The sequence below is a fragment of the Xenopus tropicalis genome, chromosome 2, assembly GCF_000004195.4.
Source record: "Xenopus tropicalis strain Nigerian chromosome 2, UCB_Xtro_10.0, whole genome shotgun sequence".
Classification (NCBI taxonomy): Eukaryota; Metazoa; Chordata; class Amphibia; order Anura; family Pipidae; genus Xenopus; species Xenopus tropicalis.
In genome coordinates this window covers 72,292,656-72,418,811 of record NC_030678.2, presented here as the reverse complement: position 1 = coordinate 72,418,811, position 126,156 = coordinate 72,292,656, and the positions used below count along the sequence as shown (strand labels likewise).

At 38.8% G+C, this 126,156-nt stretch overlaps 2 protein-coding genes and 1 long non-coding RNA gene across 7 annotated transcripts; 2 read left to right on the top strand and 1 right to left on the bottom strand.

Moving 5' to 3' along the window:
• The first annotated feature begins 15,526 nt into the window (after nt 1–15,526).
• Nucleotides 15,527–81,230, top strand: dhrs11 (dehydrogenase/reductase (SDR family) member 11). 4 transcript variants are annotated; one of them, XM_031895918.1, is made up of 7 exons: nt 15,527–15,857; nt 42,423–42,632; nt 57,614–57,708; nt 60,150–60,279; nt 62,912–63,004; nt 64,071–64,136; nt 64,750–64,872. In XM_031895918.1, exons 1-7 carry the CDS (start codon nt 15,726–15,728, stop codon nt 64,777–64,779), a joined length of 756 nt encoding a protein of 251 aa, XP_031751778.1. In that variant the 5' UTR covers nt 15,527–15,725; the 3' UTR covers nt 64,780–64,872. The 4 variants fall into 4 exon arrangements, with proteins under 4 accessions (XP_031751778.1, XP_012816495.2, XP_012816490.1 ...); XM_012961041.3 differs by lacking the exon at nt 64,750–64,872 and adding an exon at nt 66,582–70,571 and having other exon boundaries at nt 15,528–15,857; XM_012961036.3 differs by lacking the exons at nt 60,150–60,279; nt 62,912–63,004; nt 64,071–64,136; nt 64,750–64,872 and adding exons at nt 72,979–73,108; nt 74,765–74,857; nt 80,304–80,369; nt 80,984–81,230 and having other exon boundaries at nt 15,534–15,857.
• LOC116408835 lies at nt 56,485–59,759 on the bottom strand. Its single transcript, XR_004221293.1, has 3 exons — nt 59,675–59,759; nt 57,993–58,085; nt 56,485–56,659 (listed from the first exon to the last, which is right to left on the bottom strand). It is a non-coding gene; the product is annotated as an uncharacterized LOC116408835 (long non-coding RNA).
• Nucleotides 81,231–109,794: 28,564 nt separating the features above from the next.
• Nucleotides 109,795–116,874, top strand: lamtor5 (late endosomal/lysosomal adaptor, MAPK and MTOR activator 5). Of its 2 annotated transcripts, XM_031895656.1 has the most exons (5): nt 110,274–110,441; nt 110,472–110,544; nt 111,955–112,016; nt 113,364–113,481; nt 115,754–116,874. In XM_031895656.1, exons 2-5 carry the CDS (start codon nt 110,513–110,515, stop codon nt 115,812–115,814), a joined length of 273 nt encoding a protein of 90 aa, XP_031751516.1. In that variant the 5' UTR covers nt 110,274–110,441; nt 110,472–110,512; the 3' UTR covers nt 115,815–116,874.
• Nucleotides 116,875–126,156: the final 9,282 nt, after the last annotated feature.

Below are 126,156 nucleotides of genomic sequence, written 5' to 3'. Positions count from 1 at the left end.
ATGAGCTGACATTTGTGCTTTTACTAAAAAAGTGAGTTTAGTTGTGGTAAAAAAAAATAAAAAATATTACACAAATACCTATTAATAAATTTGCCCCTTGGTTTCTCATTCACCTTACAGGCTAGACTAGCATAACCACACTCCCATATTAGCTCTCACACCCTAAAACACAAAAAAGCTTACTGCCACCACTTTCACTTGTTGGCTTGAGAGGTTTCACAAATTTCAACCACACTCTGTTCCATAGCAGTTAAAAGGTTTGCTTTCACTGAGCCATGGAAGTATGTGGCAGACTGCCAATCATTTTCTAAAGCTGCAGATTTTTTTTTTTTTTTTTATTGTCTTGTTTCTCAGGTTTTGACTTTTTTTCTCAATCATGGTGCTGTTAGAATGAACCAGTCCTGACCATCCATTATCTGTTTTCTTATGATCCAAGAACTTCAACAATTTTGGAACTATGACACATTAAGCATTTTGAGAGCAAGAACACCAGCATTCAAAATATGCATGACATTTGCAATACTCAACTTTACAAAACTGTACAAAAAGTACAACTTTTTATTAGCCAACTTAAATTAGCCGGAGGTTACATGCTTTCAGCTGTGGATGGATGGTTGAAGTTACAGTTTAGGGTTTAATTCACCTTTAAAGAAAAGAAAAAAAAAAACCCAGAACAAACCAAACCAACAGTCTATATCACATTAAGTGGCCTTTTAAAGAATCTTACCAAACTGGAGCATTTGCCAGTAAATATTGCCCCTTTACCTTGGGCCATGATTTGTGCTGCCTAAGAAGTCACCTGACCAGAAATAATCCAGCTCCAACTGTAACAGAGAGAGGTGTGATAGTAAAATACTGATGTGATACATCATGTGTGCCCTTGGTTTGTTTGTGTGCCCTGTGAATCATACAATCCCAGGGGGCAGCCCTTAGCACTTAGTTTTCTTTTTGAGATTACCCAGTGGCACATACTACTAAAAATGTATATTTTTATGAAAATTAAAAACTGTTTAACATGACCTGTTTTATGCAATATACAGTAGAGCGGTGATCCCCCAACCAGTGGCTGGTGAGCAACATGTATGTTGCTCTCAGTGCCCCCAAACCAGGTAGTTACTTTTGAATTCCTGACTTGTTGGTGAGTTTTGGTTGAATAAAAATATTTACTACCAAATAAAGCCTTCTGTAAGCTGATAGCGTGCATAGAGAATCTTAGTCTTTATTTGGCACCTCCATGAACGTTTATGATGTTTGTAGTGCTCTCCAAATCTTTTTACATTTGACTGTGGTTCACGAGTAAGAAAGCTTGGGGACCCCTTCAGCAAAATCTAAATTTTACATTTCCCAGGGGATGATAAGAAAATGTCAAATCTGGGGCAAAAAGGCACCACTTGCCTGTATGGAACCCCAACAAAATGGCGGCAATTCTGGGGAAACATTAAATTTAGGTACAGAGAATTGTACATTGTACAATTTTTTTATTTATATTTAGCTTTTGGTATGCTGTATATTTTGAGAAATTGCAGCTGCTCATTTATTTTTTTTATTTACTTTTTAATTATATAGCTTTTTGTACATTGATCCTACAATTTGGAATTTCAGCAGCTATCTGGCTGCTTGGTCCAATTTATACTTAAAACAAGGTTTTGGTTAAAAATTAAAACGTAAAAACATTGTAACCTCACAGAGCATAAGTTTTTCAGCTGCCAGGATCAGAAACCCCCCTTGAAGTTTCATACCCAGAAACTGAGGCCTTATATATCCATATGTGCTAACATTTATATAGTTGTATTTGAGCACATAGCTCTTGTAAGTAAACGTCTGATGTGCCTTCCCTTGGCTGTACTGTGTTATTCATTAAACGTATTCCCTGACAACTATAGATCTTATAATTTTTTACACACCATCAGTGGGCATTTTTCGGCTGTGTGTAATGTTTTCTAAGTATGTCACCACACTGCCCATATTAATGCATGTCTCACCTGCAATCTTGCTATTGTACTTCTCCCTCTGCATAACTGTCCTGCTTGTTGCCCTCCCTGGCTCTACTATAGTTCTATTTTCTACATCCCTTCCCTAGCTCTTGCAAAAGCTACAATTCTAAAGTCAGTGGTACAGGGGGTACTGGAATACATAGGCAGGGCCGCCATCGGGGGCACAGCGGGTACAACTGTCCCGGGCCCGGCGATGCTACAGTTTTTCTTAGTAGCTCGGGTCCCCTTTAATAAAATCCGGGCCCTGTCATTGGTTGCGCCACGTGTGTACGGGTGACGTCAGTACGCACGGGGCGCAACGTTATAAAAGGGCCTGTGTGCGGTCGCGTGTAGGCAGAAGTGCAGAGGCGGCGCGCGTGAGGGGAAGATGCTGCTGAAGCCGCCGAAGAGCAGAAGTAAAATGCTGCTGGGCACCAATGTATTAGGGGGGGCCACAGGGCACACTGACTTATGGGGGCACTGCTGCTGGGCACCAATGTACTAGGGGGGGCTGGCTCTTGGCACCAATGTACTGGGGGGCACTGCTGCTGGGCACCAATGTACTAGGGGGGCACTGCTCTTGGCACCAATGTACTAGGGGGGCACTAGGCAGAAGTGCAGAGGCGGCGCGCGTGAGGGGAAGATGCTGCTGAAGCCGCCGAAGAGCAGAAGTAAAATGCTGCTGGGCACCAATGTATTAGGGGGGGCCACGGGGCACACTGACTTATGGGGGCACTGCTGCTGGGCACCAATGTACTAGGGGGGCTGGCTCTTGGCACCAATGTACTGGGGGGCACTGCTGCTGGGCACCAATGTACTAGGGGGGCACTGCTCTTGGCACCAATGTACTAGGGGGCACTGCTGCTGGGCCCCAATGTACTAGGGGGTCACTGCTCTTGGCACCAATGTACTAGGGGGGCACTGCTCTTGGCACCAATGTACTAGGGGGCACTGCTCTTGGCACCAATGTACTAGGGGGGCACTGCTCTTGGCACCTATGTACTAGGGGGGCACTGCTGCTGGGCACCAGTGTACTAGGGGGGCACTGCTGCTGGGCACCAATGTACTAGGGGGCACTGCTGCTGGGCACCAATGTACTAGGGGGGCACTGCTGCTGGGCACCAGTGTACTAGGGGGGCACTGCTGCTGGGCACCAGTGTACTAGGGGGGCACTGCTGCTGGGCACCAGTGTACTAGGGGGGCACTGCTGCTGGGCACCAATGTACTAGGGGGGGCCGCTGGGCACCAATGTACTAGGGGGGCACTGTTGCTGGGCACCAATGTATTAGGGGGGACCTGGCTACCAATGTTTTAGGGGCGCCCTGGCTACCAATGTTTTAGGGGCACTGGCTACCAATGTTTGTGTGTCCCTTATACTGATGGGAGGGGTCACTGGGGGAGGGGCCATTAGGGGGCAGGGCGTGGGAGGAGGAGGAGGGCCCTGAAAATTTTGTTGTGAGGGGCCCCGTGATTTCTGATGGCGGCCCTGTACATAGGTTACATAGTTAGGGTTTAAAAAAGACCATCAAGTTCAACCCTTCCAAGTAAACCCAGCAAACACAACCTATACTTACCAATCTATACTATCACATACATAAACTATATACTATACTATAAACTATAGTATCACAATAGCCTTGGTTAATGGAGAGTTTTCCTGTAGCATGGCTCTAACAGGGAGTGGCAGATTGTTCTTTGACTATAAAGCATTTTATGAATTGCTATTATCACTGCTTCTTGGAGGGGGGTTGGGAGTAGGTTGAGCTTTCCTTCTGCAGAGAGTAGTGGTAGGCACCTTTTATACCAGGGAAATAATCTTGTTGCTGGGGAGTCTTATAGAGAAGGGCAACTGTAATAGGATACCCAAAAAAACACAGAAGAACATACAGACCCCAAATTTCCCTGACATTGTAATTTAATAATTTGCCAGTGCTAAAGCACAAAATTGGCAAATTCTAAATAGTTTTGAGTACAAAATTAATTCTAACAGACTACTAAGTACCTACACAGCCGGGGGTATAACAGTGCAGTTAGCAAATGCATTATAGTAAAGTATAGTCCTGGACCGTTACCTGGGGCACAGGATTGGGGGTCATTTTACACAGTTGAGCAGGGTGGATGAAAGTGGAGGGTGGGGTTCAGGGCCCCCTGCAGACATGGGGTCTGCTCCCCCAAAAGTTACATGTTACAAAGCCATGAGGTAACTTACAACAGTATAATATTACAATACAATATAACATAATTAGCGTATGTATATATATATATAAATAACTATACAGGGGCTTGTGGTAGACATGCATAAGAGAAATAAAATATAATAATCCTGTTGTTCAAAATGGTGAAATACATATTTTGCAAGTGTTGCCACTTAGCATTGACTAATTTTATGCTGGAAATTAAACACATTGTTATAATGTTAGCATTGACTGAACTGATTAAACTGAATGCATTTTGACTCCTCTGTTAAAAGAGTACTCAAGAGAATAAAACACTACGCATAGGGGCAGATTCACAATGTATGGATCCGAATCACGAAATCCGATCATTTCTGACGATTGCAAATGTCACGAAAAATTTTTTCGTTTGAATACGTAAATTTCGTACTTACGATCCGAAAGTTCCAAAATTTTCACATTGAAATGATAGTTTGCTAATGGCAATCCAATAGTCAAAAATTTTCGTATCCCACCAGCCATTCCACCAGCAATAAAGTGAATCGCTGGTAGGAAGGCATTTGCAGTGCTTCGTTTTTTGAAATCGCACAAAGTCTCCTGCAGGAAACTTCATGTACTTTTGGAAAAGGGAGCAAAGGGTATGCCTTCCCACCAGCTTCCCACAATTAATCTCCTTTAGCAGTGGTGACTAATTTCAAATGCTGGTAGGAAACCATGAGTGTTGCTTCGACTTTCCAAAGTCGCGTGAAGTTTCCTCATGAGGCACTTTCTGGCAACTTTGGAAAGCTGAAGCAACACATATGATTTCCTACCGGTGATTTACATTCTCGCTGGTAGGAAAGCAATCAGAGGAGATTATTCGCCACTGCTAGAGGGGATTAATTGCAGGGCGACTAATCTCCTTGTGTCTCATCAGCCTTACTGTATTCTGTACAGGTGTGCAGATAAGTGAACAATATAAGTTGTGTTCTTATTCTTTGCTGAGTAAATGGAAACCAACCCCTAACTGTAAATGGGAAACAAATTTTGTGAAATTCTTAGGCTGTGTACATTTAGATAAGTATAGCTTCTGATAACTGAGAAAAAGCCCACACCTTCCACAGTCAGTATTTCCCTACTACAAAAGCACAGCTATTTCATAAAGTCATTTCTTGCTCTTCAGTACCTCAGATAAACCATATATATATATATACACGTATCAACTCATTAAAATGTATCTGGATCACAGTGTAACTATTATGTCAGCTGATAAGGCTGTTTGTTGGAGTTGAAGTTCGGGGACATGGGTTTGACCTCTCATGATACAGAAGATCACATGCTGCAGACCATTACAATATTGTAGGACACAGAGGAGCTATGTAGCCATATAATACAAATTAAAGTATTTTTTTCACAGGTTTACAGGAAAGGAATTATCTGATATATGGCTCGCATTCTCAGTCTTATTAGAGGCATTCTACTTAAAACATGTACATAAAACTTGCATCAGAAGCTGTTTGAATATATCTCATGATCCCAGTTAACATGCAAATAAAACAAAATTACAAGAAGAATGTTGTTTTCATACTGTAGCCTTGCTTTTTTTACTTCTCATTTATTAATTCATTCTGGCAGTGGTAAAAAAAAAATGTTTCATGTTTTTTGTATCGCAAACACTGCAATATGTGTGTACTGCAGATAGTGCTTAAACAGAGGCATACATTTAGAAAATCTGCATAGTTTCTTTGAATGGGTAACCATAAATATTTATGTATGTACGTACATCTTTGTAGTGGCATAAGGTTTGGGCTCCAGGCATCCCCCGCAAGTTTTCTGGGCCCCCACATGTGTTAGGGTGGATGGGTGTGGCTTGAAACCCCAGGCCCAGAATCCATCCACCACCATGTGCATGCGCACACGTAATGAAAATGCTGAGAAACTACTATGAAAAGTAGGAAGAGCACATCCTGGGATAAATAGGAGTCAGCCCATTCAATGACCCCAAAATTCTTAAATATATACAAAAATTAACTGCACACTCCAAAATCTTACAAAAGGTTACAGAAGTACCCTCACATTATGTAACTGTATTTACTAATATACTTTTTCTAAATCCATTTTTGTATATAATGCAGAGAAGGGTGATGGGGCAGGCAGGGGCACACCACTGAACACTAATAAATTCCACCCCAAATAAATTGATTTATTAGTACATCAATTATTTATTAGTACATTAATTATTTCATTAGTATCAACATTTTCCATGAATGTATATTGTAGTTCCTTATCAGTCCCACTGGGCACCTATAATTCCTGGGCGCCCCAGCAGCTGCAGGTTCTCTTACACTCAAAAGTTTGTGTCATAGTAGCTGTGGTTAAAAAAAAATTCTAGTCACCTGTTCACACTATTTTACAATATCAGTAGCCAGTGGTAAACCAGGAAAATATTTGTCTATTATTTCATACTTTAAGACACTTCTGCATTAAGATATGATTCTCTTTTGTGCTTTACTCTATTTCATCAGGTTGACAGCAAGCGTATTAACTATACAGTGACCCATATCTTTACTCATTGCCTTTCAGGCTTCTCCCTAAAAGATATAAGATATTGGTTTGATGGTGATTTGTCATAAAGAGACCCTCAGCACTTTAGGATTTTCCAATAGAACTATAAACTAAACCTTTATTGGAAAAAAGAACAAGATTGCCAAAGCTTAATGTAAGCTCTTACAGGATGAGACAAATTATGTACTATTCACAAGTAATATGCCTATACTGTTATTCTGATGAGCAGTACTACCAAGTTGCTTAACACAAGCAATACTGTTTAGTAAAAAACAAAGTTTGGAAAGTGCTTTTTAGACACAAAAAACAAATTGCATTCTATGGTATTGAAGGGAAGCATACTCTATTTACAACACTGTACATTTTTTAAACACTTTAATATACAGATATTAAGAGGGCGTATGAGCAAAAAAAATTCATTCTGTGCATATTTGGATACATTTAGACAAGTGCTGACATATTTTATTCTTTACACAGGTATCTGCATTAATAGATATTACAAAAGCAATGCCTTTTTGGATATACTAGAGTGCTCTTGCTTTGGGTTAATGGAGCAAGGCAAGCACCTAAAGGCAGGAAGAACCCAGGCTTTATATAGACCTTGCTGCCCCATGCACTACCTGTCCTGCTGGACTCTGTCCCTCTTCTGTTGAAGTTCAGGATGACCTGGGGGCTGGATAGAAAGAAGGCTTTTAAACACTGAAGACAAAGCACAACACTCTCCTAGAATAATTATTGCCACACTTCCCGTTTAAAATGAAAAGTTGGGCTGCTAAAATTACATGCATTTCTTCCTTTTGAGTGCTGTTCTCCTGTGACTGGCTGTATGCTTTTTCCCACAGAAGTGCCTCATTTGAGTTGCCATCTGGACAGAATTTCACAAGCCTAGCTGGTTAATTTGAAATGTACTTTCTGGTAAATTTGTATTTACCCTTCTTTTTCTGCCCTCCCTGAACTGTTCCTCCAGCAGACCCAGCCATTTGAAGACTTTCATTTCTGCTTTCGCCATGTACAGTTCCTCAACCCTACCCTGATCCTCATTTGATCCACCCATTTCCCCTTTATGTTACCCTCCTTTGTGACCTGTGTGTGTTTGCTTCCTCTATACACCTGTTTCGCTGGTGACCTGTGATATCATGCAGAGGGAGCCTTTGAAAAAATTTTGAGGAGGGGGCCTGGGCCAGTAAAGTTATTTTTAAGTTCTAAGAACTTCAATAGCAAATATGAATTTATCTGTTTTCAGGTGTCAAATATTAAATTAATTTGCATTTTAACAACTTGCCTTTGGCCTCATTCTTGTTTACATTCTACTACCGTTTCCTTTTTCTCCCTTCAGTTCAAATACTTTTGGCACCTGCCTGACTTGCTTATTTTGTAAGGCAATTTCTGTCCTCTTTGGCCCAACAGAGCTTGCACTCTGTTCGAGGGAAAGAATTCTATATTTGGTAGAAATTGTCCCTAGCAAGCATTATGCAGCCCACAGTGGGAGGGAACTCCTGGTGTGGGTTGCCATGTTGGGGCACAGGCATGCTTATATTAAGGAAGTCCCCCAGCTAGCTCATTATGCAAGTGACGTAGGATCGGTTGACTTGTCTCTAAATGTCTCTAAATCACACCTGATCACAGCTGGAGGACTCATGGGCATGACCCCCACCTGGAGCACCCTCCTGCCACGGGCAAGTGCCTGCTAGGGGCATTTCCTACCAAACTAGAGGAAAACAGGGGCTCTTTTCATACATTTATACTGAAAGTATGGCCCTCATCTGCCCCCTGTACCCCTAGGCCCCCCAGCAGCTGCTTGATATGTTGCCCACTTGATATGAAGCCCATGTGTTTTGTGCTGAAAAGCAAAGTTTCTGAAGACATGACAACATCTGTCATAAAAGATGATAATTCAGGGCCACATATTAATCAGTTCTGAGGCAGGGTGCTCTGATTTCTATCTTACAATCAGTGGTATAAGCAAAATCATTTTTGGGCCCTCCCTGGAAATAAGGCATTTTCATGAAATTGCTCATAAATCAGTGCCCCACTGCACACTTGATATCTACTGGGCCCTCACGCAGTTGCAGATTCTTCTTTTTCTACAATTACACCCATGTTTACCTTGTAATAAGAAGCCAATTAGTTATACACCTTGGGGCACATTCATGAAAACACGAGTTTGAATCCCGAATCGGATAAATTTGGATTGGATACAATAATTTCTTAAGATCGCAAATATCACGAATATGCTTATGAAAAAATTGTATTAGTCACGATAATATCGTATTGGCTATCCAAAAGTCACAACATTTTTGTACCGTAAAATGCAGGAAAACCTTTCCGATTTTGATCCTTCTGTGCATGATTTTGGAAGCCTCCCATAGGAATCAATGGCACTCTGCAGCTCCAACCTGGCCCAAGGAAAGTCTCCCATAGGACTCAATGGCACTCTGCAGCTCCAACCTGGCCCAAGGAAAGTCTCCCATAGGGCTCAATGGCACTCTGCAGCTCCAACCCGGCCCAAGGAAAGTCTCCCATAGGACTCAATGGCACTCTGCAGCTCCAACCCGGCCCAAGGAAAGTCTCCCATAGGAATCAATGGCACTCTGCAGCTCCAACCTGGCCCAAGGAAAGTCACGATACTGAAGCTTGAATGAATCCGAAACTTTTGTACTCAGCGCGACAATACGATTTTGTTGCACAAATTTTGTCGCAAAAAGTCGAAAAAAATACGAAAAAGTCACACAAGGTAAGAAAACATCACGCAAGGTACGAAAAAGTCACCGAAAATATGCTCGGAGCGTCCGAACGAACTCTTGGAGCGTTCGTGGATTACTGAATGTCCCCCATTGTGTTGTACCCTTTCAGCTGTATATTGTAAATCATTCCCTGTGTTCAGGCAACTGACATCAGCCCAGGAATGTGCAGTAAATCTGCAGAAACTACAGGACCTGTATGGAAACCAAGGTGAAGCAGTTATAACAAAATTACTTCTGTCAGGTTCTCTCTTAAAAGGTACAGTATACACCTAAAAACACCTTTCCTAAAATGAGGACATTAAATAGGAATGTTGAAATTGCATTCTGCCTATTGCCCTTCCTTTATTAATAGGGCAATTTGAACAAACAAACCCCTCCCTTCTCTAAGCAGCAGCCTTTGGGTCAATGTCATAAGGGAAAATTTCTCGTCCATGTAAAAAAAAATGGCTACTGGAGGCAATAAATCTTCCCGAAAATGCCTTGCCCTATGCTCACATTGGAATCGCCACAAGTAAATTACATTACTTGCGGCTATTTGTCTTAATCTTGGGAAAATGAAAAAGCAGGTATTCCCCTGCAAATAAGCAAAAATGTCTAAGGTAATTTACTTGTGCCAATTCCAATGTTAGTGAAGGGCAAGGTATTTTCGGGAGATTTGTTGCCCGTGGTAGTGATTTTTGATGCATCATTGCCCTTAGGTCTATGTCACAAATTGCTTTTTCACCACCCCCTATCAATGCACACATTGAGTGGACTTTAGCCAGTAAAGTCACACACAGATTATCTGCTTTTCTCAGCCTGCATTTCCTAAGCAAAAAAGTTATTGCATTGTTAGCCATTTAATTGCATTTTCAGTTCTGGATAGCTATTGACTGCTTTTTTGTCCCTGAAAAGCATTTGAATAGTGGAACTTAAAATTCAAGCGATTTACTGTGCTTACAGACAAAGGGATCAAATGCTATGTTACATCAGCCAATGAATGACTCTTAGGGCAGTGACACACGGGGAGATTATTCGTGCCGCAAGATTAATCGTGGAGATTAATCACCCCATGTCTCTACCCCCTTACAGGTAGAGTTGCACTTTTTCCTGTCAGATGATCTCAGAGGAAGCACAGAAATGTTCACAAAATGGTAGCCCAATGTAAAAGATGTAAAAGAAAAATATTTACTGATATACATGCCAATTTGGTATGATTCTTTAAAGGAGACATATTGAATAAAAATGAACTTTGTAGGCAATTATGAATAATATAAGGTGCTGGTTTCACTTTGGGCTAAAAATGAACCTTGTCTGTAAAAATGGCCCCATTATTGGAGCTCCCTATAGATCAGATGGGGGGGGGGCTAGTAGGGTTTTTGTGTAATTTCTCAATAAATCAGTCCTTTAATAGGGCACTTATTTTGATACAAATTATCTGTTGATTAAGTATTCATTTTGAAGGTAAAAGGTTTATCTTTAAAGGACAATGAAAGGTTAATATAAATTAAAAGTAAGTCTAAAGGCATTCTTTTTAAGTACTTACTGCATATCTAAATTCCCAGATCCCTGCTTGCCTCTCTGAGATATGGTGCTGGCAGCCTACAGCAGTGTGAAGACTCCAGTGACATCACTGAAATCTCTCTCCCCTTCCTGTAGCAATGCACATGTGCGTAACTTGATCCTGTCTCCTGTTCTGAGCCACACATGCCCATCAGCCAATCAGAAGCGGATCTGCCAGGGGGGGGGGGAGGGAATGAAACACATGTGAGAAAGGAAGGGAGAATACCTTTTTTAAAAATGGCTGCCTGTTCAAGAAAACAGATAGAAAATGTAAAGTAAAAGTGACTGAGTAAATATTTGATTAGGTGAGCCAAAAGTGTGGCGTTTTAACTAAACAATAGGAGGACTATTGGGCAGTATGCTTTTTAAATTTTGACTTGCATTCTCCTTTAAGTCTTAACAGAGAAGTCGGGAAGCCGTGAATCATTAGAACTGCTTTCAGATAACCTATTGTTTATCCTACTTCCGTGTAACTGGAGGAGTCGCAAGCTGTTCTGTTGATCAGCTGCTGGGAGGGGGATGATATCACTCAATATGTAAGCAAATTTCACGTGCGACTGGGTGGCATGCCACCCCTAAATTTACGCCACCCTTAGCCTAAGCATTTGTGACCTGTCTGCACAACCTCTGACGGGGGAGCAGAGGAGCTTCTTTTTTCCTTATTTGTACCCCTAAACAGCAAGCAGAGGTGAGGGTGTTTGATTTTGGTGGTTTATTTGCATTTTGTAGCCCTTTAATTGCATTTTCAGTTCTGCATAGCTATTGAATGCTAGTTTGTCCCTGAAAAGCATTCAGAGTGCGATTCTGACCATGGATCTCATTAGTTGTAACAAAAATATGTTGATTTAATTGATTTTATTTAACTTTAGTGATTTTATTCTATATTGTTCTTTTTACTTGCTTTTTGACCATAAAAATTTTGTGTAGTAAATTTTATTATGATGCCTCTGCATTCCTCATAATTTGGTAAATCTATGCATACCAGGCAGTATACCCCCTGATGTTCATACAGGGCCCCAACTATGGGTAGGCAGAAGAGGCACCTGCCTAGAGCCCCACCGAAACTTGTCTCTGAACTGTCCTTTTCACACCTGAAGTGTCACTGCTCATGTGCACATTCGCTCGTGTGCATGCACAAGGGGGGAGCAAGGGTTCATTGCGTGCATGTGGGAGCATGAGGTGACTGCCTAGGTTGCCTAGGTTGCCCGGCTGGCTTGACCCGCCCCTGTGTTCATACTTAAGGCTAATGACACACTAGGCGTAGGGTGGATGTTTTCGGCAAGCGGAGAAGCGCTTGTTGAAAATTCCGCCCAACTCCTCCTACATGTGCCTGCACCCGAATGAATGAGATACGCTCGGGTGCAGGCACATGTAGCCGAAGTACGCATAAAAACGTGATAGAATGCAAAGTCTCACGTTTTTATGCGTATATCGGCTACATGTGCTTACATCTGAGCGTATCTCATTTATTCAGGTGCAGGCACATGTAGGAGGCGTAGGGCGGAATATCCAGCAAGTGCTTTTCCGCTTGCCGAAAATATCCGCCCTACGCCTCATCTGGCATTAGAATAAGATGCTGGTACTTTAGGATATGAGAGGCATATGATAGCATTAAATGCAAGCTTTAAGTCTATTTTCAGAGTCTGCATATAAACTGCTAAGTTTAACAAAGCTTTTCACTTACCTAGTTTAGAAATAGCCCTTAGGCAAAAACACAAACATTTATTGGTAGCTCTTTACCTGCAGTCATCTAGAATTGCAGGTGGCCTTGCATGTCAGGCAGTTGTCATTTGGAAACACAGCAGGCATTCAACCACACGTGATTCAACGTGACTGCAATTCAAATCAATAGGAAGGAGAATAAAATATATTATGCAGGTAAAACACTTACTATATCGGTATACAACACTACAGAAATCATTGTTCTACACTTATCAAAGTATGTTTACCAAAGTGGTAGGACTTTGAAAAAGAGACACTTGTTCAAATACAAACATTTAATTCCATGAATTTATAGAACCCCTATTTTACATCCTCAGATTTTACATTTTCCTGTATAGATTGTAAGCTCTACGGGGCAGGGACCTCGTTCATCTTGTTTCTGACTCTTATTGCAACTGTACCTTGTATTTATTTGTATTTATTGTTGTACTTTGTATTTATCCATTATCTTTAACCCCCTGTTTGTATTAATGTATTCTACTGTACAGCGCTGCGTACATAAGTAGCGCTTTATAAATAAAAATATACATACATACATACATACATACAACTGGCATTGTTTTTGTGTGGTCCCATAATGGCAAGCTGCATTTTTTTTTACCCAGATTACATTTTCCCAGGATTTACTCCATTTTGATGTTGCCCCCAGGGAAATATAAAATACAGTAAAACAACAATTTTACATTAAAGTTGGCCTAATCTAAAAGTGGGCATACACGGAAAGATTTCAGCTGCCGATTTAGTCACCCTACGACAAATGTTCGTTACCGCGGGGGCCTAATCTTCCCGCATTGCCATCCCACTGGCAACAATGTAAATCACCGGTGGGATGGCATGCGCGTCACTACGATTTCCCGAAGTTGCCCTAAGTTTCCTTGAGAGGCAACTTCAGCGAAAGATTTATCAGGGGCGACTAATCTCCCCATGTTCCACTGCCCTTTAGGGTGAAGACACATGGAGCTATTAGTAGCAGCTACTTGTCATGGCTACAAATATAGACAATGCTGATCATTTACTGATAACTATCTCAACAGGTGTTTTAGCAGTATTGTCTATTGTACGATAATTTCTGGCGTTTAGTAGCCATGACAAGTAGCCGCTACTAAGAAGCTCTGTGTGTCTTCACGCATTATGGCCAGTGCCAAGTTCCTACCAGCGCCAATTCTTGGGCTGTTGCTGCTGTATTTCCTTTTAAAAAATGAATTAAAGGAACAGTAACACCAAAAAATGAAAATATATCAAAGAAATTAAACTATAGTGTACTTTTGGCCTGCACTGGTAAAAGTTGTGTGTTTGTTTCAGAAACACTACTACAATTTATAGAAATACCCTGGTGTGTAGCCATGGGGGCAGCCATTCAAAAGGAGAAAAGACACAGGTTGTATAGCAGATAACAGATAAACTCTGTAGAATACAATGGTGTCTTATCTGTTATCTGCTATGTAACCTGTGCCTTTTCTTCTTTTTTCCAGCTTGAATGGCTGCCCCCATGGCTACACAGCAGCTTATTTATATAAACTGTAGTAATGTTCCTGGAGCAAACACCCCAGTTTTAACAGTGCAGGGCAACAGTAAATTATATTTGAATTACTTTAAAACACTTTCATTTTGTGGTGTTACTGTTCCTTTAATTTACCAGAGGCAGATTTTTGCTGCCCCTGGTAACTGGTCGCTCACTGCCACATGATGCACGGTTCTCACCTTGCCTCATGGCAGGAGCATCCCTAGTCACTACATCGCTCATACCATACTCATACCATTAATCTTATTAGCATCTAATAGGATTAATGCGATGCAAGTGAATGAGGAAGGCAGAGCTATCCTCACCACTTTCCTTCAACTGCTAGATTCAAATTTGGCCAATCCTTAATGCCTAGCTCAGTGATTCCCAACCAATGGTTTGTGATCAACATGTTACTCACCAAACCCTTGAATTTTGCTCCCCCTGGCCCCAAAGTAGGCGCTTATTTTTGAATTTCTTATAAGGAGGGATGTTTTGGTTGCATAAAATCAAAGTATAATGCCAAACAGAGCCTTCTGTAGGCTACCATTCTACATAAGGGACACCAAATAGCTAATTATAGCTCTTATTTGCACACCCAGGAACTTTTTTTCATGCTTGTGTTGTTCCCCAATACTTTTTCCATTTGAATGTGGCTCAAGGGTATAAAAGGTTGGGGATTCCTGGGTTAGCTGAACCCAATCCTGGATTATTCACATGACAATAAACTTCAATAACTCATGGCAAAAATATCTTTATGTTAACATGTGAACATAGAAATTAGGGTTTGGCTCAGGCTAAATGTTTCTAGAGGATTTGTTTCTTTTTTTGATTCATATTTGTTTTTTTTTATTCATCTGCATCCAAAAATAATGGATTTAGTTCATTCCTGGTATAAAGGCAAAGTAAGAATCCAGAGTAAATCCATAAATTGTGAATCCTATAACAAATGGCAAATAGGGGCCGAGCCTGACAATCAAGTTAAAATTCTGTCAAAAGGTCCTGAGACAGGTTTGGTCGGATTTGTGACAGACACAGTTGGGACAGTTAGGACACAATGGGACAGAACCCTTGTTATTGCAACTGCTCGCTTTACGGTTCACAGTTTCTTGCCACTGAGATTTACTATACACTGCAAAGCCTAGTGTACCGACTAAACACTGATTATACGAACTTCGCGTTTTTGTTACAAGCCAAGGCAGAAGGCACTTTTACAAATGTGCATCGTACAGACACACTTGTGACTGAAACACAAGTGGCAATTAATACAATCACCAGCGCCAGTGTTAATATTAAACTAAACACAGACGTGTTAGCAGATGGGAGGAGTGGGAGGTCCAAGAAGAAGCAGAGGCCAAGTTGAACGGCGAACAGAGCGAGCATGGGGCCGAGGGAGGAGTGACATGGGAGGAGATAGGGCTCATATAGGCTACACAGCAGGATTAGCGAGCTCAGGCTGCTGTACTACTGCTGCTTTAGTGGCTGCGATTGTCTGGAAACCTGCGAATCCCTCCCACAGGATCTCATGGAGCGCTGGAAGGGCAGGGTGGCACTTGTGACCGGGGCCTCGGTGGGCATCGGAGCCGCGGTTGCCCGGGTGCTTGTTCAGCATGGCATGAAAGTGGTGGGCTGTGCCAGGAGCGTTGATAAGATTGAGGTTAGTAACCCGGGAAATGGGCGAATGTGCGGGGGGTGGGGACTGGCATTACGGGCACAGAGGCTGCAGGTGTTGCGATTATTTAGGTATAGACTCCCTATTATGACCCTCCAGTACCTGCTGACCTCCCAGCACCCCCTGTGTAGTTAATGGCTATCATTAGCTATTGGGAGTTATGGTTAGATCAGCTGAGGGCCTAGGGTCGGACGTCGCTGTTCTATCAAAAGACAGGGTTTGTTACTACACTAACCCTTCGTGAATTGCGGTTTCTTGCTATTTAACAACTGTGTGAAAAGGCAGGAATCCTAAAATCACCTTTGATTAAAGATCGACAATAAACCTTGTAATATATTAACACATTAAGCTGATACGTAAATACAGTATATTAGAATGAGTTGCACTCTGGAAGAGCTGTCAAATGTAAAAGTATAATACAGTATGGAGAAAAAAAAATCTGTAAATCTGGTGATATGTTCCAATTAGGCCTCAGAAATCAGTGTACCTGAGCAGCTAGCAGGGATAGCCTTTGTTTCTGCAAAGTGATTTGTTTTTCCTCTTACTTGTGAGGTTAACACTCCGCACGGCACCTGCAGGCAGATCTAACTTTCATCCAATCCTAAGAAGTTGAAACTGTCACTCCCTCCCCCAACAGTTTATTTAGATTAGCCCCAAAACTGCGGAAAATCTCATTCTGTTTTGACACAATGTCACATATTTGTGGTATGATGCTACAGCTTTGGGCTTCAGTGGTGCGAGGGGTAGACTGACACCTGGAACGTCACTGCTGACATCTTGCTAAGGCCAGTTGCAATTGGTTGTTTTTGAATGAACTAAATGCTTTTGTGTAAGTCTGCCTGCTTTCCCCATGCCTGGCAGGGCACACACAGCTGCCTTCATCTACTTAGTGACAGCGGAGAATGTTTGTGACTACAGGGTGCATCTATTGTCTCAGCCGATGTGTGTTTCCCTGGCCTTGCAGTGGCTTAATGATTTACATTTTGCAATCCTGAGGCAACTGAACTTTATGAAATAGACTCTTTTTTGACCCTATACTATCACAGTATCTCTTATCATATACATCTTTCCTAGAACTGCACCAGCGCCATCTATTCTATTAACAATTCTGCAAAAAAAAACTTTTTTTTATTTTTAATCAGACTAGCGTTGTATGTCATTTCAGGACTTTAGAATATATGTTTAGCTGATGCCCTGGCAGCATTTTGTGAATTTTATTTTATTAGGGAGATAGTAGATTGATTCCTGATTTTAAAAATTAATTTACAATACTTTACAGTTTGATATAAATAAGCCTGACACCTGACAGGTAAATACAAACTATTCATGTTAATGATGCTAGTTACATGGAAGGAGGTTAAGGGCAGTGGCACACGGGGAGCTTAGCCACCCACGGATAAATCTCTGCTACCATGGGCAAATCTCCCCAAAACCTCCTGTGGATACTTTGGGCAACTTCAGAAAACAAAGCACCATGTATGTCTTTCCACCGGCGATTAAGTTTGTTGGTGGGAAGGCATTTCATGGAGATTAGTCGCAAGCAGCAGCTGACATTTAACTGCAGGTGACTGATCTCTCCATGTGCCACTGCCCTAAAGCAGTACCCCTTCCAATCACTTTTTTCAGTTCAGTTGTTTTCAGTATTCCAGAAACAATCCTTTTTTTCCCTCAGTGGGTTTCTATTTTTTGTTTTCAATAATTGTTTTCTAAAATTGGAGTTTTATTTGCTCAATAATTTAGGTGTTGCCTCTGAACTGTTACAGTTTGCTACATTAATTGATACATTTCTCAGCAGCGTCTATGGAATGTTAGCAACTATTGTATCAATTGTAACAGCAGGTGAAGAATTAAACTTTAAAATTTAGTACAGGTATTATCCCTTACCCGGAAACCCGTTATCCAGAAAGTTCCAAATTATGGAAAGGCCATTTGCCATAGACTCCATTATAAGCAAATAATTCACATTTTTAAAAATGATTTCCTTTTTCTCTGTAAGTATAAAACAGAACCTTGTACTTGATCCTAACTAAGATATAATTAATCCTTATTGGAGGCAAAACAAGCCTATTAGGTTTATTTAATATTTAAATGATTTTTAGCAGACTTAAGTTATGGAGATCCAAATTACAGAAAGATCCCTTATCTGGAAAACCCCAGGTCCTGAGCATTCTGGATAACCGGTCCCATACCTGTATTAGAGAACAGGCTAAAAAAAATTTTTAAAAATAAGAGAGAACAACTGAAAAAAGTTATTTTTTGATGTACAATTAGAAAACAATGGAAGTGACAAAATGTTTGGAAGGTGAACTGAGAAAACAGAGTGAGAGTGGAGCAACGATTTCTCTGCATGGTCTAAAAGGTGTAATTTAAAAAAAAAAATACTTCACTGAAAGAAAATGAATAGGCCTGTGTATTGCAGAGAAAGTTTTGTTCTTTTTAAAAATCAATTCTTTTCAGCATTTATTACAAATACACATTATTTTGAGAGAAAATACGTTTAAAAAAATATATATTATTTTGAGTAATAGCATTCTATATGATTGTAGTTGGTGTTTGAGGCAGGATTCTGTACAGATCAGTCAAATTCTTCCACTCTTATCTCTGCAAATCCATTGAAAAAACGCCCCCATACTTGTGGCCATATAGTGTATTAGCTGTAATTATACCTTTTGTGTACAAAGCCACCTTAAACAACAGTATTAATTTAAAAAAAAAAAGAGAAATATGAAATATTAGAGAATATTAGAATAGAACTATAGAGAGGACAGTGGCAGATTTACCACTGTATGTGCTAAGTTGCTCTGGTGCATTGGCCCATAACATCTTTTTTCATTTTCTAACTTGTATTGATCTGGCCATCCTCTCATTTGGTGATCTGTATGCAAAATTGGGCTGATCTATTGGTCTGGGTGCCACAAATCAGTTTAGACAGCTGGCCTACCAGGACCTGTCAAGTGAGGACAGCATCAATCTATTAATGCAGTCCCTACCCAATAGAATATTCCCAACAGATATCTGCATAAGTGCAATGGCACACAGGGAGATAAATCACCTTGCTGCTACCGTGGGTGACTAATCTCACCGAAATACATACACACTGGCAATAATCAGCACATCAATGGCAGGAAGACATACATAGTGCTTGTTTTTCCGAAGTTGCCTGAAGTTTCCTGGAGAGGCTGCCTATGGCCAGCCTTAGGTTGTTCAAAGTTTATTCCTGATTGGTTGCTATTGCCAACTGTGACTCTCTCCCAGTAATAGATTCTTTCCTGTCTGTCTATCACCACGACCGTGTATGGCATAAAAATAAAAGCACTTTTTTTGCAGACATTTTGCATTTTGTCTCGTGCTCCCCCCATATATATTTTTCGATTAGCATCATAGAGCCGCTGGCAACTAAAAATAATCAATTTGTAACAGTTGCCCTGTGCCATATTTACATATAATTATGGGAACAGTCTCAGTAGAGGCTGGAACTGCAGCCTACAGTATCAGATTGTAACAATTTAGGGAAGTCTGTGATCTGGCTTACTGAGCTGTTAATGGGGAAACATGAGAGAAGGAAATGAAACAAGTTTGTTTTTAAACAAAATTTTAGAAAACCATAAAAATGAAACCTTTAAAAGCAATTAAAAAGACATAATTTGTGATTTATGCTTTTTTTGTGAAGGTGAACTGCCCTGGAGATTTTGTTACATGATATTGGTTTAATTCTGTTTTTAAATGCACGGGATACCGTATTCATTTCAGTATAAGCACTTTTTGCATTATTGATATTCAGCACAATTCAGCCAAACTGAATCCAAACCCTTAACATCATATGACTCTGGGCAACTGACTGCAATATTTTAATGTTTTTCCAATTTTAATTATACGGATGATGGTTCAGAATGTATTTGGTCTTCAGCTAAGTGATAATTCCTAAAATGCTGTCAATAATAAGATGTACTCTGCTTCATAATTTCTAGACCAGGTGGAACAGCTCCACCAAATATGTGCCAGTTTTAGCATAATCTCTATTACAGTTGGGATAGTATGAATCACCCGTTTACCACTATTAACAGTGGTACGGGAGTATCACTGTCAGTCCATTAGGAGAGGGTTTTTATATAGCTGCTCTGTTAAACATCTAGCTACATATTTAAGGCTAATGTCCCTAGAAGAAGAAAGAAGACATTAGTTGCCTAAAATAGATCTCTGTTACCACAGGTGACTAATCTCTCCAAAATGCCTTTCCACTGGCAACAAAGGGAATCGGTTTCCTCCTGCAACTTTCCATGCCTTTGGAAAACCGGAGCGATGCATAGGCCTTTCCACCAGCGATTCCCTTTTTACCAGTGGAAATCATTTCAGAGAAATTAATCGCCTATGGTAGCAGAGATCGTGGGTTACTAATTTCTTAATGTGACATTAGCCTAAAGGTACCCATACACCCACCAATATTATCATATGAAATGAGGTTTTATATGATATTTTGTGCGTGTATGGTGGGTTGACAAGGCCAGGGTAGAAAATTTTGATTGGGCAACAAATGGTTGTGGGAAAGAAAGTTATTTCATCATGTATGGCCACCTTACAGGAGAAGGAAAGCTACTGAGGCATTTTATTGCCAATAAATTTATCACAATGGTGCAAGCTAGAACACTTCTCAGAATGCTCTAACTTACCTGAGCAAATTAAACACAATTTAAACAAGTAAACACAATTTTATACAGTTCTGTAATTCTTTATAGCTGTACAGGTATAGGACCCATTATCCAGAATGCTCGGGACCAAGGGTATTCCGGATAAGGGGTCTTTCCGTAATTTGGATCTCCATACCTTAAGTCTGCTAAAAAATCAATAAAACATTAATTAACCCCAATAGGATTGTTTTGCATCCAATAAAGATTATTTATATCTTAGTTGGGATCAATTACAAGGTACTGTTTTATTACTACAGAGAAAAAGAAAATCAGTTTTAAAATTCTGAATTATGTGATTAAAATGGAGTCTATGGGAGACAGGCTTTCCGTAATTCTGAGCTTTCTGGATAACGGGTTTCCGGAGGATAAGGGGTCCGATACCTGTATTTACAAAGACTTTTCTGATAAAACTTATTTAGTTGTTAACTTTCTCCTTCTTTTTAAAAACAGGATATTTCTGTGGGGTTGTCTGTATCACAGTAACATAGTAAGTTAGGTTGTAAAAAAGACATGTCCATCAAGTTCAACCTTAATGCCTATATATAACCTGCCTAACTGCTAGTTGATCCAGAGGAAGGCAAAAAAAATCTCTCTAATTAGCATCTCTAATTTGTTGCAAAGGGAAAAACATTCCTTCCTGACTCCAAGATGGCAATCAGACCAGTCTTAGAGCTATCTCCCATAATCCCGTATTCCTTGACTTGCTAAAAAGCCATCCAACCCCTTCTTGAAGCTATATAATGTATCAGCCATTATGACTGGTTCAGGGAGGGAATTCCACAACTTCACAGCTCTCACATTAAAAAATCCTTTCAGAATTTTTAAACAGAACCTCCTTTCTTCTAAATGGAGTGGGTGCCCTTGTGTCAGTTGGAAGGACTTACAGGTAAATAAAGCATTAGAGAGGTTATTATATGAACCCCTTATATATTTATACATAGTTATCATGTCACCTCTTAAGCACCCTCCTCCTGTGAATCTATGCCCCTTTTAAAGGAACAGTAACACCAAAAAATGAAAGTGTATAAAAGTAACTAAAATATAATGTGCTGCTGCCCTGCACTGGTAAAAGTTGTGTGTTTACTTCAGAAAGTCTACTATAATTTATATAAATAAGCTGCTATGTAGCCATGGAGGCAGCCATTCAAAGGAGAAAAGGCACAGGCACATAGCAGATAACAGATAAAACACAAAACACTATTGTATTCTACAAAGCTTATCTGTTATCTGCTATGTAACCTGTGCCTTTTCTCCTTTTTTCCAGCTTGAATGGCTGCCCCCGTGGCTACACAGCAGCTTATTATATAAATTATAGTAGAGTTACTGTAGCAAACACCCCAGTTTTACCAGTGCAGGGCAACAGTGCATTATATTTTTATTACTTTAAAGCTCTTACATTTTTTAGTGTTACTGTTCCTTTAATACAGCTTAAAACTTTGTTTGCCCTAGCAGATGCTGCCAGGGATTGCTTGCTACAGCCAAGTTTATTATGTACAAGGACTCCGTGGTCCTTCTCTATTATGGATTTGCCTAGTGCAGTCCTGCCAGGCTGCACTAGGCAAATCCAAATTGGAGAAGGACCTTGGAGTCCTTGTAGATAATAAACTTTGCTGTAGCAAGCAATGCCAGGCAGCAGCTGCAAAGGCCAACTAGGTTTTGAGCTGTATTAAAGGGGGCATAGATTAATGGAGGGTGTTATTCTTCCCCTTTACAGAGCCCTGGTATGGCCCCATCTAGAATATGCCGTATCAGTTACATATATTTTGCATAATGCTTGACTGGGGAGAAATTCTATAGTGTGACTTATTTCTTGGAAAATCAATGATTCTTTCATTGCAAGACAGAAATGTCTTTTTTTGTCAGATGACTGGTTACCAGTTTGTGTAATAGGGTAGGATGTTTGTTCTTTAGATAAGCTTAGAGCAAACCTGGGAGGCTCCGCTGATATCCTGAATAGGTGAGTGTAAAGAAGATAAGTAAAGTGGGTGTACTAGTATGTTAAATACATGAATAAAGGTTATGTTCATGTCACAATGTTTTAACTTTCTTGAATACTGGTTCATAATATGTTTTAGCCATATTCTAATACAACATTGTATGTGTATGTTTAATTTATAATTTAAATGTTAAAATTATAATCTAAATGGTAGGAGGCTCAAAAAAAGAAAAAACTAAAGTTACATTTTAACAATCTCTGTGGGCAGTTTAATGCTTAGTCCAAAGGGATTCATGGTGGGTAGGGCTGAGATAATGCTACACTGAAACATAATTTACATTTTTGTCACAGGATAAAACCTTTTTCTTTTAGTTTTTAGCATTCCTTTAAAGTGACTTAGACATTTGCAATGGTGACATTATAGGTTGGTTTTATGAGGGTACTAAATCACTTAAAAATTCAAGGGGACTTCCAATAGATGCAAGTTTCCGGGCTGCATAGATTGCACTGATTGCATATCATTTTTAAAAGTCAGTGATCAGTTTCCAAGTATTTTATATGGGAAGTGACTGAACTGATGCAGTCAACTGGGTATGACTTAAAGTAGAAGGAAAGCTACTGTGGCATTTTATTGCCAACAGCTTAGTCACAGTAGTTTAAGCTAGAACACTATATTGATGCTGCAGAAAGCTTTACCGTACCCGAATATACAGCCCTAGGAGCTCCCTTTGTTTGTTTAAGATAGCAGCTGCCATTTAAGCTTGGTCTGACATCACTTCCAGGCAGCAGCATGAAGACAGCTCAGGTTCCAGCAGAGACGGGAGGGGAGAGAGGATCAAAATGAGCAGACTTGTGCCATACCCTGAAGGATTTTGCTAAGAGAAAGAAGTCTGACACAGAAGATCATGTGTACATAATAGAAGCAAATAAACAAATAAATGTTTCTTTTCACAAAGGACTCACAGTAGCAGTTCTGTGAGTGCTTATGGCTGTATTTACATAGACCTTTCTAATAAAGCTTAATTAGCTATTAATTTTCCTTCTCCTTTAAACAGAAAGAAATGTCTGGCTAATGTTGAAAAGGGTGCATGAGCTTTGATTTTAATGTAAAAGATTTCACATTGCTGATTTCAAAACCAGTCAAGAAAAAAATAGTAGCCAAATTTGTATGTAGAAAAATTTTAGCAACATACAGTAAAATATATATATATATATATATATATATATATATATATATATATATATATATATATATATATATATTGTGTATATATATATATATATATATATATATATATATATACTGTATATATATATTAGGACATTTCTGTGCATTCAGCTACTAAGAAATGCCTTCCCACCCCAAAAAGAGGGATTGTTTGTCCGTACATTGCAATATACTTCAAGCTGGCCAACTACGTCAAAGTCATCCCTTCTGGCCAGTCCTACACTGACTGACCTATATAAGTAATTTAAGATTAGTACTGAGCAAAGGGACTAGTTTTACCTGCAACATGCTTGCTTATAAGGTTAAAACTCCCATATGGTTGCCCTTTTATTGGCTCCATTGGGATCACCTGACTGTAGCTGGGAATAGTGGGGGCTACAACATGGAGCTGGCCACTGCTCCTGTATAAACAATTATAGCAGCTTGAAGTATATTGCAATGTACGGACAAACAATCCCTCTTTTTGGGGTGGGGAGGGAAGGCATTTCTTAGTAGCTGAATGCACAGAAATGTCCTAATGTCCTATTTCTACATATTGATAATGGGTGAGTGCAGAGGATTTTTTGCGGTTGTTTATATGTATTTTGTGGTCACAGCCTCATTGCACCCCCGCCTAAGTAGCCCAAGTCTTAACTGCCAGGTTGGTATTTTATAAATTGGTTGACCAACTTAACTAGAGGTGTCCAATCATTAGTCCTTGTGAGCTGCATTTAAATGGGACTTACACTAGTGTAAATAACGTTCCTAGGGGTTTTCTACATAAGGGCTGCAGTTGTTTGTTTCTTAGTCCCATAGTAGCCTCTGTTTGGAGGCGCACTTGAGAACCAACTTTGAGGCCGTTGTTGCCCATAAGCCATAAAATCACGTAATTTAAATTACAGTGAAAACCACTTCCACAACTGTGGAAAACCTCATCCTAGAATATGTGGATGTTTAGCTGTTGCTGGAAAAATTCTTGCCAAAATTTGTGAAGGGTAGGACTGAAATATGGGATAAAAGGACACATTTTGTTTCTTAAGAAAAACTGCACAGTTTGCCTGTATTTTGGAGTCTATAGCACTATAAAATCAGCACATTAATACAGATCTTTCGGGTTTTTTTTTTAGTTTTCATCACTGTGGAAGAGTTAGGGACATTTATTGTATACTCCTGCAGAATATGTTGGTGCTTTTTGTAAAATATATAAATGAAAATGTGGCTACTTTGGGGCAATATAAAAGGGGGAGGACTTGATTGGATTACAGTTTCTTGCCTTCTTATATTTTATTTAGCTGTGCTGACCAAGAGATTGTAGACAATAGTCTATGTATCTGCTTTCTATGTATTCAGCACATAATAAATCCTAACAGAATTAACTACCATATTGAAATCAACTGAAGAGATTGTAATATTTATTTAAGCCAATATATTTAAGTAAGTTTAACAACCATTCCAACAATAATAAATTTAATAGAACACTGCATATTCTATATCATCTGCAAAATTAGGTAAAGAGATAAATTAAGGCCATTTATATTCGCCCTGCCATTAGGAATGATTAAAAATAGAAAAGGACCAGCTTCCAGACAAGAAACTGCAGACAAAGGAAAATTTCTAGATCATTATTTTATCCTGACATTTTTTTTTTAATGGAAAAAGGAGCTTTTAACCAGTACTTAAATTATTTTTATGTAGACTATATATGTACACAATATGCTGTTAACATCTTATTCAGAACAATATGCAGTATGTGTGCAGTACAAGGTCAAAGCTCATTTTGTATTTATCCATTTGCTTACATTTAGGGTATGTTACATAAATATGTTGGAATATTTGATTATTTGGCAAGATCAAAAATCAGGTTGATATTTGTCCATTTTGGCCGCCCGGGTCATGGTTTGTGTAAGGATTTTTTTAGTGGTTTAGCTGTTGGCCCAGTAATCACTTTATGGAGGGTAGCTTTGCAAATCTTAGGTGGAGGGTCTCATCCATGGCCAATACCCCCACAATATTTTGCAGTAAGCCTGATCAATATCAACATAAACACAAGACAGATATTGGTCAGGATTGCTACTGTTCTAGCCCCATGACATGGGAATATATGCTGCCAATTATACATGCACATAAGACTGTGGAGAAATCTTTTAGGTAACTTTCTGGAAAATTATCTCTGCACCTTTTGATAAATTTTCTCTATTGTATCAGCACTTAGGGGCTGATTTACTAAGACACGAATTCGAATCCGAATTGGAAAAATTCCGATTGTAAAATGAACATTTTGCGACTTTTTCGTATTTTTTGCGATTTTTTTGCGCGTTTACGACTTTTCGGAAATTATCGCGACTTTTTCGTTACCAATACGATTTGCGCGAAAAAAACGCGAGTTTTTCGTAGCCATTCCGAAAGTTGCGCAAAATCTGGCGATTTTTTCGTAGTGTTAAAACTTTCGCGAAAAGTCGCGCCTTTTTCGTAGCGTTAAAACTTAAAAGGCGCAACGTTTCGCGCAAGTTTTAACTCTACGAAAAAATCGCGACTTTTCGCGCAAGTTTTAACTCTACGAAAAAATCGCCAGATTTTGCGCAACTTTCGGAATGGCTACGAAAAACTTGCGTTTTTTCGCGCAAATCGTATTGGTAACGAAAAAGTCGCGCTAATTTCCGAAAAAATCGCAAAATACCGATCATTACGAAAAAAGCGCAATCGGACGCATTCGGCCCGTTCGTGGGTTAGTAAATGTGCTAACATTTGAGTTTGCGATTTTGCATTGATTCACTTTTTCACGCAGTACATTCACTGATTCACTCTAAATTTTTTGCAGTGCTAGACATTGCCCCTTTCACTTTTTTTTTTTTTTCCTTTATTAATTCATCATATGATTATTATACCTTCAGTACCACCAGTACACACCTTTACAATATAATGGAAGATGGTTGTGTCAGCTATAGGGGTTAAATCCTACTTGCATCCAGAGAATTTTGTCAGTTAGGAGAGAGTGAAAATACCAGCCATTATAATAATGCATTAAGCTAAAAGCAATTCTCAGATTCCCATGTAATAACATTACCTGCCAGCACTAAGCTTTCTCAATTTTCAACACTTGGATTCATAAATAAGTTTTTTATTTTTTTTATTCATTTAAATGGTGAAGACACACCGAGCTACTAGTACTTGTCATGGCTACAAAAAAAGACAATGTTGAAACTCACTGATAATTGTCTCTACATGTGTTTTAGCAGAGGCAGTTTAAGTATTGTCTATGGCAGGGCATTTTCTGGCATTCAGTAGCCATGACAAGTAGTTGCTACTAAGTAGCTCTGTGTGTTTTTGCCCTAAGAGCAGTGGCACACAGGGAGATTAGTCGCCCCGCGACAAATCTTCGTTGTTCAAATTAAGGCGGAAGTAACCTGAATGTGCAAAATGCCGTGATGCTTAGAATGCCCACACACTACATTACATTACCTAGCTGTACACTGCTGCAGTGAAGTGTTGAAGGGGGTACATAAACAGTGCATAAACACAGACCTGTCATTGAGTGGCCCAGAATCTTTGGTAATGCATATACATTTGAAATCTGGATTTATTTACATTAACTGAATGGAAGACTTTTTGTGAAGGTAAACAACCCCTTTAAATACTGTTATATCAAGCTTTCTTTACCTTTTAGGGCAGTGGTACACAGGGCGATTAGTCGTCCCGCAAATAATCTCCCTGTGTGCTACTGCCCTTAGGGCAAAGACACGCAGAGCTACTTAGTAGCAACTACTTGTCATGGCTACTGAATGCCAGAAAACGCTTAAGTTGTCTTGAGAAGAAACTATGGGCTACTTCAGGACATCGTAGCGACGCGTATGCCATCCTACCAGCGATTTACATTCTAGTGTACCACTGCCCTAAAGGGTAAAGAAAGCTTGATATAACACAGTATTTAAAGGGGATGTTTACCTTCACAAAAAAGCCTTCCATTCAGTTAACAATGTAAATAAATCCATATTTCAAATTTATATGCATTACCAAAGATTCTGGTCCACTCAATGACAGGTCTGTGTTTATGCACTGTGTTTATGTACCCCCTTCAACACTTCACTGCAGCAGTGTACAGCTAGGAAATGTAATGTAGTGTGTGGGCATTCTGCGCATGCAGGTTACTTTCGCCTTAATTTGCATATTTATTTTTCCTTTGGTTATTCTATGGTAAGCCTCCCTACAATGGTGCTGCTAATAATAATTGGTGGTCAGAGGGTCTTAGGGATAAGGGTCACAGTTCCAGATTGAAAATAAATCGTGCAACAGTTTACTCTTGCCTAATATGAAGAAAACCTTTAACTTCAGCTGAGCTGTATGGTGCTCTATTTATCAAATCACGCGATCTGAGCTGCAGTCTAAAGTTCTTTATTATGGGCAGGTTAGGCAGGCAGAAACTCTGGCACAATCAACTTAGAAAACTATCCAATCCAGGCTCGGGTAAATAAATAATCATTAGTGGTCTGGGTGACTGCAGGACAAATGTGAGACTGTCAATCCTGCTTGTAATAGAAATTGCGCATTTCGTATCACATAATTATTCTAACTGCATTGTGTCTGTGTCTGCCCACCTAACCTGCCTATAAAAAAAAGTTTTTGACTGCAGCTTGGATCGCATTATTTTCTTAAGACAACTCTGAGCAATGCTTTGCTGCATTTAGAAGAATGCAGCTCACATTTGTCCTTTAGCCACTCAGACCACCAATGATTTTTGAGTGACAAGATGTGGGGCAGAGCCCAAATGTAAGAAAGTAAGGGCAAAGAATAGTGATGCCATCATATGACCATGTGACCTGCTCACTCAGACATACCTCCCTGTCAGCTCAGAAAGAAGAGAAAAATGTGATTAAGGGTAAAGTATAAGATGGGTTTTAAAGGTTCTACAGTTGCAAATTTTTATGGATCATAGTCAAACAGGTATACATGAAGTACAGAGCCATATAGTGAAACTTGGTGCACAGGCACATTACATTATTGTGCAGAGATTAAGGGGGTCAATTACTTATCGAATTTTTATTTTCTGGTTTGGATTTCTAACGCTAAATGTCTCAGGAAAAAAGTTGCAACTTTTCCAAGATTTACTATGCGACAAAACGGCTAAAAATCTGAATCCGACAAGTCCCCTGATAAAATTTGCAGAGGTCACGTAGAAGTCAATGGCAGATGTCCCTTCACTGGAGGACCTTCCTTTGCTTTGAAACTTTTGAGGTTTTTGGATTTTTGATGCGGTTTGTTTTGTGCAACAATTTTAAAAAGTCGCATTTTATTCAGTTTAGACTTTTAAGTAAATGTTAAACGTTTGTGGAAGTGAGTTTATTCAAATTTTTAAAAAGAAAAAACAATGCTAAAGGTTATAGTTAAAGTTAATGTACCCCTTAGTGTCATGTGTACCAGTGCCTAAAGGGGCATATCAGGTGTGCAAATTTGCAATGTTATATTAACATTCCTAACATTGTAGTTTTGCCTGATTCAACAAAACTGTATGAGTCAGTTAAGCAAATTACAAATCATTCATATTTATTTGTATTTAATCTGAGCTTTACTGAAGCTTTTGTTACCTGAGAAAGTAAAGTAGGTGTCAACACACAAAGGCCTGCTTATCAGTTAAAGGGATTAGGTCATGCTTTTTATGGTGTACTTTTTATTTCTAAATTATACTGTTTTCATATCAAATAATTCACTTTTAAATTTTTAATTCACCATATAAATTTTATTCTTGAAACAACATTTTTTTTGCAAGTTGTAATATTGGTGTGTAGGCAGCCATCTCAGTGCATTGTGTGAAAGTCTGAGCTTTCAAAAGGAGCCAGAGCTACACATTGGAACTGCTTTCAGATAACATTGTTTTTCCTACTCCCACATAACTGGAGGAGTCCCAAGCTGGACTTGGATTTTTTACTATTGAGTGCTATTTTGATCTACTGGGAGTTGCTATCTTGCTACCTTCCCATTGTTCTGTTGATGGGCTGCTGGGGGGAGGGGACCGCAGTCACACATTAATGCTGAGCTGCAAGTTGATCAAAGCATGGCTGTAGCACCCTGGGAAATGAAGAAATGGCTAGCCTCACGTGAAACTTCAAAATTAAGTATGAAAGGATTCTACAGGAGAAGCTATATTACAGGGATCCCCAACCTTTCTTACTCGGGAGCCACAGTCAAATGTAAAAAGACTCGGAGAGCAACACAAGCACCATAAAAGTCCATGGAGGTGCCAAATAAGTACTAAGATTGGCTATTAGGCAGCCTCTATGCACACTATCAGCTTACAGGGGCTTTATTTGGTAGTAAATCTTGTTTTTATTCAACCAAAACTTGCCCCCAAATCAGGAATTCAAAAATAGTGCCCCCAAACCAGGTAGTTGAGAGCAACATCCAAGGGGTTGGGGAGCAACATGTTGCGCCTGAGCCACTGGTTGGGGAACACTGCTCTATTAACTGATGTATTTTTAAAGGGGACATATACCATACATTTTTACAATCCATAAACCATGTAAAATATTTTAAAATAGAAGTTAGTGCTTTTATTTAAATATCTTTGGGTTCAAATATGTCCATAACTGCTTAAAAATTGTGCTACCCAGACCTTATGCCAGCTTCCAGGTTTAGACTCTTCAGTATGTTGCTGTGAGCAGTTGGCCCTGATAGACTTCAGTGATGCAGCAACAGCTACTTAAAGTGCAGTGAATATGCATAGAGTGGGCGGGGCTTTGCAATGTCACAGGCAGTCCATTCCTTCTCTGCTCGCCTAACAAAGGTTTTAGCTTAGGGGAAGGAGGAGTTTTATTCAAAGATCTACACAGGCCAATCAGAATAGGACTGCATAGTGCAGTCCTCGCCTAATGGAACTTTCAGACTAGCCCAATAGATGTATGGGACCTGTTCCATACCTCCCAACATTTTGAAAACGGAAAGAGGGACAAAAATAAATGCTGAGCACAGTGAATTTTTTTGATCACGCCCATTTTTGCAACCATACCCCAAAATACCACTCCCATTTGACTAAGGTTATTTAAAGTTTGAACACATCTCTGTGGATTTTGGGGTCCTGTTTTATGTGTTATTACAGTTTTGCTGAAATTGCCCTTTAAGGTGCAAGTCTCGGTTCCCCTAAGAGACCTCTTTAGCTTATTAGTTATAACTGTATCTAGGTGCAGGTGGGGCTTTTTTTTTACATTTCTGGGTTCTCTGCCAAAAGCTACTCTTTTAATTAAATGAGGGACTTTTCAGTAAGAATCCGGGACTGCGGGTTGAACTGTCAAAAGAGGGACTATCTTGCGAAAATCGGGACAGTTGGGAGGTATGCTGTTATCCAGAATGCTCGGGACTTGGGCTTCTCCGGATAAGGGATCTTTCCGTAATTTGGATCTCCATAACTCAAATCTGCTAAAAAATCATTGAAATATTAAATAAATCCAATAGGATTCTTTGCCTCCAATAAGGATCAATTATATCTTAGCTGGTATCAAGTACAAGGTTCTGTTTTATAATTACACAGAAAAAGGAAATTAAAAATTAGAATTATTTGCTTATAATGGAGTCTACGGATAAGGGATCCCATACCTGTACATATCTTGATAGATTTGACAAAATGTTATGTTTCCCTAATTAAATTTCTCAATTTCCCCATAGCAAACAATTAGGATTTATTAAAGTCAGTCATTTCAATAGTGTTTTGGTCAAAGTTGCTGTAATTTTCAACATTGGGCATGTATTACAACAACTTACAGTGTACTTGCTGTTGTCCAATGTATGAAACCCACATATTGTACTGCACTGTGAAATATGTTGGCGCTTAATAAATAAATGTTAATAATAATAATACTAATACCTATCAAGAGAGTGACTAAACATTCCAGCTTGAGAATTAGGGTTCCGCGTATTGTATTTTTGCATTTTGCACCTACTGTTATAGGCAAGCTATAATATGCAATTGTTTTAGAGCTCTAGTTTTAAAGGGGGTCTTTTTTCCCCACAGCAATTCAGTTTCAGACTTTAGGGTTATATTTATCATGCTGTGTAAAAAGTGAAGTAAAACATCACCGGTAATGCTTTACACAGCATGATAAATTTAACCTCTAGTGTCTTACCTGTAAGACATAAAACACTGATACTGTTCTGTGAAACTATGCTCCAGTGTGGCCAAACACATTCAGATCTGTTCTTTGGTTAGGTTGCTAAACTTGTGGATCTTTCTCCCAATATGCCAACCTAAGGTGAAGGTAAGGAAGGTGGAGTAGAAAGCACAGGTGGCAAGGGGGGAGATGGAGACAAGGAAAGAGGTAGCACTAAGGAAAAGGAGAAAGTGAAAGAAGTACAGGTACTGGGAGTTCTAGGCTAAGATCTATATAATCTGAAAATCTATAAAAGAGAAGACAATAAAATAAAACAGATCGGAAAGGGTTAATTTTAGTTGGGAGTGATAGAAGATAAGACAAGAAATCAAGTTTTCTCCTGCAGACTAAGGAGGGTTTGTTTATACAGATGCCACTCTTTACATTCAGTAGGCCAGTTGTTTGCCAGCCCGCACATTTCAACAGGTTAAATTGTTATGTTGCACAAATATGTTCACGTAGGCCATACAACTGAGTTGGGCCTCCAACTTCACAGTCCTGATTTGAAGAATAGTTGGAATATATTTTATACATTTGTCTTGTACAAAAGTGTAAGTGCACTTATAAATATATTGTGAATTTTAGTAAATAGTCCAAGCTAGATGATGCAATAAGTTAAAATACTAAGCTGTTGTTCAAAGGTACAATTTATTACTATATGAATGCCATTCAAGGTCAGAAATTGTAAAGGGGTCAGCATTTAGTGATAAGAAGATCATGGTTTAGTCTAATTAGACTTTTGCTTTGAACTTGAATGTAGGAACAGGCTTGTATTCAGTTTATATTTTATTGGCAGGTTGGGAATTGTTTGGGCTCTCTAGATATACAGCTCTAGTTTGCTAAAAAAACAAACCATTCTGGGGTACTATTCTATTGAGCACCATGCTCTTCTTTGTGGCTGCTGTGAGCTATGTGCATTCACAGTTAAGTTAAAGTTCAGATTTTATTCTATTCCACGTGGGCACGGCCCTGAGCCAGCAGCAAGATATCCCTGGGACAAGACAGAAGATTGTTGTGTTAAACGCAATAGAATAGGGCCCAGGGCTGGTGAATTTTTCTGCCAACCCAAGGTTTGAGACTAGAGTTTATATTTACTGGAGGGTGCTTAACAAATTGGCACCCCTGTAATCAACCCTTTCCTTGTCCTTTTAAGGATCCCTTAAATTATAAAGTTATAGTTTAACACTACTGTTGTTTAATACATTTTTGCCCAAGGTTCTTGTTTCTTTCTAGGTGAGCTGAGAGCTTGTGAGCTGTCTTTCTGCTTTTGTGGCTAAAAGCCAAGCAGCTCCATGCTTAAGAAGGGGAACTTCATAAGATAAAGTTTTTACATTTTTACCACAGATTATGAATTTTTAAAAACTGCTTACTAGTTTTCTAAAACTTTTACATTTTTAAAAGAGAATTAGTATATTTTATTTTTCTCTCATGGTAAGCTAGGTTGCCATCTTTGAAACTGTTAATATTTAAAACATTAGTTGATACATTTCTCAGCAACACTTGAACAGAGCTTAGTGAGCATACTTAGAGCAAAAGCTACTACTGAACAATGTAACAAATAATGTATCAAAATGTAAGTTACAAAGTCAGCTACAATGCTTATTGAGCTACTATTGGTAAAATACAGTGATAAAAAAGAAATTATTTGTTGAATACTATTTAAAAACCTAGTTTTTTTATTTTAGACAATGTGCATAAGCAGTGCAAAAGCAGGAGGTAGCGGAATGCTACTGTGCAAGCACTGACCCTAGAATGTGTATATAATATATCACTGACTAGGACAGGACTTTTAAAAAAAAAAAAAAAAAGTTGCCCCTGTGTTTTATGGATCTATGTTACAATGGTCATTGAACTGAAAACCAGGCAAAGATTCAGCCTGAATTTTGACAGTGGTCTATAAATAGAAATTGTGGATGATCACCTACTTTTATCTTAATATAGCATATAGTATAACCGTTTCTTCCATTTATCAAAAGTAGATTAATCAGGCTGTTGAAAACATAAAGAGAATTGCACTTACAGATAGGTATTGCTTTCTTTTAGAGGGTCAGTGTATCTTTCCCATTGTAAAGTTGCCCATAAATGGTCAGATTTTATCTTATCTGCTCATGTATAGGGCCCTCCATCGGGCCTTGCTGACCAATATCTGGCTGAAAATTGACCAAGTGTCGATTGGGCAGGCTTGATTTTCTTGTTGGATCAAGGACCACATCAGCTCATTGATTCGGTCCTTGTTTCAAAGCTTCCTATCCCCTTCATTGTAATGCGATTGTTTGGCCCTTAGGCCATATTAGGATGACTCCACCCACCTTAAGTGGGCATATCAGGGGAAAGATTGCCAAATAATTGTGTATGGCCACCTTAAGTGTTTTTTTTTTTTTTTTCCTTTTTAATAATTCTGTAAGTGATTTTCCAATGTACATGTATTAGATTTACAAAGCCCTTAAACTGCTGAAAGATTGTAATTAATAGATGCTAAAAGTTGTGTAGTATTACATTTTTTTTGCACAAAAAAAAAAAACATTTTTGGATGGAGAACTTTTTTTTTTTGTGTGTGGAGGAAGAAAACTTTATCATTGTTTGCACCCCATTAATGCAGCAATAAGAGGACAATTTTATTGGATGGTCCTAAAATCAGTAATTATAGTTAACTGTCTTACTGGAAGCAATTATACAGTCTAACTGGCTGTGAGTAGCAGCTACTAAACTACATATTTTAAACATACTGATCTGAGAATTAGAGGAGGGTGTGAAAATTTTAGGTAGAAGTCATAGTTTACATGTGGGGTGGCTAGAGGCTGAATATGGACACAATCTAACCTGCCAGTTGCATTTAATATTTCCATATCAGGTGATTAAGTATAATTTTCTTCTTGGGCATCCAGTGGATTAGTTAAGAAATTGGCTTCCTTTCAGTATCCAATTTTGTGTGCATACATTCATTTGCTGTGGCACTGGGGGCCATGAGGTTAATTTTTAAAAAAGGGTTGTGGGGGCCTTTTGCTTAATGGTTTTTGTCTCTTAGTGACACAATGGGAGATGCTAGGAAAGCTCAAATGTATGCATATTGAGTACCAATACTGTCTCCATGGGGTCCTTCTTGTTGTTATGGAAACGAGACCCTCTAGCCTCTAGGGAATTAAAGAAAAAAGAAAAGCCAGACAGTTGGTGCTATTTGCAGTTGATGCACAGGACTAGAAAGTGAACTGTAACCCATTCACTTCTGGGAGTGTATAATTGTGCATTTCTTCTTTCAGCATTTCTGTTTGTTTATTAAGAAATGTCAGCGTAAATACCATATAAAGTAATTTATTTATAGGTGAATGCAAATTCATTTTTATTTTTATTTTTTATGGTAAAGAGTAATACCTTTAGACAATGTTTAGATTCCCTAGGCATCCAGAATGTGTTTGTTAATAACATTTGCTAGATGAAGTGGTTTATATGTGCTTACCATGTGGACACTTGGCTAGGTGGGGCAGATTTATTATGTAATATAAAAACAAACAAAAAACCAGCAACAAAATTTGCCACACATCACAAGGCTTTACAGCATAAAAAAATGTACACATTTTTTCTTAGTGTGACTTCCACTGGAAATAACTATGTCAAATCTTGTGCTTGGACAGCTTAAAATAAAGCACACCGTGATACATTCGCCATTTATTTTACACAGCTTTTTACACTTTTTTTCCAGCAAATTTTGTTTTACACAGGTTAATAGATATGACACTTAAAATTCAAGCTGTAGTGTCTACCAGATCACCAAGGCAGATTTCCAGTATTAAAAATACTCCGTAAAGTCCACTGAAATCAATGGGACAAATACTCTGTAAAGACTATTCAAGTTTATAACAAACATTTTGGCTTCTTGGATTTCGAAACCTTTTTTGCTAGTTTTTATTCAACACTCTACCATTGTGAAAAATAAGTACACCACTTTTTATTTATTTTTTTATTTTACATTGTAGTTTGTGGGGTTTTTTCTTTTTACACTGGTTTTAAATATCCCCAAATATATCCTGATTTCTCTCCTGTTTACAGTTTAGAGCTCCTGTCAAGCTTTGTCTTGACTATACAGCACTGGAGCCTGGTTACATTTCCATATGTGTTTCTTGTGACTTTAGAGAAGAGAATTCCATTTTCTACAGGTATAAACATGGCATTAAAATTGTTGACCTGCAATGTTAGCAATATATAAAAGTGTGATTTTAGTCAAACTAGAAGAAGTAAGACTATCCATCATAATACAGCCACCCAATTACACTGTAGGCTGTTGATTCGGGGGATCAGAAAGTGATCCTAGCAGTTTCTCGTGGTTTTTTTTTTTTTAAATTAAATGTAAGCTTATTTTATTATTTCAAGATCTTTGCTTTAAATCTCCTTGTAAATTGCCTTCCCCACCTCTATGCTACTGGTAAAATAATTCACATCTGCATTTTTCTTCCACTCTTAATATTCCCCCCACCCTCCTCACTGTCTATAATCTCACAAAGCCTGTGCTTGAGTGCATACATTAGGTCTCCCTTTCTGGCGCATGCATGAGACTTACAGATCTCAATCTTCACAAAATCACGCTGCCGGCTTCCTGTGATAGATTTGTTTAGCATAAGGGCTCTGGCACACGGGGAAGATTAGTCGCCCGCGATTAACTCCCTGTTCGCGGGCGACTAATCTCCCCGAGTTGCCTTGCCCTGCCATCCCACCGGCGAACATGTAAGTCGCCGGCGGGATGGCAGACGCGAGTCTTTTTCGGCGACTTCCGGAAATCGCCCCGCCGCGTCTGCCATCCCGCCGGCGACTTACATGTTCGCCGGTGGGATGGCAGGGGTAGGCAACTCGGGGAGATTAGTCGCCCGCGAACAGGGAGTTTTATCGTGGGCGACTAATCTTCCCCGTGTGCCAGAGCCCTAAGTAACATTTTTCTGTTTTTATCATGAATAGGAAATCACAAATTATTTAATAGCCCCCTTTAAGTTGTTCTTGGAGCACTACCCTCAGATACAGTGATTTTTAATCTATAGGTTGGACTCAAGAATAGGTCCCTGTACTGTTTAGGGATCCCACTGAATATAGTGAAATATAGTGAAATTGCCTCCTACAGCGGTAAATAAAGTAAGATGCATTCCTACATAGTAACATAGTAAGTTAGGTTGAAAAAAAGACGTACGTCCATCACATTCAACCATAATGCCTATATATAACCTGCCTAACTTTCAGTTGGTCCAGAGGAAGGCAAAAAAAAACATCTGAATCCTGATTCAAAAGCAAAATTTAATTAAACGGGTTAATAATCAGGAAACCCAAAAGATCAGGCTGCTAGACTGCAAAGTCTGCTGATTCCTCTTGTGAGAAGCTGTGGGTCTGCAACGATCATCCCAAACTATGCACCACTGTATTTCCCTTTTAACAAGTTCAGGTCCTGAGCTACTCACTGTGCCTTTCCATTATACCATAACTGGTATGAAACTTTTAGGCTAATACAATACAGGATGTTGTAATAAGCAGTGTTGGGACTGGCTCACCAGTCACTTCCAACCATTTGGCCCACAGTCATTAACAATATCTGTATTGTATTTCTGTATTTGAACAACAGGGAGTATTCGATAAATGTTTGGTAAACAAAATAGACTAGGAGAATAAAGTTGAGTGAGGATAGGAGTAAATATAGTTTAGATATTGGGCCTAAGGGTTTAGGTATTCTGGTGGCCCCATGGCATTCAACACTGATAAGTACCACTACAGTGTTTTTAGTGTTTAAGGGAAAAATTTGAACTTGAAAGATAATTAGTGACTAGTGTAATATTTATCAGTGCAATATGATTTTTTTTTCTTAGTTTATCCACCCAACAATACATATAATATATCTTGATATTTAGTAGGAGCTTTATGTGTTTCATTGCCACCCAGTTAAGGTGTGTGCTATACTATTAGTTGTAATTGCTTAAACAAAAACATTATCTGGTACTTAAAGTGATACTGACACTAAATTACTTCTCAAAATATGAATGTACATAAAAAGTTGCCTATAAGTCATGTTGATTGATTTTCGCTGAGAGATTTGCTTTTGTAAATAATTATTACTTGAAGTTCCTAAACCTGACTGTTTTGCCAACCTGACTGTTCCTTCTCAGCCTGTCAGTTACAGCTTCTAATGCTAACAGCCTCCTGCTGGACAAATATGGCAGCCCCCTTATAGGAGAACATGGGGGATCAGACAGGTAATATAAAAGCATTGGGTAAATACTTTTATGGCAAAAATGAAGGTCATGCAAAGACAATGTTTATGATAGATGTAAAAAAAGGTTTAATTTCTGGTGTTAGTATCTCTTTAAGGTTAAAGCTGTGCTAATGGCTTTGGGCCGGGCCCACCACAATGCATGCATATGTTTCTTTTTTTACTTCTGATAATGTATTTTTGTACAGCTTTATTTATTCAGTACGGAATTCTATTCATATGTGCTTGAAAAACATCTCTTGGCCATATTTCTGCTACCGACCACCCTATCTGTGCTTATTAGTTAGCACAAGACTGTAAACTCGAAGGCCAGTGCCTATTGATAAGTTTTCATCTGTTCTTGCAATTTAGGGATCTATTGAAACTTGGATTATTTACCTAACCTTTTATATCAAGACAAGAACAACAATCCCCTCTCACCTCTTTGGAAAATCTCTGCAGGCGAGGCCTCCCACAGAAAGCTCTAATCTCTATTCTTTATGGTGTGCTGAGTGATTTACATATAGATCCCTTTCCAAAACATAAATATAGATAAAGGATAACTGCAATGTTGATACTGTTGGGGAAATGGGAGAAAGTATGGGACAATGCCAGGTGAAATGCATCATGTGTCAAGCAACAAAAAGCATCTATAAAACATTACATTTTTGGTACTATACCCCAGAAAAATTACACAAAATATACTCAAACACCTTACAAATGCAGGAGAAATGCAGGAGAAACTGTGGAGAAATAGAAACATTACACATATTGTGATTTTCTTTGGGAAAATCATTGAGGAACTAATACAAAACATTGTCTTTCAGGAAGTTAAATTATACATTCTCCTCTACTCTAGTTGGAAAACCATTGGACCATTTTACGACTAAGGAACAGAGGCACGTAAACTATTTTATATCATCTCGACTCATAAAGGGAAAAACCCTTTACCACTCTCAAAAACAGAGGTGATTTCCAGAATAGCAAACATGAGGGAGATGGAAAATATGATGGCAAGGTTGAGAGGGACAATACCAAAGTTTACCAACATCTGATCCAGATGGGAATCTGTATATTTCTATGATTTAAAGGGATGATATGGGCCTCCCTAATCATCATATAAATACAGCATTAGGATGTGTATTATATATAAAAACTCCACTACTCCTCCCCTTCCTATATTATTTCTACTCATTATACTTCCTTCTCTTCCTTTTTCTAAAACTTTTCCTACTGAATCTACCATGGTATATTTTTTTTATCTCACTGTAACTCTACCCCCTCTTCCCCCACATGTGTGCGCACTGGTATTGTAGGGAGAGGGAGCATGGTGACAAGATACAGCCGGGGGTAAGAAATCCCGGACTAGGGGTACGCAGAAGAGGTATCTGTATAGCACCCCCCCCCCCTGCCCACAGTTACTCCCAAGGCAGGTGCCTCTTTTGCCTACCCCTAGTTCCTGCCGTGGTGCATTGTTTAACATACTGGGTGGAAATTATCACTTTAAATATGAAAGCTTGCCTCCAGTGGCTTGGTCTGCTTAAGCACAGAATTCTGCAACCAACTACCTATCTGAATATATTACTACGACTTAACATCCACAGTCTGCAGTTATCTTAAAAGGTTTCTGTCATAAGAAAGCAAACATATTTATTTTCTAAATTTGATGTCGACTTCGGGAAACAACCATGTGACTTCTCTGATAAACTTAGTTCACTCTTTACTGCTGCACTGCAAGTTCCAGTGACATCACCCACCTCCTTGTCCCCTTTCAGCAGATGATCAGCAAAATAATGGGAATGTAGCAAGATAGCAGCTTCTCTAGTTCCATGGAGTAGGAGAAACAATAGGTTATCTAAAAGCAGTTCTAATGTGTAATAATAAGACAAAACAGAGGCGCCAAAAAGATAAAATTAGCTAAAAACACTTAAAAACCCAATGGGTAATTCAGAGGAGGTAGTAGTAAACTTACCTCCTCCAGACAGACACCAACAAAAGTGGTAATTTTCAGTAATAATTTATTCAGAACAGTATTGCATTATAGCAATATTGCATTATAGCAATATTGTTGTGAATAAATTATTGGCCCAATTTTGACCCTGTGTGTTGGTGGCCAAATTTGTCCCCGAGCCATTCGTTTGGCAACCTTGCCAAATGAGTGATTCTGGTGTATAGCCAACTTTACAGTACTCTTAGGTTTAGCTCTCATGAAGAAATAAATACACATATAGATGGGCATGTGTATAGAGGAAAAGATTTTCAGGGAACAAGATTCTTATTGATCAGCTGCTACACTCTACCCTAATTGTGTTAGCAGTGATTTTGCTATGTAGGATTTATAAGCAATTTTGTTGAAAAAATTTACTTTTTTCCCAGATGTGGCTTTCCATTACAGGTCTATTTCCATTCACAGTGCAAAAATAATATCTTAATTTTAAGTAAATATTGTTAGAATGCAAGAGCCAATCAGACAGTGATTGTGATATGACTTTAAAGCATGTTAGTGTGATGAAATACTGATGTGATTGATAATGTGGTTTATAATATGATACTAATATTATAAGTACTGCATTTGTCTAGACTAGAGGTTGTGTATATGGAACTGTACATAACAATAGGTTTGTAGTGAAATTTGTAATATTTTTCTGGATATAATCAAAGCAGTTATAGTAAATGAAAGACATAATTACATTTAGCTCCGTGTGCATTTAGGACTGGCACCTGGACAGTATCTTACTGGCTTAACTGGCTTTACAAATTTACTTGCAATGTAGCTTTTCCTCCCCAGGCCTGCCCCATTCACCTCTGCATGCTCCCCCTCTATCTTCTCTACTTACCCAATCACTGCCTGATCTCCCCCCTCTACATCGCAACCTCACTCTTTCTATGTCCCCCCTTTACCCATACTAGCCCTTTTCTGCTTCCCATAAGACATCATCTAGCTCCTGTTCCATAATTTCTTAAAGGGGAAGGAAAGGCTAAGTCACTTGGGGGTGCTAAAATGTTAAGCACCCCCAAGTGACTTGAATCGCTTACCTCGTACCCCGGGCTGGTGCCCCATTGGGAGAAAACCGCACCAGCCCGGGGCACCTGGGGCGATTCGCTTCCTCCTTCCGCCTTCCTTTCCCCTAGACTCCGAGTCCGGCACATGCGCAGTAGAGTGAAAAAGCCGACTTCTCTGTTAAAGTTTGGCTTTTCACTCTACTGCACATGCGCGCGCAGCGAGAGAGGAAGGAGGAAGCGATCGCTGCTACCCCGGGCTGGTGCTGTTTTCTCCATACAGGGGCACCAGCCCGGGGTAGAAGGTAAGCGATCTAAGTCACTTGGGGGTGCCTAACATTTTGGCACCCCCAAGTGACTTAGCCTTTCCTTCTTCTTTAAGGAAGAATGGTCACTCAAACTCACAAAGCTGCTAAATTTCAAGATGTATTTGCCTAAAATAAATTGCTGCATATTTTACATATCGGTGCACCAGTAGTATGACCAAAATATTGTTCATTGTTGTATACAGTGTTTCATTTTTGAAAAGATAGAAAATATTTTGTACATATTTTAAGGGAAACTCCATCCAAACACAGAAAATGTAACAGCAGTTAACTGTCCTCAGCCTTCCTTCAACCTGCATCCTCCAAATCCCAAAATTCCCTGCACACATGATGTCAATAAGGAAAGGAACATCACGGTGCAATGCGTTGTTGATTATGTAGTTTCTGCATGTTGCCTGTAGCCTGTAAATTGCTACAATTTATAACATCAATATTTTAGTCTCTAGTCTCTCTTCCCCTGCCAGGATTTCAAATGATGTGGAAAGAGAAGGACAGGCATACCTTCAGTTCTCTCAATAGTGCCCTTAGGTTTCCCCATATTTCGCCTGTTAAGATGATCAGAAGCCTCATAGGAAAAAAAAGGCTGAACAAAATTCCCATAATGCCACTGTACATGCTCAGTTTGTAAGACTATGAGTCAGCTTCCTGCTGTATAGCTCAGATCACACATTCCTGAGGGAGGAGGGAGTTCTTAGCATTCTTATGGGAGGGGGGAGCAGGGGAGAGGATAGCACTGCACAGACTCTGGCACAGGTAAAACGGAGGCAAGAAATCTCATGTTTCTTTTGATAGAGGACTAAGTGCAGCTTAGTAGGTCCAATTGCTGGTATTTGGACCTCTTATCTAGCAAAAACCTCTAGTTACATATATAAATTTATATAAAATATAACATTTTACATACATTTTTATTTCCTTTGGATTTATTTATTTTTTTCACTATAGCAAGTTTATAAAACCTATTAACTTTCAGTATAAGTGCCCATAAAACTTAGTTTGGCAGCTTCTTTAACTGCAGAACTAATGATCACCTACTTTCTCTCTTGGTAGAAACTGGCTGCTGAATGTCAGAGTGCTGGCTACCCAGGCACCTTATTTCCTTATAAATGTGACCTGTCCAATGAAGAGGAGATTCTGTCCATGTTTTCAGCAATAAAGACTTTGCATCAGGGGGTCGATGTATGTATCAACAATGCAGGCTTGGCCCGACCGGAGCCTTTGCTGAGTGGCAAAACAGAGGGATGGAGAACAATGATTGATGTAAGTACCGTGATCATTCAGAAGAGATTTTATAAATCATTGACCAGTCTTATTTACTGTTGAAGTTTGCTTGTAGCTGCCTGTAGAATCCGTAACTCTTGTGTCATTAAAGCTGCAAAGTTTCGTATATGTCAAACCACCTGTAGCAAACAATCAGCATATAGACTACCTCCTTATTTGTATGTACAGGTATGGGATCCCTTATCCAGAAACCCATTATCCAGAAAGCTCTGAATTACGGAAAGCCTGTCTCCCATAGACTCCATTTTAATCAAATAATTCAGAATTTTATAACTGATTTCCTTTGTCTCTGTAATAGTAAAACAGTAGCATGTAATTGATCCCAACTAAGATATAAATAATCCTTATTGGGTGCAAAACAATCCTATTGGTTTAATTAATGGTCTATTGATTTTTTTAGTAGACTTAAGGTATGGAGATCCAAATTACAGAAAGACCCCTTATACAGAATACCCTTGGTCCTGAGCATTCTGGATAACCGGTCCTATACCTGTAGTACATTTTTAAGTCCACTGCAAATTTTCTTAGCATAACTCAAAGAACATCTTACGATAACAAAATTTCTGGCTCTTCTCAAAGTGTAATAGACCTTTTCAGAAAAAGAAAAGACAAAAGACTAGGCAGCATTTAAACTGGTGATATGATACAGCTAACAGTCACCTCTTTGAAGGGTAACAAGTGTTACCCATATATATTTGCTGGTCTCCTGAAACACTATATAACTTTTTCATTTTGCAAAACAAAACAGGCAGGGCCGTGATGTTGTGGGTCGGGAGGGGGCTATGATGCGGCAATCGCAGACTGGTTGATCGCGCTTCAATGTCAGTAAATCCAGGAGGTTTTGACCCGGCAAAAATCCGAAAACCCGGCTGTCCGGGTAAAAAACTGGACAGGTGGCAACCCTAGTTGGGGGCAGGAACAAGTGCCGCCATCAGATTATTCTGCACAGACAAGTCACCCCATCTACTGTACCATAAATTAAGGATATGCATGAACCAGGTGTAAAGCAGTGCACATTGCATAAAGTACATGCCCAGGGTGGTGGAGAGGAAACTGAAGAAAAGAATGGCACTAATGTCATTCAGGGCAGAATTGGAGAGGGGAATATTATTTTTTTTTACCAGTGGTATAACTATGCGGTGACCTGAAACATCTGAAAAATTGCAGGTGACATGTTTTTTGTTTAAAGAAAGCACACCCTTCCTCATGTGTCTGTGTGGTCTGCTTCCTCTTTTGGTACACCACTGGTTATTACAGTTTAATGATGCAGAACTGCTGGGACAATCTTAATGTAGTTAATAGCAAATCTGACTTTACTGATTAAAAATACTTTCCTTGTCCTTTATTGTTGTATTAACATACATTTGATTTTGATTCTGCCTTGTCTTTGAAACTGAGAGTCACTGACCTTTCACTCTCCACGTTATTTCTAGCACTAGAGAGGCAGGAATGGTTTGACTTGGAAATCAGATTTATTAGATTGGACAGCTGTCAGAACTGCTTATTAGAGGTAAAGTCACTCCAACTGTGTTGAATATATTATAGCCAAGGGGTCATTGTAAGTTATTGAATTACACAGAGAAACACATGCATGTTAAAACATGCCTATTCTTGCAGGTGGAAAGGCACTTTGGAGCGGTTTGTCGCCCGCAAAAGACGAGATCTATTGTGGGCGAATAATGCTCTGTGGGGAATAAGCCTAATTAAGATCTTCTATTACCCTTATCTTAGCAGTTCGTCTTTGGACTTGTTAAAGATAGTATTTTCCCTTTTAACTATATCAAGTAGGTGAGATATAACTATAGCAAAAAATGGGAAAATGTGCTTACCACCAAATTTGAAACCTTTTAGGTAGGGGTGCAATGCAGCTGTGACCACAAAATACTTATAGACAACTGTCCTCTGCACTCACCCATTATTTATTATATATATATATATATATATATAACAGTCCACACGACAGCACCACACTCCAAAATCTGCTGCTCTGCAGTTGCCCCTGTGCACGGGATATCATATAAATATCAAAATAAAACAGCCAGCACCAAGGGTCTTTGTGTTTCAAAAAATCTCTCGTGTATTAAAATTGCATGTACAACCGACGTTTCGGTCCCTTTTGGGACCTTTTTCAAGGTGCAAATACATACAGCAACTCAGTTTAAATAGCCTCCTCCCATGAATCCAGGGAGGGCCAGTGACATCATATGCATATTAACCCCATAGTGACCATTAATACCATATACTAATTATATATTTTATAAAAGTGCATTCATACTTCATAATAAATCTGTTGCACATATTCTATAACCCAATCTAGTTAAAACTGCAACGATATTAAACAGCATACATGTGTATAAAATTGCCCCCACATCTATAAATACTCGTGCAACATTGTATATTATGTGAACATTATGTAAACCATATAAAGTGCAATTTTGCTAAATTAGTAAAATTTAAAAACAATACATGACTATGCACAGTTTCCTATGTCCATGGTCCCAAAGTTTCCCATGTTATTAACCCATTGACTCCTATTCTTACAGTCCCCAAAAGGGACCGAAACGTCGGTTGTACATGCAATTTTAATACACGAGAGATTTTTTGAAACACAAAGACCCTTGGTGCTGGCTGTTTTATTTTGATATATATATATATATATATATATATATATATATATATTATATAGGAGGTGACGGCACTCATCAGGAATTTAAACTCTGGAGTCAAAAGTTTTTAGAAAAATAAACGAAAGGTTTATTGGTCCGACGTTTCAGTTCCCACTGGAACTTTCATCAGGGACTCAAACACCACAGTGAAGCACACACATTTTTGAACCCAAAAAGGGCGCCAATATTGTTGCTAGGCAACCATACACAGACATAGATAGAAAGAAAAAGTGCTGGAACCAAGAAAAAAATAATAATAAATCATAAGTTAATCCCCATAGAGCTTAGTTAGGGCGTGTATACAGACAAGGGGGAAAGAGAGGTAGGAAACTGGCTGGGTGAAGTAACAAAGCCCACGAGTGGTATTAGCTCATACCAACCTCCAATATCATCAGAGCGACCAGTAAGCGGATGCGCCTGCCAAAACAGTCCTCAGTGTCCAGGGTGAAGTATGTCTGCCTCTTGCCCAGTCCCCCATAGTGCGTGCTGTAAGGCACGCTGCGGGCAAACGAATCGCCGTTGCCAGGCAACCGAGTAGCGGGTCTGTCAGACCCGTCTGTTGAGGCAATGTTAGGTGCGCCAATGTCTTCCAGAAGCGGAGCAAGAGGGAGCTATTGTAGCAAGCACTAGGGATACATGAAAGTAGTATGGGCATTTGCCTTAAGTACAAGACTAGACAAAATAATTTTAAAGTTTTAGTGCTCCAGAAAGTAGCATCTTTTTCTTAAAGAAAGTGAGTGTTCCCTATGGAGGAATTCAGGGATAGAGTTTCAGAGGTAAGGAGTAGCAAGGAAGTAAGGTTTAAGATGGGAGGGAGATGTGGATGGTGTAAAAAGACGGAGGCTCTGAGAGATGCAGAGGAGACAACTAGGAATGTAAAGAGAGACCAGTGAAGAAATGTAGTGAAACAGGAGTGAAGGGCTTTGAATAGTAGCATAAGGATTTTGTATGCTATCCTTTGCTTAACAGGCAGCCATGATAGAGGGATTACTTGGGGCTGAACAAATTCCCTGTTAGGAGAGAGCAGGAGGATCCTAGCAGCAGAGTTTAAGATTGATTTCAGGGGAGAGAGGTGGACGTCTGGGAGGCCAGTTAGTAGGAGATAGCAGTAATCTAAGCAGGAAAGAATAAGGCCATTAATTAGTGTTTAAGTAGTAACTTGTGAAAGAAAGGGGCTTATTTTGGCAGTATTGCGGAGGAAAAAGTAGCAGGTTTTGGCAGTATTATTAATATGGTTAGAGAAGGAGAGGGACTGGTCAAAGATAACCCCAAGGCAGCATTCTGAATTAAGAGGGTTAATGGTCATGCTGTCAATAGTAATGGTGAAAGGAGGAGAAGGGCTAGGTTTGGGCGGGAAGACCATGAGCTCTGTTGTACCTGGGTTAAGTTTGAGGTGGCATTGGTTCATCCAGGAGGAGATAGCCAAGGCAGTTAGCAATTTGAGTTTGAACATCAGAGGTTAGTGCAGGAGTGTCTAAACACATTTGGATGTCATCTGCATATAAGTGACATCAGGGGTGGGCCAAGCCGACCGGGCGCCCTAGGCAACCCTGTCGGCCACTCCCCATTCAGATTGCGCCCCCCATGTGTGAGAAAAAGATGTAAGATGATGATCTGAAAGAGGAAAAGGCTCTGTTACATACAGATAGATCTAGATTTTTTGGAAAAGACCAGATCTATGAAATGACCATCCTTATGGGGAGCTGTATTAGTCCACTGCTGGAGATCAAAGGAGAAGGTTAGATGGAGAAATCAAGATGGTCAGAACTGAGAAGGGTCATCAATATGGCAATTGAAATCACCCAAAATAATTGCAGGGGTGTCACAACATAGAATAAAAGAGAGTCGGGATTCAGAGTCATGGAGGAATATAGCCAAGGATTTTGTAGATTCTGTAAACAACTGCCACCCGCACAGGGAGAAGGTGGAACAGCTGAACCGTATGTACCTCAAAAGAAGGAAACCTGAAAGTAGGAGGCATAGAGATTAATTTAAAATGGCAATGAGGGGAGAGCAGAATGCCAGCCCCTCCCCCACGGCCAGTAATGCAGGCAGTATGAGAGAAGGAAAGACCACCAGAGAGAGCTGCCTCAATCGTATTATCATTCTGAGAAAGCCAGGTCTCGGTTAGGGCAAACAGGTGAAGAGACTTGGAGCGGGACAGATCATGGATTTAAAGGACAATGAAAGGTTAATATAAATTAAAAGTAAATCTAAAGGCATTCTTTTTAAGTACTTACTGCATATCTAAATTCCCTGATCCCTGCTTGCTTCTCTGAGATATGGTGCTGGCAGCCTACAGCAGTGTGAAGACTACAGTGACATCACTGAAATCTCTCTTCCCTTCCTGTAGGCTGCCAGCGGCAGCCTTCCTATTCTCTGAGCATGTGTGTAACTTGATCCTGTCTCCTGTTCTGAGCTACACATACCCACCAGCCAATCAGAAGCGGATCTGCCAGAGGGGAGGGGGGGGAGGGAATGAAACACATGTGCAGTATGAAGCAAGGAGGGGAAAGGAAGGGAGAATATATTTTTAGAGATGGCTGCCTGTTCTAGAAAATGTGAAGTAAGTGCGACTGAGTAAATATTCGATTAGGTGAGCCAAAAGTGTGGTGTTTTTACTAAACAATAGAAGGACTATTGGGCAGTATGCTTTTTAAATTTTGGCTTGCATTCTCCTTTGATTTGTTAGTAGCAGAACAGGTATTAAGAAGAGAATGGGAGATAAGAAGAGAATTTGAATAAGGTTAGACAGGTTAGTAGTTTGTGAGGGTTTTGCCAGAAGTGAAGCTTTGTGTGGGCGATAGCAGATAGGTATATGGCAGGGACCAGGATTTGAGATATCACCTGCAGTAAGCAGAATGATTTGAGATTGCTATGTTTTTGCAAGGTATTAGTTGGAGGTGCTAGATTTTTCAACTTTGTATATCTTAATTGTATATAAGGTGGGAGTGATGATTGGACCTAAGGCTGGTTCTGAACTGAAGTTCCTATACTATTGGTTGTTAATAGCTTAAGGGAATGGGCCACATGCTGTGTGAATGCACACATAGACTATCGGCTAAGCTAAAGTTGGCTAGCGTTTTTTTTTTTTTTTTTTTGTACCCTAGTTGGCATTCATGATATTTGGCACCTCAGTTTGCACATATTCCGGTTACCAGAGGTCATCCTCAGCGTAATATCCACTAGGGCAGAGACTGATGAACAATGTTATGTAACGTGTCAACTGTATAATAATTACAGTGGAGGTATTGAATATGATAAGAATAGCGATTGGGTTTTTAGTATTCTCATCTTACTGCCCATCTGATCACCTTTAGGATGCTATTATTTTTTTTTTTTTTTTATAACACTTTTCTGTTTTATTTGCAAATTAGGAAAGGGTACTATACTTTTTTCATCAATTTATTTTTCATGAAGACTGCGTACCAGTAGGTATTCCATGAATTTGCAGGCTCTATGAAATAAAGCCACCAGAGAATTGGCTCACTACCAAGCTACCTACTGTCTGCAGTAATTGTAGCTTTCAAGGTTTAACCTTTTGTCTGTTTTTTTTTTTTCTCTCCTTGTGCTCTGTGATGCATTCAGGCCGGATTTGTGGCAAGGCCACAAAGGCCTGGGCCTTGGGTGGCCGTGCTTTAGGGGTGGCATGCAGCCCAGCTTCTGCTTTTAATTTGGGCCCAAAGCACTGGGGTGGGGGGGGAGACCTAATAGTTTTTAAGGCTGATGCCACACCAGGCGTAGGGCTGATTTTTTCGGCAAGCGGAAAAACGCTTGCCGAAAAATTCAGCCCTACGCCTGCTACTTGTGCCTGCACCCGAATGAATGGGATACGCTCGGGTGCAGGCACATGTAGCCGATATACGCATGAAAACGCGAGAGAATGCAAAGTCTCTGGTTTTCATGCGTATATCGGCTACATGTGCCTGCACCCGAGCGTATCTCATTCATTCGGGTGCAGGCACAAGTAGCAGGCGTAGGGCTGAATTTTCGGCAAGCGTTTTTCCGCTTGCCGAAAAAATCAGCCCTACGCCTGGTGTGGCATCAGCCTAATGCCCCACGCACTGATCCCCAGTGCTCTGGACCCGACTACAAATTTCTGCGCATGCGTGCACCTGAGCAGTCCCAAATGGGAGGGGGCGGCAATGAGCCAGGAGATGGGGGCTCAGGGGCGCATTATGAATGCGGCCCTGGATGCATTAATTTGACTGGCTGCAATTTCTCTATTGCTAATCAGTGGCTGATTCTTGGCTTGTGGATAAATGCAGGCTGAAAATAATGCTAATTTGACATGCGAAAAGTCCAATTTGTTTGTCACATAAGGTTAGATACTTTAACATAGCATGATGTTTACCAATGTCCACCAAAACATCTCTACAACTGCTTTTCATTTTTTACTATTTTCATAAAACGTATGTTTTAGACAGTGGCATAACTTTAAAGGGGGCAGCCAATGTGACTGTGACTGTGTCCCAGGACTACAGCGATTTTGTACATGCACTACAGTACATGCTAAACTCTTAAGTGATTTCATGTGGGAGTTTATTTGGTAGTATAAATACTTTGGGTAGAAAAGGCCTTGTGCAGCTAGATGAAGTAGAGCGACGGTTACACTAGACTTTTCCACAGGATGGGCCTTCATTATGTGGGGAGAGGTAGTGAAACAACAACTCACAAATGCTGTTGTGTTAAAATAAGAATAAAGGATGCCAGAGGGTTCTTTGCATCAAACAAACAACAGGTTTATTGTCCAAGGCAATCTACTTGGTTAATATTCTCACAGATCCAATGAGGCATTGCAGCAATAAATGATCAATTTCAGTACAGTCAATGACGAGACAGCGCAATATGACACCATGTGGAGATAGCTTGAGGAAGTTTAAAGGACTTATAAACCCTACACAGAAAAATTCAGTCAGTGAACAGCCTCTTTGAAATCTTTCAATACCTGCCACTATAGTTGTTCAATAGTAAGGCTGCAACATCCCCTTAATTACTTTTTCCTTCTCCTCCTGTAACCCACTCGGGCCCCCTCCCTAAGGAATTTGCTTTGGCTTTTGGCTCCTGGGCATGCTCAGTTTTTCACAAATCGGGTTACTAAACACACCCTCCATTCAAGCAGCCAATGAAGAGATGGCATTGCTGGTTTCCATAGAAACTCAGCTCTAGCTCTCTGCTATTTATTTATCCTAACCTCCTCTCCTGAGCTTGGCTTAATTATTACATAATTATTAAGTATTGTTGGCCCTGGGGCCAAATGATCGAATAATAATGGCGGCAATGGGGAAATCGGTTCGGGGACCGCATCAATGAGCCGATGCGGTCCCCGATCCGACTAAATCTTTTAACCTGCCCGATCGATATCTGCCCGATTTGCGATGGTCGCACGAAAGATCGTTCAATCAGCCACCAACCGTTCAGGGTTGAAACGGCAGATAAGGAGAAACAATAGGATTATAGATAGGATAATAGAAACAATAGGATTTCTACCTCCTTCTGCCGATTCAGCCCTGAAGGCAGATTTTGCTCAGGCGCCTTCTATGGCGCCCGATCAAAATCTTTTAACCTGGCCGATCGGCGAGTCGACCGATATCAGCAGACTCCTGCGATATCGGTCAACTCGCCGACTTGCCATACATGCACCGAATATCGTACGAAACGAGGTTTCATACAATATTATCGGTGCGTGCAGTGCTGTCCAACTTCTGTTGTACCGAGGGCCGGAATTTTTCCGACCTACGTGGTGGAGGGCCGATAATGGAAGCCAGCTTTGACCACTCCCCTTTTTGAAACTGCACCCACTTGAAACCACACCCATGTTATCACATGACCATACCCATATTAATGGTTGTAGTACAGCAAAAACCTGCCATACTCTGCCTGCCCTACCCTGCCTGTGTGCCATACTCTGCCTGCCCTACCCTGCCTTTGTGTGTGCCATACTCTGCCTTCCCTACCCTGCCTGTGTGTGCCATACTCTGCCTGCCCTACCCTGCCTGCGTGCCATACTTTCACTGTGTGTGCCATTCTTGGCTGGTTTGTGCCATACTTGGCCTGTGTGTGCCATACTCTGCCTGCCCTACCCTGCCTGTGTGTGCCATACTCTGCCTTCCCTACCCTTCCTGTGTGCGCCATACTTTCACTGTGTGTGCCATTCTTGGCTGGTTTGTGCCAAACTTTGCCTGTGTGTGCCATACTCTGCCTGCCCTACTCTACCTGTGTGTGCCATACTCTGCCTTCCCTACCCTGCCTGTGTGTGCCATACTCTGCTTGCCGTATGCTGCCTGTGTGTATGGCACACACAGGCAGCCTACAGTGACACAATGCTGGTACTGCTCCTACAGTCTGCACAATAACTATATATTTAAAAACTTTTTAATTGCAGTACCACCTCAGTATATGTGCTTTTTGTAGTATGCAGGGATTATTTGTGGGTTTCTACTGCTCCTGAGGTGTGAACAGGGGAACAATGGGGGTGATTACAGCCTGAGCCTGAGGTGTGAACACTGCAGGGGGTGAACAATGCAGAGATTAAAAGGTGTGAACAGTACAGGGGATTACATATTTAAACAATACAGCCTGAATCTGAGGTGAGAGCATGCAGGGGGGGGGGGGGGCAGTTAATCACAGTACTGATACCATTTAAAGCTTACACAAGAGTAAGCCATCAAAGCACCAGACAGGTGGGGGGGCCACACAGAGGGGGGCCGCCAGTTGGACAGCACTGGGTGCGTGTATGGTCAGCTTTAGGGCTCTGGCACACGGGGAGATTAGTCGCCCGCGACAAATCTCCCGTGTCTCAGGCGACTAATCTCCCCGGATTGCCATCCCACCGGCGAAAATGTAAATCACCGGTGGGATGGCATACGCCATCCTCTCGAGGCAACTTGCGCGATTTCACTGAAATCGCGCCACCGCGTATGCCATCCCACCGGCGATTTACATTTTCGCCGGTGGGATGGCAATCTGGGGAGATTAGTCGCCCGCGAACAGGGAGTTTTGTTGCGGGTGACTAATCTCCCCGTGTGCCAGAGCCCTTAAGTCAGAACTGATGTACCGTAACTAAATAATGGGGACATACATTATTGGCATTTATCTCTGCTTCACTGCCAGCTGGATTAAAGGCTCTGCAGAGTCACAAGGGCCTAATGCATTCAGTATTCAGCATGTCATAATCAGAGAGATTATATTCCCCCAGTCTTTAAGGGCTCTGGTACACGGGGAGATTATTCGCCCGCGAGCAGGGAGTTTTGCCGCGGGCGACTAATCTCCCCGTGTACCAGAGCCCTAAACAAAATAACTCATGTTGCAACTGATAAAATCAGTGCAACAATCAATGATAATATAACTAGCGTTATCTGGCTTCCGGTGATTGTGCGATATTGCAGGATTCTTATTATCTGTTTTTTTTTTCTTTGAAGGAGCACTAAAAAAAACCTGCTTCTTTAAGTAGTTAATCATTACTCACATACACAATGAAATTCACTTGTGTGACCTTAAACTATTAAGTCAGTCTTGCTGACATAAAGCAGTAAGGATAATAAACTTTGGAACTTTCCACCACCTTGCATGGAATCTGTAGCTTTGGAATGTGCAAACTATGCATATGTATATACTACACTTCTTGTAAGAGGCACAAACACTTTCTACCCACCCCTTTCCTGTCTTCATTTACTAATCTTTTTTTTTTTAGTCCCTTACTCCAGGGATCCCCAACATTTTTTACCTGTGAGCCACACTCAAATGTAAAAAGAGTTGGGGAGCAACGCAAGCATGAAAAATGAGGGTGCCAAATAAGGGCTGTGATTGGCTATTTGGTAGCTCCTATGTGAACTGGCAGCTTAAATGAGGCTCAGTTTGGCAGTACAACTGGTTTTATTGCAACCAAAACTTGCCTCCATTCCAGGAATTAAAAAATAAGCACCTGCTTTGAGATCACTGGGAGCAACATTAAAGGGGTAGGCGAGCAACAGTACAGTAGTACTGTAATGTGTAATGCTCTTTTATAAAGTTTCCTTCTGCTTCTTTGTTGTGTACAGCATGCAGTGCACAAACTTTCTTGACTGCCTTACTGCAGTACCCGTAGGTTCTCCATAATACAGCACCAGATCTTTTGACACAGTTCCACACCGTATTTTTAAAGAATGGGGCTGCCTCATCACCTCTCCTTTACTTCTGGGCCTGCCTTAGTTTGGTCCAATCTGGAATTGGCGAGGCAATGGGAATCCATCTTAATGTCAGTTTTCATCCATCCCTCAAAATAGTCTCCAATTTGGCCATAAACCCATTTCAGCATATAGTCCCCCAGAGACTATTATTTTGGAGCTTGCTTTAAACATCTTCTGCTCTGTCTATCATCTAGGACCCAGAAAGTCTTCTCATCAGCAGTGGTGTGACCTTGCAGGCCACAACGGTCACTGCTCCTTATGGTGGTCCTGGATCAAAGGTTTCTCTCTAGTATTATAAGATTGGAAGGGTGGCAGCCTTCTGCTGACTGGCTATAACCTGGGGCACATTGGTGGCAACCTTACCAACCAGCTCCTCTGACTTGGATCCCCGGCTGCTTCAACTTCACCATTCTCACTTTCACAGCCCTGCCCCCACTTTCTAGGACCAGACAAACCCTTATCTTTTATTAGGGCTTCCTCCTGCTCCAGAATTGTCACTTTCACCCTGGATTCTTCCATTAATGGCTTGCTCAACTGAGACTTTAACTTTTCCTCTTCCACTCAGCTCACTGGCTCTATCACCATGACCATTTTAGCCAAGTCAGCGATTTTTGCCTCTGATATGCTGAGTTAAATCTGTTTTTGTAGCCGTTGCTACAACACCTCTACCCCAGCTGGAACAGACTGTTCCCCCACAGGGGAACACTGGGCTCAGCCAACAGTTCTTGCAGAAACAGCTGCATTGTGCATTCAGATGATCAAGGGTCTCTGGTACCTTGTGGTAGCAGATGCCACAAAAAAGCACCAGGAGGCTGCAGCCTTCTCCAGTTAACTTTTGGGAGAACAGGCCTGCCTAATGTACCTAAGTTCTTTGAGGAACTGAGAACTGTTCATGCTGCTGCATTTGCTATGCAAAAATCACTGCTCTCTGGCACTGCTAAAGCCCAATGCAGCTTTAGCAGTACTTTGGCTCTAGCTCGGCAGACTCTTGGCGGCACCACTTCTACAGCTTTCTGTACACTTCTGTCCGTGCCCAGATCTCCCCTAGTTAAAGGACTCTCCCATTCTGATCAACACTGTGCTGTTGGGGGTTCAGCCTCTCATTTGAGCCACCTGTTGCCCCACCAGCTTCCCTTCTATTTCTGGTTACCGGGTTCTTTAGTAACCTGGCTTCCAGGAAGCACATGTATCTACTGCAAATCTACACAGACCATTCTTCTTTCCAGACATTTCTGCATTTCCCTCATGGTCAGCCACAAGGGTGCTGGTACTCCATTCTCCTTTACTGGCCCTTGATGGGCACTCTTTGCTCTGGCTCCTCCATGGCCTAGTGACTTTGTCCTTCTGACTATGCAAAATGTTAATGAGGCAATCAAAGATGGTTGGACGGGCCTTTAGTGTAAAAATCAGACATGTTACACAGTGGTGTGATTAACCAAGACACTTTATTGTAGCAGCTTTCACAGGGATGGCAATGTACAGACTTGAGCACTGGAATCTGGGTCTCACTTTTTTCATTCTTTCTCCCACATATGCTTTCTTTCTCATGAAGCCTCCAGTGCCACTGCCATCTGTAAATACACTAGCAGAGTGCCTCTAAGGGGGCCTCCTCTCCTGTAAACCTTGCCCCCTGCTTCTGTCATACAGTGCACAAGCTTATCCCAGACTTTCTGCTAAAAACACAGAGCAGAAATGGTTGTCATTTAAAATTATATTAAATCATTACTGTTATCAATTTATTCCATAAATAAGTAAATGTAGAATTGTTAATAATGTGGCTTAGTTCTGAGGTAAAGAAGTTAATAGGGAAAAAAAGGAAAGCTTTTAAGAAATATAAGTCAGAGGGGACAGAAGCTGCGTTTAATGAATATAAACACTATAACAAGTGTTGTAAAACAGCAATCCGGAAGGCTAAGGTAGAAAATGAGGAGTGCATCGCGGCAGAGGCTAAAACTAACCCTAGAAAGTTTTTTAAGTATATTAATAGTAAATGGATGCAGGTTGAGAGTGCAGCCCCATTGACTTTTATAGTAACAATATTCTTACAATGGATATAGAAAAGGCAGATGTGCTAAACCAGTTCTTTTCTTCTGTGTATATAGTAAAGGAGCCAGAGTGCCAAGTCCCACCCAATAGCTGCACTGTTGCCTCAGCTCTAACTTGTCAGTGGTTAACACAGGATATGGTGCTTAAAGGTTTACACAAGATTAATGTGAACAAGGCACCAGGGCCAGATGGAATACACCCTCGGGTACTGAGAGAGAGAGGTTTAGTTTTACAGTGGTCTTTTTCTGATATTGTCAGACTCACTTTCATCCGGTATGGAACCTATGGACTGGAAGAAAGCTAATGTCATTCCTATATTTAAAAAGGGAGATCTCAGCCTGGCAATTATAGGTCAGTAAGTTTGACATCCATGGTGGGCAAGTTATTTGAAGCCTTGTTAAGGAATCACATACAAAATGATGTACTGGAGAATGGCATTATGAGCAATAATCAGCATGGCTTTATGAAGGACAGGTCATGTCAGACCAATTTTCCAAAAAGAGCGGAGCACCACGTGATTAAAAATAAAAACTTTATTCAGTCACATTAAAAAGGCACATGTACATCTTACAGACCTACGCTTAATGCATTTTGTGGCATCCCGCTACTTCATCAGGTGGATTTATACTGTACTAAATCAAGAATTCTGTGCCACACGTCAAGAGTAATCATTGATATGTCCTTTATTCATCTGTCCCTCAGTTTCAACAGGGTGTCTGATTCAGGCCTGGAGAGGGTATAATAGAAACTGAAAAGTAGATTAAGGTGAATCATTTGCCCCAGAGGCCAGTAACAAAGTTTCCCATGGCCAACTCTGTCTCCAGGATACTTCTGGGATCTGGGAACTGCTGATGAGATGGCCCTTACAAATGAACAGTAGCTTTCATAAGCTGGGAAACCCCTTAATTTTGTTTAATACCTCAACAAAATACATTTTTGAGGTCTGAAAAAGAGCCAATCCAATGGACTTCCAAATTCATATAAGCGTTGCCAGAGGGTGGTGTGGCCCACCAGGCTGCACAGGTCACCCTTGGGTCGAGCTGCCATCTTTTCTAGAGAATAAAATTGTATTCCTCCCTCTTTCTCCTCTGTTGGCTGAGCCCCACAGCAGTCAGTATAGGCAACACTAAAATAAGGGAATATAACACTTTTAATAAAGATATATTGCTAAGTGCTCCACTGCTCTCTACCTCCTGTGCCTGCCAGTAATCACAGAGTCTGCTTTGTATTTAGTGAATACTCCTGTTTTTCCCTGTTGATAACTTTGTTATACATAGAGCAACCCTGTTCCATCCTCTGTAGATCTTCTAAGTCCTTTGTCTCTTCAAATAGGCACAGAAAGCTTCTTTTACAGATAGATAGATATATACATAAATACAAAAAAATCATTTAAACATTAAATATACCCTAAAGGATTGTTTTGCCTTCAATAAGGATGAATTTAATCTTAGGGCTCTGGCACACGGGGAAGATTAGTCGCCCGCGAACAGGGAGTTAATCGCGGGCGACTAATCTTCCCCGTGTGCCAGAGCCCTTAGTTAGGTTCAAATACAAGGTACTCCTTTTATTATTGCAGAGTAAAGGAAATATGCTTCAATATTTTGATTACACTGGAGTTGGCCTTCCTGTAGAACTAATGTGGCATGAATACAGATGATTTTGTTTTTATTAAACATGTACTTTTATGTGCCCATGAGAATATCAAATAAGTTATTTATTCACCTCTAGTGTTCCTAACATGTTTAGTTCCGTTGAAAGTAAAAATATCAGAGAAAACTTCCGTAGACTCCATTTAAGCATAATTCTGATTTAAAAAATTATTAATTTTACTTTGTAATAGTAAAACAGTACCCTTGCACTTGATTCTAATTTCATGAATCCATATTGGTGGCAAACCAATCTTATTAGGTTTATTTGATGTTAAAATGGTTTGTAGCAGACTTTGGGTATCCAGTTTATGGAAAGGTCTATTTGGAAAACCTCAGGTCCCAGGCATTCTAGATAATTCCCAGTATGCACAGATACAGTATCTATTAAGTGGTATGTGGTTTCTAAGCTGTGATGTGTCTGTGTGTTGCAGGTTAATGTTCTTGCACTCAGTATCTGCACAAGAGAGGCCTACCAGTCCATGAAGGAAAGGAATATCGATGATGGCCATATCATAAACATCAACAGGTAGGGGAGGTGGGAGGCTGCAGCCTGCACCACAGTTGGGGCTAGACAGTGGCGGAACTACTGGGTGTGCAATTGCACCCACGCCCGCCCCCTGCTCACACCGGTGTGAATTCCAGAGGGGAGGTGGGGGGCCCAACTGCATGCCCTGCACTCAGGCCCAGGGTTGACTAGTTAAGTTACTGGGGCTAGATATCATTTATGGTGTGTAAACCCACTGATTTTTGTTGCTTTTTTATTGTTTTATCACACTACTAGTCATAATCATGCCTGCTTGTCTGGTTTACTTGTATCATGTTTTCCTTCATTTCCATTTATGCTGTGTCTTACTGCATTTGTATTATGTTATCGTTCCTCTGCATTGTAATCAGCATGTACACCTAAAAAAATGCAAATTGGTACTATGAACATTTACATTGAAAATCCAAATATTGCTGTTCTGTTAGACTATGTACAATCATTGGAATTTTGTAAATTCACATTTTACTAGCAAGCCTATTTCTGCATAAATTTAATGTATTGCTATGTGTTTTATATGAATGCAGATGTAATGAAAATAATTCCTACCATATTCCTACCATATTTATGTAATATTATACTTGTTGCATTTATCAGTACAATATTATGTAATGAGCCTTTCCTTTACTATAGTGATTGTTTGTTTGCAGTGGTGTAACTATTCTGTGCTGGACCCCCTCACCAAAAAAAAGTCTTTTGAGGGGCCCAGCACAAACCCTACCGGCCTGGCCCCTGCGCTATTGTATACAAATTTCTATGTAACAATAGAGGAAGCAGACCGTTTGTTTGATTACATAATAAACTCAGAGAAATCAGTGGGAAAATGTGCTACTTCCTGACTGCTTATTTAATTTTACTCTAGATGAAGCTGGACCTACATTTTAAAAAAGCAGTCAAAACTCTGGGCCCGGTTGGATAGGGTTCAAGAAAAGGTGGATTTGGGCAGGCGCAGATTAGAAAATGTTTGGCCTGTATATTACTAGTGTGCATGAATAATAGCTGGGCTAGATTATTTTTGATAATTTACAAGTTTTCTGGACAATTTGTAAAGATACTGTCTATTTAGAATGGTTTTTGTGTATGAAAAGATATCTCAAGAGTATTGCACAGCTGGCTCCTGAGTCTCTGAACTGATTCTTTATATTACAATAGTTCTTGTGTAAGGGTAATTTACAATGGTTGTTCCATACAGCTGCACTAAGGACTGTTGGGTCTGTCCATGTCTTCTACTGAATAGTGCAAAATTGTTTGTATTAATGTTGAACTCTGGAGCCGCTTCCACCATGAATATGGCTGTAATTCCAGGGTTCCCCCAGCAGGTTTCATCAGTGAGCTCAGCACACTTGTACCAATAAAATTTCACACTAATGCTGTTTTAACGCCACGGCTGTAAGTGATGCAATCCCCATTCTGAGAATGTTAACTGGATTCGGTTTGTAAGCACTGTAATTTCATTCATTTTGACATATTATGTTGGAATCTCTGGGGAAAAAACTAGGAATGCATTATTTTGGGATTTGGCTGAATCCTTTAATGAAACATTTGGCTGAATAATGAACCGAATCTGAATCCTAATTTGCCTATGCAAGTAAGCCTGTAGAAAGGCTATAGAGAACTGCGTGGTTGAGAGAGAGTGCAAGGTGAAATTTTTTTTTAACTTCTGTGTGTGATTTTAAGGATTCAGATTCAGTTCGGCCAAGCACAATTCTGGATTTGGTGCACCTCTAGAAAAAAAACACTTTATTGTGTGAAAAAACAAAGCAATTTGCGAATGAAAATTGTACTTTCCACATCGTACTACATTTATAATGAAGGCCAAAGACCATAAACAATCCATATATTTTTTAAACTGGTTTCTTCATTCATCAGGGTTGACCGCTTTAGACATTTTAGTGAAATAGTTTTGGTGAAATGATACAGTCATAGGTATTTAGTGAATCTGTGTACTTACTCTATGATTAGGATTATTGTTTGTGGGTTCCGGAACTGGTGGTATCCCTTTTATCTCTGCTTCTACCTGGTTTCTTCTAACTTAATACATCTGGACAATTGTCAAAATATCTGTATTGTTTTACACACTTTGTTTTGTTTCCATAGTTCTCATTTGTCTCTTTAAAAAAAAAAAAAAAAAAAAAAAACATTTATGTTTTTTTTCCTCATTTTCATTTATTTACTTTATTTCTGGCATGGAATGAAATTTACTTGATTTACTTCATAAGAAATAGTTTGGAGCATTTTATTTAAAATATTTATCATTGTTAAATCAATCATCTCATTCCCTTCAAAAGTAGAAGAATACTCGTTTTGTTTCATCATATATTAGGTATGTATTTTCCAATAAGCGGATTTGATCAATTGTTGATTTTAAAACTAATTTATTACTTTTCTTATTGCTAAGCTGTTTTTATGTTTTTGTTTTTCTTCAGCATGAGTGGCCATAGAGTTCTTCCTTCTACAGTTATGCACTTTTATTCAGCTACTAAGTATGCTGTAACTGCCCTGACAGAGGGCCTCAGGCAAGAGCTCAGAGAAGAAAAGAGTCACATCCGAGCAACGGTAAGATGGAGAATAGGAAAAACATTTTGCAAGTCGTTTTTTCTTACTGACTGCAGAAATTATTTAAAGTTGCTAGAGAGTGATTTAAAGGAATACTGTCATGGGAAAACATGTTTTTTTTTTCAAAATGCATCACTTAATCACAGAATCCTGCATTGAAATCTTTTATGATATCGCCCTCTCCCAGCAGCCGATCAACAGAACAATGGGAAGGTAGAAAGATTAGGCTTGGGACTTCCCCAGTTACATGGGAGTAGGAGAAACAATAGGTTACCTGAAAGCTGTTCTAATGTGTAGCGTTAAGCTGGCCATACACGCACTGATAATATCGTACGAAACCTTGTTTCGTACGATATTCAGTGCGTGTATGGCATGTCGGCGAGTCGACCGATATTGCAGGAAGCTGCTGAAATCGGTCGACCGATATTGCAGGAAGCTGCTGAAATCGGTCGACTCGCCGATCGGCCAGGTTAGAAAATTTTGATCGGCCTATTTACAGTTGCATGAATGCACCTTCAAAGACTTTTTAACAAAAAGTCCTTCTTGGGGTGAAGCAGGATGGAGGACAGAGTGCTCAAAAGAAGGACTGTCATTCATAAACTAGAATGCCCCCCATTGCTGCTTCCTGGGCACGTGCCTTTACTATCTACCCCTAGTACTGGCCCTGCTCCATAACATGTTCTTTTAGGAGCACGCTGTTCATGAGTATAGGTCCTAACTCCCACCTAACATGAAATCATGATTCTTCTACTAGCTATGTGGCTGTGCTCCTGCTTTGTGACTTTCTTGATGGGTGTTCAAAGTGAGTAATGTAAGGCTTATGAATATATATGTTCTGGTGTCAGAAGGCTTTACACTACATGCCTTGATTTGTGAAGGTCTACCACCTCAGAAGCCATGTTCCAATATCATGCACAGGTAAGATCTAGAAAGATCGAAACAGGCTATCAGTAAGTTTTGATAGATGCCTGTAAATTATTAGGGTGTATCTGTGCTGTTAAACAAGTGGTTCTTCATGCATAGTTGACCACAGGGACATTTACAGATTGATTTGCATATACTGCCCATAATTCCTTATGTGGGAGTTCCAGGTTTGGGTGTGCTATTCATGTAGCATGAGGCATGTTACTTCCATCTGTTTCAGTGAAAAATACTTTAGCAGCTTGCTCCTTGGAGAAGATGCCATGGAGAGAGCTGCTGTTTTAAAATAAAATTGTGAGACCGAGGGGCTTATCACCCCCACCACCCATTAAAGCACCCATGGCAGAAGCTGTGTCTGCCTACCAACAGTTTCCACTGTTCCACTCAGTTTGTATTTAACATAAGCGTTTATCTAATTACCATTAATGGCAGGACATGGTCTAGCAATTTGGGTTTTTGGACCATTTTGACAGAACATTATTCTTATCTACTATAAGTTAGATTAGTAGTTTTAGTAGTAGATTAGTAGTAGTAGATTGTGGGGCTGCTCCAGTGGTAGTACTCACTAACCGGTATCCTGTCCCCAGGGCAGCTTGAGTTTCTACACTGTCGAGTGACAGCTAGTGTACTAATCCTTCTCTTCTCCTTGTTGGAGCCTCTGGCTGCTCTACAAACTACCCCAGCCTGACTCATTTCTAGAGTGAACTATAACAGGATCTGTCCTTACCTACCTACCCCTACTTAGTCTTTCTAGCATTATCCACCCCCTCCAGCAAATTGGGTTTAAATAGACAGAATAGAGAAACCTGACACTTCTGGCCACTTAACTACCAGGGAAATGTTAACTGCTGTGTAGAGACAAAGGCCTTTGCTTTAATTAAACCTTATGGGAACTGTTTAAAGTCTTACGCTGATAACATGCAGTTGGCTATGGGGCCTGTTTTAAGGGGAAGTATACACCTGTGTTCACCAGTTTTTCTCATTTTTTTGTTCTAAAGAGAAATTAGGGAAAGTGTTTACGTACTCGTATGATCCCACTGTCTTAGTCCTTTGTGGCAGGAGGAGAAGGTACTTACTCAAATTAACAGCACTGTATAATGTGCCATTCCTTGTAAGCCTGAGACACAAGTAGCAGCTAGGGAAGGTAGGGACTAAAATATAATAAAATAATATAAGGGAGAGACTAGATGCAAACAAATGATTTAGTGACTAGTGCTTTAAATATTTTTTTTTTTAATTACAGTAGTAGGCAGACAGTAAGAACACATATGTTAAGCATAGGTGTATAGTAGGTTGATGTAAATATAGGATGAAAACGTATCCCTTTAAATGTAAATAAAATATTTTAGAGTATATAGGGTTTTTGACCTTTTAACTTAAACCTCTAATTGTGTGTATTTACTAAAACAGAAGAGGATTTTTTTACATGTAGCATATATTGTATAGTCCCTTTTAAACTGCAATTTAAAATGCTTATGACATACCTCCAGGCCTTAGAATTGATTTTATTACATTTTATGGTTATATGTTGAGAAATAATTTTTTGTGAAGATTAAGAGCTTTATTGTGTCACTATAGTCATTATTAATGCTTATCATGCCAAAAAAAAGGTCTGATTTAAATGTTCTTTAAAAATTATTTTGCAATTTGGGTGAAATAATTAAAAACAAAAATACACACCAGAGAAATTCATGTTCTTTTTGTTTCTTAGAGTATATCGCCAGGCCTTGTGGAAACTGGATTTGCATTTAAACTCCTTGATAATGATCCGGAGAAGGCTGCTGCAACATATGAAAGTATAAAGGTCAGCTAAAAAGTATAGGAGAATAAAATGTGGTTTCAGTTTTAGAAACAGAATACTGATTTGTCTCGGATTACACAAAAATTGCCAATTTAAATGGATAAAATGTAAAAAAGTGCTAAACTGAAGGTATGTAATTTTGAAATATCTTGCATCACTGAGGGCTTACTCCACACAGTTACTCGCTACAGATTCTGTAGCAGTGTGTTAATTTTAGCTTAAAGTTTCCTTAAAAATTATCATGGCTATTTGTTAATTTATTCAATAAAATACTAGATGTAGGGGAAAAAATATATATTCATTTCCCATTATAAGGGCTATAGGAATCATGGAGTTTTACCCACTACTACTAGGACTGTGTTTTGACGTTACATGGCGACTACAGTGATTGGTAATGGAAGGGTTACAAAATGATCCCCTTATTCATGGGAGTGACAGAGTCTCAGATTGTTTACCTAAGTTATTGAGCTGAAATTATGTAATTCACTTTTCATTAATGCTTCTGGTGACTTGGTACAACACTTCAGGACTGGTGCACATGGTGATAAATTGTTTAAATTGCAGCCTTTTAGTTGCTAGAAAGGGTGACGACTAATGTTGATCTGGTAATATAAAATCAGACGTTTGGCATCCATCCCTAAGGTAGTTTCCTGAACCAAGTAAATGTAGGCGTACTAAACTTCAAATTCTTATCTAATAAAAACAAAAACAGGGTTTAACCACAGTATTCAGAGATAAGAATGATAAGGTTTTATTTTCCTTCCCAAATAAAAACACGGATGGAACAATGGTTGGAAATGAGATATAAAATTATTGTATGAAGTATAATAGCTAGTAATCATGGGAAAGAAGTGTAATGATGAAACCTATTTTCTTATTTTGTACGATTTGTACAAATTCTTGGAAACTGAGTGCACTTTTATTCTGTCAACTATGACCTTTTCCATCTCTGTAAATGTGCAATGTTAATCCTATAATATCCTATAATATATGCCTTTAGGTGGAAACGTAGGGTATTTTTTCAGCCCTTCTAACACAAGGCATGCTTTATTTTTTTCTTTTCTTTCAGTGTCTGAAAGCTGAAGACATTGCTAGCACTGTGGTTTATGTGCTCAGTGCTCCTCCTCACGTACAGGTAAGTAGAAATAGTTCTAAAAAATGCGCTTTGCTTTATCCTTACAGAACAGCACTCAGTAGTGTGCAATTATAATTTTAACTGACTCACTATATAGGGTGAGACAAAGATCGTTTCAGTTGGCCATGTGTGCTAAGCTTGGCTTTTTCAGCAACATGGCTGCTTGGCAATTTTCCCTCGGAGGTAAGCCAACAAGCCACTCTTACTGAGTTAAAATTACCTATTTTAAAAAGTTTGTTGGCAGTCTTTTAGTCCTTTACAATACATACAAAACAAGCCTTTATTTGTTTATGTGTATATTTATATAGCGTTACTTGTGTACATTGATCTGTACATGAAAACAATGCAATAATAGAACATACAGGGATCAACATAAATAAAGACACAAATACATTTACACTAGATTTAAACAAGATTACTTTAAAAGTGTTAAAGGAAAACTAATATTTTACTGGATATAATCACCGAGGGGGTGAAAAAGGTTAGGCACCCACCAGTGATTATAATCGCTTACCTGATTCCTCCAAGCTGGTGGTCCTGTTAGCAGAATACTGGGCCAGGGTATTTCAGTAGAAGCTCATTCGGCACAATGCTTCTGTCTTCTTTTCTCCAGGCCCAGGCAAGTGCATGCGCAGTAGAGTGAAACGGACAGCTTTTTGCATCTCTACTGCGTATGCGCATGTGCCTATCAGACCAGAACGGAGAAAAGACAGAAGAAGCCAAAGAAGAAGGCGAAGAAATACCACAGGCAGGTGCAGTTTTTAGTTTACAGAAGCACCATACCAAGAGATTAGAACCAATGGTGGTGCCTAACATTTTTGCCCCCAATCCCCCCCCCCCCCAGATGATTATACCTTTAGGTCTCCTTTTAAGATACAAGAGGATGGATGCTCCTGCTCTGTAGAGGTTAGTGTAATTAGGCGGGTAGCTTACAGATACCAATACGAGGTTTATAAGAGCTGCAATTTACAGTAGTTCTCACTGTGTCATAAAAAAAAAAAAGACTTGAGTTAGATGTTATGTTAGTGCTGAAAAGATTGAAGGAAGATTATTTTAGAAAACAAGGGAAAGCTGCGCTCACCACTAAACTTTTAACCAATATGCAGGGGTGTAATGAGGCTATGACCGCAAAATTCATACAGACAGCAACAAGAGGTCAACTGCACTCATTATTAATATATATTGGACATTCTGTACATTTAATTAGATTCTTTCGGAGGATTTCAGGGGTAGAATTCCACAGATAACTAGAGAGGTACATTTCCTGAAGAAAATGTGAGTGGTGCTTGCCGTGGCAAAAATTGTGCCCCAATATTACAATGTTTCCTTCAGTTTGGTTAATTACCCCCTGCTGGGGCAATTAACCGCCCACTCCCTAGAAAAGTCATTGCACCCCATTCCCGAATAAGCCGCACGGTTTGACACCTCATTAATGGGTCTACGACAAACTGTTGTTAATTGCCCCCTGCTGGGGCAATTAACCGCCCACCCCTCAGAAAATTCATAGCACCCCATTCCCGAATAAGCTGCACGGTTTGACACCTCATTCATGGGTCTACCACAAACGGTGCGGGACTCAGTCAAAGTTGGTCTCAATGTTAAGTCTATGGGCGGATAATTGCCCCCTGTTGGGGCAATTAACCGCCCACCCCCTCAGAAAAGTCATAGCACCCGATTCCCGAATAAGCCGCACGGTTTGACACCTCATTCATGGGTCTACGACAAACTAGTTATTTGCCAAAATCCCCATTTAAAGTCAATGGGGCAAATTTGGGGACCTCTCTTGCCCCGGGGGTAAAACTTATACCCTTGTGCAGGGTATCTTCTGACACAGGTTGCAAACCTTTTCAAATGTGGTAAATTTCACGTTTCTAAAAAATTCCCTCTCTGTGCTACAATCCGTCAAAGTTGGCCTCAATGTTAAGTCAATGGGATTTTTGGGCCGGTGGGATGACATATGCGGCGCTGCCATTTCCCGAGAGGAAACTTCCACGATTTCAGGGAAATCGCCGCGCCGCATATGTCATCTCACTGGCAATTTACATTCAAGCCGGTGGGATGGCATATCGGGGAGATTAGTCACCCGCGCCAAGGGAGATTTGTCGCAGGGGACTAATCTCCCCGTCTGCCACGGCCCTTAGGGGTATTTTATCGGGTGGTTGACATAGTGTACGTTTATCACTAATAGACAGCAGACTCAGCCTAAGCAGGGAAAGGTATCAGCTTTAGGAGGTTCATGAAACACATTTCACCTGCCGATTATCGCTTTATGTTTCTTACCACTACCAGTGTATTGTAGAATATATTATGCTTGTGCACTTTAAATGAATAAATAATTTCCTTTATTTGCTGGTACCCAAACTACCTGTATGAGAATATTTGGGAAAATGTAGTATTAAGTAATTTTATTATCTTTTTACTTTTTCATTTCTATTCTGCTTTTAGATTGGGGATGTTCAGCTAAGGCCTACTGAGCAAATATCCTAGTGATTTAGCACATTGAAGCTTGGCGTTTTTTGAAAGAAGACTTACAACTGAACCTTCAAGGGCTAACTTGGAGGAACCTATTAAGAATTCTCACTTTTGGAGGCTTTTACCCAGAAAGAAAAAAAAAATATGGGGGAAATATATTTTTGTTCTTTATTGTGTAACTGGTACAAAAAGTACATTATCGGCAAGAAACTTTTAGTCTGTTTTTCTTTAATTTTAATTTGTGTTTTTCCCCTTTTTCCTAAACATAGTATTACTTGAAAAAATTTCATTGGAATTATAATTGCAGAGCACATCATTGGTTTGTTCATCTACAAAACTGCTAAAAAATTTCTGTCCCTTTTTATATTTTGGTTGGGGTTTTGGCAATTGTGACCTGTTTCCACCTTTTCCAATCTTCTTAGCAAAGTAAAGGGGTTCCTTCTAGGTTTTATGAAGTCTTTATAACTGAGTTCCAAACAAGATTCTGCTTTTTTATACAAATGTTGCGTCTGATATCTTTTAATTGAATTACATACCTGTTTTAAGAAATACGTGTAAAGGAAATACTGTGAGGAGAAATGTTTAAATAGGTGCACCTGATACTTACACACTACGTATGTTATCTAATTTAAAGGAATGTTTGATTTTTGTGTATGAGTTATAACCCATTAAAGGGCAATTTAGAATGTATGTGCTACCACACTAGCAAAATTACCTCTATTGAACCGTTTTAAATTACTCGTACAGAATGATTTTGTTACCTATTATGACTGATTCCGTTAATCTACTTAACCTCATTTTAACACCATTATTGGCTCTTTTAGTTAATAATTCATATGAAGAACTCCTTGTAAGCCATAATTGTTAACATGGGTTATGCTACTTGCAAAACAATTGTTTAGTATTTTCCATCAATAGTAATGGTTGTTTTGATCATATAGCACAGATAATGATAAGGCTTAAAAACAATACAGATTTTGGTTCCTTTGGTATTTTTAATCAGACACTAACATCTTGTCTGGCAACAACACAGTTGGGTGTGTACATTTTTTGACATATTTTATTTACCTGTAATACTATATTATATTACTTTCTCTTATATTAGACTAGTGTCATACTAGTGAAATGCTCCACACATATGACCAATAGCTCATGAATTGTCGGGCCACACAATGGAGACATTCACTTGTAAGCCAAGGTGCGTGCAACTTCCAAAAAATCACTTGCTATTACTAGGAAGTTACAAGATCGCCCATGCTGGTCATGGTTTAAAGAGTCTATTGTTAGCATATAGTTTATTTGCCTTACTGTTTGCGCACTTGCCGGAGCATGTGACAGCATATAACCTGAGACTAGTTTAAATTCAGGAGATTGCCATTGGCTTTGTTTGCATTACAAATTACTAATTGAGCGTCTTTTGTTGCCCACCTAACTGCCTTTGATATTTTCCAAATAACTTGGATGCGTAATGTAAGCATGTTTTTAAAACATGATGTCCATTTCTGCTGTCCCACACACAAATGTTGAGAATGACTGCTGAGGCTATCAAACTGTGTATTTCCAAGCCAAGAAAATGAAAGCTTCATTCTTCATTCAGTGCCATGTACATAGCGTGATTCATGTGCTCCCTTCTACGTAGCTTGTACTTTAGAGCTGTGTTCCAAGTGACTTCTTAATAAACTCTTGTGATTGCACCACGGCAATTACATGCCTGTATGCATCCATATTACCTCATGGGTTTTGTGGGAACAATTTTTTGTATATATACTTCCTTTCTGTTATATGACACTTTAGAATGCATAATTTGTTGACTTTTTCTGTAATATTTTCAACCCTAAACCATGAAACTAGAAAAGACAGAACTGTGGCTTATAATACTAAAATGCTTAAAATGCCCATAATCCTCAGGTTTCTGATTGATGTAACAAGCCATATATATACCCTTCAGTGTGTTGTTCTACATTGTGTTACAGATCCTTGAAAGGAAAATATACAACTTCCCTCCTTTTGACATGTCCTCATTCAGTTGGGATTCAGGTGTAGAAAAGGTACATAAACAATATCAGAACTTCCAAAAATAAATATAAAAGTATTTTTTACACAAACATACAGTCCACAGATTAAAAGGAAACCATTACTCTCATGACTATTTTCCAACATCACTTAGGCTGACAGTATAATGCAACCCCTTCCTCACCTTGTCTCATTGTGAAGTGATGGATTCTAGGAGCTGAGGTCCTATAGTGGGTAGTATGCAGATTCTCTGGAATACAGGGGGACCTTAAGTCCCAGGATCCATCACTGCACTTTCACAAATAAGGTGAAAGAAGGGTTGGATCACTCTGTAAGGTTAAAGAGAGGAGGGGGGTATGCCTGTGTTAAAAACACAAAGTTCAGTTCAGAAAGTGTTTATGCATCTTTTCTACAGGTGGCCTTTTATCTATGCTACCTGATCATTTGCAGATAATTATTGGCCACATCAGTAAGAATCAATTAATTGATGAGACAAACATTCCCTAATCTTGCAACAAAATTGCTGGTTTATATTTCCATATAATCCCATATAGGCATTAAAATCATACAGTTACATTTCACTGTGTGTGTATGTATGTGTTTGTAAATGTTATTTTTTTTTTCATCACTTATAAAGTCACTTACGTCACTTATTTTGCATTATTTTATTGGCCAAAAAAAAAAAAATCTCACTGGAACATCTGCCACTGCTTTGAAATACCCAACATACCCTTTATTCTTGCACCTCTTTGTGAGGATTGGATACACCCCTCCCCCCAAAATCCACAGTACACTTCCTTAGTTTAAAGTAGAGGGAAATGGGTATGTTCCGCCCCCTACATCAAATCCTGATATTTCTCTACTACATACAGATTTAATGGTGATGGTAGGCAGGGAGTAATCTAAAACAGTTGTCTCTGCTCGTTATACTCGTAATTCGCACTAAAATTTTTAAACCTATGACATTTTCATAGATGATAACTGGATAACTGGTCAAATACTTGATGGCTAATTGATTCAGTTTACTGTGAACTCCACTTGATTACAGCTTGGAAATTTTTTCTTCATGCTTTGGGTAAGATTATAACTTGAATTTCAGCATGTGCTTGTTGTCAGGGTTGGACTGGGTGATGGGACACAAAAAAAAACAAAAAACTGTGGGGCCCCATCGACCCAGACCCGATCCAAAGCATTGACATTCCTCCCCCGATCGCAGTGAAGTAAAAGACATACACACTTGGTTGGGGGTCGGGTGGTCAGTTGTCAGGGGGGGTGGCCTGGGGTTTTAGCCCCAGTGGGCCCCATACACCCTAGTCCAACGCTGCTTGATGTAGCCATTTCTGATTTTGTGATTTCTGAGCCATTTTGAATTTTTTGTGATTTCTGAGCCATTTCTGATTTCTGGGCCACTTGTTATCTTTATGACTGACAACTAAGTATGTATTAATTATATACAAGTAGTGGCTGTTTATGGTAGAACATTAAACATGCTGCCTTGCAACCTGCAACCATGTTATAAAATTCAATCACCACTGAATTCCAGCTTTCTTCCCACAAATGATTGCTGGAAGTTATAGTTCTGTAACAGCTGCAGTAACCTTGCAGTAGATTAAAGCAGGATCTCACTGTTGGAAGTTATTTTAATAATGAAGTCGCCAACTAAACTGTGTTAAACATCTGTAACTTACTGTGCACTACATGCTGAACAAGTCTGTAAGGTTTGTTTTACTGCAAATGTGTTATTGCTATTTTGTTAGGTAATTATCATTTGATTTTTCAGATCACTAGACTGCACTTTTATTTTCCTATTAATTTGCACTTCTAAATTACTTGGGTAGAATGATGATGATGACTGGGTGATATTAAACAGTAATTTTGGAAAAAGGGGTGAATTAATAACATTATGTCTAATGGTATTATTTATCAATAAAACTGGTTGTGTGGAACATTTGCTGACTGTTGCTGGTCATTCTTTTTGTTTGTTTTAGGTTCAGCAGATTAATATTTGTTTGCATGTTAAGTCTGGGAAGTGGTTAACCTCAGTCTGGATATTGGCTGTTCCACTGACTGAAGCAACTACATTTCTTACTACTACTTGGTCTATATTTTATCCATTTTAATCAGTAATGATGTTTAAAGGAGCTGTTTAGCCAAAACAAATCCGTACCCTTAAGTTAAAGTTTTTGGTCCTGACTGATGACATAAGATCTGAGAAATTTTCTCAGATCTGAATATGCAGATAAGGGTCTGGTATTTGGCTAAATGTTTTTGGAGAGGGTTTAATATTCAGTCTAATCTTAGATTTGGTGTATCCTAAATACTAACTCTTTCTTTTGGTGTGTGCATGTGATCTGAAATACAATGATGTATATACCAGCTCTTATCAACCAAAGCCCATATGGCATCACAGAACCCTAATTGCAGTCTGGAGTTTTATCCACAATCACATCTGTATACCTGCTGCAAAATGTGTGTAAATGTTAAACAGACTGGTAAAATGATATTTGTTATCCAGTTATTTAAAATTCAATCTTCATTATTAATCAAGGCTCTAAATTTAACCTGAACATCTCACACATTTATACATTTAGAGCTTGCAAGACTATCCATAAACTGATATAATTCTCTTATTTTGCTTGTGTTCTGATTATTTTTAAAGCACTAAAACATTTAAGTAACATAATCTTGTTAATGTTAGAAAGTTAATCTTTCAGCAGGACAATGGCCTCAAAAACAATGTGGCATTTTTGCTAATTTATACACACATTAAAAAAAAAAGTGAATATTTTGTTAAGGCAGGGTAAAGGAAAACAGTCCCTGGATCTGTCATTCCCCATAGAGCTTGGTTGCCTATAAGCAGACTTGGTATTAAAGGGGACCATAGACAGTCCATCCTTATGTGGTATCCTACTGATTGACCTATAGGCTAAATGTACAGGTATTGTATGAGTTTGTTCAGGCCAACAGCGCAAGCAGAACAGCAAAAAGTGAAGAAGAGCTGTAGCTTCTCTTTACTTTCTCAACTGCTGATACACTATACCCTGACTGACGGGACGGTGCATTGGCTTATCATCATACATGTACCAGAAATCATATGAAATGACCAGCTTTAGTTGGATATTGCTATTGCCCTCTGCCACTTATTATTATTCCTGTTACTGAAAGCAAGTGTAATTATTAATAATTATAACTAGTGACTCCACTTTTATAAATTATCTTTTGGTGCAGTTATGTATACCTTTGTTAACTGTATATTATGTGTGCTTAAACATCATCGAAATACCATGAATACCATACAGGAGGTTGTGTTTCCCCAGAAAGTAAAGGGCAAGCAGTTTCTGAAAAGGTGAACATCTCAGAATAAGCAGAGCATAAAGACTAAATTGTAGTGTGATAAAACAATATAAATTTCTTACCAACCATGCATTTTCTGTGATTTCTGCATTTGCTTTTAAATGTAATTTGACTTTTCTCATTGCGGCATTCACATTTTTCTCTTACAGCATTCAAAAGTTTGCTTTGGTAAAAAAAAAAAAACTTGCACTGTAATCACTGGAAAACCTTTCGAGCCTAGAGTGTTTGAAACAATTATTTAATGTAATTTGTTGTACAACATTACTTTGCTGCAGTTCTATTCTAGGGTTCCTTGATGCAAGTATTAAGGATCTGCATATTGTGGTAAAACAAATCCATTTTTGTGTCAAGAACATTTTGGTCACCTGTAGTCACCATGCTTGATATGGGCCATCATTTATGATGAGTTCATTAAACTATAATGGATGTTAAAGTAATATAATATCATAAGATATGGAACAACTGTATTTGTGAGTTTCTTAACAGACAACTGCTTTGTGCTGCATACAACTCTAAAACTCATATTCTGAGTCACAGAATACACAGCAGTGTTACAAAAAGTTGTCAGCTGGAAACAATGTTAGGTGCAAATGGTTGCCCTTACAAACCATTTATCACTGTAAGGTTGAAGACATACAGAGCTGCTTAGTAGCAGCTACTTGTCATGGCTACTAAACACCAGAAAATTCCTTGCAATAGACAATACTGAGAATTGGCTCTGTTAAAACACAGGTAAATGATCAAGTAGCTGCTCCATTTGTCTTCAACCTAAAGCTATAAATAAAATATAAAAGTTAATTTATGGAACCAATTTCATAAATATCAATTACAGTCTTGGGTAAATGCTTTTTTTTAGCCATTATCCTTTCTTTTCAATATCCGTGAATGTCAACAAGCTTTATTTCATGTACACTGAAGAATCCAGGGGCTCAATGTTTTGGGGCAGGCTCTTCTCATCACTTCAAGAAAACGGCATTAATTTTTGTGACACTTGTTTTTATAGTGTTCTTGGCCATATCTACCAATGTGCAAAACAGGCTCACTTTTATTGTGCCACCAAGCATACAGTGACGGCGCTCACTGAAGCGATAAGACAAGAGCTGAGAGAATTGAAGAGCCATATTCGTGTTACAGTAAGTCTGGAGCGGTGATGGTATATGTCATCCACTTTAGTTTAAACATACCATATGCTGCATTTGTCAGGAATGTGGGATGGGTTTATCAATAATTATCAAAACCAGACAGAAAAACCTAGAGATTATCAATTATTGTTATTTGTGTTGGGTGGATTTACAGTTGCAACCCTTGGCAGTTATGGATCTGGACAAAGGGGTGTGTGTGATGACGTCGGCACCGTGCTTCTCACAATCTGCTGGCATTATCATGCCTTTGTTTTTGCCTGTGTGATGTTGTCGGGACATGGTTATTATGTTCAGAATGTTGAAAACTGGGCAGAAGGTTTTGACCCAAACAACACTTTGAAAAACTAGGCTGTCTAGGTCAAAACCGGACAGGTGGCAATCCTAGGTACATTTTCTATGGCACACTATTATGACTGCTGTGATTTGCATTCTCTCTTTATCTTACAAGAAAGAGCATTTGTAATTATGATTTATAAAACAATCAATAGTAATTTGATCTGTGAAGCTGAATTGTCAACTGGCTGGCTCATTTCCCCTTCTTGTAATCAGCAAGGCTTTATAAAAGACAAATCATGTCAAGCAAACATACTTGTAGTTCACCACAAGTACAGTGGCGATCTAACTGGATTTTGCCAGTGCTGAGAGCAAACGCTATTATGGGAGGGTAAGGATTTTTGATTGCATCCCACAGTGTGAGGGAGTTACACCACAGTGCCACATAAACTTTTGTTTATTAAACTTGGCAAGCAAATTTGATTAAATTTGTTTTCTGTTGTTTTTCACTCTTATCACTAGATTATGCATTCGATAAACCAAAGTCTTGGTTAAGTTTGCAAATGAATATTTAATATTGCATTGTTCCACATTCATTTCCAAAGAGTCTATAAAACTTTGACTTTTAAAAAATGTTAAAATATTTTTTTATGAATCTCAAAGAGGAGACCAAAAATGTGTGTATTTTGTGCCGGTACTTTATAGCCACTTAAGGGTTAAGTGAGGTGTAGGTTTGTTGGAAGACAAGGAAAAAAGCATTTGGTATAGAATGTTTTTTTATGTGTAGAAATATTAGATGGATAAAATGACTGGATCCAATCATGGATACACAAAAGCTTTGCAGCACAAGACCTCATACCTCCAAACTGTTACGATATTCGTGGGGCAGTGCTGATTTTAGCCCAGCTCAGCTCTCGGCCTTGGATTCTTATTGAAAAGTCCCTCATTTCCCTTTGATCTTCTGCACTGAATGCCAAAAAATGCTACAAAGTTTCTCAGACTTAATAAGATAAGTAGGCTTTTGGCAGAGAGCCCAGAATACTCAACACCTTCACTTAGATACAATTGTAACTTATAAGATAAACAGGTCTCTTGGGGGAACTCAGAGTTGCATCTTAAAGGGCAATTTCACCTTCATTAGCAAAACTGTAATAACACATAAAGCCAGAACCCAGATATGTGTTCACACTTTACATGACCTGCCAAATTTTGTAAAAAAGTAAGTGGTATTTAGAAGGTGTGGTCACAAAAAAAAAAAAATGGGCGTTTTTGTCATGCTGCATGTGGCATTTCTTTTTGTCCCTTTTTTGCATTTTTCAAATGTTGGACGGTATGAGCCCTTCCTGATTAAGGTTTTTCTTGATCCATTTCCAGAGCATTTCCCCTGGCCTTGTGGAGACAGAATTTGCTTACAGATGTTTTGAAAATGACCCGTCAATAGCAGCTACGCTGTACAAATCAATTAAGGTAAAACTTGTGGATTTTCACTTAACAGAAGTGGTTGCAGAAATATTCAGATCAGTATTCGGAGACATGTTGACTGTAAACCCAAAAGGTATCATCAGAATCAGAAGATTGTGTAGATTGTGGCAGAGGGGCTGCTGCAAAATGTGATAGACTTTATTACGCCTGGTGGAAACTTTTTGTTCCTCTGTGCAAGGTCGTATTGGGATACCCACCAGATATCCTGATATGAAGGGCCCACCAATCTTTAGAGACCCTGAAAAACATTTTCTTCTTTCAGAGTATGCACATGATTGTTAATAAGCAGAACATTACTGCTTAATATAGTCAAGCACTGTAGGTGCAGGTTTTGAATAATATTTGTTCGTAAAAATATACTTCATAAGTAGTATGTGCTATTGGGTACTCCTAAATAGAAAATTGTCATTTTAAGAATTAAGGGCCCCCTCCTCGGATAATAGGATTCACAGTGCACACAAACAAGCCAAGGAACACATACATGCTAGGCCACATCAGCCAATGAATGTACAGAGTTCTGCCTTTTGCTTCCTCACTTCTTCTTGTTACAGTCAGGACTGAATTATTTCTGCATTGTGATCTCTGAAGGAGAATCACATCACTAAATGGTGGATTAAGGGAAAGTATGTAAAAGGGCAATATTTACTGATATATATATATATATTCCAGTTTGGCGAGATTTTTAGATAGGTCACTTTAACATAATATAAAATATCTGTTGGTTAAGTATTCATTCTGAGGTATAGTTTTCATTTAAGCACATCTCCCCCACCCAAATTACACCATTTTTAATGCATATATCCCCTCTCTTTGCTAGCACCATCACATTTTCCTAAAACAAAAAGCAGCTTTCACCTAGCTGCTATTTTCCCTCTCACACATCTTCAGTGATGTTATTGTGATATTCATCGACAAACGCCAAATCTTGCGCTTATTGGTAAATATCAGCTTATCTGCAGGCTGACAGTCCGCCCTGTGTGACCATGCCCTTACAGGAGGAGAAGGAATGTTAAGTGTTGCAACCATAGTTTTAACCTTTGAAATCTTTAAATACCCGCCACTACTGTTGTTCAAAGAGGCTGTTCCCTAATTAAATTTTTTTGTGGGGGGAGGGGTTTACATGTCCTGTAAAAGGGGTGAATTTTTTGAGTTTGAGTTAACATTTAGTATGTTTAAAATGGCAAGTTTTTAAGCAACTTTTCCCTGGCCACCCATGGTCAGCATTCCCCAGTGGGTTAAGACACCCTGCAGGCCAGCAGTCAGGACACTCCCCCCAACAACTGAATTTTTTCATCCCCTCCCCAGGCTTTTCTGTCCTGTCCAGGCCAGCGAGTAGGAATGGTTTCCTAAAAGATTAATTCCCTAATGGATTACTGTACATGGTATAAACTATGGTTTATGCAGAGTTGGGAGTGCATAGTATGGTTCAATAGACTCCCCTGTTGGGGTTAGCAAAACTGCGCTGTTTCTCCCTGGCACAGGTGCTAGTTGGAGTGCAATGTGTGGGAGTCCCAGGAGCAGCAAACCTCCCATTCACAGGTGGATGCGCGCTTTTCCCATATGATTTGTGGAGTTGGCATGCAGTCAGAATGCATCCGGTGGAAGAGGTGAAGCAAGTGATGGCATTGCTGTGTACATGTCATACACAGCAGGCTGGAATTCCTTAGTGGCTATCTTGGTGTAGGGCAGGTGTAGTGCAGGATTCAGAAGCGGATCTTTTTGGCACCAAAGGGAGAGTTTTTGCTGCATAAAGGATACATTATATCCAAAGGCAGGCCTTATTATGTGTGGGTTTATTTATGAAGATCCCTGTATTTTCTATTTAAACTCCTTTCGCTTCCTCTTGTTCCATTTGCTAGTCATGGTTACTGAGCATTCAAAGCACTATGGCAGGTGTGTGTGTCTCTTTTGTCTAAGAGGATTGCCTAAGATGATTTCTTTATAGCTGATTATTGGTGCTCTCTTACTAGCTATACCAATGGAACCTGGTTTGCAAGGAAGTCCCTCACCCCAAAGGGGAAAGGTGAGGTTTGTTTTTGTAAGAGAGTACATCTTTTTTAGGCTGGTAAGTTTTACTAGTATTATTTATGTTTAGCCTTCCTGCCTCAGAGTAAGAAAGACAAGTCTCGGGAGAAAGCTGCCGGCTCTACTGAAGCACACCAGGAACTGGGAGATTTCTATGTCACAAGAAAATCAAGTGTTAGTGGATTCCTTAGCCTCTATTATTAAACAAGCAGTCATACAAGATTTTCAAGAAGTATCCAGTTCCAAGGAGAGGCCTAGATGTTCTCATTCAAGGCAGATTGATTTATTGTCTGAGATTTTTGGAGTTTCCGAAGTGCTTTTGCATCAAAGAGATTGGGTGTTTTTTTCCTCAGCCCAGTCCTCTTCCAAACAACAATAAGGATGTCAAGGCCCAGTGCATGGAAGGAGGCAGATAAGCAATTTTTTTTCATGTTTACCATTCAGGATGTATGGGTAAAAAATATAGTGGAAGGTATTTTTTTTTAATTCTACTTTCAAGGAAGCAGAATCCAACAGAAGGATTGTGCAAGAGTACATACATTGTTGAGTTAAATGTCAATAGAGACAGTTGTCCCTTAGGAAAGATTCAAAGGGTTTTATTCAAAGCTTTTCCTTAGGCCTCAGGGGCTCTCAGTAATGTTTATGAGATGATTGAACAAATTTCTAAGAACAAAAAAAATTTAAGATGGAATCTTTGGCTTCCATTATAGAAGCAGTCTTTGTAGGAGTCTGGCTATCCAAACATAGACCTAAAGGATGCTTACCTCCTTTTTTCCAATCACAAAAGAGCACAGAATTTTTTTGAGATTTGCAGAAGACAACATACATGTACAGTCCAGGCCGAATGGCCTGTCACAGTCCCAGAGAATCTTCACAAAAGTTTTGGTAACACTCATAGTAGAACTAAGGAGAAAGGCATTGTCATTTTCTGATATTTATGAATTCAAGAGCAGAAGCAGAGTGCCACACTGTTTGAGTGCAAGATTTTCTGGTTGTGCATGGGTGGATAAAAAGAGAAAAGCAAACTGCATTCTTCAGTCCATCTAATAATTAGGGGCTCTTTTCCAGACAGAAGAGAATTTGGTCAGTCTGCCAGCAGAGAAACAACTGAAAATTATCAATCTAATGGAAGACTTTAAGAGGCAGAAGTTGGTATCAACTCATCAGTGTTTAAATGGTTGAAGACATAATTCCTAATATCTTCAAACAGTGAGGGGGGCAAGATGGCATACTAGACCTTTGCAGATGTTTAACACAGCCTAATTTGCAATTGCATTAAAAGATAAGTTTGTCACAAGAAGTCAAGAAAAGTCTAGACTTGTGGTGTGCCCAAAAAAATCTGGGAAGAGGATTACCCATAGAGGAACCAGAGTGGGTGACAGGGACTACCGATGCTTCAAGTTTGGGCTGAGGAGCCCACGTGGGCAAAGAGTTTGTGCAGGGCAATTGGAGGCTATCCCTTTTTTTCTATTGCTCATTTGTTGGAAGGAAAAAATGTGAAGGTTATGTCAGACAATACCACAGCAGTCGCAAACTAAGTGAAATAAGAACGCACCAAAAGAAGAGAAAATCGGAAGGCAGTTTTACTCTGTCAAATTGTATTGGACCCAGGGGAGTGGAGTGTACACATTTTTAAGGAAATTGTAAGAAGATGGGGTCAGCCAGAAATAAATGCCATGGCATCCACTCAATACAGAAAATGTTCTTTTTTCCCCTGCAAGGAGGCCCTAGCAGTGGGCAGAGTTGGTCGAGGGGCTTGACCTACGTGTCTGTCATTCCCTCTAGTGTGGATTGTTTAAAGAAGACCAGACAGGAAAGAGCGGATGTCATAGCAATAATCCCATTTTGCCCAGGAAGGCCTTGGTTTCTGCTTCTGCACAGACTAGACAAGGACAGACCATTTCCAATTCAAAACTTTGCAGGATGTTGGGGGTTGATCTAATTTCAAAACCAGAACCATCTATCCTTGATGGCAGGCAGAAAGGTTTCCCAGGGGGTGAAGATTCTTTCTATCAGGGCATTGGCAAGTTCTTGGATGGGAGCCAGAGAGTACTACAATCTAATCATTAAAGAATTGTTTGTTTCTGTCAATGTGTATCCCCCCTTTGCTAGTTTTGGGAAATCCCATTCTGACCATGGGTGACCAGGGGAAAACAGGAAATTGTTCCTTACTTACCGTAATATCTTTTTCCTGGTCACTTCCATTGCAGCATTCACCAGGAAATTTCCCACCCTATAGTGGGACAACTTTATATGTAGCCTGGGGGAATGGAGGAAATTCAACTTTTAACCTGTTGGGGGAAGTGTCCTTCCACTGGCCTGCAGGGGGTCATAACCATTTGGTGAATGTTGCAGTGGAAGTGACTAGGAAACAGAAATTACGGTTAGTAAGACACAATTTCCTGTTTTCCAACTGGTCTTTATTATTTATTTTTATAGTTTTTCAATTATCTGCCTCGTTCTTCTGACTCTTTCCAGCTTTCAAATGGGGGTCACTGACCCCAGCAGCCAAAAAAACTATTGGTCTTTGAAGGCACAATTTTATTCGTATTGTTACTTTTAATTACTTATCTTTCTATTCAGGTCCTCTTTTTTTATAAGTATATCAGGCTCTTATTTAACCACTCCCTGGTTGCTACAGTAATTTGAACCCAACCTGATAACTACTGAAATTTTGAACTGCAAATTTGATAAAATGTGACATAATTTAAAAAAAACACACACACATATAATTCAAAATGAAGACTAATTGCAAATTATCTCCGTATATTACTCTCAACATCATACTAGTTAACTCAAAGATGAACAACCCCTTTAAATAAACTCTTTCCTAACGTTCTCACATTATTGTGTTCTCTTTTCTTGTATAAGACATTTCTTTTTAAAAAAAAACAAAAACTTTTTCACACACGTTTTCCTTTTGTGAAAACTAGAACTAATTGGAATAAATGAAAACACACATAAGTGATAAGTGAGTATACTGCGGAAAGGGGTATGGTCAGCTGCATGGGCTTCCTCCAGTTAACTAACTTACTGCCACAAAGAAGATTTTTGATATATTTTCAGATTACCTGCACTTATTTCACTTTCTCCTTTTTTCCTTGCTGTTCTGCAACCTGGGCACCCAGGGTCGGACTGGGGGGTGCAGGGCTCACCATAGCTGCTGCCTCCAGGGGCCCCTGCACCCCCAAGGAGCACACTGTTGTGGCCTTCACACCCCCACAGGGGCCCCCACAACACATACAACCCCCTCCCCAGAGTGTGCATAGTTTAAACTTACCTGATATAAAATGCATTGAATTCAAAATACCTGGGCCTGTATAAATAGCATGTATATTATATTCTATTTATTTTGTGCACATACTCTCAGCTTTCATTGTTTTTTTCTTTACTGTTTTTTCCATAGTGTCTTGATCCTGGTGATATCGCTAATGCTGTTTTATATGCTCTGGGTACACCACCTCATGTTCAGGTAAAAATGTTCCTTTCTGTTGTCAGTTTGACTGTCCATTGTTATAGTAGCATTATTCTGTGCCTTGCAAACTATTTGTACATCTTTTTAAAATCTGTGGGATTGGGATATAATTAATTCCTATAGGTGGTGGTGGGGGGGGGGGGGGGGGTTATGAGGTAATGTAATAAAATCTGCTCCAGGATAAGTCATTCTAACAAACCAATCAAATATCTAATTCCTGTTGGGCAGACCTAGTCTTATTTAAAGTAGGTCTACATTTAGAAAACAGGAGGGCAAATTTGTGTTGACATTTTTAATTAAATGTGGGACTTGTCAGATATGGTGTGATGCTTACAGAGTTACAATTATATTTAATTGTATATGTTACTGGCCCTTTAATGTTTGTTTATCCCACACACTCAATAGAAATCATTTTAACCATCTGCCTTTTCTGTGTCACTGCTTATGACTGAGTTATGTAGCATGGAAGCTTTCAGGGGCTGACTTCACCAAAAGCAGCTCATTATATTTTATGTTGGTGACATGGTAATATATAGATATGTTCTGTTTTGTACAAATGCTACACACCAACCACCCCCTTTTTTAAAACAAAATTATTTTCTTTCTCCCAGGTTCATGAAATGATTGTGAGACCAACTGAGCAAGCCAACTGAAAACTCATCGTCCAGAGATTGCCCAGGAATTAAAATCTGATTAACCTTCCTTTTCTTGCTACACTTTCTAAATGATTACTTACATGACAATATATCAGTAAATCAGTATAACCTAGGTGGAACAGCGATTTATCTGTTGTCTTTATACAAGTGACTACTAAAATCAGATATTATTAATATAACAATAAAGTAACTTTGCATTATAGTCCACCTCTTTATTATACTATTTTTTTTTTCTTTTAAACCCCTCAAAATACAGTAATAGGGTCAACGATAGAATGTTCCACAGTAATTGCAAGATTAAAAATATATATGCTACTTAGAGTAGCAAACACTATGCAAGATGCTGGAAGCATTGCCCAAAACAGAATCAGTATTTTAAAGTTTGTAACAAAGAATTTAATATTTCTCAGGAAAACTTAATGTGACAAATACTGAGAAGAGAGATTCTGTGCCATTTTTTTCAGTGTTTCATAGCACAAATGAAAACTTGAATTCCAACCACAACAAGGACAAAAACTGCTGTAAAGAAATTCATTCTCTTTTTCTATATAAAAGTAGATTCACTCACCTTACCTGCATGAATAACAACATAGATACAGCATCTTATCTGTAAGGAGACTAAAACTTTTTGTATACAAGACAGTTTGGGGCAGATTTATTAAAATGTGAGTTTAAAGGTAGGTAAAAACTAAGCTTTATCAGAAAGGTCTATGTAAATACAGCCATAAGCACTCACAGAAACGCTGCACTGACTTCTCTGTCAAAAGATTTTTTGTGTCTGTTTTACTCTGCCAGAGACACACAGCTCTCTCCTCTCTCCCATTTCCTGCTCCCCCCTATCTCAAGAATGCCAAGAACTCCTTCCTCCCCCCTTAGGAATGTGTGATCTGAGCCAATTAGCAGGAAGCTCCCTCATAGTCTTACTAACTGAGCATGTACAGTTTCAGTACCAGTCTTGGTCTTGGTGCAGGAGTGAGGCATTATGGGAACTTTCTTTACATAGCTCAGCGTTTTTTGTTTTTTTCTATGAGGCTTTTGATCATCTGAATGGGAGAAATATGGGGAGACTTAAGGGGAATATTGAGACAACTGAAGGTATGCCTGCAGCTTGAGATTAACTCTTTATTAACCTTTTCTTCTCCTTTAATACATAAAAACTCACCCATGTTCTATTCATTCCTATGGGATGTTTAGGAGCATATTTATCAAATGGGGAGTTCTAACTTTCACATAGTAATAAATACGTTTCTAAAAATCACATAAGAATGTGATGCCCCTTAAATTAAATACCAAAGTAAAAAATAATAAACTACGCTAAACAAATAATACACATATACCCTATAGGTTAGGAGAAAGCTATAAATGAAAATACAGACACTAGTTGTTTGCAGGTTAATAAAGACACACTTTATTAATAAGGTTTATGATTAAGCCACTGCCCCGCCACCCTCTAAATAAAAAAAAAAACAACTGCTGCAAAGACCATAAACAGTTAACTCCTCAAGAGCTTTCTTTGCCTATATAAGGGAAAACATTCAGAAAAAGTAATCCTCAAAATTAAAACAAAGAAATTATATTATTCATTAATGTTGTTCCAAATGTGTTGAATGCTTTTTTAGCAAGAATCTTACTTGTTACCACCAGAGCCTGCTTTTAATGCTCTCCCATGAAAATTTTAGTGAGGGGATTTGTTAGTACAATATAAATAAATAAATACAGGAAATACTCATGGAAGTAATCTAATGGAGTTAAACATAAAATTGTACATAAAACCCCATAAAATGGGTTTAGGGGGTGCAGCATGGCAGTACAGCAAGCAACGCTGGATTTGTAATGACCCTCACTTCTTCCCTCTTTCTGCTCTTATGAGCTGCTCTCTTTTCTGAGATCTCTCACACCTTTACCACACACTACAAAACACAAGCCCATAAAATTTAAATCCCACTCACATCACTTCTCCCTTGCACTTCTCCTTCTCCTCCTGACAGCAGGGGATATCTCGTCAAATCCAGGCCCCCCATCAAATCCCTGCTCCTACATAAACCCCTTCTCTAAATTCTGCTCTCCTTCAAGATCTCACTCTACACAGCTCCCAAATAGCAGGAACACTGACAACCTCATCAACATTCCCATCATCCCAGCCACCCCTGAACCAATATTATGTGCCTTACGGAATGCAAACTCCGTTTTCAACAAACTACCTGTGCATGACCTTTTTATATCCAAGGGCTTCCTATCACTGAAATATGGCTCAGTCCCACTGACACAGTTGCCCCTCCTTTGGTGGCCTTTAGCTCAGCCACAACCCCAGACCTGGCAACAGACATGGGGGAGTTGGTATTTTATTATCTGAGCAGTGTACATTCTATCCCATTGACCAAATACCTTCCCTCGCTTTCCACTCTTTTGAAGTCCATGCAATTAGGATTTGCAATGATCTTTTGTCTTCCAGGACCCATTCCGATTTTCTAGCTTGGCTCCCATCCTTCCTCAATTCAGATATCCCTGCTATCTTTATGGGTGACTTCAATATCCCCATTGACATTAAAATGCAGTTCCGCAGGCTCAAATGCTGTTTGAGAATAAACAACTCCAATACTAACTTGCTTTACTACAAAAATTCACTACATAACTTCAGGAAGGCTTTGTCCTCTGGAAAGCAGTCATACTTCTTCACTCTCATATCCACACAGTCTCACAATCACAAACAGCTTTTCAACTTTGCTATTTATTTCCTAGACTAAATTCAAAAAATGCAGTAGCATACATTCCCTCAGCTGCTACTTCTCCTAAATTCTTTCCCACACTAACTAAAGAGAGACAGGAGACTGTATCTTTTCTACTGTGAACAGCACTCACAGGATTTGCTGAATAAATCTTCCAAACTTTTATTTTGCTTAAAGTTTCAGGCCCCCACACGGACCTTGGTTGGATTCAAACACTGGCTATACATAAAATATGTATATAAATGTGTGTGTATCTAACCCCTTTTTGGGTGTAAACAGACAAATGTCTAGCTAGTGAGAGCATGGGGTACAATCAACTCCCTTTCCACAGGTTTCACAGGTTTGCTTTGTAGAAGAGTATATGTTTGGATAGCAATGCTGAACTACACCTACCCCCTGCCAGATGGAAAGTATTAAATGGAAAAGCAAAAATAAAGATGCCAGAAGCTTTTGCAACAAAACTAGAACTGAATTTAATTTGTCCAAGACAAATGATCCAAAGCAGGGATAGAAATACTCACAAAATACAGATGTAGATCAATGGCAGGTTCAAATGATGGTAAAGGCAAACCACTGATGCATTACTGTGGAGAATTGCATGGGCAGTTAAAATCCTTAGGGTTTCCACATTAAGTGGTCTGGATCCCAAACAGCAGACGTGGATAAGGGAGAATAAATCTAAGCCTCATACCCTTGTCACTACTGCAGTCCCTTTACTAAGGCAGCAGAGCCTGTTCGGAGAATACTCCCTGCTCTCTCTCCTGGTCAGAGCAAAGAAGCTGCTCTTGCTAGCTATAATTAACTAAGTATCTAATGTAATGTAAGGTTCCTAGAATGTGCTATTACAAAAGATATCTTGCCCTAAATGAATCTTGTTCACAGGGTCCCTGCTCCTTGATCACTGGAGATGGTGGCTTTCTCTAGGGCAATATAGCCCTTGTTGATCCAAGGTTCAGTGAAACAACCACTTGATTCAACAGATGCAGGCCAAAGAGGAAGTACCCAACTCCTGCTAAACACTATATTAGAGTGATCAGGAAGTAGTTGTAAGGCTAATGGCCAATAACAAACAAATATGTATTTGTTTATATATAGAAAACAATACAAGGGCATCTGCCTAGTAACTAGAATAGAAACAACACTACTACTAATGTGTGTTTGTGTGTGTATCTATAGGTCTGTATATAAGTATGTGCATATAAATATAATATATATATATATAAGCAATCCAAATGGTGTCCGCACTCCAAGGCTCAATATTCTGCGGGGTGCTTAGCCAAAATTATGTCTGTATAGAAAATAATCATCTGTGGCCAGCACACCCTTCAATGTTTCATCAAAAAAATTTTTTATTAAAGATATATTGTTAAAACCAACGTTTCGGTCCTTATTAGGACCTTTCTCAAGGATCCTTGAGAAAGGTCCTAATAAGGACCGAAACGTTGGTTTTAACAATATATCTTTAATAAAAAAATTTTTGATGAAACATTGAAGGGTGTGCTGGCCACAGATGATTATTTTCTCTCTCTCTCTCTCTATATATATAAAATATATATATATATATATATATATATATATATATAAAATTATTTTTTTCAGCCAAACGTTTTCTCAGTTAACTATGTCAAAATATCATCCCACAAAAAATACTTTCATTACCTGCTGCCATATTTTGTGTGGTTCACAGCAAGAACTGATTTTGGGCAAAGCAAACTATTTGAATTGTTGTTGCAATTCAAAATAACACATTCTACATAATTCATGAAAATTGATGCATGTGACCATAGACCTTCGTCAACTTGAGTTTAATGAAGAGGGATTGTTGCTGAAAATACCTTTTGCAGACCGGGAAATAAGCTACTCCATGTTTGGTACTTGCGGGTTCTTGGTTCTTAGACTCCGGTTAGAAAACAGTCACACCACAGGGTGAAGGGAGAGGGTTGTATGCAATTAACTATGTACCTAGCAAGGACCAAACATGGAGTCTCAGTTCTCATGTTTGCCCTGTTTAGCTCAAGTAATAACAAAACCATATGTTTTATGTGATGAAAACGTATATTTAGCATATGCCATAAAATATTCATCCAATCAGTCCAGCAGGCTAATGACATGTTTTTACATCTTAGTCTCATATGTTTGAATGGCCAGATTACTCTGATTCAACCAATAGATCAGCTACTGGCTTTTATAAACACAGCACATTGAGGCATCACTTCTGCATGTATTTCCTTCATATCAAATTTAGTGGTTTGCTTGATCATAACTGACATGTAAATGAACAATGGTCTGTGTGGCTGCCATATTAGAGGAGGAAAAATATTGAATTGTTTGGTTTTATTTCCTTCACCTGCCCTATTGTTAAAACAAAAATGTTGTAGAAATGAAACTTGATTGAGATGTAAGATACATGCTTGCTAATAAGCATACACAAACAGAAAGTTTCCTCTGCCCAGCAAGCAAATATAAATATAACACACAGTGGGATTTATAAACAAGTAATGTGATTGGCTCCTACATGGAAACTCTTGTGAGTAGGGTTTACTGTTTTGGTCATAAAAACATATATTAGAATTAACATCAAGGGCAATACTAGATATAAGGATTGTTTGCTCTCGATCATTATCAATCAACTATCATTGAAAAAAATGTGCAGTTATGTTTCAGTCTCAGAACCTAAACACGAAAAAGACACACTGCATGCACATTCTGTTTTAAAATTAAAAAATAAAAAAATTAAAATAGTCTTCCTGTGCATTGTTGCAGATTTAGTACCTACTAATGTATATATTTTTACATAAAGCATACACCATTTTCAAATGCTGTTGGGGGGGTGGGGGTGGGTCAGGGTAAAGAGGTATGCTTTGGCTCTGATACGGAACTAAACAACACACAAATCATAAAGCTGCTGGTTTATAATTGTGTTCCAAAAAGTATGAACATGTTTGTGGTTATTTTTATTGTGTTAAAATGAGGACAGGGCAAGAAGCACCCATCACTTTAAATCCATTGTCTTAAAATCCACTGAACACCGAAATCTGCCATCCAAAAACTTGGAACAAACGAGACTGGGGAGGCAGGGGCAAGTGTGGTGCAGGCGTTTTCCAAAGAAAGGGACCTGTAGAAAAAGAGAAAGAAATAAAGTTATGAATGCAGAATATAAACACAGGATGGCTCATTTATTAAAGCAGAGATAAGCATTTTTCAAAAGCACCTAAGAGTGATGCAGCACTAATTGTGGCTTTTGCAGTTTTATAGTACAGATGCTGCAGTAACCCCTGGCAACCACACTGCAACTGATTATGATCCAGGGCAGGCTTGCCCTAATAAAAGGCAATATAACATAACTGATAGATAAGAGTATCTTAGCAAAGTAACGTCTAGCTATGTGAAATTATCTAAAAGCCCTTTAACAAATTAATAATGTTTGATATGCTACCAGTTTATTTATCAATTTTACACCAGGTCCTCACAACAGAGAATATAAGCCTCCCAAAATTCAGTTAGCAACAATATTCATTTTGCCATATAAAAAGGTTGGGGTCAGCAGCTGGCCCCTAGTGCTGTCTGTTTGATGTGATGCCACAGTGATTTCCACTACCCACTGTTGTAACTAGAAGTTCTTAGCCCACAGACTCTCCTTCATTTCTGAAATATCCCTCATCTTACCCATAATTTGGTGTATCCTTATGGTAAGGGAAGGTATTTCCTGGTGAAAAGGAACTTCTACTATTATATATTTTTTGTGTGCCCACAGATTGAGGGTTTCCATCTGAACATTTAGGAAGAATGGGATGGTGGTTTGTTGTTGTAAAGTTTGTAACATTTTACCTCTGTTTTCTCACCATAATCATCATTTATAAGCTTCAGTGCTTGGCAACAGAGATAGAGATGAAAAACATAATCAACAACATTTTACTAATGTGCTAAATGGATACCTTATGGCTGAACGGGTGACACTCTTCTCCTACTTGCCCCAGCGGCGTGCACATCCTTAGCCCTCGTAACCACAGACTGATTGCACAGCAAGTCCCAATTCCACACTGCAGATCTTTCTCACACGCCTAGAGAATGGCAAGAGGATGCTAGTTTATAACTCAAGCAAGGTTGACACATGCACTTTGCTAACAATTTTTACATAAATTACATATTATGTTCATATGCTTTTCATAAATTATTCTCTTTACTGGGTAGAAACAGGTCTTTTCTGCATGCAGGACATGTTCAGTGATATTACACTGGTTATTAATAGTGGCTCAGATTTAGGGTTAGATATCATTGTAAAGTACAATTTGACAGTGATATACAGTATAACTAATAGATACTAAATAAATCAAGTCTTATTTAAAGCAGATAAAAAGTAGTGCATGTCTTTGTGCTATGGTGCTCACAATGCTTTGATTGTCACTACTTGTGGCAGAGTCGCAAATACCACAAGCAACCTTGAATTCCTTTCCATTAATTTCAGTGGGAAGTGCCATAGGTTTCTTGACATCATAATGTTTTGTAGAAAGCTATCTGAGCACCTCACAGGCTGCAGTGTGGAGAAAAAGGGGGAGGAGGATTTCAATGGTCTGGACAGGCAGTTACTACAATTCTGTTTGTGTACTATAACAATTAGGAATCCTGCAATTTTCTCTTATAGGATCAGATTGTTTTTTAATTATAATTTTCATTTAAGGAATGAATGCCAGCTGACAAGGGTAATATCTAGGCTAATACAGTTCCACAAATGTCACTGGTAAAATGTTTCTTTTTAACTTTCTGTGTGAGCCTAAGGTTTATTAAAGAATAAAGGCTAAAAGGGGCAGTATACCCACTAGTTCAACATTAGTTCAGTGAATAGGGCTTGTGTTGAACATAATTTTTGCCTATTGTTTTAGTCTTCAGCCAAACAGGGAAATTTCACCAAACACAGAGTAGCTTCTTGTGAAGTAGATACTTAGGGGCAGATTTATCAAAATGTGAGTTGAGAGCTTAATACATAAAAACTCACCCACATTCTATTCATTCCTATGGGATTTCTAGAAGCGTATTTATCAATGGGTGAAAGTTAGAACTCACCATTTGATGAATACGCCTCTAAAAATCCCATTGGAATGAATAGAATGTGGGTGAGTTTTTATGTATTAAGTTCTAAACTCACACTTTGATAAATCTGCCCCTTAGAATAAAAGTACAGAGATAAACAGATATCCATGTATGCACAGGAATCATCTGCTAATCTAATTATCTACCTTGTATGGAACAAACATTAGTAGCTTCAGTCACTCTGTTTGCCTGTTAAGCTTAAGAAATAACAACAACATACTTTTTGCATTTTTTTAATCATGAAAAATCTATTTTAACCACAAGCCTTATTAAACTCATGTTGTTTAGGTTTTAAACTTGTTTTATTTTTATCTTGCAGAGGAATTTACTTAGGATTCATAGAAATATTTAGTCATGGGCAAAATTGTGAATTGCCACAAAAATTGTAGACAAATAGCCCCAAGAATAAAAATGCTGGGAATCGAACATAAGTCCAGTTTTTCAGCAATTGTAATTGTCATTTAAACTATAGTGAAACAACACTAACCAAAAAGACACTTTTTACCATATAAATAATACTGAATTTAAAGAGTATCTGATGCTGAACTCAAAAGTTAAAATGTATATTTGTTGTACAAACATTAATATAAACACCAAAAAAAGTTATAAAATACATTCCTGAATAGCATATATTTGATACACATGGACAACTATGCAATTATTCACATAGATTATACTACACTAAGGAATCTGAATATTTTACACATTTTTGAAAAAAATATATATATAACAGATTTTATTTAAGTAGAACTGTCATTTGCTAGTTTGGATTCTGGATTAAACATAATTAGTTTCAGAAAATGTTCCTTAAGGAACCAGATTGGTACATTATGCTATGTTAAATCACAATGTTTCCAATGACTTATTTAATCCATGCAAAAATATGGTTGGAATAACTTACCCCAGTTATAACAGCGCACTTTGTGTATGCCACCAACAGCACCAACAAAAAAAATTGTGTCTTTAGTTTCATGACCAACTAAGGATGAAAAGTGGGGGCAAGTCCTCCTGAGCTGATACAGAAGCAGGATGCTGCAGTCTTGTGCTTCTGTGATCACTGACACTCCAGCCTGTGTATATAAGGGAGATGCTCTTTCGGATTTCCTCCCTGATGTAATGTTCCTCTGAATCAGTAATCTATAATGATTCCAATGAGCATTAGCAAGGAATTCTCTGATAAACTGCACTCATTATTAAAGAACTAAATTAATTTAGATACAATGGTAATATGGGAGGAATGGCTCATTTTTTAAAAATTGAACACTTCTTAATATGATCTAAAAAATGGCTGTGTAAAGGTAAGTTAGCATGACCAAAAAAGCTGTGGGAATCATGCGTTTTTACAGCAATAAGTTTAAATAACTAATGCCACTAGTTAATAAGGGGGTTCACCAAAAAAAACATAAATACATTTACTGGTGTTTTTTTTTTGTTCTTTTTTTGCTGGGTGATCAAAATAATCAACAAAATTAACTGAAATTAATACCACTAGTATTATTTAATTATATTATAAAAGGATTTATAAGGCATCAACATATTCCACTGCTGGCTAGACAATCCGGTTACCAAAGAGCAGCCAAGCAGTACCCTATAATAATTTAACTTGAAGACAGTGTCATTTACTACATTTACATTTGATAATTCCTAGTTTGCTTGTTATGTCATCTTCAAAGGTTTGTTAAAGCAACTAACTGACAATGCATTTTAAAAAAAATCATCATTTAGAGTTAACAAGAGAAACATTTTAATTGCATATGTGTACATTTTTTCAGGTTGTTGTTACTGAAAAAAAAATATATATATACTTTGAGAAAGGCCCTGGTGGGACAGAAACAACCGTCTAAAAATTTCTGTGGATATTATAAGTCCTGAGAAGTGCAAGATTTCTTCGGAGATCAGTGATTATGCAGGCGAAGTAGTCTTACACATGAGTGCCTAGTTTCTCATATATATATATATGTATATACAGGTCCTTTTCAAAAAATTAGCATATTGTGATAAAGTTCATTATTTTCTGTAATGTACTGATAAACATTAGACTTTCATATATTTTAGATTCATTACACACAACTGAAGTAGTTCAAGCCTTTTCTTGTTTTAATATTGATGATTGTGGCATACAGCTCATGAAAACCCAAAATTCCTATCTCAAAAAATTAGCATATCATGAAAAGGTTCTCTAAACGAGCTATTAACCTAATCATCTGAATCAACAAATTAACTCTAAAAACCTGCAAAAGATTCCTGAGGCTTTTAAAAACTCCCAGCCTGGTTCATTACTCAAAACCGCAATCATGGGTAAGACTGCCGACCTGACTGCTGTCCAGAAGGCCATCATTGACACCCTCAAGCAAGAGGGTAAGACACAGAAAGAAATTTCTGAACGAATAGGCTGTTCCCAGAGTGCTGTATCAAGGCACCTTAGTGGGAAGTCTGTGGGAAGGAAAAAGTGTGGCAGAAAATGCTGCACAACGAGAAGAGGTGACTGGGCCCTGAGGAAGATTGTGGTGAAGGACCGATTCCTGACCTTGGGGGACCTGCGGAAGCAGTGGACTGAGTCTGGAGTAGAAACATCCAGAGCCACCGTGTACAGGCGTGTGCAGGAAATGGGCTACAGGTGCTGCATTCCCCAGGTCAAGCCACTTTTGAACCAGAAACAGCGGCAGAAGCGCCTGACCTGGGCTACAGAGAAGCAGCACTGGACTGTTGCTCAGTGGTCCAAAGTATGTCATTCGGAAATCAAGGTGCCAGAGTCTGGAGGAAGACTGGGGAGAGGGAAATGCCAAAATGCCTGAAGTCCAGTGTCAAGTACCCACAGTCAGTGATGGTCTGGGGTGCCATGTCAGCTGCTGGTGTTGGTCCACTGTGTTTTATCAAGGGCAGGGTCAATGCAGCTAGCTATCAGGAGATTTTGGAGCACTTCATGCTTCCATCTGCTGAAAAGCTTTATGGAGATGAAGATTTCATTTTTCAGCACGACCTGGCACCTGCTCACAGTGCCAAAACCACTGGTAAATGGTTTACTGACCATGGTATTACTGTGCTCAATTGGCCTGCCAACTCTCCTGACCTGAACCCCATAGAGAATCTGTGGGATATTGTGAAGAGAAAGTTGAGAGACACAAGACCCAACACTCTGGATGAGCTTAAGGCCGCTATTGAAGCATCCTGGGCCTCCATAACACCTGAGCAGTGCCACAGGCTGATTGCCTCCATGCCACGCCACATTGAAGCAGTCATTTCTGCAAAAGGATTCCCGACCAAGTATTGAGTGCATAACTGAACATAATTATTTGAAGGTTGACTTTTTTTGTATTAAAAACACTTTTTTTTTATTGGGCGGATGAAATATGCTAATTTTTTGAGATAGGAATTTTGGGTTTTCATGAGCTGTATGCCACAATCATCAATATTAAAACAAGAAAAGGCTTGAACTACTTCAGTTGTGTGTAATGAATCTAAAATATATGAAAGTCTAATGTTTATCAGTACATTACAGAAAATAATGAACTTTATCTCAATATGCTAATTTTTTGAAAAGGACCTGTATATATATATATATATATATATATATATATATATATATAAAACACTGCACTCACAGGTCTTGCAAAGTGAAAAAAAACTGGTAATTTATTAAATATAAACATATAAAGCAATCACTATAAAGTCTTATTCATGGTTATTTAGTTGCATTGTAGAAAAGGAAAAGTATTTCATGTATTTTTCCATAACAATTTCCTAAAAATCTGAAAATAGCCTGATGGGGAAAATGACTTTGCATTTTATTGCTGATATACATCTTTGGTAAGAGGCCCACTGAAACGAAGAGCTGCGTCAGTAGCAGTCCACACAGATTAAATTAAAATTCTAACATTTAGGATAGGAAATAAACATTCTTTAGGTATTGAAAGAGACAGCCACAATTTTTGTCTCCACCCAATTGGTTATAAATAGGGAATTTTTACTAAAGTGATGGTAATTTGAAAATGGTATTATATACTCTCTGTGTCATAGGATTAATATGCTTATTATTTGCCAGAGACTGGGAAGTATATGAAAAAAAGTGAGTACAAACTATGCCTTATGGTATAAATAGCACACTGAATAGGTTTCTCAGTCTTCTAAATGACCAAACCTCCCTGTGCCGAGAGGTTGATATTGCAAATAAAATAACAGCAAGCAGAGTTATTGGTTAAGTAATGGCATATATGCATATATATACAGTATATATATATATATGCATATATATATATTATTATTTATTTAAAAAAAGATTTATTTTATACTTATTATAAACTGTATTTCTTATCAATTCTTACATGTATATGTAATATATGGTTATTTGTTTAGAGAGTATTAACATAAATACAGATATTCAGTTTTCCTTACCCACATTTACTGACACACTCAGTCTAACATATATTTAAAAAAATCCTGGAGGAATACAGGCTGTGGACACTGGGGCCTGGTGGGAGAGGGGGCCTGGCAAAAGCGCATTACCTTCCTGCTTACCCCAGCCCAGGTCTTTAGTATAAAAGATAGCAATCACAGGTTGGACAAGTGGTGGAGCCATGCGCCATGAAATATCTTTTGCTAGGGGACCTGGGGAAGATAAGTTCTATGCATGATTAAAGGGATTCTGTCAGGATTTTTATGATGTACATTTTATTTCTAAATTACACTTTTACACGTTTACATAGCAAATAATTCATTCTACCATTTAAAATTGTATTTATGAACCAACAAATGTATTTTTTAGAAGGAGCCAGTGCTACACATTAGAACTGCTTTCAGGTAACCTATTGTTTCTTCTACTCTCATGTAACTGGAGGAGTCCCTATCTGGACTTGGATTTTTTACTATTGAGCTCTACTCTGATATCTACCACTTTTAGCAATACGGGTGTCATTCTGGCTTGCTACCTTCCCATTGTTCTGCTAATCGGCTGCTGGCGGGGAAAGGGGGGGTAACACTACAACTTGCAGCTCAGTGGTAAAGTATGACTGAAGTTTAGCAGAGCACAAGTCACATGTCTGTGGCACTCTGGGAAATAAAGAATATTATTATCCCCATGTGGAATTTTAAAATTAGAAAAAAAACTTTTGTGTTGTTGAAAAACAGATTACAATATAGCTTTCTGCTGAAGAAGCTCTATTAACTGATGGTACACCTGAAGGATCCAAAACCAAAGGAAAAACGAAGCAATGTGGTATAGGCAGTCCAATGTAGTGAGGAGTGCTCAGACCTATACACTGGGGAGACGAAGCAACTGCTCACCAAGCCAATGGCTCAGGAGGTCGAACCTAAAAGACAAGGGTCACTCCTTTGAGGAGAATCCATCCCTTTTCACACACTTTCAAGGGGAAGGGGAAATCACTCATTATTAAAGGGAAGTTAATTCCAATATTGTTTTCTATTTCACCCAGTTTCAAGTGAAACTTAAACACATTATTGTTTTCCAAGAATGAGCACCAATGCTCCTAAAATGGCTGCTGGAGCAATTCCTATTTGGGAAAAATAAAGAAGATTAATGGAAGCGAATGTCCATTTAAACTTGAATTTTTCGAGAAATATTCAAGTTTTAACGTGACATTATTTAAATACAACAATGATCAAGTTTAATTCAAAATTATATGACTTTGAAGGCTAGAAGAAAAAAAAAACAAGTTTTAGTAATTTAACCCATAGTGTAGCCAGTTTATGGCTGCCAGAGCAGCAAGACATTTTAGGAGTTTTAAATTAAATAGTGATACACAAAGGAGCAGATTTACTAATCCATGAACGGACCGAATGCGGTTTTTTCGTAATGATCGGTATTTTGCGATTTTTTCATCGCTGTCGTGACTTTTTTGCAAATTGTCGCGACTTTTTCATCGCTGTCACAACTTTTTCGCAAATTGTCGTGAATTTTTCATCGCCGTCACGAAAAAATTGTACTGTCGCGGCGAGTACAAAAGCGCTCAATATGAAAAAGTCGCGACAATTCGTGAAAGTCGTAACGGCTACGAAAAAGTCGTGACAATTCGCGAAAGTCGTAACGGCTACGAAAAAGTCGCAACAATTCGGAAAAAAGTCGAAAAAGTTGCAAAATGTTAGTTTCCAATCCGATTTTTTCTCATTCGGGATTCAGATTCGTGGATTAGTAAATCTGCCCCAAAGTGTTTGGTTAACAGTCTGACTACTTTATATTGGGGAACCCAGTGTTTGAAAAAAGTTGGCACTACTTGAACATAGTAAATCTTAAAAAGAAGTATAGTTTTGGTGATTTTATAAAGGCCCAGGAGAGTGAAATTGTCTTATAATTTTATTTTTTCTTCTAAATGAGAAGTAGCATGTTAATAAAGAATGTTAATTATTCGAACCTCTGCTTAAGTTTTGCTTTATGCCAACTTACCAGTAATTCAGAAAAAGGTAGTGTGTGTTTATCATCTGTAGGACAAGTACATTATATTTTTAGATGAGGGAGGGTGATGCCAGCATATATAGAAATAATTTCTTATGGGGGGGGGGAATCACCCTCAGTCTTTCTACCTTCAGACAACTGCATATGCACTACACCTTGGGCTCCATAGTATTTCTATAAAAACAAAAAAGACTTATTGCAGCTGAGATGTGAAGGGTGATTATTGATCCTGTATAAACAATCATGTAAATGATTATTACTAGTCAGGCTCTGTGTTCAGTGATTGCAAATTAATCAGTCTTTGTCAGTTTATGTCTAGTATATTGGCGCAGTGTACAAAGCCATTTCATTATATAAACATACACAACAACAACAAAAACACATGCATAATTGCGTCATTATCTATTGTACAATTAAGGGTTTTTGCATATCCACCATGAGATGGAGATTGGAAAATGAGACAAATTGAAAAAGTGGAGCATTATGCCTGGCCATGAAATAACATATAAAAGGTAATTTACAAATTCTCCAGATGCAAATCAAGGGCACCAAGTTAAAAAGCACAATGCTGATGAATGGCAGTCTTGTACTTACCATTTACCATAGGGCCGGTGGTAAGCACAGAGCTACTTAGCAATATGCACCTGCCAATGCTTCCTGACTTGCAAGTTTGAATGGCCCACAAGTACATGTCTCTCTCTGCCCAACCCTTATGAACACCGTGATGCCAAAAGCAGGCAGTGCTGTATTTATATGAAAAGCATAGACCATTGTGCTTCATTTTCAAGTGCAAGGACCTTCACCTGTGGGTGCTCACATTCAGAGGTATTTTGACCCCTTACTGCTTGAAGTGGCCTAGGGAATGCTGACCCCCCTCGCCCAGTTCTTAGGATTTTTGCATCACAGGGGCGAAAACGGGGCCACACCGCTAGTGCAATATCGCTCTCTGCACTAAAAGCTAAAATTCCAATTTAAAAATAATAAATAATATTGTATCTTAATTTTACCAGGAGCATTTTCTTGCCACCCATGGAAACTTCAGGGGTGCTGCCACCTGAGGCAAGTTCCTCAATTTGCTTCATGGCAGCAGTGCCCCATCTCACATAGGACATATGTAAAGTGTGAAAAACATGATGGTTTGTTTTAAAAACACACTTAGCCTGTGGCCTTCTGTCTGTTTATGGTCATGGAAGGCATAGATTTACAGTAGGGATACATTATATACCTTGTCACAATAACTCCAGATGTGTTGCACTGCTTCTTGGCCATCATTTTTCACTGAGCCACTGAAATTTTGTTGTCCCTGTGCTTTATTGACCCCAAGGTTGTTGTACCTAAGGTTAAGCTTTTACGTGGGATGGTGGCACATCTCTAGTACAGAGATTGCTATTGTAATTTAAATATTTAAAGTTTCAATTTCTGTTTGTAAAACAGAAATATGGCTTTAAACTTAATCAGGGGTGGCTTTTTATCGCCCCAGTAAATGGCTGCTCACTGCTGCTTGAGGCACCCTTACGGCAGGAGTAGGCAGCTTGTGCTTTGGATCGCAAAATTACATAATAAGAAAGACACAAACCAGCACACAACTTTGTGGAGCCATAAAAAAATGCTTCTAAACATCTATAGAAGCACCTGTAAATGAAGCTGAGAAAATTAAATGGATACTGAGGCCATATAATAATTTTTTTAAGGCACAACAATATTTTGTTCTAAACAAAGGCTTTAAGGCTTTTGGCTGCACAGTCACCTGTCCTTCCTTACCCAGCTTACAAGTTGATGCCGCTCATGTAGTGGAATGGTGTCTGGCCAGGCCCAGAGTGTAGATCTGTAGATGCTCCAGATGCCATAGCCTGTCACTACTTATTAGGCCTGAGTATCTCTGTTTTGGATACTTGGCCTGTTATGAATTCAAGTCAAGACCTGTGTTAAGATCACTTTTTGCAGACCATCTAATCATCTAGTCCGTCTGTACCAGTGAAAAATTCTTGTTTTAAACAAAATAAAGTGTCACTCCAACTTTATATAGGTCTTAATCCCTTAAAATAGTAGTTTCTATTTTTGCTTTAGAAATGAAACATTAAATAGTCAAAGTCCATGTATTTGGTTTAAAATGTAACATTGTGAACAACAGTTTCATTTACAGGGAATCATCTACTCATATCATACCTCAGCAGAGCATTATTGTAACTAACATTGGGATCTGTGGGAAATACCCATTCTCTCTGCTACACTTTATCGGAAAATGTTGTACAGATTTAAAAAATAGCACATTAATTTCCCTTTCAGCTGAGCCTAGGTGTTCTCTCACATTGCCTCAGAGACAACAAATCAATAGTCTGACACAGCGGCTATCATTCATGAAGGCAACTTATTAATTTGAATGGGGAATCAACAATTGTTTGAACACAGCAGTGTATACAAATTTATCACACCACAAATTATTTTTAGAGTGTCAATAAATCAACTAATCTGAAAGCTCTTCTAATTCATGTTTAATTTATTCAATTAAATCATGAATCATAGCCTGTAAATCTTACTTTAGTGAAAGAATGGGCTGCATTTGTGAATAACTGTTTTCCAGGTTTTGGTAATATTAAAAGACTATGTAATTATGTAATAGTATGTAATACTATGTAATAGTAAAAAAAAAAGACTATGTAACAGTAAACGACTATGTAATAGTAAAAAAAAGACTATGTAACAGTAAACGACTATGTCAACCTATGATCACAGATATTTCTGGAAGCTCAACTTGAAGTCAATAACAGTGAAATTTGGGAAGAAAACCTAAAGGTCCTAAATATTCTTGGAACTATGGCTGAAAAAGCAATGTTTTCCTGTAGTTGTAACCTTGTTATGAGCTAAAGGGGGCCCTGACCAAAGGTTGAATCTCTCTCTATACACCTTAAATGGAAAAAGTCTGTCAACCACTGCCTTAAAGGTTTATACTCATGAAATTCAGAAATGCCAACCCAGATTTCTTTTAAACTACCCAATCTGTACTGTAATGGCTCTGGATCCTTTAAATGGTAGATCTAGTTATGAGATCCTGAAGGAAGACTAAAGGAAGATACTAAAGATGTTCTTTCCAAATTACAGCATATACAAAAATGCATTCTAATTGCTTTTTAGCTAGTATAGACGTTGAAGCATTGTATAGGAGTATTCCACATACTAAGGGCATTTATGCCATTGAACACTTTCTCACTAATTGGTATAATGAGAAAAAAGTCAACTTTTTGGTCAAACTGTTACCGTTTGTACTTACACACAATTTTTTCTCTTTGATAAAAATCTCTACCATTAAATAAGAGGTACAGCAATGGGAAGTGCATGCACACCGAGCTACGACAACCTCTTTCTTGGATGGTGGGAATTTATGATCCCAGAGTGAATACATTCTTACCCAAAATTGCTCCTTGGAAGAGATTTATTGACGATATCCTGATTATTTGGCAGGGTACTGTAGAAAAATGTACAGACATGATCTTTTCCAAAATAGTAATGATATTGGCTTACAGTTTACTAGTGAAATTCATTCAGAGAGACTTTCATTCTTAGATTTAATGCTGGTGAAAAAGGACAGTGGATTTATAGAAACTTCTTTGTATTGTAAAAAGTCTGCATCTAATAGCTTACTACATTATGTGAACTTCCACCCAACTCCCCTAAAGAAGGGGATGCCTGTATGATATCTGACGTTAAGGAGAAATTGCTCTGACATTGAAGAGCTTAAGATAAAGACGAAATATCTACAATATAGATTTTTACAGCTAGGATATCCAAAGAGATGCCTCAAAAGAGTGTATCAGAGTGCACTGAATGCGGATTGGAATCCGTTGTTGCATGAAGTAAAATCTGATGAACTTGAACTAGCAGCGATAAGATGTATAGGTACTTAGAACAATCAGTGGTCAAATATTAAGTTGATCCTAAGTAAACTTTGGAACATACTGAAAGGAGATCCTGAATGTTTTAGCTGACCAACCCCTTGGATGTTGCTCCCACTGTCCCCAAAGCAGTTATTTTTCAATTTCTTGCTGGTGGCAAGTTTTAGTTGCATAGAAACAATTTTTACTACCAAACAAAGTCTCCTGTAAGCTGAAAGTCTGCATAGAGGTTACCAAATAGCCAATCACAGCCCTTATTTGGCACAAGTGTGAACGTTCATGATGCTTGTATTGCTCCCCAAGCCTTTTTACATTTGACTGTGGCTCATGAGTAAGAAAGTTTGGGGACCCCTGTTCTAGATTATAGATATTTTAGACTAACTGTTTGTTAGAACACAATAAAGTTAGGTGAATTTAACAAGTGGGCCAGTTATTTCTATGTCGACAGTGAGGCAAAGGGGATGGACCATTGATAGCGAAAAGTGTTGAAACACATAGGGTGGTGCTTGACAGTGATGCACAGGAAAGCTTTTTTGTCAATTGAATTGATAGGTGCAATACAGTAAATTAAAAATTAGATTTTTTTTAGCCACTTTTGTCCTTTTTTTCTCCTTATTCTCTCTATAATTTTGTAAATACAGATTCAAAATAAAAGTTATTTGTTAGCCTGGGTACCCTTAGCAGGTTGCATGAATTGCAAATGACATGTCAAGTTAATTATATGTTAATGTTGCATGCTAGATGGGATACCATCCCAACACAGGATATGAGGAAATAGTGTACAACCCAACTTTCTTGTGATTTATCAGAACTAATTTGCATCTGTATTGGTGTATCATGTGCAAAGTTGCTGAGAACTAAAGTTTAACTAACTAAAAACTTGAATGCTTTAAAAGCATGCTTTTTTTACCAACCTTAACACTAACACTTGTCTTGACACTTAAAGGGCAACAAAAGTTTAAAAAAACCTCTTATTATAAAGGCATCCTTTTATATAACTTACAGCACTGGCTTATTCTTGTGTGTCTGCAGGCATTTTGTATGAAATGCGCTGCTTGAAGATAGTGAGTCCATGAGTTGGCTGACGTCACAGAGATAACTTTCTGTTTCCTCCCCACTGCCCCGGGCAGTCTTGAGTTGCATTAGCAGATTTTCGTCTATTGCGCATGCTTGTAAAACAAAGTATTCCTCTCAGCAATAATGACGTGCAGCTCGGGACAAGTGGAGGGGTTTTTCACACATTAGCGATTTGTAGCCAAAGGTATCAGTGCTTACTTTACTAAGATGGCAACGGTGTTACTACAGATGGGATGCAAACTAGGAACAGGTAAAACTTTTTAATATACAGATTTTAGGGGTTAAAAACATAGCAATCTGCTAATACTATCAGAGACCTACTATAGGGGCAAGCATTATATTCATTATATTCTTACCTTTCATTCTTCTTTAACACTTAGGGGCACATTTACTAATCCACGAACGTCCGAAAAGCGCCCGAATGCGTTTTTTTCGTAATGATCGGTATTTTGCGACTTTTTCGCGAATTGTCGCAAATTTTTCGAGCGCTCAATACGAAAAAATTGTGACAATTCGCGAAAGTCGTAATGGCTATGCAAAAGTCGCGACAATTCACGAAAGTCATAATGGCTATGCAAAAGTCGCAACAATTCACGAAAGTCATAATGGCTATGCAAAAGTCGCGACAATTCACGAAAGTCATAATGGCTATGCAAAAGTCGCGACAATTCACGAAAGTCATAATGGCTATGCAAAAGTCGCGGCAATTCACGAAAGTCATAATGGCTATGCAAAAGTCGCGACAATTCACGAAAGTCATAATGGCTATGGAAAAGTCGCGACAATTCACGAAAGTCATAATGGCTATGGAAAAGTCGCGACAATTCACGAAAGTCATAATTGCTATGCAAAAGTCGCGACAATTCACGAAAGTCATAATGGCTATGCAAAAGTCGCGACAATTCACGAAAGTCATAATGGCTATGGAAAAGTCGCGACAATTCACGAAAGTCATAATGGCTATGCAAAAGTCGCGACAATTCACGAAAGTCATAATGGCTATGCAAAAGTCGCGACAATTCACGAAAGTCATAATGGCTATGAAAAAGTCGCGACGGTAACGAAAAAATCGCAAAATGTTCGTTTCCAATCCGATTTTTTCCCATTCGGGATTCGGATTCCTGGATTAGTAAATCAGCCCCTTAATGTCTTTCCTTTTAAACTTGTGAAAAGCCTTTCCCAGTTAACACATTAAACACAGTAAAAATACAACATTTCTAGCCATATTTATTTTTTAGGGTTTAGTTTTCCTTTAACTTGTGCCTCTAATTAAGCTGGAATTTTTGGCAAAAAACACTGCATTGCGAGTATAAAAGATTGCATTTCCATCTGAAAATTTCACTATGCACAATGCTCTGCATTTATACAGTAAATAAGCCCCACTGACTTTCATATTACCATTTAGAGTGATAATGGGCCTAAGCACTAGCATGATATTTCTATCCAGAGCCATACAGCCCCTTCAGTTTGCACAGTTTTTGAGAAACTGCTTTTAGAGTAACTGCGTGGCTGAAATAGTATGACTTAGATTTTCATAATTCATAATTAGGCAGAGCTTTACATTAATTTATAACCAACACAGGTCTTACAATAATTTGACAAAAAAGGGTTAGAGAGTAAAAATAGGATCAAAGGGCTCTGCTTACAAGAGCAATTTTGCATTAGTGCCTGTGAGAAATGTCTATTCATAGGTATAAATGCAAACATACCAATACAAAATGTTTTGTTCATAAAAGTAGCAAATACCCTAATAGATTACTAAATTGGGTGTTCAGTGTAACTAAATGAATAACATTTATTAATGTACAGTTGTCAAATTTTTAATGCAGATTACATTGATTACACTTTGATGCTTGCATTTGGTATATTTTAACAGATCCTTTTAAATAGGCAGTATTTTGATAAAATTATTGGTTATGATTTTATGTAGATTTCTTATGCTAATTTGAGTCAAGGGGCATTGTTTATGTTTGGTTTTCCCATTTATTTTACAGATTCTGCTCAGTTTTAAAGACAATACTAATTGTCTAAACTAAAACTATATTGTTTTACTTATGCTTAGTTTCTATACAAATAGAAATGAGTTTTACAGTTATTAGAAACATATAAAATGTGTTGTTTATCCTGAAAAAATGAGTTGCTTGCTAAAATCAGAAATATAACTTTCCATATTTGGGATGCTGTGAGTTCTATTAACTTGATGCAATTTGTGACAAAATTTGTCTCAGTGATTTAGAATCTGTCTTTTATATTAAGCCTATTTTTATGTTGATATTGGTTTTATCAGATCTGCTGACGCCACAATATTCTCATCAGTCTATAACTAGCTATGAAATGGTCCTCTTCAGAGTGAATGAGGTCTTATTGTCATCTTTATGCTTGTATTTATTCATGATTAAGCCATCATCATTTATCTTTCTTTGTGGAAGTGCATGAAGTACAGCTTACAAAAAGTCACAGGGCTCAAGTTATGAACATTGGGTTCAAGCAAAGTATATGAAAAATTGCACAAGTCAACGCAAGTCATTTATTAAGAAGCTGCAAGCACAATAATGATTCCATTTTTGCATCTAATTTAGGAAATGGTCACTACTGCCAGTTTCTCTTCTTTTTAGCGCTTTCCTTCTCTTTTCTTTCACCTATTCCAAAGGATAAAACAAGGTGACTTTTGTATGTAAAATAAAGGGCATATGCTTAAATATATCTAATTGCAATATATGTAATCATTTGTGTATATATTAAGGGAAATTGTTTCTGACTTCATACTCTTTTTTTTTTTTTTTTTTACTTTCACTTTTGTATATCCCTTTTACTACTTTTGATTTCTATACCCATCCTGCGTTGCTTTTTCTACTTTTTTCTGATTATACTTTCCTGATTTTCCTTTTATACCTATCTGGTTTTACATGATCTTATCCAATCTCACCTGATATGTATACATCCTTCCTTTTCATCTTTCATAATATGATTATTTTAATCTCCCCCCTATATTCTTCATTCTTGATCATCTATTCATCACTTTCTCAAACTTTCTGAACACCTATATTCAGAGAGTTTCTGCTAAACCCAGGGCTATAAGATGAGGAGTTAGGGACTGTCGTATTTGGGAGTAGTGAGCCTAAGGTTGGAATGTGGCTGCCACAAAGTACACTTATGACCAGGATCTAATCATTGGTAACGTGAAAGAGCTACAGACACAACAGGTGCCTTAAACTGCTTACTAAGCTTCTCTTTACTTTCTAGCGATTGCCATAATTGCTCAGGTGGACAGGCAGTGTGGTAGAAATTGGCTAAACTATTTAACCAAATCTGGGCATCTCTGCCCAGCTTTAAATATATTTATGGCAGGGTATTATCAGTTTAAAGCTCAAACGCATATCAAAATTGGAAGTGAATTGTTATTGAGCAGTACAACTATAGGACAATGTCAATGTACCGTGCAAGTACTCATAGCATTCAGTTCAACAGAATTTACAGTTTCTTATTTGTTAGCATATGTCATAGATTTGTAATGACATGATGGGCCCGATTCACTAAAGTCCGAAATAAGGAGTGCTATTTATAGCATGCGTTAAAAATCACTTCTTATTTTTCGCTCGATTCACTAAAAGGACACTTGTCATAATTAAGAAGCGATGTTCTTGGCGTTATTTATCTTGCGACGACATATTTTCAAGCAACGTGCTGCGTAATATGTTGTGCGCTGCGTAATATATTGCTTGAAAATATGTCGTCGCAAGATAAATAACGCCAAGAACATCGCTTCTTAATTATGACAAGTGTCCTTTTAGTGAATCGAGCGAAAAATAAGAAGTGATAAGATTTTTAACGCATGCTATAAATAGCACTCCTTATTTCGAACTTTAGTGAATCGGGCCCGATATGGTTTGGAATAAATACTAAACCATAACATGAATTAATTAATAGATGGTGATGGAGGGTCCCAAGTTTTTTTTTTTTTGAGTTTTAACTTTTTTATTGGAGATAACAAAGTACATAACATATACAATGACATTTCCAGTTGTAAGTAGTTGTGTCAATAAAGAGTACCATTGTTGATTGAAATTGGTTTTTACGTGTCGTTCCTTAAGGGGGGAAAAGAGGAGGGAAAAAAGGGGATGGGAAGGGGGAATAGGTAGGTAGGGAGGGATGTGCAAGTCAGGGTCTTGTTTTTCCAGAATCCTGACTTGCCGGGGAATGGTGGGTAAATACAAAGAAAATATACATATATACATAAGAAGAACATTAAGGTTTTAACTAGTTCAACTATACCTAAACCATGATGGGTGGGGTGTCTCTCATTGCTCCTCTCCACTTTTTTCCTGGGTCCGGGTCCAACCTGAACATTATTCCATTTTGCTTCCCTCGTGACCTATCCCTGAGACTCTTAGGTCGTTATCTGATTTGACATTGTCCCTTCTGCTTCCCTGCCCTCCTACTGGAGGGGTGATTGTATAATTAACCTTCTATGGTTTGCATAGCTGAGGTAACTTACATAATTTGTTAATGTTATATATGGGGAAGGCATGGTTCAAGTGGTGGAGGTAGTGTATTGTTCCCAAGGGGCCCATTCTTTTTGAAACTGTTCTTGCTTATCCGTTAAGATACTGGTTAATTTTTCATTAACGTAGATCCAGTTAACCTTATTTTTTAGTTGTAGAATAGGCAAGAATGGGGATTTCCACGATCTTGCTATTGTTAGTTTGGCTGCGATAAAGATTTGGTTTATCAGCTTCCAGGTATATTTATTTACATTAGGTATTTTCTTCCCGAATAAAGCATGTTCTGGGGATTTGGGTAGGTTAACTCCTGTTACTGAGAATATCATTTCGTGGACCCTAGTCCAAAATCTTTGAACCCTGGGGCACTGCCACCATATGTGATAAACCGTGCCTTCCCCTCTACAGTTTCTGAAACATTGCGTTGTATTGTATTGGTTGTTTATTTTATGTAGCCTAGCTGGGATCAGGTACCAACGTAAAAGGACTTTGTATCCCGCTTCCAGCAGGGCAGTGTTAATTGAGCTATGTGCTGCTTGGTCCCATATTTTAAGCCAATCCTTTTCATCAATTGTGTGACCCAGATCTTTTTCCCAGGAGGGTCCCAAGTTTTAATGCAGCACTAAATAGACACACATGTAGACATTTACAGGCACCAGCATCAGGTGTTTTGGGAATTATTCTGCACATATTTGTCCCAATTTAAGGTGCAAGTCATTTGGGAGTGTAGCAACCTGCTAAGGAAACCAAGGAAATAATTTATAAAGATAGGTGAAAATGCAAAACATCCCATGTGTCTGTATAATCAGTTGCACCCAAATTGCCATCACAGACACTTTGCCACTAGGCACATATTGAAAGGAGTGTGCCATACTCTGCCTTCCCTACCCTGCCTGTGTTTGCCATACTCTGCCTTCCCTACCCAGCCTGTGTGCACCATACTCTGCCTGCCCCACCCTGCCTGTGTGTGCCATACTTTGCCTTCCCTACCCTGCCCTGCCTGTGTGTGCCATACTCTGTCTGCCCTATGCTGCCTGTGTGTGCCATACTTTGCCTTCCCTACCCTGCCTGTGTGTGCCATACTCTGCCTTCCCTACCCTGCCTGTGTGTGCCATACTCTGTCTGTCCTATGCTGCCTGTGTGTGCCATACTTTGACTGTGTGTGCCATACTCTGCCTTCCCTACCCTGCCTGTGTGTATGGCACACACAGGCAGCATAGGGCAGGCAGAGTATGGCACACAGGCAGCCTACAGTGACACAATGCTGCCACTGCTCCTACAGTCTGCACAATAACTATATATTAAAAAACTTTTTAATTGCAGTACCACCTCAGTATAAGTTCTTTTTATAGTGTATACTGCAGGGGGTGAACAATGTAGGGATTAAAAGGTGTGAACAACACAGGGGATTACATTTTTAAACAATACAGAGGGTTTACAGCCTGAATCTGAGGTGTTAACCATGCAGGGGGGCAGTACTGATACCATTTAAAGCTTACACAAAGGTACACCACGACATTACTTCCTAAATGTTAATGACTGGAAAAAACAAAAAAGAATGCAACTTTATGTATGGAACGTAAAATGTTTAACTGATTGCTATAAAACAATAAAAAAAAATTAATGACAAAAAAAAGCTTACACAAAGGTAAGTTGTCAAAGCAGCCAGACAGGTGGGGTCGCGGGCCGCCAGTTGGACAGCACTGAGCAAGGGTAATGGTGCAGTTGGTTGAATTCTGAATAGGGACCACCAGCAATGGTGTTTCTCCGTTTCTCTTTTCTTGCACATTGGGTATAGTAACATTAATGTTATGTTCGGTTGAAAAACCCAACATACTGTTCTTCAACTTCAGCTTATTCTTCCGCTTTTTCTTCTTCTTTTTATTCTTAGCGCTCCCCATTTTCTAAATGCTACTCCTCCTACAGTTTTAGAGGACTCCCCACACTTCTTCGCCCTATAGCGGAGCAGGTTGCTTGTGCTTTTCCAAGCGATCCCACCCCCTGTCTTGTGGCGCTGCTCCGAACCCCCTAATTTTCACATTGACTTTGACAGGGAAGATTTTCAAACTGCTGCCACTCTTACAACTTTGAAGCTACAGCCCACAAACTTAAATAATATAATAATGGGGTCACTCCGAATGAAACGGAAACATTTGTTGGATGACCCAAAATGGGAGGGGCCAACAACAGCCAATCAAATTTCACCCATTGACTTTAATGGGGAAATTGAATCTGCTGCCAGTCTTACAGATTTGAGGCTACACTCCCCAAACTTGAATCACATAGTCATGGGGTCAGCCTGAATGAAAATATGATGATTGTTGGATGCCCGAAAGTGGGCGGAGCTGTGAAAAGCCAATCAGATTTTACCTATTGACTTGGCCAAAATTCAACCTGCTGCCATTCTCACAGTAATAACGACGGGTCCCCAAACTTTGCAGAGTTAGGCTCCATTGGGCGGAGCCACCAGCAGCCAATCAAATTTCACCTATTGAATTTTATTGGTTTAATGCCAGGCTTCCCAAACTTTGCACTGTCAGTCACTTGGTGACTACGTATTCAAGTTTTGTATACGTATTTTGTTTTTTTTTAAGTGGGCAGGGTCACCAACAGCCAATCAGATTTTACCTATTGATTTTCAATGGTGAAGTGTAAAATGCAGTCCCACAATTTTTATGTCCCCAAACTTTGCAAAGTTGGTCATTGGAGACTGCAGTTCAAAAATAGCAAAACTGGGTTGGGCCACTAATAGTCAATCACAGTTCATCCATTGAATTTTATTGGTTTCAATTTAAAATGCTGCCATTCTCACACTATTTATGCCAAGGTGCCCACTGTTAGTCACTGGGTGACTTTGACTAAAGGTTAGAAAAAGCGGGCACACCCACCAACCACCATTTACAATTCACCTATTGACTTTTATTGGTTTAAATTTAAACTGCTGCCGTTCTGTAACTATTAATCCTAGGGTCCCTAAACTTTGCAGAGTTAGTCACTGGGTAACTGCAGTTCCAGATTAGAACAAATGGGCAGAGCCACCAACCGCCAATCAGATGTCACTTGTTGACTTTCAGTGGGGAAATTTAAATTGCTGCCATTTAGACACTATTAAAACCAGGGTCTCCAAACTTTGCAGAGTGTTTTTTACTATATAACTGTGGGTCCAAGGTTAGAAAAAGTGGACCAAGTCAACAACATATCAGATTTCATTCAGTGACTTTATGTTTTTCAAACCAACATGAAGTTTATTCTCAAACTTCCCTTTCTAGTTTCAGTCTTGTGAGCGTTAATTTTGTACCTCCAAAAATGAACCACAATCATGTAAAAAAATAAAGATTTCTTAAAGCGAGTTATTAACATTTTGAATGATCAATAATAAATCATCGGCAAGATGATTTAACATGAGAAATGTCAGAAATGTCTTTCCACCGGCAACAGTAGGAGTTACCTGTGGAAAGGCCTACACATAGCTTCAGCTTTCCGAAGTCGCGCAAAGCTTCCTCGTGGGCCATAAGCCTAAACGAAATATAGTAACATTACATTCGTTTGTTTGAGAGCCTCAAAAAAAGCGAAGTAAAGTTGCTCTTAGTAAAATTTTAAGCAATAGCACCATCTGCTGGTTATATCTAGTACTTATGTAATTATATTTCATTTACCTGTGTAATTTCTGTAAAACAGAACATTTAAATTGTTTGTTGCCTTGCTCCTTTTCCACAAACAAATGTTTAAGGTGGCCATACTTAAAGATCCGCTCGCCTTTCGAGGTCCCTTCTCCCGATATCCCCATCAACAGGTGGCGATATCGGGGGAATTTAGGTTAATTCGGTCATTTGGCCCTGGGGAGCCAGTCGGTTGGGGGACCACATCAACGAGCCGATACGGTCGCCGATCCAACTGAATTTTTTAACCTGCCGATCTATATCTGGCAATTTTAGGCCAGCTATCAGTCGGGCAGGCAGTCGTTGCTGCCCCTACACGGGCCGATAAGCTGCCGAATCAGTCCAAGGGACCAATATCCGGCAGCTACAATCAGCCTGTGTATGGCCACCTTTAGTGTTCAAGAGAGAGATAAGCTTGTAGCAGCCTAGAGTATTGTAGTGTTTTACCCTATTACAGCGTGACTGCAATGTGAGCTTATGTAAAGAATGTAACTGTATCTGTGTTTTCCCATATGCTAGTATAGGATGGGTTTTCTCGTAAAATATTGAAAAATCTTGACACTAAGCCGTTTGGGCCCATACCCTTAACTGTGGGAGCATCCTGTTAGAATAAATGCATGCTACTCTATGCAAGGGCACCCTCTCCTGTTTTTTATTGAACAGTCTGGCAAAAACCACCATTTGTGCCGAGTGGCACAAGAATTGAAAGTGAATAGTGATCATTTTTATATGACCCGGACATAAGTCCAATAGCATAACTCTTAGTTTCTCATTCAAAAGACCACTTCTGTCAAGCTTCTGGTTGCACTCTGCACCCTAGGCCTAATAAACAATCCAGCATGAGGTGAGGAATAACATGCAAGTTAAGGATTGGGCAGGTAGTAGTAGGGGGAATTTACATCTGTCCTTGCCCCAGTAGAGCTTTCAGTTCTTACCACATTCACAAACTCTGTGGTTATGTTTATCAATAGCCACTTAACTTAACTAAGGTGAACAAACCCTTTAATATATATTTTAGAAATATTTTATTTCCTTTGATTGAAGCCCACCACATCCATTTGGGAGAAGAAACAACGTCATGTGCAGTAACAAATCTAGAGCTCCATGGAACTGGGTGTAAAATTCACTCTGGACATTAACCCACGTGACACCCAAAGTCAGTTAACCCTCTGTAAACACTAAATTGCAAAAGGAAGTCAAGAAACCAAAATGGACAAGAATCCTACTGTCAGGCCAGTAAAAACAGTAATCAAGAAACCTATTCTCAGAGTATGTTAGCTTTGTATGAAGCATTGTGCATTGTAGCGGAACCACCATTAAGCCAAAGCATATTAATAGTATTTTTCATTCATTGATTTTTCTTAATAGCGCCAGAGCTTCAAATACTGCAAACGAAAACTCCCATTAGCCCCACCTTCTGTCTAACAGTCAGCTGACCGGGAGGGTCACATGAGCAAACACCCGGAAGAGGAACTGCTTTAAGGTTTTTTTGACAGGAAGAAGAGACTCAGCTATGGAAGCGGCTCTGGAGCAGCATTTGGAAGATACGTGAGTGCTCTGTAAACACATACTAAGGAAAATAAAATTAATTGGTTTTTTTCAATTAGTAAAATCAGGACATTTAAAGCGAAAGAACAGAAATAATTCAAACAGACAGAAATGCACTTCAGAACTTGAATTTCGTAACGTGTCTTTAAGTTTGCTGGTAATAGTTCAGATTCTCTTATTTTTAATCATTCCTACATGCGTGATCTCACTCAGGAGAGGAAATCGTGGGGGGAGGAAGCGGTGAACACTGTCACTGTTCATTCGGAGACTGGGGCATCTGGGGGAGGGGGTATAAGCATAAGTGTGAGCTATTAGTTACACAAGGTAACGACCATGTTGTTGCTGTTAGGCGGGTAGGCAGTTGAAGAGGGGATGTAAATTCGGATGCACAGATTAATTGCAAGGAAGTTGTTGGAGGGGTTTACTCGAAAAGCAGAGGAGGCCTTGGAGTTTTTGTTAGGAGGAAGCAGTGCAATATCAGGCATGGAGGTTTGGGGAGTCATGAGTTAACTGCATGTAAATCCTTATTGGGGGTGAGAAGGCTCATGAAACTGTGTAGGTGAATTGGGTGGCAGAGGTGGCCATGCAGTTATGTGTAAGGAAATGGCACAAGTGGCTGGCAGGTAGGTTATGTGAGGAGGATGATGGAGTGGAGTTGTGTAGGTGGGCAAAGTGGCATAACTGAAAGGGATGGGGGCTGTGCATGTTTTGATGGAGTCAGGCATACTGGCTCTTGTGTGGAGCTGAAACGTCGGATTAATAAAAACCATGTAAGATATTGCTAAAAAACTTTTTTGGTGAATATTAACCAAAGTCCTGTGAGTGCTAACCTTTATTGCAATTGTGTGTATATATATATATATATATATATCTGTATTCATTGGTGCGTGCATAGGTGCTCATATATACATGCGTATGTGTGTATGAAAGTGCTTATATATGTGCACATATAGACACATATATAAGTAAATATTTAGGTGCACATGTGTATATATGTGCATCAATATGTGTGTAATTGTATGTGTATATGTGCAACAACACGTGTGTACATATAGGTCTGTAAATAAGTGTATATATAGATGTGTGTTTGTGTCCAAGCAGACACACAACCATGTGGCTTCCTTGTTTGACTCTACACCTGGAATTTTACTTAACAAATACATTCATGGTCTTGATCCTCTGCTAGTGAGTATTTTCTAGTGCATGATCTGTATAGAGGTGTTTAATAAACGGGTTGCACAGATCGATCTGCCCACAGTGCGATCACATATTATTGATTCCTTAACCAAGATTCAACTTTATTTAAACACTTGATTATATTTCTGACTATTTTACTCTAATATTCTGACTTTCACGGTACATCCCTGACATCTAGCTTCATAAAAAGTGTTACTCTTCTTAGACCTTGTGGTTATTCTCTTGTACTTTCTATTTTGTCCATTTAGTATTCTTTTTTTATTGCCTGTCTATATAATTTTTGTTATTATTTATTTTTGATATAATTTTGATCTCTGTCTGGTAACGTAGGATTACGTCATCTCCACTTTTTCCCACCACTGTGTGCTTTTTAGACACTGAGTTTGTTGTATTCACCACTTTGATAAAGGCTAGAGTGCTAGCCGAAATTTTAGTCTCCTATATAATAAAACAACAAGTCCTGCGAGTACTGACACTTCCTCCAGTATATTCAATAATTTTTGGACCTGAGTGAGTGAGTGCCGGCATCTATTTGGAAGTATATATATATTTCTGAGAAAAGTTGTGTTGTTTAATACTGACACAAGAAACATCAGAGACTGACTAATTGTCTAAACTTTGCAACATCATCTTTCTTTTCCCCTGACTATAAGGACAAAATGGCAGCTATGGCCACTCTATCACTTTTTAAATTTGTTTGGTTAATCTATAATAATCTATATCTATAATATCCTATGAACTAGTAGAGATGATATAGCTGAAATAGCTTTCAGATAGGTAACCAGTATTTGTTTGGTATCTTGACACAAGTGTTTTGCCGTTCCTTACTTTTTCAGAATGAAAAATCCATCAATTGTTGGAGTTCTGTGTACAGATTCACAGGGGCTAAGTCTGGGATGTGAGTACCCTTTTACATTGGTTTTGTGTATAATATTGAAAATTGATGTAAATTGCAAAAGTACTCTGAGGAACACTCTGAGTAAGGTTAACAAATTCATTTTTAGGCTTAATTCAAATAAACAGCTGTGGAAATCCTTCCCAGAAGAGTAGAGGCTATTATAGCAGCAAACGGAGGAACAGCTTTATATTAATTACGTTGCTCTGAGAATTACCTTTGACCATTTGGTGTAGCTGCTGAACTTCCAATATTTGTCTTATGTGAAGGCTCCCTCTCCCTTTTATGGAGATTGCTATCTGTTACTCTGCAGCCAAAGTAATCTGTGAAAGAGTCAGTAGAAACAAACAGACTCTTGCATGGGGGTACTGACCCCTTTGGTAAACCCTGTTAAGTAACACAATAGGTTTTTAATCCATTGGTCACCTGGGCTGAAGGCACCATGGCCTGCACACACACAACCATGCCCCTGATCCCCTCATCATGCTTCATTAGTCCAAAACCCTGCCTACTCCATGCAAGCCCCACCCTACTTGTGTTTTTAATTCTCTTGGGGCCCCTGACAGCAGCAGACAATATATGCCAAAAGCCAAGAACAGAAGCTTCTGTACCTGCGTTGCTGAGTCTTTGTGCTCCCACCACAAAATACTCGTGATCACAAGGTTCACTTTCCCTCTGAAATCAGCAGTGGCTTAGCACTTGCAAACCTGTCCTTGAGGCTGCCTTTTTTAAAAAAAAAAAAAAAAAAAAAACAAACTTTTTTTTGGAGGTGTAGGGTAGGTTTGGGTAGGCTAATGAAAATTCTCTCATGACAATAAGCTCCACTGGGACAGACTGAAGTGAATGATATGTTAGTGCTATACATATATAAAGGGTAACATATTTTAGTGGAAAAATGTATCCAGAATATGAACAATTTAGTAAATCCTGAAAAAGTAAAGATTCTTCTCCTTAAGCCAAGTGTTGCCTTTCCATGCCCTAGTCTCTGTAGATATTTGAAAGAACCATTGCAGTGTCATGACCATGCAGTGTCATGAGACCTATACACTACAGTAGTAGGATGTAATAAGAGCCAATTACTTGAGGTGTACCATTGGTTAGCATGCATTCCTATTTAATTGTCTGTATTTTAAGATGCTTATATTTTAGAAGGTTACACTTTCTTCTTTCTAAAATGCATTATTAATGTGATTGTATTAAGTGCTTCATGTTCCACTTCTCCAGGAACTAAAACAATGCACTATAGTATTTCTACTGCTGCTCACTTGTTTTTTCAACCCCAAATCTGTCCCCCAAACTTTTAGTGGTTGAGTATTAAAAAAAAAAAAATATATATTATTTTTCTTGAAGGTTGTGGAAGCCTTTCCGATAAACATGCTGGTGTGATCTCCATTCTTCCTCAGTATGCAGCCAAACTTACGTCAGACCCCACAGATGTGCCAGTTGTATGCCTAGAATCTGACAACGGGTGAGGCCATTTTCATACAGTTAGAGAATCCAGAATATATATCTACAGGACAATAATTAAGCCATTACTTGTTTTCTTTTTGTTGTTACTTAGGTAAGTTGGGTTGCAAAAAGACCATCAAGCTCAACCCTTCCAAGTGAAGCCTAGTGCACACACATAGACCCATACTGACCTATCTATATACTTACATACATAAACTATATATACCAACATCAATACTAACTGTAGATTTTAGTATCACAATAGCCTTGGATACTATGCTTGTTCAAGACCTCATCCAGGCCCCTCTTAAAGACATTAACAGAATCTGCCATTACATCATCACTAGGAAGGGCATTCCACAACCTCACTGTAAAAAAAAAACAAAAACACCTAAGCACCTAAATGAAAGTTCCCTTCCTCTAATCTAAAGGGGTGGCCTCTAGTGCAGTGCACTGATCGTTTTGGGGTTATGGGAAAAAAACAATACCACCAATCAGTCTATAACCCCCTCTCCTTTTTTCCAGAGAAAACAACCCCAACCTTGACAGTCTAACCTCATAGTTTAAGTCTTCCTTCCCCTTTACCAGTTCAGTTTCACATCTCTACACTCTCTCCAGCTCATTAATATCCTTCTTAAGGACTGGAGCCCAAAATTGCACTGCATACTCAAGGTGAGGCCTTACCAGAGACCTATAAAGAGGCAAAATTGTGTTTTTCATCCTGGAATTAGACAACTAATCTTAAAAATCCCCAGATAATTTTCAGTCAAGAATACCCCAACACACTACCATTAAGCGTGTAACTTGCATTTATATTATTTCTACCAAAATACGTACCTTTTCAACTGCATTCTCTATTCTCTGGTTAGTGAATAGTATCACATTTACAAGCTACATTCATTTTCACCTGTTTTATGCTAGATTTTCTACAAACTAAAAAATTGTGTGTATAGAATCAAGTTAGCTGAACTAATATATGGGTAGCTTTGCCAAAACAAAACTGTAACAATGTTAATACTGGAGAACAACAGTAATTAAGGAATTGCTTTTAGGCTGACCAAAGTAATTCACAGCTGATGTCAAAGTGGGCTACACAGAAATAAGGAGCATTGCAGTAGTACAGTACAGCTTTGTTGCTCATATTGTCCTGTGTTTAACACTGGTCTAAAGTTGGCAGTGCACACAGGTATTTTTATGGCTCAACTTGGAAGAAATACTCCCTGGTACATTCACAAAGGGGCAGCAAAAGGGAATTTTGTGCAACTTTATTGAAGTTAAAGTGATACAATCAGTTTTTCAATCATGGGAATTTTGACAGTATATTTATAACATGAACCAGGGAATTGTTTTTTTTAAGGGAAAATATACTCTTTGACATGATCTCATTCAGTTGGGTTCAGTTAGAAAAGGAGCATTAACAGTATTTGAACTTCTAGAACTTTTTTACACTGACATTACACTAACTGAAAGTAAAACATGATAGTCAGCTGTTGCTGCAGGGGCCAGTTTCTTACCTACCTTAAGCTTGGCCAACGTGGAAAGAACCACCAATGAGCAGATTATTTCCCATCAGATCGCATTAGTGGTATGCAGGACATTGAGGTAAGGACCGCATCAACGAGCCAACATTTTTTTTTGCCCTAAAGGTATTTTTAAACTTGCCTGATCAACAACTGGATTATTTTTGGCCAGATATCGGTCAGGCAGGCCCCTCTGAGGGCCCCATGGATGGGCCTATAAGCATTCATCTACAGCTTTTATCTGCTTGTGTATAGCCAGCTTTAGGCTGCCAGTGATCCAATCCCTCCCTCGCATTGTTCCATTGTAAATAATAAACTACATTTAAAATGTATTTCTGGAAGTACAGATAGTATTTATACATCATGTCTACATACGGCTAATTGAATGAGCTCATGTCAAAAAGGTGTGCAAACTTTGATTTTGTTAAGCCACATTTTACCTGCTAGTGGCCCTGCATATCCTCACTGTACTCTGGGGTGCTTTTAAGAAGCTAAGCTTAGGGAGATAATTGCCCATACAAAACTATATCAGAAGCTTTCAATTAACAATGAATGGATGGGGCAATCTGGAGAATTTTGTCCCCCACATCCATGAAGCTCCAAAATGCCCCATTTTCATTACTCTTCACAGCTTTAAACATCTGAGAATCCTCAGTCTTACACTCATTGTAATCCCACATGAACTGTCATGAACAAGTCATCTGCAGATACATGGTGTTTCATATTTTGTTATTATGGCTTTTTTAATACTTTCTTTCACTTCTCTCCTAGAATTGTCATGATTCAAAAACATGATCATCTGACTGTAGCAGTGCACAAAGTGACATCGTAGCATCACTCTGCAGAGCAAGTCAAGTTTGTCACTGAAAATACTGCTATCTGTGTAATTTATTTAGCAGGACTGTATGTGCTTTCACCTAACCTTTTTATATGGCACAAGGCACAAGTGTTCCAGCATTAAAAGGAGTTTTATTAAAAGAGCTGCAGCTCTGATTATTTGATTTTCTGGCAAATAACACAATTTTCTGGTTGTTACATTGCTGCTCACTTTATTACCCTTATTTACAAAATAAATCTCCTTTATTATCCGATGGCCATAAGTAGTTGTGTATTGCAGTAATAGAGTTGTTTGAGAAGCGTGAAAGAGGTTCTGTATAAGCTCGCGTTTGTGTACCTAACATAAATGTTTGGTCTAATAACAATGTATTTTTATTTTAACCTCACCAATGATCTGTAGACTGGAAAGTAAGTACAAGTATAGGACCTGGGGTTTTCTGGATAAGGGATCTTTCCATAATTTGGATTACCCAACTTTTAGTCTCAAAAAATAATTTAAACATTAAATAAACCCAACAGGATTGTTTTGCTTCCAATAAGGATTCATTATATCTTAGTTGGAATCAAGCAAAAGGTCATGTTTCATTATTACAGAGAAAAAAGGAATATAAGAAAAAAAAATATTTGATTAATATGGAGTCTATAAAAGATTGCCTCACCATAATTTGGAGCTTTCTGGATAATGGGTTTCCAGCTAACGGATCCTAGACATGTACCTGCACTAAGGGAGTGCAATTGTTACAAATAATATGTATAATTTATGGTAAATTTTATCCAGTGTAACTAATAACACTGGTAGGCCTCTGTCACAGTGGCTGCAATGTGAAGCCTCAAAAGCTGTGCTGGACGTTATCACCCTGAAATACATGTTTTGGCATAGTAATGGTGATAAAACACCAGGTTTTAGTCCTAAAAAAAAAGTGTTATTTAGTAAAAGTGGTTTTATGTGCATAGCTTTCATCCTTTTGTATAATGTTTCAAATAATTTGATAGAAATATCTTGATGCGCTCAGTTATTGTACCTAAACTAAATAAACCACTCTGGTTTTGTGTTAGTAGCACCTCTGCGTGTTTCTGTAAAAGTAACCATTTTGTTACACCTGTTTCATGAAGACATTTATAAAGAAAAAAATAAATGATGGGAAGAGGACTGTTAGCTTAGTTTGTAATAAATGACAGGAAAATACAATTATATAGAATATTTTATTAGGAAATGATTTGGTACAGTAAAATTTTTACAGAACTTTAGTCCAGAGAAACAACACACGGGGAACAGCAATATTGAAAAGATGGGTTTTTCAAAGTGCAGTAAACTAGGCATTGTCTAGATGTACTAAGATTAGGATCCCCTGAAAAAATATCAATAATTGTAAAAGTTTATCATCTGCCCTGATAAATACTACTAGTGGAAAATCTGAGGCCTCAGCAAAAACACCTTAATGATGGTGATCTTACTGAAAAGACCTCACTAATTTCTACTAACTGGCCAAATCTTTGCAGGGGATTCTGCATTTGGAAAACTGCAGAGCAAACCCATGTAATAATGCAAACTAAGCATAATACTGTTCAACTTGGCCTTTAGTTCCCTCATTAATTAGATAACTAATCATAACATTCTAATAAATTGCCTGGTCTTTAACTCTGCAGCAGGGCCAATAAGCAGGGGATGTGGCTTCATTTATAGATATGTGAAGCCATAAGGCTAAATTTCTTTTTGATAGTGAGGACTGTATGTAGTGGACCCTCATCAGTTCCACATTAGTGGTGTTTAGTGTTTTTTTTTTTTTTTTTTTTTTTGCAACGTTACATAAGCAACTTGCAGCTAACTAATAGTTTGTATAGTGGAGGGGTTTGTGTATATAACTTGAAACCATGGCCCAATTGCCCAAGAAAACAATACTACAGATTGCTTGTGTGGCACTGGCCACAGTTGCAAGGTATATACACAAATGCCTGTGCTGCAAATCAGAAGTTAATGCAGATTTAACACAGTTTGAAGCATGCATCTACATTTATTGTTTAACAGTGCAGTATGAGGGTAAATGAAGGCACTTAGACTAATGACACGGGTTGTTTTTTTATCATTGTAATACACATATATATAATTTGCATAGAAGCTGATCCCCCCCCTTCCTTGTGCATGTGTGTGCATTGACAGATACGTGATGAACCTGACACTCAGCTGATTTTCATGTAAAAATGCATACTTTCCACTGTGCTGTTAAAAAAGAAAAAAACAAAAACCTTTGCTTTTCGATAATACACGTTGCAATCTTTATATAACATGCTTACCTTGTGTAAGAAATTGTCAGAAAGCTTACCTTTGGGGACAAAATTGGTGACTGACTGTTGGAGCACGGCTGCCCATGTTTCACATGGATTTTTCTTTACCTCACACGTAGCTAAGGCAGGATTTACTTGGACAAATGGTTAAACTTAATGTGCATTCACAATGCTGAAACCCAAACAGATTTTTCATGGGGCTGTTCAGTTCAGAACCAGACAACACTATGTTCCATAGTAGTAACAATAAAACTGCTGGCAGTTGCTAAAGTTGTTTCATTTTACTGGAAATTGCTGAAAGGAGCCTTTGGTAAAGGTCCCGCACTGTCTGAGTACAACCACTGGATTAAGGATTCTTCCTATGACAGCACTTCTGCTCTCTTACTTTCATTTTCTATTAGTGGTTTATGAGATATTTGTGTTATTAGAGCTAAGCTACATGGGAGATTTTGTAGGATGGTGTCTAATGAATAGACTGCATCCTGCAAGACAGATGTAGTTCCACAGGTCAAAATATAATGGGACTGATAGAAAAATCTGATGTGTAAGCTACATAAAAGCATTGCCATCCAACACATTAGAAACAAACACTGCCTGCTGCGATTGCAACCAACAAGATAAAAGCCAATGTGTCTGAAAGACCCTTTATTTTAATTGAAATACATTGACGGATGTAGATGCATAAACAAAACACATCATCTGATTTTACTTACAATACAGCCGGGGGATCAGAATTTGTAGCATCCCATAAAATCTTGTGCTATTGCATGACAAGATTTTGTGGGTCACCGAGCCTGACCCACAAAATCAGATCAAAATATACCATTTATTTTAGCCCTTACACCGTTAATACCAGGCTTTTGAATCAACTGAAGTTCTGCAATGCTAGGGTTAACTGATGTCAGGAAATACATTGACAAATTACAATTGCTGACAATCTTGGCCCTTAAAGAATAAGAAGACTGCCTAACAGTACAAAACTCTCAAACTGCTTATATCTCAAAAACAAGTGTAAATGACAAAAGTGCTCAGAAAAACCACCATACATTTACATGAATTACATTTACATTAATGTATTTTATTTACATTTGATCCCCTTAAAGCTTACCTTTACCAGGGTAAAACTGTGGCCGTCTTGACTGTTCCAACGCTGTGAAATTTGTTCAGGGCTAGTGGGTGGTGTGAGGCTCTTTATCAGTCCACCAGATCCTCATAATATTCCTCATATTCTTTAAGCCTCTGCTAGGAGGCAAGAACTTCTAGTATAGCTTTGAAAAATCAGGCACTGAGCAAGGGCACACAACCTATGTACACTGGTTTTACTAGTAATGATACAGGAAGTATTAAACATTTCATTTGTTATTGTATTTTTATTTCTTAATTTATTTGGACAGCTTCCATGGCCATTTAAAAATAGGTTTGCAATATGGTGCATTTTCTTCCAATATATGTAATAACTTATCAAGAACACTTATGAATGCTGCTTTTGTGGGTACAGACTAAAAGGGCAGACTAAAATTAACAAATATGTCCCCAAGGTGCAGCCCTTAAAAATGAACTACATGGCAACTGCATGTTTTAAATGGGTTGTTCATTTCAAAATCAATTTTATTATGTTTTAGAAAGCAGAATACAAATGCAATTTGCAACTGGTCTAATGTTATTCTTTGTTATTGAATTGCATTTGTAATAATGTATGTTAATTGAATATATGGCAAGTTAAGCTATTTGGCTGTTATTGATTAAATTACCCTAGCAACCCATCAGCAACTTTGAAATCAAGATGAATGAAACACACAAACAAAAACGCAGACCAAAAAAAAAAAAGAACTCCTTCTCTAGGACACACACAAAGCTCTAGGTTCTAAGGTTCTATCAGTATGCTTTTATAATATAACAACAGAGGTAGTCAGTGGCCTTTCCCTTTAAAGAAGAAAAGGTAAAAATTAAGTAAGCTTTATCAGAAAGGTCAATGTAAATACAGCCATAAGCACTCACAGAAAAGTAAGTCTGCTATCAAAAGAAACACAGGATTTCTTTTCTTCTTTCAGTATCAAACTTCCTGCTCTCAGAAAAATCCTTCAGGACACTGCACAAGTCTGCTCAGTTTGCTCCTCTCCCACTCCCAACTGTGCTGTCTCATTGAAGTTACTTACCTACTAAGCTAAAATGGCAGCTTCTATCTTAAACAAACAGAGGGAGCTTCTAGGGTTCTTTACTCAGGTATGATAAAGCTTTCAGCAGAATAAATATAGCATTCTAGCTTGCACTAATGTGGCTATTAGCAATAAAATGCCTTTAAGGCTACTTAGAAGTACATAAGATAATGGTTTAGTCTAGACTGTTCTATAGAGATAATATGAGTGGATATATTACATCTCTTGAAATATAAATTAAGAACGTATGGCTGCCACTCATAGCATTTTTCCAGACAGAAAGACTGTGACTGAAGGCAGTTTTAAAAGTAAAGCTTTACTGTTAAAGATATATTGCACAAAACTATAAAATACAGCAATAGCCAGAATCACAGAGAAGAGCTCCCTTCCTTCTTAATAATCAAATAGTACTACCCACCTGGCTGGTAAACCAGAATCTCCATTTTCAGTTTCTTGTTCTGTGGAAACATGTCTGCTGCAACAGCAGCAAGATGTGCAATTCCTAAAAGAGAGGCGAACAGGTAAGATTTTCACCTTGTCAGCCACTGACAATAAGTGAAATCAAATGTATATAGTTCATTGGGAACGATAGCTAACTGTACATTATGACAAAAAAATTGATTCTGACAACTTATCTTGTGTATGACTTGTCAATTTAAGCGCTCTCATATGAAAGTTGTTTCATTCATGTTATTATTTGTTATAATTTGTTAGCTAAGGACATTCTTAGGTTTAGCTCTGTTTTATCTGAGGATGTCAGGATGTTCAGGTGGTGCAGCTATGATCTCTTACTCTGGTGAAAATCAGTGCCCCCATGACAGGAATTTGGTAATCACGGATCAGGACTGGTGGAGCATAGTATCCTAGGAACCTTGACTGGGAGCCTCAGATAATGGTGGTAATTGAGGTATGTTGTATGCCAACAAAATGTTATCACGGTCTCCAAGAGTTAGGCTACTTTAGTTCTCGGGTAAAATGGTTGTATTTACCAGCAAGGGTAATAGTACACAGGGGTGATTATTTAGTAACACTGGGCAAATTTACACCTGGGCACTAACCCATAGCAGCCAATAAACTATTAGCTTTTTTTTTTCCAGCCAGCTGCAGGTCAGACAATGAAAGAAAACACCTGATTGGTTGCCATGGGTTACTGCCCAAGTGTTTATAAATGACCCCCAGTGTGTCATATATTAAGTGGATTGTACATAACCCTGACCCATAGGCTATTTTTTATATTGTTTAGAGAGTCTACTAGAAGTAGGGTTAATGGTGAGAGACAGTACCCAAGTGAATCAAAAGGCAGAACTTCAAGGCAGAATAGGTCACTTTATTCTAGTAGTTAGGGTTGGCTGAAGCCATTTGAATTCCCCAGGAGTTCAGCCATTCAGTAGCTTCTGTAGTTGAGGTAAAGAAGATGGCTTTTTCTTCCAAAAGTATCCTCAGTTTGGCTGGGAAAAGCATAGCATAGGTCATATTGGCATCTCATAGCCTTCATTAGGTCCCCTCAATTTACTGGCAGGTTTCTTGTGAAGATGTAGACTCAACTTTAGAGAGCCTGACAAGATCCTAAGAGTAATCAGCCTCATCAGAAAGGGCCTTGTGTGTTTCGAATCCCCACAACATTAACACTCATAATTATAAACTGAAGTGAGTGGGCTTTGGGAAGTTTGTTGTGGAGCCATCTTTAAGCAAACATAGTTGAGTCCTTTGCTGCTAGCAGTGAGCTGCGTGCCTGCAGTACTTTGAAAAGGTTAGTGTCCTCTAGCCTAGATATTCATCCCTCTGCAATTCCTTCCTGCAGGAGATAAGCCCTTAGGAGCAATGGGTTTTAAATTTTAGAAAATAGGGCAGCCCAACAGGCAGGTATAGCTGTAATTAGTAACTGGACCACTGGGTCTTGAATAGTAGATTTTGACAAGGATTTGTCCTCTCTGGACAGGGAAGTGCTATTCTGTGAAGTCTGCTGAACAAATTGCCAAATCTGACAGCAGCATCTGTGCCTTGCTATACCACCCATTCCTTAAATAAATATGGTTGTGGTCCAGATACTAAAAGATTTGCACATCAAAGGCGTATTTGCAGGATATTTGGAACACAGCTCAAACATTCAAATATGCTCAGGATTCCATGTAGACACTTCCCATTTTAAAGTAAAACTATGCCCAAGATCATTGATGGCTTCTATAAAAGTATAACACATAAGACAGCTATTATTACAAACAATTTTACAATTACTTTTACTTTACTTGGATTATCCCAAAATAAAACAGTGCCATTTTAATGACTACAGTCCCACCCACTGACTTCTAAGAGCTGCTGTGGTCACATCACAGACATGCTAGGTTACATCCTCATCCAAACCAATGCAAACAATTTTTCCTTTAAAGAATAAATAAAATGACTCTAAATAGTGCCCAGACTAATATACCTTTCCCCGACACTCAATCTTGTGTAAATTCTGTACCACAGCTCAACTTTAGCAAATTCCTAGTCTAGCGTAAAGCTATGCTTTTCTCTGGTGAGCTCTCCATCTCTCTGTGCAGAAGGTCAGAGGTGTGCAGCAAGCATGCTCAGTATACACCTCTTTGACTATCTGCACAGAGAGAGAAAAAGAGCTCAGCAGGGCTTTATGATCGACTAGATCTAGCTTAGAGAGCTGAAGTTGACTTGCTTATAATGCAGAATCTGCATGAAATGCAGTGCTCGTAGAAAGGTATGTTATTCTGGGGCTGTATAGAAAATTCTTATGGTGTTTTATGGTAAAAGGCTTTTAATGACACTGATTTCTATCTACATCAGACTCACCTCTCTAGATTCCTTCCTGTGACATTTTGAAATGTTCTTTCAAAACCCACCTGACCTGTTTTTGTTGCAGCTTTTTTCATTCATATCTGGTGAAGGTCCTCCTGTACAAGACACCTCACGAAAATTCAAATAAGTTTTGGTCCTGAAGCTACATGCCGAGATCCCCACTGTAGTCAACTTAGTGCAAACCATGGCGATCAGCAGTTTTTGAGTGCTGTATGCAACATGTTCCATAGCCCTTAATGTTACTATAAAAAAAATTCACAGTATTTAATCTACTATAGTTTTTGAATTATTTACAGTTTTAACAATGTTCTATCAAACCAATGCTGTTATATCTCTTATTTCCATTAATGGAACAGAAACTCATGCTTATAAGTTGTATGGTACATCTTCAACTTGGCTACCTGCTGAAAAGGAGGGTATTAGGTGGAACAGTTTTACTATAAAAAAAAAAATATATATATATATGTGGGAAGGGGGTTTACCTTTTAATAATTAACATAAAATATTTGTATTATTACTTTGTAGGCAGCCATCTCAGATCATTGTGTTTGTTCCTGAGCTTTCAGAAAGAGCCAGAACTACACAACGGAACTGCTTTCAGTTAAGCTTTTCTTTCTTCTAATGTAACTGGAGGAGACATGGTTGGACTTGGGTGGGGCATGGAAGTATTTTAAGCATTACCCGTGTAAGGGAGTTGTGACTTAGTTGCTCCATTCCCATTGTTATGCTGATAGGCTGCTGGGGGGAAAGGGAGGGGGGGTGATATCACTCCATTGCAGCAGTAAAGTACAAGGCACATGGCTGAGGGCACCTAGGAAACTAAGCTTATGTCTTGCCCCATATGAAATTTCAATATTACATATTAAATCACCTTCCCTTCTAATGTAATGTTTCTCTGCTGGTATACTTAAGTCGGTAAAAAAATGACCAAAACCAACCAGTGCCTCCTGTCATAAGTAGGTAGCTTGCCTGCCACTATTTTCAGCCCAAAAATGCACATTTGAGCACTTTAGACCTGAAAATTGCCTATCGTTAGCAATGACAATTTCCATTCATATGAATGACAAGAGGCCCCAAAATTGGTGTAAACTTACTATTCCTTTGAACACTTTTCACATTTTCATTAATTTTCTACTTTCAGCTTACTTTTTCTGAAGGCCCAAAATATCAGTGACCCTATGCACTCGCTGTATTCATTAAAACCTTTAGTTGCTGACAGGGCTTATTTGGCACTGAGTGCCACCCTGAGGTAGCATAGCTAATACTGCCCTCCTCACCCAGTTTCTTCTGTGTTGGAATAGGTCAACTGCTCAGCACTAAAAGAGCCAAAATTCTGTTTTAAAAATCTGAATTTCTGCTCTTCTAGTGGCTTTTTGCTGCCCTCTGCTACCTGTGACCTTTTTATCAACTCACCTTATGGCCACAGCACCCCTGGTTGCAGACTCTCAGCAAAGCCAAAAGCCTGGAATTAATCTAAAATTGCAAATGGTTCGGAAACCAGTAAATATAAAAAAACAAAACAAAACACAAATTACAAAAATACAAGCAACCTAAGTAATTTTCCTTTATTCTTTGGTCCCTTCAAGCCTTAAACTCACCATGCACTTAAAGATCTTTCCTTGTTTGGTGGCCCACACACTGGACAAATTCTAGGCCAGGGGCCAAAGACTGAATCGTACTGTGGGCCCACAAAGATCTGACTACTACTGCATCAAAGTATTGATGCAGACCTCAACCTACTTTGCAATAAATATCCTGGCTTTTCCTAGGGCTATATACATTGGCCAATAAGCTGCCAGCTTTACTGCCATTATAATCTGAAGTGGCCAGTACACTCATGACACATTCAGAGGCAGTTGCAGTGCCAGTCACTAGGGAATATCAAAACAATGCAGAAGTTATAGGCTAATGTTTGCAGGGCTGATTCTCAGCCTGTGGAAAAACACAGGCCTACAATCAGCCCCTTCACTGGCATCAGCTTCCTACCTTGCCTGTACCCAGTACCATTTGTTTTGACCCAGGGGCAGGCATGCACAACGAATATTGGCAAAGGAATGAGAGTTTGCATTTCAGAGCAGATATTTTGTGTGCGCCTGCATCTGGGCCAAAACAATGGCTCCAGGTGCAGGCAATGTAGAAAGTTGATGCCAGAAGAGGGGTTGTGGAAAAAACACAGGCCAAGAATCAGCCAAATGTGGCATCATCCATAAGGGTGCAGTGCAGAGCGTACAATTGTTTTTAAAGATTTTCAGTGGTTTTATGCATACTTTGCCAGGAACATCACAGACAGTTATTTTTAATGTCTGTGTTCCATGTGCCATGCAGTGAAGTGATTATGAAAAGTTTGGAGCAGATAAGCGATTACCACATTGAGTGAAATAACTGGGCAGAGAAACATCAGAAGAAGTTTCCTGCCTCAATAAATTAAGCTTTTGCCCAAGAACAGATGGTTATGTTTGTAATATATTAATAGTAGTGTTGTTGGGAAAAAAAAAAAGCATAATGTAATTTAAGTGATTTACCAACTCAAATGCTTATTAATCTCCACATTGATAAATAAAGCACAAGTTACAGTAACCCCCTATTCTGTATATTAAAAGTTTAAAAAAAAACTGTATTATAGGTAAAACACAATAATTTGCATTAATATGGGACACAGTGTCGGACTGGGACCCCAGGGGCCCACCAGAAAACCTTAGACCAGAGGCCCACTCTCTATACTATTTTTCCTCCTTTCTTCACCCAACCTCTTTATTCTCCTAGGGGCTGATTTACTAATCCACGAATCCGAATCCCGAATGGGAAAAAATCGGATTGGAAACGAACATTTTGCGATTTTTCGTAAATTGTCGCGACTTTTTCGTAGCCATTACGACTTGCTCGTAAATTGTCGCGACTTTTTCGTAGCCATTACGACTTGCTCGTAAATTGTCGCGACTTTTTCGTAGCCATTACGACTTGCTCGTAAATTGTCGCGACTTGAGCGTATTGAGCGCTTGTAAACGGCGGGCAAACCTTTGCGACTTTGCATGATTTTGGAAGCCTCCCATAGGACTCAATGGCACTCTGCAGCTCCAACCTGGCCCA

What these genes read in the sequence shown, in the direction of transcription:
- dhrs11 (XM_012961036.3), top strand. Translation starts at nt 15,726, where the DNA reads ATGGAGCGCTGGAAGGGCAGGGTGGCACTTGTGACCGGGGCCTCGGTG. An exon ending in CATATCATAAACATCAACAG is followed by an intron (nt 57,709 to 72,978) that starts GTAGGGGAGGTG and finishes TTGTTTTTATAG; the next exon opens with TGTTCTTGGCCATATCTACC. An exon ending in CGCTGTACAAATCAATTAAG is followed by an intron (nt 74,858 to 80,303) that starts GTAAAACTTGTG and finishes TTTTTTCCATAG; the next exon opens with TGTCTTGATCCTGGTGATAT.
- lamtor5 (XM_031895656.1), top strand. Translation starts at nt 110,513, where the DNA reads ATGTGTAAGGAAATGGCACAAGTGGCTGGCAG. An exon ending in ATGGCACAAGTGGCTGGCAG is followed by an intron (nt 110,545 to 111,954) that starts GTAGGTTATGTG and finishes TTACTTTTTCAG; the next exon opens with AATGAAAAATCCATCAATTG. An exon ending in TGCCTAGAATCTGACAACGG is followed by an intron (nt 113,482 to 115,753) that starts GTGAGGCCATTT and finishes CTTCTCTCCTAG; the next exon opens with AATTGTCATGATTCAAAAAC.